The sequence below is a fragment of the Drosophila tropicalis genome, unplaced genomic scaffold (genome assembly GCF_018151085.1).
Source record: "Drosophila tropicalis isolate 14030-0801.00 unplaced genomic scaffold, ASM1815108v1 contig_593, whole genome shotgun sequence".
Lineage (NCBI taxonomy): Eukaryota > Metazoa > Arthropoda > Insecta > Diptera > Drosophilidae > Drosophila > Drosophila tropicalis.
Genome location: NW_027173070.1, coordinates 2,333,331 through 2,475,252, shown reverse-complemented (window position 1 = coordinate 2,475,252; position 141,922 = coordinate 2,333,331). Strand labels below are relative to the sequence as shown.

The 141,922-nt window shown below is 38.0% G+C and overlaps 17 protein-coding genes and 4 long non-coding RNA genes across 22 annotated transcripts; 10 read left to right on the top strand and 11 right to left on the bottom strand.

Moving 5' to 3' along the window:
* Window positions 1-6,745: 6,745 nt before the first annotated feature.
* On the bottom strand, window positions 6,746-10,666 carry LOC137576587 (uncharacterized). Its single transcript, XM_068289811.1, has 2 exons — window positions 10,336-10,666; window positions 6,746-10,008 (listed from the first exon to the last, which is right to left on the bottom strand). The coding sequence occupies exon 2, from the start codon at window positions 9,988-9,990 to the stop codon at window positions 7,213-7,215; it is 2,778 nt and encodes a 925-aa protein (XP_068145912.1). The 5' UTR covers window positions 9,991-10,008; window positions 10,336-10,666; the 3' UTR covers window positions 6,746-7,212.
* A 685-nt stretch (window positions 10,667-11,351) lies between these two features.
* LOC137576588 (enolase-binding protein) lies at window positions 11,352-13,288 on the bottom strand. Its single transcript, XM_068289812.1, has 3 exons — window positions 13,061-13,288; window positions 12,318-12,662; window positions 11,352-12,254 (listed from the first exon to the last, which is right to left on the bottom strand). Exons 1-3 carry the CDS (start codon window positions 13,250-13,252, stop codon window positions 11,439-11,441), a joined length of 1,353 nt encoding a protein of 450 aa, XP_068145913.1. The 5' UTR covers window positions 13,253-13,288; the 3' UTR covers window positions 11,352-11,438.
* Window positions 13,289-14,256: 968 nt separating this feature from the next.
* On the bottom strand, window positions 14,257-20,541 carry mahj (LisH and WD40 domain-containing protein mahjong). Of its 2 annotated transcripts, none has more exons than XM_068289187.1 (10): window positions 19,982-20,541; window positions 18,986-19,925; window positions 18,654-18,926; window positions 16,477-18,591; window positions 16,292-16,412; window positions 16,134-16,231; window positions 15,690-16,046; window positions 15,154-15,214; window positions 14,850-15,092; window positions 14,257-14,783 (listed from the first exon to the last, which is right to left on the bottom strand). In XM_068289187.1, exons 1-10 carry the CDS (start codon window positions 20,410-20,412, stop codon window positions 14,779-14,781), a joined length of 4,644 nt encoding a protein of 1,547 aa, XP_068145288.1. In that variant the 5' UTR covers window positions 20,413-20,541; the 3' UTR covers window positions 14,257-14,778. The 2 variants fall into 2 exon arrangements, with proteins under 2 accessions (XP_068145288.1, XP_068145289.1); XM_068289188.1 differs by having other exon boundaries at window positions 14,850-15,080.
* Window positions 20,542-20,837: 296 nt separating this feature from the next.
* LOC137577082 (protein TEX261) lies at window positions 20,838-21,797 on the top strand. Its single transcript, XM_068290462.1, has 3 exons — window positions 20,838-20,995; window positions 21,085-21,386; window positions 21,445-21,797. The coding sequence occupies exons 1-3, from the start codon at window positions 20,926-20,928 to the stop codon at window positions 21,667-21,669; spliced, it is 597 nt and encodes a 198-aa protein (XP_068146563.1). The 5' UTR covers window positions 20,838-20,925; the 3' UTR covers window positions 21,670-21,797.
* Window positions 21,784-22,826, bottom strand: Rpi (Ribose-5-phosphate isomerase). The gene has a single exon (XM_068290461.1). The coding sequence runs from the start codon at window positions 22,673-22,675 to the stop codon at window positions 21,860-21,862; it is 816 nt and encodes a 271-aa protein (XP_068146562.1). The 5' UTR covers window positions 22,676-22,826; the 3' UTR covers window positions 21,784-21,859.
* Window positions 22,827-22,860: 34 nt separating this feature from the next.
* On the bottom strand, window positions 22,861-25,101 carry LOC137577080 (uncharacterized). Its single transcript, XM_068290460.1, has one exon. It carries the CDS (start codon window positions 25,008-25,010, stop codon window positions 22,992-22,994), a length of 2,019 nt encoding a protein of 672 aa, XP_068146561.1. The 5' UTR covers window positions 25,011-25,101; the 3' UTR covers window positions 22,861-22,991.
* A 558-nt stretch (window positions 25,102-25,659) lies between these two features.
* LOC137577892 (uncharacterized) lies at window positions 25,660-27,678 on the bottom strand. The gene has a single exon (XM_068291457.1). It carries the CDS (start codon window positions 27,676-27,678, stop codon window positions 25,660-25,662), a length of 2,019 nt encoding a protein of 672 aa, XP_068147558.1.
* Window positions 27,679-28,202: 524 nt separating this feature from the next.
* On the bottom strand, window positions 28,203-30,439 carry LOC137577079 (uncharacterized). The gene has a single exon (XM_068290459.1). The coding sequence runs from the start codon at window positions 30,345-30,347 to the stop codon at window positions 28,329-28,331; it is 2,019 nt and encodes a 672-aa protein (XP_068146560.1). The 5' UTR covers window positions 30,348-30,439; the 3' UTR covers window positions 28,203-28,328.
* A 9,741-nt stretch (window positions 30,440-40,180) lies between these two features.
* LOC137577418 (uncharacterized) lies at window positions 40,181-41,188 on the bottom strand. The gene has a single exon (XM_068290883.1). It carries the CDS (start codon window positions 41,120-41,122, stop codon window positions 40,316-40,318), a length of 807 nt encoding a protein of 268 aa, XP_068146984.1. The 5' UTR covers window positions 41,123-41,188; the 3' UTR covers window positions 40,181-40,315.
* Window positions 41,189-42,019: 831 nt separating this feature from the next.
* On the top strand, window positions 42,020-44,981 carry LOC137577891 (aminopeptidase N). The gene is made up of 5 exons (XM_068291455.1): window positions 42,020-42,465; window positions 42,528-42,683; window positions 42,746-44,123; window positions 44,196-44,689; window positions 44,743-44,981. Exons 1-5 carry the CDS (start codon window positions 42,020-42,022, stop codon window positions 44,960-44,962), a joined length of 2,694 nt encoding a protein of 897 aa, XP_068147556.1. The 3' UTR covers window positions 44,963-44,981.
* A 19,503-nt stretch (window positions 44,982-64,484) lies between these two features.
* LOC137577969 (uncharacterized) lies at window positions 64,485-64,996 on the top strand. The gene is made up of 2 exons (XR_011032517.1): window positions 64,485-64,654; window positions 64,737-64,996. It is a non-coding gene; the product is annotated as an uncharacterized lncRNA (long non-coding RNA).
* Window positions 64,997-66,385: 1,389 nt separating this feature from the next.
* On the top strand, window positions 66,386-67,307 carry tbrd-3 (testis-specifically expressed bromodomain containing protein-3). Its single transcript, XM_068291451.1, has one exon. It carries the CDS (start codon window positions 66,386-66,388, stop codon window positions 67,274-67,276), a length of 891 nt encoding a protein of 296 aa, XP_068147552.1. The 3' UTR covers window positions 67,277-67,307.
* Window position 67,308: 1 nt separating this feature from the next.
* LOC137577496 (uncharacterized) lies at window positions 67,309-70,182 on the bottom strand. Its single transcript, XM_068290982.1, is given in 3 exon segments — window positions 67,309-67,604; window positions 67,693-69,527; window positions 69,529-70,182. Coding segments are annotated over 3 exon segments (2,595 nt in total). The 5' UTR covers window positions 70,052-70,182; the 3' UTR covers window positions 67,309-67,367.
* A 52-nt stretch (window positions 70,183-70,234) lies between these two features.
* Window positions 70,235-72,537, top strand: LOC137577495 (enolase-phosphatase E1-like). The gene is made up of 2 exons (XM_068290981.1): window positions 70,235-71,702; window positions 71,808-72,537. Exons 1-2 carry the CDS (start codon window positions 70,913-70,915, stop codon window positions 72,488-72,490), a joined length of 1,473 nt encoding a protein of 490 aa, XP_068147082.1. The 5' UTR covers window positions 70,235-70,912; the 3' UTR covers window positions 72,491-72,537.
* A 3,407-nt stretch (window positions 72,538-75,944) lies between these two features.
* LOC137577350 (uncharacterized) lies at window positions 75,945-77,014 on the top strand. The gene has a single exon (XM_068290791.1). The coding sequence runs from the start codon at window positions 76,047-76,049 to the stop codon at window positions 76,980-76,982; it is 936 nt and encodes a 311-aa protein (XP_068146892.1). The 5' UTR covers window positions 75,945-76,046; the 3' UTR covers window positions 76,983-77,014.
* A 12,616-nt stretch (window positions 77,015-89,630) lies between these two features.
* Window positions 89,631-90,887, bottom strand: Prosbeta5R1 (Proteasome beta5 subunit-related 1). The gene is made up of 2 exons (XM_068290023.1): window positions 90,639-90,887; window positions 89,631-90,581 (listed from the first exon to the last, which is right to left on the bottom strand). The coding sequence occupies exons 1-2, from the start codon at window positions 90,786-90,788 to the stop codon at window positions 89,763-89,765; spliced, it is 969 nt and encodes a 322-aa protein (XP_068146124.1). The 5' UTR covers window positions 90,789-90,887; the 3' UTR covers window positions 89,631-89,762.
* Window positions 90,888-108,093: 17,206 nt separating this feature from the next.
* On the top strand, window positions 108,094-108,813 carry LOC137577750 (uncharacterized). The gene is made up of 2 exons (XR_011032473.1): window positions 108,094-108,377; window positions 108,526-108,813. It is a non-coding gene; the product is annotated as an uncharacterized lncRNA (long non-coding RNA).
* A 328-nt stretch (window positions 108,814-109,141) lies between these two features.
* Window positions 109,142-110,217, top strand: LOC137578092 (uncharacterized). The gene is made up of 2 exons (XR_011032540.1): window positions 109,142-109,350; window positions 109,875-110,217. It is a non-coding gene; the product is annotated as an uncharacterized lncRNA (long non-coding RNA).
* A 5,141-nt stretch (window positions 110,218-115,358) lies between these two features.
* LOC137577031 (protein pygopus) lies at window positions 115,359-116,949 on the top strand. Its single transcript, XM_068290391.1, has 4 exons — window positions 115,359-115,547; window positions 115,620-116,272; window positions 116,661-116,719; window positions 116,783-116,949. Exons 1-4 carry the CDS (start codon window positions 115,491-115,493, stop codon window positions 116,815-116,817), a joined length of 804 nt encoding a protein of 267 aa, XP_068146492.1. The 5' UTR covers window positions 115,359-115,490; the 3' UTR covers window positions 116,818-116,949.
* Window positions 116,950-125,165: 8,216 nt separating this feature from the next.
* ord (orientation disruptor) lies at window positions 125,166-126,961 on the bottom strand. The gene is made up of 6 exons (XM_068291450.1): window positions 126,860-126,961; window positions 126,162-126,796; window positions 125,849-126,098; window positions 125,615-125,794; window positions 125,460-125,540; window positions 125,166-125,399 (listed from the first exon to the last, which is right to left on the bottom strand). The coding sequence occupies exons 1-6, from the start codon at window positions 126,905-126,907 to the stop codon at window positions 125,166-125,168; spliced, it is 1,428 nt and encodes a 475-aa protein (XP_068147551.1). The 5' UTR covers window positions 126,908-126,961.
* Window positions 126,962-128,885: 1,924 nt separating this feature from the next.
* LOC137575852 (uncharacterized) lies at window positions 128,886-129,198 on the top strand. The gene is made up of 3 exons (XR_011032250.1): window positions 128,886-128,945; window positions 129,009-129,091; window positions 129,151-129,198. It is a non-coding gene; the product is annotated as an uncharacterized lncRNA (long non-coding RNA).
* The last annotated feature ends 12,724 nt before the right edge of the window (window positions 129,199-141,922 follow it).

Here is a 141,922-nt window from a genome sequence, read left to right as displayed (position 1 = left end):
GCATCATTTCGCTTGACAGTGAAAAATTCATAAACATGTGAATGGTGGGAGTCCCTTGACGAATTGGTTGATACCCTGTTAAAGCTGAAACCCATAAATAATGAGCGTTAACAGATGAAATATATATCTATAGCGTTTAATGGATTTCATTTCCAGCAATTGGTTCAATTGATTTTGATTGCAAAGCTTAAATATAGATCTGTGACATTATATATATTTATTCCTGATCAGCACGAAGATCATTACTAATATACCCACCATCTATTAAAGGGTAAATGAAATATTTCGACCGAAAATAAGGCAGAATACAATAAGTAGGTTTTTGTTTTACTTTCAATTTCATGCCAAATGTAATGAAAAGTTAATTAAAATATCGTTGAATGGGGATTTTAAGTTGAGTAACAATTGACAAATAGATAAACCAACAGATAATCAGAAAATTAGTCATGTCCAAGAACAATAAAGTGGCTAAAATGATAGGAAATTCTCCGAATTGTATTACCATAAAAACGCAAGTCAAAATTCATGCTAAAAAGATTCTTGAAATATTCGAAATTTGTATTTCAAAGGGAGAACACTTGGAATACTTGAACCTAAAATAGATATCTCCCAACCTTGACATTGTATTCAACAGACAGACAAAAGCATTCTATACACTTTTGGGCCAGAATGTCAATCGGCATCTGTCTGTAGTCAATGCGTTTCTGTTTTGGCTTTTTTGAGGGCGGGTGTGAAACGTCATTGGTTGCCGGAACTACATAGAGCCAGAAGGGGGCCAACACGACCAAATATCGTGATCGAAAATCGAAAACGTATTCGTGTGGCGCTCTATATACGATAAATCGAATGCTGATGCTGCGGATGAGTCTCTGGTTAAAAGGCATTGCCCGTTCTTGTCCCCATGGCACGAGGCGAAACAACTCACCCAAAAGAATGTAGAAAAAAAGAAAAAGCAAAAACAGTTGGCACAACATTTTTCAGGGCTAATCAAACAAGTATATAGACGGACACGGACGGACCAACAAATTTCATATTCAATTCGTTGAAATCTTTTCTCTTTTCTCAAATAGAAAAAAAGGCAGCCCTGACCACCATCAAAATGTATTTTATTAGCAGCTGTTGCCACCTACGAAATGCGTTGGATTAGAGCCAAAATGTTTTTCTGCCTCCTTTCAAAAATGCCGGCTAAGATCATCCCGATATGATAAATGAGACAAAAGTTTGCCTAACCGCGAAAATGCGAATCGTTTCCTCTTCTCCACCCCGCCCCAAATAAGTATGCTATACAAATAGGACAATAGAATAATGAAATGAAAAATGAATTTATTCTAAACCAAAATGCAAATCCTAAACCCAGTTTCAGTTTCACATTCATGACCAAAATGAGTCAATGTCAAGAGTGTGCCCCAGAAAGAAAGAAACAACAAAAAACAAAGATCTGCTCGTGTGGACAGAAAATAAAATTTGCAAATCTCTTGTTAAAATAAAAAAAAATCGGAAATGAAATTGCGCCGCCAAAGAGAAGAAAATAAAGCAACGATAATGCTAAAAATATTGCCAAGATCTAATGGCTAGCCAGACGACAACAACAACAACAACGATTATCTATAATTGTACGAATTATATAAATATTTGAATAGTATTTGTACAAAATTTATGTGTATGTACATTGCACACAGACGGTTTACACTTACAGACAAATACAAGTGCATATATATAGATATATGTATATATAGCCATATGTAGATCAAGTTTAATTTAATGCCAACGATAAGGAAAATGAATTCAAAAGAGGGCAAGAAGAAAAGTTTTCCCCCATCATGGTAACTAAAGACGAATGTTTAATACTCTTTGCAATTCTAGCTGCCAAATATTTGGCTTAAAGTTCTCTTTAAACTTTCAGAAATATTCTATATTTCGAATATTTTCAAATAATTTTGTATATATTTTCCTAAAGAATTTGGCAAATATTTCGACAAAATACATGGAGAAACATTTTATTTATAATTTATTTGAGTTCTAAAACATTCTGTAAAATATTTGGACAACAGATAAATGGAAATTCAATTAGTCAAAATAGAAAATAGTATTTCATATTAGAATGGAACTCCGATCGAGTTAACAAAAGTTTTCTAAAATGTTCAAAGTATTTAGTTTTAGACTCTAAAGACTCTAAACTCTTTAATTACCAAAAAATTTGAAGAATAAATTGCGAAACTATTATTAGTTTAGACAAAGTCATGTGAATTCTTTCATGCAAATGAACAACATTTTGGTAAGCAATTAAATATTTTGTGCAAATCATTGGCACAATGTTGGTTCGATGAAATTCATATTATGAATGTATATAAATATTTATCAAAGAAAATGTGTATAGAGAGAAAAGAGATCTAAAACTGAAAAATGAAAACAAAATGCGATTTCAACGTGCGAATTGCAATTTCGTGACGCTATTAAAATTTGTGAGCCAAGCGGCAAGAGATGAAATATTCAGATGGAAGTGTTAGTTGCCAAAAAAAAACACCGAAAGACAAAACAAAATTTGCGTCAATGGAGGATCTCACGAATAATCCCCCAGAGATGGAGAATGGGTGGGACGATAAGTAACAACAAGTGTTTGTTCAACTTACTTAGTCGCTCTCTCTCTCTCTCTCTCTCTCTCTTAGTCTGCCCTCTGATTGTAAAGTGAATGTATGTAAATCATATGTTGCCAAGCAAACTGTGTGGGTGGCTGCATGGGAGGGAGGTAGGCGGAGGGATGGGAAAACCTTCACCTCGCCACCATAACAAAACGTAATCATTCATCAGATCTACACTTACCCCCCAAAAAACCCGCCAGTCCCCCATGGTCGCAACGCTTTCGGTTTCTTCCGCAAAAGCAAAATGTATTCTTTTCTTTTGTTTACTCTTTGTCGGTTTAATGACATAAACAAAAAGTTTAACAAAAAAGCACAAATTTTGCGTTTATTTTTGAATAACCAAAACAATCCCACGGACAGCTTGAGTTCTCATATTTTCAATATGCAGAAATGGAAACTCAAATGGAAATAAGCAAAAAAAAAGTAAATAGAAATCAAAGTTTGCAAGGGATTTTTAATTTCAAATGTAATTAGTTTAATGAGAGACTAAATGTTTAGAAATTCTACTTCTAAATCTTAGAAATTGTCAAGAAATTTGTTTACTTCAAGAAATAGACTCTAAAAATAATCAATTCGTTGAGTTAAAACTTTGAGAACCCAATTAACTGGATCATTGGAATCGACTATGAAAAGATAATCATTCAAAGACACAAAAACTAAACTAAACAAGGGAAAATTGAGCTAAAGGAAGTCCCGATTTTCATGAAATCTTTATAGATTGAGGATTTCCCTTCAATTTGAGACCAAGTGAAATATTTCAAAGTATTTCCCTCATAAATCTTTTATTATTAAGTTATATGAAAGTGGAGAAAACTAGAAAGTCTGAAAATCTTAAAATGTTTTATTTTTACATTTGTTGTTTTTGTTTATTCCCTTATGGGGCATTATGAGTATTTTACTTGTTGCGCACTTGAGAAATTATTATAAACAAATGTTGCAGAAAATATTTTGCTGCTCTTGATAAAAGAATTGAAACGAAAGGAGAACCATAATTAGATTCCATTTGTTTTCTAAATCAAATAATCCGTAAATATTTGCCATATTTTGCTTAGGCACACAAGCGATAAATTTCTCAATTGGGTCCAAAAACAAAAACAAAAACAAACAAAAATTGAGTAAAATGGGTTATTAAAAATTTTCAATACAACTACTGAATAGTTGGTGGAACAAAGCTATATATTCATACATATATATTCTATATACCTTGACGTGACTAATGTCATAAATTCCATACAATCGATACACTCTATGCCCATGTATGTGTGACGTGGCTGATGTGTGTGTGTGTGTGTGTGTGTATATTAGATATTGGCACGACAAGAAAGAAACCACAGAAAATATGTACATAATTAAAATTAATGTCTAATCGTTTGGCCACTTATTAAACAAATGCCATTTGGTTGAGGAAAATTCTATGAATCAAAATGAAAATTTATATTTTCTCAGTTTTTTCTTCTCGGCTACGTCAAATCAATTAAATTTGAAATAATTGGACATGTGTGTGCAGCAACTAAACGCATTAAATGTTTGTCATTTATTTCATTTTATACACATTTATTTAACCAAGTCTCTATACACACATATGTATGTGTGTATTAATGTATATTGAGAAATTTAATTCTCTTCAATTCATGCGTTCAATTTGGCTGACGGGCCAAGTTTGTGAGGTAAAAGTAGAAAATATATTTTAGAAAAATGCACGACAACAAACGGGCGATTCCAAAGGTCAAGGACGTTTCCAGTCAAGCATATTACTAGACTAGACAGAGAGCGTGAGGGTGGGTGGGGGAGTAAAATTAACAATTAAAATGCTAATTTATGCATTGTTCAACCGAAATGTTAAGCGAAACATTTCAATATAAAAACATCGTTTACTCTTTAGTTTAGAAATTTCAACCTAACATGTAAAAAATAATTGCCAATAAATTTATAAAATTTGTGGCTAGTTTAAGAAAACATAATGTTGAATATTCAGCTAACAAATTATATACCTAAATATCTATTTGAATTTCAAAATTGTTTAATTACACATAAAACTCAGTCAAAAGATCTTTTCATGTTCATTTTCATCAAATATTTTGCTTTTCGTTTTTCATTCAAAAAAAATTTAATGAAATCGCTTTGATGGAATAATAATTCAATAAATATTTAAAATCTTTCAATTTGTTGTGGGTTTTCCAGCAATTTATTGATTCCTTTTCTAATTTTGACCCCAAAAGTATGTGATCATCTTTGTGAACATCATCAAAAGCAATTTATAACTGAAAATTTTCAAATTTTTGGAATTCTATCAGCAATGAATCTGTAGTTATTGATTTTTTTTTAGTGGCACCAAGAGTAGCTAATAATTTTGGTGACTCTCATCAAATAAAATTAATATCTAAAATCTAGAAAATATTTTGTGATTTTTTTTTGCCCCCCCAATTCCAGCAAATTCCATCAAATAAAATAAATTTATAAAAACTTGCAATTTGTTGGATTCTCCCATGTAATTAGTCTCGTCTAGTTTTGCCCCCAAAAGTATGTGTAAATCTTCTGAATTTCATCAAATTTCAAGTGCTAGAAGTTTCATTTGAAATCAATGTTAATGTCAAAGCAATTTATATTGATTTTCTGCACCTTTTGTTTTTTTTTCGTTTTGTTTTTCTCGCTACTTAATATTTAATTCGAATGAATTTACATGAATTTTGTTGTGTGGTGGAGGCCACGCCCACAGACAGTGCCAAAGTCACGCACATCGAAAGGAAAACAAAGTGAAATCTTGGAATTCTGTTTACTAGAACTTAAGGTAGCTACCTGAGTTCTATCTTATCATTATTATCATCAGCAACAACAACAGACGCCGTCGTCAGCTTTGTTATCATAAATAATATCCATGAAAATGAATTGGCTATGAGGGATTTTGTCTTTTGTTTATGATACATGCCAACTTATTTGCTAATTAATTATCAAAATTGAACAATATTCTATATTGACGAGACACTTTAGATTAACCAAACATACAGCAGACAGACAGACAGACATGTGAAAAGTGAGGTCATCAAATGACTAATTTCTTTTGAAGAAAATAATTTTTCCAAGCCAAAATTAGCTGCGCATATAATATAGACAGAGTCCATTCCATTCCACACTCCCCACAGTCCCTGGAGTTTACTTCAATTTACGTCGCCATGAAATTCAAAACCAAAACCCAAACCCGAACCCAATTCCAACAAACAACTGCGTCTTTTGTCTCTGCGTTTCATATTACGTCTCATTTAAATTTACTCAACTGGGATGGATAATCATTCAAAATTTATTAATTGGAATCCACGTTGCCTCCTGTATTAGTTTTGTTTATTATTTCAATTGTTTACGAAAAGTATCAGTTTTGCTTTTCACTTGCAGCCCACGATGAGTAGTTTAGTTTCCTTATAATTACTTTTTTTGTGTATTGCAAAGGCACACAAATTCATCAGAATTAAATATATGTGAATTATCAAGTCTCGCTTACAAGTGTTATTCTAAAGCATATACTTATTCTTTAGTATATATACTTAATATGCACAGATAAGTCTCGAATTCTCTAACCTAAATCAAGATTTGCAAAATTTTTGGGAGTGAAATCCCGAAATTTGAAACTTTTTTAGTTTTTTAGAACTGTGACATACAAAAAATTTGATTGTTTTAGCTGAAAATGGTTATTTCTAATCTGATGAATATATATTGAGATCCGATATGCCATAAATCTGAATATAGACAAAAATAAAAGACTCCTTAATAAGGAAACGAATGCTTAGGATCAGAAGCTCTATCTTCTATCTTAATCTGAAATATTATTTACGTTTCCATATGTTCTTTGTTCTGGAAGTGGATATAGCTATACCTACTTTAGGATAATACAAATGACTCATAGAGACAGGTAGATTCCACGTGCCATATAAAAAGCTAATCAAACTTATCTGACTTTCTTTTAAAGTTTTTATGACAAGCAAAAGAAAAACTACTTTCCCTTAAGTATTCTACTTTTAAAAGTTATCTGATATGATTTTTTTTTTGTTCAGTTATATGTATATCCATTATTTGACTCTTCTGCAAACAGGAAACGCCGAATAAAATAGCAAAAGTTTAAGTTACAAAATACAAATAGCATTTAGTTTTTATTTTACAATTTGTTTTTAGTATTTTTCCTGTTTTTTTGTTTTGTTTGTTTTATTTTTTTAAAAATTATTTTACAATTCCCAACAATGTTAACCAAGCTGCAAATATTAATTAATGTATTTCTTAATTTTTTAGTCTAAATATTTCCCCGGGTGTATGTTAAAAAATTATAAACTAAATTCTCTTTGAAACTTATATTCTAGAAATATATATTAACTAAAATAATCCTCAAAAATGTTGGATAAAAATCTAGGATTGCAATATGTTTGTATGTGTATGTGTGTGTGTGTGTGTAGGTGTGTTTGGAGTAGTACAAAAATATATATATACATATATATATGTTTAATTTATATAGTTTTATTATATGTATTTATCATATGATCTAAAGGCCGAGCAGACATTCATTTGCGCCCGCCACGGCATACTCCGCTGGCTACGCCTGCGTCACAAAGTAAACCTCTCCGGATGAACCCACCACCACGGCATGGGTATCACCCGGAGCACCCCCAGTGGTTGCTGTGGCTAGAGCTCCAGTTGGAGCAGCTATTAAACTGGACATTTCATTGCCATTGCTAACAATGCTAACCGCTCCACTAAAGGCGGCATTTGCTCCCAACTGGGTGGCAGTAGCTGCGCCCTGCATATCGCCAGCATGTGCCACGGCATGTGTTTGATTGGAATCCGTGCTACTGCTGTTGCCGCCATTGCAATAATCCGTTGTCTCCACATGATGCTGCAAATCATCCACTACCTGAAACAAAGTTAGGCATTTGCCACACTTATAATAGGGATCCACAACATCCGGATGCTTGCGTTCCACATGCCAACGCAAATTTGCAGCGGATGAGAAATTCTTGCGACAATTGGAGACGCCACAGCAATAGGCACGCTGCTGATGCGTCTGACGGTGACGATAGAGTATCGCCTTCGATTTGAAGGTGCGATTGCAGATATTGCACACTGGAGTATTCGATTCAGCGTCGTGAGTCTTCATATGCATGCGCAGCATGCCAGGACCCTTGAAGCTCTTCAGGCAAATCTCACATTGCGGTTGCTTCTTGCAATTGGCGCGTATCCAGTTCGTGTGAGAGTGCATGTGATTCTGTAGGCCCTTGAATTGCCGGAACTCTGTGGTGCACAAGTGACAGATGTAGCGACCCGAACCCAAGGGAGATGTATGCTGTTGGATGAACTCGGTGACAAGATTCGCATCGATCTCATAGTTGTCATCGGCTCCGGCAGCGGCTATTACAGATGCCGTTTGCACCAATTGCCGGGAATTGGCAGCGGCCAGTTTACTACTAATGGGTGGAGGAGCTGGTGGAGGACTACTCTGATGATTGCACGGCTGGAGAGTGAGGGTGGTGGTCGTGGTGGTGTTGCTAGTGGTCGCAGGTGCTGAATGCGCATTATTGCCCCGCTTAGAGCGCTTGGCTTTGGGCGGATTAAGGCTTATTGTCTCGGCGGGTATTGTAGCCGCTCCTGCAGCAGTGACCAGGGCAGATTGATCTGCTTGGCTGAATTCAACCACAGCATTCTCGAGAGATATACTTGTCAGCTCGACTCCATCTTGTACAGTCAGCTGTTCTACCACACCACCGGCCTCCTGCTCCATAAATGCCTGCTCTAGATCGGCTTCGGTTTCACCATCCGGATGCTCCATAATGGCATACTGCATCTCATCATCGACATCGGCGCCAGCCAAATGATGATCCTGATCATCGGTTATGTATTCACAATCTGGAGTCATTGACTCCTCAGCCTCATCCATTATATCCTCATCTTCGAGTTGAATCTCTTCGATGATGAAATCATCTTCCTCGTGCTTAAGCACTTCACCCTCATCCAGTTCATGCTCCTGCTCCATATGTTGCTCCTGCTCCAGATCATCGAAATATTCATGCTCTTGTGTCTCACTTTGAGTCAAATCCTCATCGATTAGCACCTGATCCTTGAGGAAATCCTGCTGTTGATCATCATCGAGTACAATCGTTTCGAATGTATGACCCTTCGAGTCCAGCTGATCGTATACCTCATCCAAATCTTCATCCTCCACATCGCAGGCCTCGTTCAGCAACTGAACATCTGCTTCCGCCAACGAAGTCTCGGGCATTCCCGTGACATGCTGGGAGGGTTGCGCCAAACTTCTCTGTGGCACGAGCTGGACAAATTGCAGGGATTGTGTGCCATTCGGTTGTTGGACTATTTGTAATGTTTGACCATTTTGGGTCTGCAGGAGTTGTGGCAGGAATTGGGATTGCGCGGCTGTTGTGTGTCCCTGCTGTGCTTGGGGCGTTGTATTAATAATCTGCGCCAGTTGCGGGGCTACTAACTGAGCGGTCGTGATAAATTGACCATTGGGCAGAATTATTTGATGCGGTATCGCTCCAGTTGCCTGTGCGGATAGCAATTGAGTGGGTGCTGGTTGGAGTGTGGGTAGTTGTATCTGTTGGATTTGTTGTTGCTGGTGATGCTGCTGCTGCTGGTGCTGTAGAGGAGATGGCTGCAATGGTGGCGGGGGTGGTGCCGGTTCGGGCAGTATTTGCACTTGATTTGTTATGGAGGGTGATGAGTTCTTGCCCTGTTTTGAGCCCTTTTTCATTAAAGGTTTCCATTTGCTTTTGACCTGTGTTTGTTGTTGCTGTTGCTGTTGTTGCTGCTGCTGCTGTTGTTGTTGTATAATCATCTGCTGTTGCTGTTGTTGTTGCTGCTGCTGCTGCTGTTGCTGCTGTAGTAATTGTTCCTCCAAAAGCAACTGTTGCTGTTGCTGTTGTTGCTGCTGCTTGAGTTGCTTTTGTAGCAGTTTTTGTTGCTTGCGTTCTAATTGCAGTTGCTGTTTTGTTGGTGTTGTTGCTGTCGCTGGTGCTACTGCTGTTGTTGTGGTGGACGCCGCCGCATTGGCTGCCGCTGCTGCTGCCGCCATGGCTTGCTGCTCTTCCAGGACCATTTGAACCGTAATACCCTTAATATATTCCCTCAATTCCTTATCACTGCGCTCTACCAATGCTTTAAAGGCATGATTTCGGCTAACAGCATGAACACATTGTACACAAATCTTGTCCGGCCATCCCTCTGTAGGTTCCACTCGCACACTGGTGCAGTCCATCAGCATTTCTGGTACTTTTTCACTAAACAAAGGTCTCATCTCTTTTCGTTCTGATATGCAAACACGACAAATTTTATCCAATTCCAGTACCTTCTTGCGATCCATTTCAAGCAATCAAATACACTAAAGACAAAATATTAAATGTACTTTTAATGTACTTTGAAACAAACAATTTAACAAAATTCCAGCAAACATTCATTTTTCAAATTCGATAACTTTCTCGATAACCGTCCTAGTCAAAAATCAGCTGCAACTCTGTCTTGTTAGAAAGAGATATCCATACAGTGTTATACAGAGAAAAAAATCATATAATAAAAACGAAACAAATAATCTTTCCTTATTTTTTTAATTAATTAAATCCTTGGCTTTATTTACATTTTGAGATTTGGGCATCGACATTTGCTTGGAATTTTATTAAACCCCTTTACTGAAAAATTAGCTATGACTTACCTGCGTTGCGGTATTTATATAATTTTGTTGGGGCCAATGCCAATGTATTTTTGTTATAAAAATGTTGACTCGTCGCCGTCGATGTCGTTGCCGTTGCTTTGCGTTTTGCAATGGCCGCGTCACAATATTAAAAACGAGAGAAAATTTCACATTTTTTACACGATTTCGTTTGCTATTCGAGTTGGCGGCTCAAAAACATAAACAACACACAAATGCCAAAACACACCAGTTGGTTTATTCTAAAGGTGTTTAAATGAAATAACTAGATGTAGCACAAAATTAATAAAAACTCGATGAATGAATTTCTCTATTGCTCTGCTTCACTCCTCTGTGTGTGAGTGAGATGATAGGCGTGTACAGCACAATTTGGAGTGCTGCCAACTCGGGCGTTGCCTCGTGATACGATAGTTGCGATAGCAGTGTTGTGCAGAAGTTGTACCAAAAAAAAACTTATCAAAATAGTCAATTATAAACAATTTGTATGCAAACAATGTGTGGAGTGTCTGCTTCTTGGCTTATTTGTTGCATGTTTTAAATTGTTCCTAAAAAGATGTATCAGCAATTGTGGCAATCTGCATCTGAAATATTCTCGTTGTATTACTGTCATCTCTATTAGAATTTAATTTCAAAGTGTGTTGTGCGAAAATTACTCATTAAATATTTATAGTGTCTTAAATAATAAAACTAAATGGCAAATAATTAAAACATTTATGCATTTTATCAATGCAGTTTGTGTATTTTGGCGACTTACTCTTTCTTAATATGCAAATTCGCAGCAGTTCGTGGGTTTCCTTTCGTCTTCTGAATTGGAACAATTGTTTTCCTCTCAATTAATAAATAGATTTTCCACAAGAAAAAAAAACATCACACACAACAATAGCAACAACAGCAGCAGAAACACAACTAAACCAAAACGAAACAATTACTCTTGTTTGGAAATTAACTCATTTAAGCAAATAGTTTGTAATATTTAAATGACAGTTGTTTAATTAATGACATTTATAGAGTATTAACAATTCGGTTTAAAGAGTTTTCTGTTTTATTAACTGCAAATAAAGAGGATACATAAAAAAATATAAATTCAAGATTTGTTATTATTATTATTAAGGCTGTTGGGCATGTTGATTGGCTACTTCATATTTTTGTCTCTCCTGAAGTCGTTTGCTTTGTGAGCGGACGATGGCGAAAACACTTAGGATGATGGCCAGAGCGACCAATAGACAGATGACCACAAACCAGCCATAGAAACCAGACGATTCCTCTGCAGAATCATCATCCACGGCTTGCTCCCATTCTGTGAAATTCGAGTGGGAACCATTTACCATCAATTTGGAGTGACTAGAACCAATATGTTCACGGAAGAGGGACGCTTTGGCCAGGTTACTCGATTCGGGGGCCTCAAACACTGGCTCTGTATTATCCACGCGCACCAAGGTAAGTTTGGCTTGACTCAGTGCCTGTTTATAGCGTCTTAATCCATGCCCATAATATTCATAGATATCCCCGCTGAACTCACGATACTGATCCACCCATTGGCCGATGACCTGAACTCTGACCTCACTCAAGGGATCCATACTGCGTCCAAAATAGGCCTTTTCGTCCACCTGTAGGCCACCAATACCATTTGCATCCAGTTCCAGCACTGAACCGCGATGTTCTAGGAGCAATGGAAGCTTTGCCAGATTTTCATCCACCTGATAGATGCTGCTCACATTCAGGCGTAACTTCTCCACAAAGGAATAATTGATGCTGCCATAAATGGGTTTACGTTCATGACTGGGATTCTTCAGGACACTGCTGCCCAGATTCATTTTATAGCTATTGGTAGTATTACGCCAGGGCATATAGGTGATGTTCCTCAGTTGATACATCAGTGGCTCCAATTCCACTAGTACATTGATATTATCCTCCACGCCGTACTAAACAGAGGAGTCAAGAACTTGATTAGAAGGAATTCGAATGACTTTTTAATAATAACTTACAAAATTATCACCAAAAATCATGACCACACATGTAAATAGACCATCGACCACTTTATTGACCAAATCTGTATGCCTAAAATGACATAATTCCGTTTTTTCCCTCTCCACATTGGTGGCCTTGGCTATATAGGTAAGTCGTTCCTTGGGATTCAATTCGCGGGCATAGTGCTCCAAGACCATTTGATAAGGAACCCAGGCAAGAACGGATTTCGCTTCATTTTCGCAAATATCATCTTGACTGCCACGCCCACTGAGTTCGCCATTGTGAAGCTTTAAATAATGATGATGGTCCTGTTTCACCGTCAATGACCCATGATCCGCACACATGGTATCAATGAAACTCGCCTAAAGAAGGAAGTTACAGCATGGATTAATCAATTGATGGCTAATAAATAATAAAAGTATATAAATTAATATATATCTATATATGTATTGCTTATCTGCCATTCAATTGGCATTATCTATAAGACACTTTTCTTTCAGGCGCACACTAATTCAATTGCAAATATTAGAGACAACGTTCTCAAGAGGGGTGTGGAGTGGAGGGACTGGATTATTGATGAATTATTGATGAAATGAAAGGGTCAAGCATATGAATTTAGCGACCTCGCACAAAATAAAAGACCAAATGCATTTTGTTATATGTGACTTTGAAGTGTTCAATTAAGGATTTAGATGAATGAAAACCAGTTTTGATCCAACCATTTATGGTTGCTATATATCTATGTATATATTTCCTTCACCTTTTCATTTGATGTCAAAGTGGTGGCTATGATTTGACAGTTTAAAGACTTCTCACTGGGTATAACCACATGTTGCCCTATGTCGGCCAAGAGCAAAGGTTCCGTTTCAATGCAGAAATTCGGATGCTCCACATAGCCACCACAGGTGGATCCCAGCCAAAGGCAAATGATTAATAGTAGACGAAAAAGCATTGCAAACCGAAAAAACAAGCGAAACCGTTCACTATCGTCGACAAATCGAAACTGAGAATACTGAAAATTATATTTCGACCATCGACAAAACACATTCAACTTGACCGCAAAACACAAACGCACAGCGACACCGATAAAAGCTTCAAAAGCTGACTCAATATATCCATATTTATCTATTTGTTGAAGGATTTGCTTCAATTTTCGGCGTTTAATGTTAGCCAAAGTTAACTCGCCAAACTCACTCACTCCCAAACCGACCGACTGGCTGACTGACTAAGTGCGTTTCGGGCACTGACCAATGTGATTTCCTAACATAACTACTCAATTATGCGATTAGATAAGAACAGAGACTAGCGAGTGGAAAGCACTCAGTTCTAGTAGGGCTCTATAGAGAATGGAGGGAATCAGTCCTAACGAAGGCAAACATTTTTGATGCCCAATCTTCTTATATACTTCATATTCCAAATCGAATGTCGACTTTCGAAGGGAAGCCATTTAGCTAGCCTATGACTAAACTAATGTGCACTTACACTTAGTTTATGGCAAGACGAATCATTTATTTCACAACTAAATATGTTGATCATAACATCGACTGTTAATCTGATTCAACATTTGACATTTATCCATGAAATATAATTAAGTTAGGAATTGTCATTTTTCCTCTTAATTGAAATTAGTTTTCCAAATGTTTTAAAAGATTAAGACTAAAAATACACATTTTTAAGTTATTTCTTGGATTTCTGTCTCCTCAAATTTGCTTCCTGTGTTACCTGAAATCTTAAAACATTAGCAAATACGTATTAAGCAGTCCTCGGTAGATGAGTTGTCTAAGTCATTTGGGCAACTGAACAACGAGGACCCGGGTTCGAATCCCAGGCTATAGTGTATGGATGTAGTTTTCGTCTAAGCCAAAGGCCTTAGTTGCCAGTGCTTGTAAAATATAGTTAGGTTGATAGTTTACAACTATATCCTATACTTATAATAATAATAAAAACTTATTAAAATAGGTTTTTGTCTTTTTATTGAGAAAGAAGAGATTAAAAAATTTTTATTTTAGTTTTGTTTAATACCTACATAGGTAGACTTTAGTTTTTTTATTTTACAAAAATTGTGTACAAAGTAAATGTTTATAATATTTTGTTTTTTTCTTTTGTTGATAGAAAACTATTGAACTAATTTTCTCTTTGTACAAATAGAAATTGTTTAACAATTTCCTCAATAACATTTTACATATTTTTTCTCACAGTCGGTTTGGTTATTTTCTTTTTGTTGTTTGTCTAATCCATGCGCAAGTGAAATGCGCCTTCTTTCCTTTTCTTTGTATGAATTTGCAAACACAACATAGTTTAAAGTAATTTAAATGAAACAAAAAAAGATGCTTATGGACTATACGTATGTATATATGTAGATATTGAAGTTATCAGATTTTGCAGTCGCATAGCAAACGCAGAGACAACAAGGAAGCGAACAAAAGTGACGTTGGGTTGGTGGGAACGAAGTGGACACGTACTCGGAGCCAATAACAATCAATCTATAAAAGGTGAGAGAGGAGAGGTCAAAGTGAGGGGAGAAGCAAAATTTCAAAGAGGTGAATTACCAAAATCGCTAAATTCAAACTCCAAATCGACATCGGATGCATTGTCATCATCATCGTCGCCGCCGCCATCGTCGTCGTCATCATTATCATCCTCATCGTCGTCGTCGTCGTCGCCGTCATCCGTATCCTCAAGCAGATCGTTGAGTTCGTCATCCTCATCGTCACTTGAGGAGCCCATGTTGAAGTTTAGATTACGATGACTACGGAGCGGAAAACCCAAGAAATTGGGACCTAAAGCAAAGGCTAGAATAAAACCAAACATCACCAAAACCAGAAGACTGCTGTGGATTGGGGGATAACTTACCATTTTCGGAACCAGTATCGGAACCCTCCTCATCAGAATCGGGCACCTCTTCATCATCTTCCTGCAAGCATAGACATAATATTTAATTCAATATCATCCATACGCCGCATGAGAGATCTGACATCATTGATAGCAGATCCGAATCCACGGTTCTGGCCTTGGCCGTGCCCATGGCCATTGACACCGCCACTGTGTCCATTGCCACCACCCCTGCCTCTTAGTGTACGTGCTCGCCGTCGCACACCAACAATTGAACTATTGGCTGCATGTTGGCGAGAAAGATTTGGACTTGCATTCGAGGCTGAGGCTGCTGGCCGAGCAAGAGCAGCTGGAAGTGGTAACAAATCCATATGGTTATCATGTGGCGACGGCCTATCACCATCGATAATGCGTAAAATGGCTCTAGCCGTAGCAGAAGCAGCAGCAGCAGAAGCAGAATTGCCTCTGGCAGAGCCACTGCCGCCACCACCGCCACTGCCGACGACTTCCTCTCCGCCCCCTTCACTAGCAAGCTCCTTAACTGCTGCATCACGCACCTCTTCCGAACGTTCACTCTTCTTCACGCCCACTGCATAGATCTTCACGTAGGTCTCCTGCTTCGAGTCATAACTGGTATGATCCTCCACTACGGCAATCAGACTGCCATTGGCACTAACACTCAAATCATTGATATTCCTCTTTACATCGATTGTGGCTATGCTGGAATAGTCATAGGCATCCAATACATTGAAGCTAGTGTCATATGTCTCCATAACCTCATCCCTATCGGCACCCAATCTGGCACCATATATAACATGCATGGGCGAGAAGGTGCAATTACGCTGATCCAACACAGGAACTGTTTGGAGCAAATGAAATGTACGCAAATCCCAGACCTCCGTATTGGCAATGATCTACAAAAGACAAAGGGAGTAAGAGAGATAGTGGGATTATTTCCAAGCTTGAAGATCTGAGTTTGACTAAAATGAACTTTGACTAACCTCCAGACAATTTGGATGGAAGACTCCCGATATACATTGATTGAACTTATCAAATTTATGAATTTCCTTGCCAGAACGCACATCCCACAAAACGCCATCTGGAAGCGAATTTGATTTAATAGCAGTTTGATGCCTTCTCTCCCAAGCTTTTTACTTACCCGACAGCAAGAGCTCATCCGTGCGACAGAGTGTTGCTCGATTTTTGGTATATTGATTGGGTATGGTTGGTGTAAAAGTAGACACTTTGGTCCCCGTATTAATATCAAACAAAGAAGCACTCTGCAAATGGAAAATAAAAGATTAAGAGTTTGTCCCATCGAGCAGTATCTTCATTTTCACTCACCTCATTCTGTGTGCCCAGCAAACGATCCTGAGATGTGTGACTAAACTCACAGTAGGTGACTTCAGTTAGCCTCAATTTGGATTTAAATTCATTATCCGCAATATTCCACAATATGCTTGTGGGAGTACGCCAGAGACTTGTGGTTAGAACCAAATCTCCAGCACGATTTGCTTTAATGGCATCCACACTGAAATTGTGACAATTCATCGAGAACTGTTCAATGCCATCGTTCATATTAAAGACTCTGCCATGTCCCTGTTGGGTGCCTACAATAATGTATTTGCCCACCAGATCACAGCAATTGAATTCCAATTCCTCATAGTCGGCCGAACGAAGAGTGCGCCAGGGAGCGAAATGTGTGTGGACATGTCGTCGATCGTAGCGTCCTGTATCGAAACCAGCTTGAGTACGAAAATGTCTGCTGGTTAGATTGTAGTTCGAGCTGAGCAGGCGACTAGGGCGAGGATCAGGACATTTGTGGGGCTCAAAGAGATCGAACTGGGGGCAGGTGGTAACTGGATTGTTACACAACGAGTGCTGATTGGTTAGATATTCGGTTACAATGGTATTCAAAGTGATTCTCTTTGGGGTGATGAACTCCTCATCGGGCAGGGAAATGGCTCCAGGACCCACTCCCGATGGCTCTGTGAAATGTTTCTGCATCGAACGACCTATCGATGAACTGGACGATGAAGAATTCAAAGTCATACGTTCTGTTTTACGCAGCTTAATCGGTGTCTGGCTGCTCGTGGAAGAGGTGGGCAAGTAACTAAAATTGAGTATGCCACCCACACCAGCACTGGGAGAGGCTTCATCTGTATTGCCCATAATGGCGGCATTGACATCCTGCATGCGGGATCTCAACCGATGACGCGATATAGAGCCACTACTACTGGGCAAAGTCTTATAGTCGAATGGAGATTGATGGAAATTCCTTGGTGTTGGCGCTTGGAGAGGCAAACCGACTTCCTTTTGCAGCATTTGTGCTGTCTGCTGCAATCCCTTGGTTTCCAGATGCTCAAAAATCAATTGATAGAGCTGCTTATCATTGTACTGAATCCGCGTCTGAGCTATCACATTGGCCTTGTGCATATTGGTTAGAGAGGGATCCAATGGATTATTTAGCGGCTTGGTCTTGCCCGAAACTCTCTCCAGCAGCTCGAGGGCATATTTTTGGAATATAACATGCTCGGCTCGCTTCTCCTGAAGTATGGGATCCTTCATAAGGGTCTGCAATTGGCCACTGGCAAAGAGTGGAAGCTTACTAACAATTTGACGTACACGATCTGATCGGGCCAGTCCAGCTAGAGCACGACAGGCCATGCCTCGTATGCAATCGGCATCGGTAATGGGTGCTTTGGTCTGCATAAGGGAGAGTAGAACGACTATTCCATTGTTGGAACACACAGATTCCCATACTTTTTCAATCAATTCCTCGGCGTACTTTTGATTTGCTTTGATCTTTCGCGAGGAGTTGCCAAATTTAATCAGATGATGATTTCCACCATCTTTGCGTATAATGGGCGAGCACACGCAGTGACAGAGCACGGCCAGAGCGGATTTCAAGACTTCGGCATCGGTGGTTATCTCACCGGCTGCTGCTCCCAGCACCGAACAGAAACCAGAGGTTGTGGTATTATCTAGCATTTGCATCCGTTCGCACAGCAAAATATAGACGCGGGGTATGATACAGCAGACACTCAGCACATCCAGGGCAGAGCGCACTGTTTCTGCTCGGCCACTGTTGACCCAATCATAACTGAAAGCCATAATCCTCAGCAACATGGTTATCACACCCAATTTGATAAGCTGATCCACTGGCTCCCAATGGGCTCGCACAGAGGTATGTTCTTGCAGTGTCCTGATCTGCTCATGCAATTGATCAAATGTCAATTTGGCGGCCACTGTCGGATGGCGGCTGAAGAACGATGACGAGGCATATTGTTGGCACAGGAAGTTATTGTATTTGTAAAAGAAATGCGCTTCAATGTAACGCTTGAGGGCCACGCAAACATGACGCACCATTTGACGTGACGCACATTCCTCATCGTCATTAATGTCTAAATCATTGTTGCCCTCATTGTGTGTGGGATCGAGGATTTTAAGGACTGATATCTGCAAGGAAATTGGGAATTTTACGGAATTGAATGGAATGGATCGGTTGCTTGCAAACTCACCACATTGTAGAGTTTTCTAAGGCCATCCTGTGCATCGAATTCATCAAGAATGACTTTAAATTGAAAACTAAGGCTGAAGAACATGGTGGCATGACATTTGGATGACATATGACAACGTCCCAATATCCAGAGGGCATAGCGTACCAGTTCTGATATAATGGGACGTGGCATAGAGCAAATACGTTCCATGGCATCCTCGCAGTATGCTAAATAGTAAATGGCTATGGACACGCCAGTTGTAGCCAAACTAGGACGTGGGACTTTCATCAGAACCTGCCAAAAAAAAAAAGTTTATGAGAGATTTGGATGAGTTAGATGAAGTTTTGACTTACCTCCAGGCCACCATGAGCTATAAATTCCAAGGCAAACTTTTTGTGACACAGCAGAGAGGCCAAATACTTGAGGACCTCATAGGCCAGGCATGTGTCCCGACGATTAAGATTCTCCAGGTAACCGAAGATTAATTGCATTACATTATTCTCAAAGGCCATGGCCAGGAACTCTTGATATTCACCCAAGCTGGTTAGGTAGCGCATAATTAACTTCTGGCTGGTATCCGCTGTGGGTGGATGCAGTGGGATATACATGCGCCGATAATAACGCGATATGGCAAAGGCATCCCGGCTATTCTCAAAAAGTATAGACATATTGGAGGAATCGGCATGAAGGGAACTGGTTAATCCACTGCCATTATGTTGGGGTGATTGCGGAGCCGAGGCACCACATGCCACCCAACTTATGGAGGAAGCATTGGGATCCACTGACGTGGAAGCATCGTTGGCGGCACTTTTACTGATGGCCAACAGCATGTGTAGGCGTTTTATCATCTTTGGCACTAGACGCATATTCTGATCTCTGTAGTTTATTGCTATATCACTGACCTCCATGGCCATGGCCAGGAGACCAGTGGCATAGCTCTGTAGCGGCTCAATGCTGTCCTCGGCCCAAGTGTAAAGACGATTTATTGTTCCATCATCGTCGGCAGCCTGAAAGACCACAGTGGTCTCCAGGCCGGGCATTACCTCCAACACCAAGCGACAGGCTAGGATATTTAGCTCCAAGGCGCTGCGCGATACATTTTGACGTGTGAAGTAATTCTCACGCAAATAATCGTTGAGCAGCTTATTCATAAACAGATCCTTGCGGAAGAGCTGGCGGAGTAGCAAACCATACAGACAACTGGGATCAGCTCTGTAGGGATGTCTGGAGTCCAAGGGATCGGGATCTTTACGCATGTAAGCATCTTTTTCACGCTCAAAAATCTCGGCCAAACTAAAATTAAGTGAATGAATAAAATAAGCATTCACTTGCGCATAACTTGGACTTACCTTTTTAATGTAGGCAATGGGTCATAACCATTTGTGGTCTGCTCTTGCTCCCATTTCTCAATAATTTGTGTAAATTCCCTCTTTGTGGCAGAACGACGATCGCCAGCATTATCCTCATCATTTCCATTGGCATCTTCTTCACCTTCTCGAGCAGCAGCTGCACCATCAGCTGCTTGAGCATCAGCCTCAATCTCCTCATCACCATCAGCATTGGGCTCATCCGCACTGGGATTACTTTCGGCACTGTGACTCTCATCGGCTGGCTCATCTTCATCACTTTGGTAAGCCACAGCCATGGCGAAAGCGTTCATCATGTTTGCCTCCATATCAGCAGCTGCGGCGACGGCGGCGGCATCATCCTCATCCACAGCTCCAGCTGCTGGTGCCGCAGGCGATGAATTATCATTATTGGTTGCATTGCCCTCTGACATGATGTCAATGTGGCTTATATTAATCTCTAGACAACAATTTATTAGCTTAAATTGGCTTATTTAACTTGCTTTTGCTAATTGTAAAATGTTAGCGTGCCGCACCACGCGCTCCTTCGGTTTTTTGCAATAGTGTGACCAAATATGATTGGCCAAAAAAAGATGCGCCAAAATGCATCGATAGTTATCGCCGACGAAACTGTGACCGTGGTCGTGAAATGCTTAATGTCGACCATTTACATATGGCTAAATATCTATCTAGACAGGGGGGGTCTTAATAACTTAAGTAGAAAAGTTAAGATTAAGCTTCCAATCTTTTTATCTAACAATAAGACACTTTAGTTTGCCTATAGTATGTAAGTAATTAATTTACAGCCTTCGGTGATAAAAAGTATCGATGTTTTACTTTTTACAAAAATATCGATAACATCTATGTTCTCCAGCTCTATTTTGATTCGGTTTATTGCTTGATTTGTTTTTAACGTAAATATATGTACATTTAATATAATAGATAACATGGGTTTCCTGCTTATACTCAGTTGGATATCGTTAGGCATACAGATCACATTCATCACTCTGTCCATAGGTGAGGAATCAATTGGTAGTTAGTTATACTTATGCTCCTAATCTTTTCATTGTTGACGTCTGCACTTCTTGATTTACATATGTATCTAGTGGCTGGTCTTTATTATCTGGCCGAACTGGCGGAAGAGTACACAACACCAGCACGCAAAGTAATTCTATTCATGATCAGCTTCACCATATTTGTATACATCATGCTGATGGCCTTTGAGGATTTCCCTTGGACAATGCTGCTATGTGGCTTCATAGCCCAAGGTTTCCATTTAAGCATAATGGGTGGCTTTCCCTTTATCCGACTGATGTCGGTGCCTTTCATTGGCTCCCTAATCATGTTGGTGATCAATCATGCATTGGCATTTCAGTATTTCACCAGCGTCTATGTGCCTTTTACCCAGGTGAGCCGAGTCCAGGAGCATGGATTGAAGATTATTGATCAAGTCCCTTTCTTCTTAGGTTCTTGCCTATTTCACCATTTGTATGTGGATGGTGCCGTTTGGTCTCTTTGTGTCATTGAGCGCCAACGACAGTGTTTTGCCCACTGTCAATGAGCAGAGTCGTCTGGGCAGTCCAGATGTGGTTAGCAATTACTTTTCGAGAAATAAAAAGCAGGGATTACTATCGCTATTCAATTATATGAAGGAGACATTGCTGCCAGGACGCAGTAAGAAATCATTTTGATGTCCATGGATAGCTATTTCAAGTAGTTCCTTTATGTAAATTATTTATTTTTTAATACCAGCAAAAGACTAACGAATGACAAAACTATGAATTAATAACGATAAAATTGTAGAATTCTCTTAGTGCAATTGTTTAACATTTGTAGCTTTATTCAAAATGAACAAATTTAAAAACTAATAACAGTCAGTCATCATTTTGATTTGACCTGCACCTTGACATTGCCATCTGCCATACCGAAATAGCATTTGTGCGCCATGCCCACAAATAATCCCGTCTCCATGACACCTGGAATCATTTTGATGGCGCGATTAACTTCATCCCAGTCATATTCCCGTTTGGCCACAAATTTCCAGTCCAGCAGAAAATTGCCATTGTCGGTGACAATTGGTCCGGCCTTTGCCGTGGCCAAGCGGATTTGAGCTTCGCCTCCGAACATGGCCTCAATCTTCAGTTTGACGGGCACATGAGCGATTGGAGCCACCTCAATGGGAACACCTTTGCACCATTGCTCGCCAAGGCGTAAGGATTTCTTGGTATAATCAGCAACCACAACAAAACGTTTCGCACAAGAGGCAACGATTTTCTCCTGCATTAGACAACCGCCGCCACCTTTGATGCAAACCATGCGACTGTCCACCTCATCAGCTCCATCAATAGCCACATCCAATATGGGATTACGATCTAAATCTCCTAAATTCAGATTGTGATCGAGTATCAATGAACGTGCCTGAAAAGAAGTTGGCACACAAATCAAATCGGACAGTTCACCGTCCTTCCACACACGTTCCGCGATGCGTTCCACTGCATAGACTATAGTCGATCCACTGCCAATGCCCACAATCTTGGTTTCGCCTTCAATAATCCACTCTTCCACTGCGGCGCATGCTGCCCTCTTCTTGGCCTGATCCAGAGAAATAGTTTCGCTCATTTTAACTGTTGATGTAGTACTAAATATTCTACTTGATGAGATTAGACAGCGTGAACGACGCACCAATGACAATAGCATGTGGTTAAACTGGTAATGGTAGCTTCAATTTCAATGTCACAAAGTCAAAACTTTTGGGGGCCCGGCTTCGATATGCGATGTTGGGGACTATCTATCGATAGCAGCAGTTATCGATTAAATGGCGAGCGGTAACAATTAAGGTATTTTAAAAAACATATTACATGTGTTAAATAAAAACAAATGTATTAATATTTGAATTGCTATTTTTTTTTATTATAATTTTGACATATCAATATAAATAAGTAGAAAAATTTAAAGTCTATGGACCAAGTGAGTATTGTGATATAGTAAAGAGGAAACAAATTTCAGTCAAAAGTCAATAAAGTTGTTTCAAAAAGTTCTTGGATATATCATAGGTAATTACTTTGGGTGCAAAGAAGCCACCAAAACCTTCACGTCCCTTATGATATAGACCCAGGCCAGTTAGTGGAACCACTGGATTGGGTACCACATCCTGAGTATCAATAAATGGCACAGTACTTTGCGAAGCATCAGACTCGGGGCTGGAAGTGAAGAAATCCATAAATTGATTGGTTGATGAAAGAGGCAGTGATTTTAATTTGGAATTGATGGGTAAGTCGGGATTATTGAGCCACAACCGTTGACGTCTCTTTGTGCCAGATAAATCGGTGTTGTCGTTGCTTAACCAGAAGCTTTTGTTCTTAGCATCCAGCAGGCGACCCGTGGTAAAATTATATTCACTGAAACGTACTTCCAAATTGATATGTTTGCCAAGCATACGAAGACGCACACCGGTGACCACATGATCGCTTCTACTCGATTCCGAAACGACCTCATCCAGATCCAGAGTGCGACTATCAAAGGAGAGGATGTGATAGTCAACTCCACTACGAACATCCACATTGTCCGGGTCATACGACTTAATTGGCAGCCATTCAAGTGATGATCCATTGATGGCACCATTGGGTAAAAGCTGTCCCTGCTGTAATTGCAAATGAAAAACTCTTTGACTCTTTACAAAACGGATCCCAGTGGCCACGCGACCAATTTGATAATCGGTAATTGTGTCACGAAGATTAAAGAATCGATCCGATTGAGAACCTTGCTCATCGCACAAACAGAAGCAATACGAGCAGTGCCAGAATAGATAACGCCACCCAGACTCCACCTTTTCCATCTCCGTTTGACATTTTTCAGGATTTGGTGGAGCTTGTGGAAATATTTTACCCAATATTGTACCACTCTCAAATTCAATATGCTTGTAACGATGCGTAGAGTTCTCTGCACCGGGACATATCCACATATCCGAATCGATGTAACGACAATTGTAGAGCCTTCCATTGCATTTCTTTTGTTTGCCGCAATATTCCTCTTCCGGTTGATAGCATCCCAATTGTTGGGTATCATAGTAATCGTTGCAAGTGCTCCAGCATTGTTGATTCTCATTCAAATTGACCTCATTTTCCAAGTAGCCCTGAAGCAAGCGAGTAATCTCATCATAAGTTTTACCCAAAATATATCCTCCATCGGGATCGCAGCGCCAGTAGACACGTTGACTGTCGGACATGATCTGATTTAAGACCAATCGGGACAAATTGAGACGACTTTTACGATTCTGACGCATCAGGGATATTTCCTCTGAATAATTACCCAAGCCCTGACTACGTAGAGTAATCCAGGAGAACTCCACCACGGTATAGGCCTTAAGTTCCGTTAAAGATACCTTCACAAAGAGATCATATGCATATTGTTGAGCTGATTTTTTATGCAAACAAATTTGATCCGGTGATGATTCATATTTTTTCGTCATATGGCTTAACAGGGAATCCTCGATATCGTCCTTATTTGTATTTTTATTATCAATCCCAAAGAAATCATTATATAAAATTTGCAACATGGAATCCAAAGAGTCCGAGCCAGGATCTACATTCTTCTCGGCAAATCTGCGCAACGTGGTGGGCTCCAATTTGCTTTTGACATTTTGATAATCCTCGAATTGGTTGTAGCGATAATTGATGGCTCTGGTCGAGGTCTGGACATTCTGCAATCGAATGGAAAGCAACGATTGCTTCTCAAAGATCCGTGTCAAATTTTCAGTAATCATGATGTTTTGTTCGTTTTGCCATTTCTCCAAATTAGTTATATGTTGATTGACCAGATCGATGCGTTGCATTACTTTGCGTTGCTTATCCTGCAATATGGGCAACTCGATATCCGAATCATGGGGCACCTTCTCCACCACATCCCAGGTCTGTAGTATGGCCTCGGTTACTTCTTTTACTACACGTATTATGTCCAGTGCTTCTGAAATCACATGGCAGGATCTTGGTTTGGTTATTACCAAAAGATATAACCAAATTATTGCCCACTTCATTTTGTGTTCCTATTTTTTTTCTTTCCCGTTCAACCGACTGACTTCATGGACGAACTTGCAACGAATGATCACTCAGCTGAAGCGACTGAACATTCGTGACGTCATTGATATCACTGCTTGACTATCACGCAATAGTGTGACCATACAATATAATTACTGTCCTCTTTATTGAATAAATTATTTTTTAAACAATATTCATATTATTATGTTAAACAACCTCTTCTTGGCCTGATCCAGAGAAATAGTTTCGCTCATTTTAACTGTTGATGTAGTACTAAATATTCTACTTGATGAGATTAGACAGCGTGAACGACGCACCAATGACAATAGCATGTGGTTAAACTGGTAATGGTAGCTTCAATTTCAATGTCACAAAGTCAAAACTTTTGGGGGCCCGGCTTCGATATGCGATGTTGGGGACTATCTATCGATAGCAGCAGTTATCGATTAAATGGCGAGCGGTAACAATTAAGGTATTTTAAAAAACATATTACATGTGTTAAATAAAAACAAATGTATTAATATTTGAATTGCTATTTTTTTTTATTATAATTTTGACATATCAATATAAATAAGTAGAAAAATTTAAAGTCTATGGACCAAGTGAGTATTGTGATATAGTAAAGTGGAAACAAATTTCAGTCAAAAGTCAATAAAGTTGTTTCAAAAAGTTCTTGGATATATCATAGGTAATTACTTTGGGTGCAAAGAAGCCACCAAAACCTTCACGTCCCTTATGATATAGACCCAGGCCAGTTAGTGGAACCACTGGATTGGGTACCACATCCTGAGTATCAATAAATGGCACAGTACTTTGCGAAGCATCAGACTCGGGGCTGGAAGTGAAGAAATCCATAAATTGATTGGTTGATGAAAGAGGCAGTGATTTTAATTTGGAATTGATGGGTAAGTCGGGATTATTGAGCCACAACCGTTGACGTCTCTTTGTGCCAGATAAATCGGTGTTGTCGTTGCTTAACCAGAAGCTTTTGTTCTTAGCATCCAGCAGGCGACCCGTGGTAAAATTATATTCACTGAAACGTACTTCCAAATTGATATGTTTGCCAAGCATACGAAGACGCACACCGGTGACCACATGATCGCTTCTACTCGATTCCGAAACGACCTCATCCAGATCCAGAGTGCGACTATCAAAGGAGAGGATGTGATAGTCAACTCCACTACGAACATCCACATTGTCCGGGTCATACGACTTAATTGGCAGCCATTCAAGTGATGATCCATTGATGGCACCATTGGGTAAAAGCTGTCCCTGCTGTAATTGCAAATGAAAAACTCTTTGACTCTTTACAAAACGGATCCCAGTGGCCACGCGACCAATTTGATAATCGGTAATTGTGTCACGAAGATTAAAGAATCGATCCGATTGAGAACCTTGCTCATCGCACAAACAGAAGCAATACGAGCAGTGCCAGAATAGATAACGCCACCCAGACTCCACCTTTTCCATCTCCGTTTGACATTTTTCAGGATTTGGTGGAGCTTGTGGAAATATTTTACCCAATATTGTACCACTCTCAAATTCAATATGCTTGTAACGATGCGTAGAGTTCTCTGCACCGGGACATATCCACATATCCGAATCGATGTAACGACAATTGTAGAGCCTTCCATTGCATTTCTTTTGTTTGCCGCAATATTCCTCTTCCGGTTGATAGCATCCCAATTGTTGGGTATCATAGTAATCGTTGCAAGTGCTCCAGCATTGTTGATTCTCATTCAAATTGACCTCATTTTCCAAGTAGCCCTGAAGCAAGCGAGTAATCTCATCATAAGTTTTACCCAAAATATATCCTCCATCGGGATCGCAGCGCCAGTAGACACGTTGACTGTCGGACATGATCTGATTTAAGACCAATCGGGACAAATTGAGACGACTTTTACGATTCTGACGCATCAGGGATATTTCCTCTGAATAATTACCCAAGCCCTGACTACGTAGAGTAATCCAGGAGAACTCCACCACGGTATAGGCCTTAAGTTCCGTTAAAGATACCTTCACAAAGAGATCATATGCATATTGTTGAGCTGATTTTTTATGCAAACAAATTTGATCCGGTGATGATTCATATTTTTTCGTCATATGGCTTAACAGGGAATCCTCGATATCGTCCTTATTTGTATTTTTATTATCAATCCCAAAGAAATCATTATATAAAATTTGCAACATGGAATCCAAAGAGTCCGAGCCAGGATCTACATTCTTCTCGGCAAATCTGCGCAACGTGGTGGGCTCCAATTTGCTTTTGACATTTTGATAATCCTCGAATTGGTTGTAGCGATAATTGATGGCTCTGGTCGAGGTCTGGACATTCTGCAATCGAATGGAAAGCAACGATTGCTTCTCAAAGATCCGTGTCAAATTTTCAGTAATCATGATGTTTTGTTCGTTTTGCCATTTCTCCAAATTAGTTATATGTTGATTGACCAGATCGATGCGTTGCATTACTTTGCGTTGCTTATCCTGCAATATGGGCAACTCGATATCCGAATCATGGGGCACCTTCTCCACCACATCCCAGGTCTGTAGTATGGCCTCGGTTACTTCTTTTACTACACGTATTATGTCCAGTGCTTCTGAAATCACATGGCAGGATCTTGGTTTGGTTATTACCAAAAGATATAACCAAATTATTGCCCACTTCATTTTGTGTTCCTATTTTTTTTCTTTCCCGTTCAACCGACTGACTTCATGGACGAACTTGCAACGAATGATCACTCAGCTGAAGCGACTGAACATTCGTGACGTCATTGATATCACTGCTTGACTATCACGCAATAGTGTGACCATACAATATAATTACTGTCCTCTTTATTGAATAAATTATTTTTTAAACAATATTCATATTATTATGTTAAACAACCTCTTCTTGGCCTGATCCAGAGAAATAGTTTCGCTCATTTTAACTGTTGATGTAGTACTAAATATTCTACTTGATGAGATTAGACAGCGTGAACGACGCACCAATGACAATAGCATGTGGTTAAACTGGTAATGGTAGCTTCAATTTCAATGTCACAAAGTCAAAACTTTTGGGGGCCCGGCTTCGATATGCGATGTTGGGGACTATCTATCGATAGCAGCAGTTATCGATTAAATGGCGAGCGGTAACAATTAAGGTATTTTAAAAAACATATTACATGTGTTAAATAAAAACAAATGTATTAATATTTGAATTGCTATTTTTTTTTTATTATAATTTTGACATATCAATATAAATAAGTAGAAAAATTTAAAGTCTATGGACCAAGTGAGTATTGTGATATAGTAAAGAGGAAACAAATTTCAGTCAAAAGTCAATAAAGTTGTTTCAAAAAGTTCTTGGATATATCATAGGTAATTACTTTGGGTGCAAAGAAGCCACCAAAACCTTCACGTCCCTTATGATATAGACCCAGGCCAGTTAGTGGAACCACTGGATTGGGTACCACATCCTGAGTATCAATAAATGGCACAGTACTTTGCGAAGCATCAGACTCGGGGCTGGAAGTGAAGAAATCCATAAATTGATTGGTTGATGAAAGAGGCAGTGATTTTAATTTGGAATTGATGGGTAAGTCGGGATTATTGAGCCACAACCGTTGACGTCTCTTTGTGCCAGATAAATCGGTGTTGTCGTTGCTTAACCAGAAGCTTTTGTTCTTAGCATCCAGCAGGCGACCCGTGGTAAAATTATATTCACTGAAACGTACTTCCAAATTGATATGTTTGCCAAGCATACGAAGACGCACACCGGTGACCACATGATCGCTTCTACTCGATTCCGAAACGACCTCATCCAGATCCAGAGTGCGACTATCAAAGGAGAGGATGTGATAGTCAACTCCACTACGAACATCCACATTGTCCGGGTCATACGACTTAATTGGCAGCCATTCAAGTGATGATCCATTGATGGCACCATTGGGTAAAAGCTGTCCCTGCTGTAATTGCAAATGAAAAACTCTTTGACTCTTTACAAAACGGATCCCAGTGGCCACGCGACCAATTTGATAATCGGTAATTGTGTCACGAAGATTAAAGAATCGATCCGATTGAGAACCTTGCTCATCGCACAAACAGAAGCAATACGAGCAGTGCCAGAATAGATAACGCCACCCAGACTCCACCTTTTCCATCTCCGTTTGACATTTTTCAGGATTTGGTGGAGCTTGTGGAAATATTTTACCCAATATTGTACCACTCTCAAATTCAATATGCTTGTAACGATGCGTAGAGTTCTCTGCACCGGGACATATCCACATATCCGAATCGATGTAACGACAATTGTAGAGCCTTCCATTGCATTTCTTTTGTTTGCCGCAATATTCCTCTTCCGGTTGATAGCATCCCAATTGTTGGGTATCATAGTAATCGTTGCAAGTGCTCCAGCATTGTTGATTCTCATTCAAATTGACCTCATTTTCCAAGTAGCCCTGAAGCAAGCGAGTAATCTCATCATAAGTTTTACCCAAAATATATCCTCCATCGGGATCGCAGCGCCAGTAGACACGTTGACTGTCGGACATGATCTGATTTAAGACCAATCGGGACAAATTGAGACGACTTTTACGATTCTGACGCATCAGGGATATTTCCTCTGAATAATTACCCAAGCCCTGACTACGTAGAGTAATCCAGGAGAACTCCACCACGGTATAGGCCTTAAGTTCCGTTAAAGATACCTTCACAAAGAGATCATATGCATATTGTTGAGCTGATTTTTTATGCAAACAAATTTGATCCGGTGATGATTCATATTTTTTCGTCATATGGCTTAACAGGGAATCCTCGATATCGTCCTTATTTGTATTTTTATTATCAATCCCAAAGAAATCATTATATAAAATTTGCAACATGGAATCCAAAGAGTCCGAGCCAGGATCTACATTCTTCTCGGCAAATCTGCGCAACGTGGTGGGCTCCAATTTGCTTTTGACATTTTGATAATCCTCGAATTGGTTGTAGCGATAATTGATGGCTCTGGTCGAGGTCTGGACATTCTGCAATCGAATGGAAAGCAACGATTGCTTCTCAAAGATCCGTGTCAAATTTTCAGTAATCATGATGTTTTGTTCGTTTTGCCATTTCTCCAAATTAGTTATATGTTGATTGACCAGATCGATGCGTTGCATTACTTTGCGTTGCTTATCCTGCAATATGGGCAACTCGATATCCGAATCATGGGGCACCTTCTCCACCACATCCCAGGTCTGTAGTATGGCCTCGGTTACTTCTTTTACTACACGTATTATGTCCAGTGCTTCTGAAATCACATGGCAGGATCTTGGTTTGGTTATTACCAAAAGATATAACCAAATTATTGCCCACTTCATTTTGTGTTCCTATTTTTTTTCTTTCCCGTTCAACCGACTGACTTCATGGACGAACTTGCAACGAATGATCACTCAGCTGAAGCGACTGAACATTCGTGACGTCATTGATATCACTGCTTGACTATCACGCAATAGTGTGACCATACAATATAATTACTGTCCTCTTTATTGAATAAATTATTTTTTAAACAATATTCATATTATTATGTTAAACAACTTTAGTTTTAATTTTTAAATATTCGATTAATTTTTTATTTGTGACGTCAGTCTGCCCCAAGTAGTGCGCCAAGTTGTAAGTATTTTTGCCTAGCCTGCCAACTTATTTAAAAAGATAACAACTGAGGGAACCAACAACCGCCCACATGTAAATGTATTTGTAGTTAGTTCGTTACATTTCAGGGGAAGACCCTTTTTCTGCTGACAGTGAAAGAAAAACACATGTGAGTAATATGATAATCCTATCATTTTGTTTTTGTTATCGATAATGTCAATATGTATGTATATACAAATGTAGTATATGTGTGAATACCAATCTTTTCTCAATAACTTTGTTATTTTCTGAGCTATTTATATTGGTTAGTTTATAAGATCGGATGACTATATTATATAGCTCCCATAGGAACGATCGGTCGAAAACAGTGACTTTGATCAATAATTTCTTTATTTGCCATGCTTAGATTTTAGGCCGTCCATTTCACTTTTTAGATAAAACATTTTCCACTTTGCCGCCTATAGGTAAGGAAAGATTAACAAAATAAACTTGCAAGGGTATACAAACTTCGGCTCCGGGCCTTGATTAAAACTTTAAAGTATGGAATGTCAGTCCAGTAAGTTAGCTTCTTTTAGTATACAATATGAAATGTATAATTATAAGAACAAATGAAACATCAGCAATCATTTAAATGTCACTGATGGATGCTGTGCCCAATGCCTCTACAGCTTAAATATTAACTTTAAAGAGAATTAGAAGGTTGATTATGTAAAGACATTAAAGTAATAATTACTAAATTCTTGTAAGCTTTTAAGAGTGATATAAATGTTATTTTTACAATTAATTTTGTCAAACATCAACGACGTTGTATGCCCTATAAATACCATTTTAATATTAGAGACGTAAAATGATTAAAAAATCGTAAAAGGATGTATTGCTTCACATATACATAAGGACATTCCCATGCAAATTTTTCTCAATTAGATAAAATTCATCCTTAAAATCGGTTGAAATTAATGCATTAAAGTGAATATTATAGAATGAAACGGAAATGCAGCAAAACTATAAAAGTCTCATTGATGGAGCAAGCTTGGATGATGGGACACAGGCCGGAAGCGAATTCAACCCAATGCACGCCAGGAGGTGGCAGGACAATCAGCAATAGCATAGCATCAACTATGAATACAAAAAGGCGTTTACAGCTAAACGCTTGCCACAATAATGACGAGAAATGACTGCAAAAACCATTTATATTTTAGTTGCAGTGCTTGTTGTTGTTGTTGGGACTTAGAAACGAGTAGAGCGAAGTGGGAGTTGACCACAAAATGTTACTCTTCTCCCCCCACATGCAACCGACTCCTAATCCTTGCCACAGCAGCAACGACACCTGAAAGCCTGTGAATGCAAACGGAAGTGCTACGGATTATACCGAGAATATTTGAAGAAATTTAATACTTTTAGTGCACAAAGCAAAAAATTGTTGAATAGCATTTTGCGATAAAGCTGAAAAGCAAAGCACAATCACAAAGGTGATTGCAGTAGAAAGAGAAAGAAAGACTAAAAAAAAACCGTAGAAAACTTGCTAAGAACGGAATGTGTATGAATGACCAAAGCCAAAAAGGTAGAAAATACGAGTAGAAAATGAAGAAAATGATAGCCACAAAAAAAAAAAAAAAAAAATAAATAAAAAATAAACAAGATTTGTGTTAATGGATTTTTTCTTTGCTCTGTTTTCCTTCTTCAAATTTTTGTAGGAAATGAATTACAAGAACGTTTTTATTGCGATTTGAATTCGCTTAGATAAAGAGCGAGAATAAGCAAATAAAAAACGTAATTAACGTCTCTGGCAAATCAAAACTGAGTGTCAAGTAATTGAATCCCGAACATCTTTGAAAAAACAATTGGATTTCAAACACTTTTCGATATCCCTTAAACATCTGTTTGTTTCCACTCTGTGGAAAAGCACTTAAGATTATAACAACGGCGCAATATCCAGTCGCCAATGCTGTGCATGAAATATAAACATTAGAATAAGCATTTTTAAGAACAATTGTCGCCTCTTAGAGTCTAAGAATTCTTTTATATACACAAGACGTTTGTTAATAAAATCAGTTCATATTTTGAATTCAACAGATGAAGATGGTGTTTCAGTTTGCGGTGCTGAAATCCTCTTCAACTAATATAATAAACAACTGAGAAAGTGGGTACATTTTAAACAATGGTTAAACTAATATAAAAGTCTTATACTGGAAACCTTGGAAAATTCGATTATAGACACTTCGCTTTAATTTTTATGCCAAGCATAAAGAACCTTTCGAATTGTGGGCATTTTTGGTCATTTTATCCTTTGTCCAATTACATTGCCATGGTGGTGGCTCTTTGTTATTGCAAGTTAACGTTAACATAAAATAACAGTTACCCGAATGTAAACAGCAATTAAGTGTAACAAAAGCAGCCTGGGCCAACACACACAGCGAATGCCGAGAGAACAGAGAGGAGGCCGGCCATTCGTATGGCCATATGAGCGCAAAAAGCAGAGCGAAACCAAATGCAAATTGTTAATTAAAGAGAGCCGCCATTCATTTAATGCCCCCCCATGTGGAAAGGCTTTAACTGCAGGCAACAACACCTGAGCTTTCCACGGAGTCCTCCCCCATCCTTTACCTTCAAAAAAAATGGAGAAGAAATGAGGGCAAGCAATTCGTTTCATGTCCTATCCCCTTCCCCCACTTCATTTCCCATTGAATCAAAATTCAGTGCTGATGACAATGTCTAAATGCCTGAGCAGAAAATTCTGCATTGAATGACTTTCCAATGTGGCACAATTTATAATTTGATTAGCGCATCGCTGACTGCACACAAAAAAGAGGGGAAAAAAAACGAGAAACTAAAACAGGAAAGTTCAAAAGGGAAGTGCAACTGAGTGCATTGAAAGAAAACCAGAGAGGACCAGAGAGAGGGAGAGAGAGAGAGAGCGGGGTAATATCTAACATAATAGCTGGCCCATTCTCTAAGCCTTATCTGGTCCTACTTATTGGCCCAGAGAATGGTGAAATATTCACACTCCGTTTGCTGACAATGACAAATGATGATAGAGCCATAAAAATGCTAAGCAAAAAAAAAAACACAAGTCCTTTTTAGCTTTCAATTAATACTACAAGTGGCGCTTCCTCATGATAATCATGTCCTTTGTGTGTCGGCGTTGTGTGAGTGTGGCAAGCAAAACAAATTTTTGTGGCAGAATGAGAAAACAGAGATAAGCCAGAGACATGACTTGAGAAGGGAAATTTTATGTTGTTAATAAGACATACAAAATAAATTCGGTCACTTTGAAGGAGAAGTAATTCTTGTATATCGAAAATTGATCTCAGGGGGGTAAACATTTCTCTTATATTCTGTCTTGCGGATAGTTTCTTATAATAGTTTCCTTTAACTTGTGACTAACCCCTCTTTCTCTACGACTTATTTTTCTACTTCCTTGAGCTGGCATATATATGCAGAAAGGGTTTTGCTCCATGTGTCTCTCACACAAAACTGTTCAGCTTTCTGCTCTTCCATTCATTAAACATAAACAATAAACAACAAATACTAAAAGGGGCGTGCCTCAGCAGCCTCTTGGCACAAACATAGATTAATGGAACCCCCTAAAACAAAGCCCACGAAATCAATTTATTATCTTGGGCCCGAGACAAGTTGACCGCAAAAGAATAACCAAAAAACAAACCATAGAAAATAAAAATAAAGAAAATTATTAAAATGAGTCTAGATGCCGTTGTGTTACAACTTTTGGGGTCACAATTTCAGTTCGTCCCCTGCCAAAAGTTGCAGCACAAATCATCATTAGACATTACTATTTTTAAAGAACAAACAATTTAGTATTTCAGAGACAATTTTGCTATTGTCTAGCCAATTCTAGACCATCAGATCTACATGGATGGTGGCAATCCTTAATGCGGCTTCTCCTTAGATAGGACATCTGTCTCCCCTCTAGTTCATGCTCAGCGTCCAAGAGTTCTTGCATTCGTTGCCGTCGTACATTCAAAATGAAGGCTTGGGCTGCCTTTAATTCCCCATGCATAGGATTCACCATATATTAGGATTATGGAGCTGTTGCCAGTCGCCCGCAGGACCTCACAATTCTTTAGCAAAGAGAAACTTAAAGCAGACAAGAAATAGAAGGTAAAGAGGGGAATGGAATACTTTGCACTACTTACAAATTAGCCGCCATTTTTTATAAGAAATCAATTAATGGAAAACTATATTCATTAAAGAAACAATAAAACATAAAACAATGTAAGAGACAAATATACAAATTTTTTTATTAACAAGTTTATCAAAAACTGTTTGATAGAAACTGTCTTTAATCTGAATAAGGCGATCCAAGGAGCCAAAAAGTAGACTACGTTAACTATGATAGGATGAGTCTAAAGTTGAAAATACGAAAATGTTGTAAATTTAATTCGTATAATTAAATATTATCAAATGCCTATTTCATAAAATTTACTCACAATGAGTTGCATAAAGGGATACAAATCCATCAGAATTTACTTTGCGCAATTTGTGGATGGTATTGGGCCATAAAATTTAATTTATAACCAAGACCAAGAGTAGGACGAGGTCGATTTCATGGCCCAAGCGCCAGCTGCTAGCTGCTGTTGCCCTTGTTGTTGTAGTGGTTGTTGTTGTTGTTGTTGGGGAATGGGAAATGTTTGCAAAACATTTAATTCCATTTTCGATTAAAGAGAAATGGACACGCACAGGTAGAAGCCAGACACAAAAGTCCACATAGACAAGAAATTCGTAATTTTGAATTTGGCACAATTCTCGATCTGGCCTCGTCCTCCTCTTGTTGGCACACACACACACACACACACACACACACACACAGACAGTCACCTGCATCAGTTGCTCCTTCCTTTGCATTCCCCACTATGTGTTGCCTATTGTCATTTGTATCTATTCTCGTTCGTCTCGTCCATTGACCAAAATGTTCAGATCGGGGTAAATCGGAGCCGGGGCTGGGGATTTTGTTCTTCTGCAATCGAGGCAATTGAAGTGCTTTAAAAGTGCTCCATGGCAGCAGGCCACATAAATAAATGTTTGCACATTTACTTTGCTTCGTAGTACTACTAGTCTTTCGCCTGCATCTCCTTCTCTATGGCTTTATTGTGGGTGTTTCGTTTCCTTTTCCTGTTCCTGTTCCCAGCACGTTCATAACTCAACACAGGCGTTGGTTGAGCTGGTGCCTGGTGCTGGTTCTGGTGGGTTTATTTACTTGTAATTTGAAGCTGGCCTTCTATGGCAATCTTCAATACGAATCCTCCTGGCTCCTTCTGCTCCTACCAATGGCTGCAATGCAGTTAAGGGGCATTCTCTCTTTCCATCTCATTCGTCTCAAGAGGAGCATTTGCCATAACTTTGTATATATTGTAATGGCAATGCAATTGGCTAAATTTGGCCAATAGGATGAACTTCACATATCGCCCAGCATACGTACATCACATTCCCTTGGATGGCTGCTGATGATGTTGATGATGATAATGATGATGAGGATGATGAGCCCGCACATATTTGAGTGGTCCAAAGAAATCCGACAATAGCATCCGGAGATGCGGACAGAATAGACTGCGGCGAATGCAACTGTTCCTGTGATTAAGGTCCAGACAAAGCCAAAGCCAATTCGAGTGAATCTCACGTTCCCAAAGCTCACATTAGCAGCTCGACTTGTGGGTTAGCAAGTGTGCTGTATAGGTGGGTGGACAAAGGAGATGGCATGTTTTGTCTTTGATTATGGAAGGCTAGGGATGCGAGAAAATATCCTCAGTTCATGTCTATGTCTAATAAGATCGAATAACTGAACACAAGGACTGGAATTTAATCTTCAAACTAGATAAAATTGAAAAGAACACTATAGCATCTAATGCTTCCAAAGAACAAACCCAAACCCAGTGAGCGATTCGACTATGAAACCCTTTACTCCTGTTGACATTTTCCAAGGCCCTTTTATTTCGATATTTCTATTCTCCGCTCAATCCTTTAACATATATACATATTTTATCACCTGTAAATCATTATTACCAATATTTAGTGTCTTATTCCTCCGTTCCCCATGAAATATTAGATTGATTTCAATATGTAGATAACTATTTATACATAATTTGAAGTTGTCTCATCGCTGATACAACTTCCATCATCTATCGCGACAACTGGCTAGCCCATTCCCCAAGACAGCGTAGGTTCCCCCTTTGTTGCTTCAGCAATGATGTTCGACGCATTTGCAGTTGACAATGGCTCCAAAATCCTTCAGTTCTGTCTGTGTGTGTGGGTGTGTGTGTGGGTGTGTGTGTGCGTGCGTGTGTCTAGTTCTCTCTCTTTTTGGCCAGTTAGCAAAATGTCACGTAGCAAATGCGACAGCGTGGTCAACATAATGAATGGTTGCCAGATCTCCCGCTTGCATTTCCAACGCCTTCTTCAATGCGCTGATGCACCATGCGGCAAAGTGAGATGAAGATATTAGGGGGGGATAGCAGCAGGTGCATATTGGGTAGCTAAACGTATACGAATCTAACACATGCACTTTGGGAGTTCATGTCTAGTTCTGTTGGCCATTGATTGCTCTGACGTAGCAGAGTTTAGAGTGGGGAGGAGTGAAGATTGCAATAACCTTTCTTCATGTCAGGGCAAAAACCGGCGGCGCATGGTCCACGACAAGACCAAAAAAGAACTAAAGAAAAAAAAAACACGAGAAAAGAAGCGGGCAAAGGAGTGGAAGCAGGAGAGGAAGGGAGTGGCCGAAATGTGTCCATGCACGTGACATTTTCGGATGCAATTTGCAATTTGATTTTGTTTCTCAAGCGTCTACAAAGTTCACCGCCCTTCTCCAAACACCCAAGCCCACCACTCTTCTCTCCATTTTGCTGCAGTAGTTCAGGGATCAAATTGATTCTATCGGATGTTGGAGGAGGAGTCGAAGCAGGTGTAAACTACCTCGCCTCATCTCATCTCACTCTCTCTCTCATGCTCTGTTGTCCTGGCAAGTGTGTTGGCGTCTTTACATTGTTACACTTGACCAATTCGGATTGCAATTACACACCTGAGTGTTTCTCTTTTCGCACATGACTTTTTGGTTCTCTTGCGATGGCAAAAAGGGTGGCTTAGGGTGCCTCGAAATTGCCGAACAACGATTTGTGTTGGCTTTCTGTTGTTTGCCAATTTTTCCTTTCCTTTTCTGGGGAGACGGGTGTGGAAGGGGATTACCAACGACTACCACAACCTAGTAGGTACTTGTAGTGGATTGTGAAATGCACACAAAGTGAATGAAGTTGTTTGGCTTACAAACGCCCCCCCCCAAAAAAAAAAAAACGAATAAAAAACCCCAACCATAGTCTATTAGGGCAGCTACTGTTCAAAAGGGAAAAGCTTTAAGTATTAATTAATATGGCAACCGGGATTTCCACTTAAGTCTTCAATCAACCAACTTAACGGATATGGCCCCAACAAATTGAACCTTTTCACATTGTGTGAGTGGCAAATGCTGTTGAGTGCCAATTCGATTTTACATTCCTAGCTTTCCTTCCGATGTTATCCCAAAACGAACACACAGACACACACACCTACACATTCGCATGTGGGCATTATGGACAGAATGTTTTCCCATCAACACAATCAACTTGACAGCATTAGATAACTAACTGACAGAAAACAAGATTTGTATCGGTGAAACAAAGATGAAACTAGTTTGCGGCTTAACCCTTACTAATTGCAAGACTCATAGAGATCCTGGGGTGTAGTATAGTGACATTACTTGGCACTTCTTTCAACAGATCCCTTTTATGACATTTTGTTCTAAATAACAGCACATTTAGTTATTCTACTTTGTTTAGCTAACAAAAAAAGAACAATAAAAAAATGAAATGAGCCACGGAAATCGAATTCTTAAATGTATAGCTGAGGCTGTGTCCTGAACTCAGTTCCTCCAGTGTTAATTAGTCCTTTCCTGAGATGTAACTCACTTACCAACATTTTTTTGAATCTTTAGGGCGGACTTTTAAGGCTCTTCCTTTAAGAGAGGTCCTGGTTTATACGTGTTTTGCATACTCAAATGTCTATTTTTTTTTTAAATTCTCTTATGAAGATGTCTTGTAACTGGGAAAATCTTGAATTTGAATTGAATTTTCAACTGGAAGCCTAACAAAGAAATATGTTGAAGTGTTGTGTGACCTTTATTTTTGGATGCTTGCGTTCCACAGGACTTTTATACGTTTCACTCTCATAAACATCCTCACAAAAGTCATGCGTGTGTGTGTGTGTGTAAGGCAGTCACATTTCAATTTTAATGAGCACTTGAGTATTTCTGGGTTTTTTCTCCCATTTTTAGTCGTAACTTTAATTAACAACAAAAGTCGTCCTGCTGCCTGCCGCACACACGCTGACACATACAACAAAAAGAGGCACGTAATGAAAAACCTTAATTTGTACAGAGAGAGAGTGAACAGGAGGACAAAAAAAAAGAAATAAGAAGACACATGAGCTGAGCCCAGGCAACATTTCAAATGGCTCCTGCCAAGAAGAAACAGGAGCAAACAGAAAGTCGCCACTAAGTATGCTTCGGTTTTTTTTCAGTCGCTTTTTGTGCACTTGGCCCTGGCCCTGGTAATGTCAACAAGGGCTTTTTTTTGGGGGTGCCATGAAGTTGGTGCAGTTGGCGTTAAAAAAGCGGAAAATCGCAGCACATTTTCGCTTTTTAATTAAGTCCTACATTTTTTATGTGCCTGCCTCCTTTCGAAAGCGACATGGCGTGATTTCTCGTACGAGAAGTGTGAGAATAGTTTTTTTTACTCCTTTTCCAGCAGTGCGTTAAAAAGGACGAATGTATGGGTGGATATACATTTCTGTATGTGTGTGTGTGTGTGCAGCGGATTGAATTGCAGGTTCTTCTCACATTTGATAAATGGTTTTTTGGCTACTATTCTGCAAAATAAAGTAATTTGAACATCGTTAGTTAACAAGTTGCGTGAATGAATAACTATGTGAAATGGAAATTTCCTCAATTAATTTCCGAATGTGTACACTCACAACGAGAGTAAATTGATCAATTTATCCCAATCTGTCGTCTTAATCATCATTCTAAATGACACTACAAGTCTATAAGTTAATTTCTTCTAGTCTACTTACACCGGAGGTTACAAGGGAGTTAGTATTAAATAAGAAAAGTATCCAAGATGTTCAGATAGATATTATTTGACTTGGAATTAGCTTTTTTCAAACTCTGTGGTTTTATTAATGGATTTCACTTGAATGTAAGTAAAATTATGATTAATATTCATTTGCATTTTATCTTAACTAACCGATTTAACCCTTTAATGGTTGCTTTCGGCTTAAGGTAAAGAAGAGTTTAACTCAAATTCTGGCACATTGCTGTTCTGACTTCGATGATATTCTGATTCTAGTCATCTTAAACCATTAACTCGGTGACATTTAGCAAAAAGAAAGCATAAAAGCAGGCAAATACGTTCCAAAAACGACGTGCTTAATACAGGCAGGTGCGTTGGAACGTTTGGAACTCGAAGTTGAAATGGGCCCTCTTTACCTTTTATAATAATCAGTCAGAGCTAGCCTCAAGTGGAGAACAGACGTGTTTTGTTTTGTATTTAAAGAAATTCAATATATGGAGATTATTGAATTTGAATGCGAGTACATTGAACCGACGCTTTTGTTGAGGAACGTCAGACGTGATTGGACACAGGTGAGAGGGGGACTAAACTGGTTTCAAGAACTCAATTACACGACACTGCAATGTTACGGGACTATAGTTGACCAGCTTGAAACGAAACACCTTGTAGGAGTCCACAAGCCAACCCGCGCCTTCACCTTCACCTTCTTCCCCCGCATCGCTGATCAATTTACGACGAAATGTTATTAAAATTTCGGCTAAAATAATGCGGCTATGTGAGGGAATCAATTGTTCGGGCTTTTGCGATTCTCTTAATGCATACTGCATTAACTGCATCATCTCATCTTGTTCGGCAATGGTGGCAAAGTCCCGAATGTTCCTCATACCGATAAATAACATATCGACAAAGATATAACACTTGCCATCTATCCAATGTCTTTCCACATTGACGGGAACGGCCTCCGGCAGATGTTGTGACTGAAATCTGATTAAGTCCATTAGCGGCGTTTTGCCACTTTGAGCCAAACTATAGACATCCAACGATCCCTCAGTGGTGCAGCAATTGCGTATGCATGCCCAATCAGCCCGTCGAATGGCCTCGATCATAACGACAGCTGCCTCACGGGTGCCCCGCAGGAATTCAGATTCGCAAAACTCTTGATCCAACAAGCGATGCAATCTCCACATCCAATAGCGACTACGCAAACTGCAGAGCAGCTCAATGATGGTCCATTTCAGATTGGAATGTCGGGCACAAAAGTAACTCAACTCCCGACGATGTATGTAGCAGCCATTCGAAGAGGTTGGATTGATGTGCGGTCGTTTGGCTACACAAATTAATTTCGTGGGACAGGCCATGCAGCCTAGGCTTCGCAAGGATTTAATATACATTTTCTTTTCCAATAAAAGCAAAAAAAAAAAAAAAAAAAACTACAAAATTATTACAAGAACTGAAATGAAATCTAACCGCATCACAACTGATTGAAAAAGCTGAAACTAATCATTTCAAATAATATCGAAATTTGAATAAATTGTAGATTTAGTAGGAATCCCAGAAAAATGGAAGCAGCTAAAGTTTGGTTAAAAAAGTGGAACAGTAATGATGGATATGTGGATGGGAAATTTTATAAGAAGAGATCATATTTAAGAGAATTTCATACTGAAGCTCAAGATTTCAAAAAACCAACCGATTTTTCAAGGTATATACTTGAAATCTTGAGAATGAGTTATGCAAAGTTAAAGACCTTAGTCTAACAACCATTTGGAAGAAACTTGGTACTTGGAACATTTAATTTTTTAGTTTTAATTATTTTGCTCTACTTTGTTATCTATTTTCGTTTCCATTGTGATGAACCATTCTTTCTTCCCCTTGACTCTCAAGGTAACCAAAACAACTTAAGTATTTTTAATAAGTAGTCGCTCCGACTTTGGTATACCATGCAAAAAGTGAAACAAGAGATGCATAAATTAAAGTGGGAAATTAAAAACACAGATCTTATCTTCTGTGCTTATAGCAAGATCGACTCGACTCGAACACTTTAAATATACCACATCAAACCACTTTGAGCAAGGTATAAAAATGCCACGAATTTCTGTAAATATTCAGTTTTGCTCACTTCTCAGTGTTTCGTTCGAAATGCCGATAGATAATTGGGTTTGTCATAAATCAAAATCCAAAGTACAAAACAAAAGTAGAAAAGAAGAAACAATGCTTTCAATTTGCAATTTTTTAAAATTGTTGATAATTAAATGTAATTTATCTAATGACATTATCTATAACTAAACAGAATGTTTAGTTTTAGCATACAAATTTTATTTATAGTTCTTCCCGTGGTCTCGGGCCACTACGACCATCATCTTTTGCCGGAGACCCTCGAGCCACAACATTATGATCTACGTATTTTAACCCATTTAAATGACACGGCTCAGGATTTTGAGGGAGTGGTAAAAATTGATTTATTAGCACTTCAAACGACAAAGAATATAACCCTGCATGCCAAGAACTTGACCATAGATGAAACTGGAATCGGTGTCAAGTCGTCTAACGGAAGCAATTGCATTGAAAATGTAGAACTTTCTGAAAAGTTTGAATTCTATATAATGTATTTATGCAAAGAGCTAAATGTAGGTGAGAAGTACGGATTGGAAATTCCATTCAAAGGACAATTGAATGAAAGTCAAACGGGTTACTACAAAAGTTCCTACAATGATACAGAAAATAAGAATAAAACTCAGTAAGTAGAGACGGAAGTATGTAAGTAGCTTTTAGATTAAACGTTGATTACTTTTTCTCTAGTTACTTGGCAGTGACACAGTTTTCACCCACATTTGCTCGGCTGGCATTTCCCTGCTTCGATGAACCCAACTGGAAGGCAACGTTCAATGTGACCTTGGGCTATCACAAGGACTATAAGGGTTTAAGTAATACCCCAGTGAGAAAATGTGAAAAGCAGTAGGTCAGATCTAAATAAATACTATGTGATTTCTAGCTAATTTAATCCTTTGGCTTTTCAGCGAATTTCTGGAGGATTATATTTGGTGTTCCCATGAGCAGCTCCTACGCACTTCCACCTACCTGGTAGCCTATGCCATACACAATTTAACCAATGCGGGAACTGTGACAAGTCTAACTCATAATCAAGTAATCTTTCGCAATTGGCTGCAGCCAAAGATTGTTAATCAAAGTGATTTTTCTGTGGAAATGGCACCCAAAATTCTTAAATACCTGGAGGAATTATTCCAATTGAATTTTCCCCTAAGAAAAATTGATCAGCTTATCTCGCCAACTCACAAATTTAGAGCCATGGAGAATTGGGGTTTGGTAACATACCAAGAGAATGCATTCGTCTTCAATGAGGATTTCGATTTGCAGGAGAAAAGGGAAACCAATTGCAATACCATGGCCCATGAGTTCAGTCATCAATGGTTTGGTAATCTAGTGACTATGAAATGGTGGAAAGATCTCTGGCTAAAAGAAGGACCTTCTACTTATTTTGGCTACTTGGCTCTAGATGCTTTGCAGCCGCAATGGGAATGGAGTGAAGGTAAAATAACCAAGGATTTGGCATATTTCTTTCGTCACGATGCCACAAACATGACGCGACCCATATCACGTGATGTAAAGAACTCTACCGAAGTACTTGATCAATTTTCCAAATATGTCTATGAGAAGGGAGCCCTAACGATGCGAATGTTGCACAAAGTATTAGGCACTGAAACTTTCTTTGAGGGCATAAGGAATTATTTGCAAAAATATGCCTATCAAAATGTTGAGCAAAGCGATCTTTTTAATAGCCTTCAAGAGGTAGCCAATGAGAATATCAATTTGAATGTTGTTATGAACTCTTGGACTCTTCAGGAGGGTTATCCATTGATCTCGCTTAACCGGGACTACAAGAAGGGAGAAGTCAAAGTCAATCAAAAGAGATTCGTTCAACAAAATAATCTTTCATTGGAGAAAGAATGCTGGTGGGTACCCCTAAGTTTTGTTAGTCAAAGTGATCCAAATTTCGAAGATATTCAACCCAAACATTGGCTAGAGTGTCCTAGTAATGAGAGAACTTTGAAAGTAGGTACTTCCAAGGAATGGTTACTACTTAATCCCCAAGTCTATGCCATTTATCGCGTTAATTATGATGAACAAAATTGGAAACTGCTTATAAATACTCTACAAAATGAATTTGATTATGGCGGCATACCAAAATTAAACAGAGTTCAGTTAATGGATGATCTCTTAGCCTTAGCTGCTCTAGGTGAACAGAGTTATGATCTGGTATTCGAATTGCTTGAGTATTTGAAACTTGAAAGGGATTATTTACCCTGTGAGAGGGGTATTACCTTACTGCAACAATATGGTAGCTTGCTCAAGGATCAAGCGGCAGAGGACTTCAAGGTAAGTTTGCGTATATATGTAGTATATGAGAAAGTTTTAACTTCCGTAAATGTATCTTTGTTTTTGTTTTAGCTTTATATTAAACAACAATTGACACCACATTATAGACGTTTACCCAAACTGAAATTGATTGATAGCATCGAGATACCCGTCAGTGAAATCGCCTTTAGGCGTTTCATTTATACCCAGTCTTGTCTCTACAATGTCGATGATTGTGTCTCTCAGGCTTTGATGCTGAATACCAACGATTCAAGCATATCAGTGCCAGCAAACTTTCGTCAGTTGGTCTATTGTATATCCATAGAGAAAGGAACTTCGTGGGATTTTCAACAAATGATGAAACTTTTCAAAAATTCACCTACACCAGCACAACAAAGCGCCTTTGCTTCGGGCTTGGGTTGCTCAAGTAACTTTTCGCAACTGAAAGAGTTCTTAGACTATGCCATACATTCAGACACCAAGACTATAAGCGATTGTTATATTCAGGCAGTAACAGCGGCTTTGAAACGCGACAATGTGGCCAAGGAGTCTAGGCAACATATATTTGATCATGCTGAAATATTGAAGTAAGTTTCAAGGGAAATATTAAATAGTTTATCTAAATATATTTCTTTTGTAGTAAAAAATTCAAGAAAAAGGACTTGGAGCCCATTTTAATGCATATGGTGAAAAATCTACAAACTCCAGAGGAGCTAAGCCAACTGAAAGAACATTTAAAGGACTTGAGTCAATTTAAAGAGGCTGTAAAAAAAGTTTCAGAATTAGTTGAAACTAATTTACTATGGTTAAGTCAACATTCCGTACAATTTCATGCAGTTTTACTTAAAAGGATTTATTAATAAAGGTACGAATTTCTAACCTTATGTGGATTTTATGCTACTGGAAATTCTTGGAAGTAGTCAACTTGTCATGTTCAACATTCGTTTTCGTAATAATTAAGCCAATAGTGATGAAATCTTTTGCTATTTGTAAACCTCCTTTTCTTTGTCGTGCTGGTTTGGCTGTCAGAAACTTGTCCTGTCAGACCTTTGACTTGTAAATTGCTTGACACAGGACACAGAACACTGAACATCACACACACACTAGGGCTGGTCCTTTTCCACACTAGCAATTCAACTTCAGTTCAGCTTTGTTTCGCTGTCATCTTCTTCGTCATCTTCATCATCATCATCGCCATCTTCATCGTCGTCCTTTAGCTTCATCAGTTGTTTTGGCATTTGACGTTTACACGGCAACGTCAAAATATTTCGTCGCGCTGAGATGTGTCATGTGCATGCAATGAATTGAGCTAGAGGGGACTTTAGAGGACATGAAAATGGTGGCGCGGAAAATGGTTAGTTTGTTAGTTATCCCTTTAGTAGCCATTTTGGATTACAAATCATCTTTCACATAGTTAACTTTGGTGGTCAATTAGTCAAATTAATCGACTGGAATTGAAATGTTTAGCGGCAAAAACGAATGATGGATGGCTGGAAGGACAGAGCTGGCTGGAGAACTGAAATTGAAACTATTTTGGTATGCAAATTGATGAATTAGAAAGAGCAGAAAGTCTTCCAAGGGAAATTAAGAAAGTTTAGTTTTAACAATATTTAATCAATCAACTGTGAAATTTCCTCCACTGACAGCTGCTTGTGTTACCAACATTTCCATAAGTAAATGTTGACTGCAAATGAAATGAAATAACTTTGCATAGCTTTGAGTTGAAAGGTTTCCTTTGTAGTTACAAACTTGGCATGTTTTAAAAGGTCAACAATATTCAAACTTAATAAGGCTAAGGAAATTTTACAAAGTCATGAATCTTAGAGACAACCGAGCATCATGTGGGAGTTTATTTTATTGAGTAAGTGTAAGAATTTCCTTCAACAGATACCAATCTATGATCATCTTTTTGCGCCACAATTATCAGGATAAAGGATATATCATATAGGATAAATTATACAAATATAAATAATAAATGATAGGTAACATAAAGAACATAGAATTTTGTATTGATATTGAAACCCTTTCCCTAAGCCAATTGTGTTTGCAATTTGTTTGATGTATTTGGTCTAGTCAATTATTAATTAAGTTTACTTAGATATGCAATTTATGTTTTGTACAGGATATGGAAATAATTCATCATTCATCTGTAATTGAAACCGCAAATCCGTATCACATTTGCCCACTTGCCCCCCCCGCCACAACTTGCCAGCTGGCTTCATTTTTATGCAAATGAAAAGTGTTTTCAGTGAAGTAAATTAATTATATTAATATTTGTTAAAAATGCTTATTAAATTAATTAAAAGTGATGTCATTTTATGATGTCTCTGTACACACACACGAAAACACACAGAGAGAGAGGGGAAGAGGGAGGGTGAAAGAGATGAGTAAATGTTTTAAAAATATTTCCTCTCAGATTATTAATGCTTAATACATTTATGCAGAGAGTTGGCAATGTTTTAATTTATTTACTTTATTTATTATGAATTAATTGAATTGAACAGCAACACGTGAATCTGACACTTTTCATTTTACACATTTTCATCAATGTCAAATTAGGCGAATCCAGCAAAAAATGAGTAAAAGAAAAAGAAAAGGGGAAAACTAAAAGGAAAACTTTGGCCTTAAACTAAATTTAAGTGCGACATGTGGAATATTTGCAATTTAATTAAATGAAATTAAACAATCTTGCCAGCATTTTGGTACCCAAAAAACACATGTGTGTGTGTGTGTGGCAATTGTGCAGGTAATCTAAATTTGTAAGTTGCCATCTAGCCAGTCCTTTTCCATCTTTTTATTCCCTTTCTGTGTAACCACCACTCTATGGTCCATAGTTCTATGGACAATTGCAAGTTTTTAGTTTCTGTCAGACTGGCAAAGAGAGAGACAGAGAGAAAGAGAGAGGGACGGAGAAAGGGTAAAGAGACGGCGGGAAAACAGAAACAGAGACAGAGGGAAAAGTTTCTTGAAATGTCTCTGCCTGGCGGCACCAGCAGCAGAACAAACTAAGAAATAGTTTCACAAAATTTCCTACTTTACTTTGCACAATCTTATTATTTTTTGTATGCTCTTTACAAATGCATATTTTAGTTATGCTCAGGCTGCTCTTCCCTACAGAGGCTATATAAGTAATACAAAAAGTCATAAACAAGACATAAAATCCCTTTATATAAACATCTTAGGCATATAAACAGCTGATTTATGGTTTCAACTTACTTTTCTTGAATATAGAAATTGATGTATCTTTGAGATGTTTTTATTATGATAAACTAAATGAATAGCTAAATGTGCTTATATATTTTTGAAATCCTAGCATAAGATCTATAATATTTAAAGTTTTACTTAATTTATTTAACTGATCTTTTGAAATTTTTCGAATCAAAGATTCGATTTTGATTGATTGTTACCAACTCAACTGAACATAATTCAAAAGGTTTAAGTATTTTGAAACGATAATCTTTGACTTTATTGGTCTTAAGGGTTAAAAAAACTTTCTTAATAAAGATCTAGGAACTATATTATATTATCTCTTACTGTTTGTACTAGCAACTATAGATGGCTTGAATCCTTCAGAGTATTATGTTCTAAATACAATCATATTAAATGTATGATCATTTTACGCACCAAAACTTTAAGCTTTACTCTTCTCTGGAATTCTCACTCTAGACACAATGATCGATTTCAATCATATAACTCTCTTTCACTTGGAAAGAGTATTGAAATTTCTCTTTTAGACCAAGTTGTTTCTTATGAAATTTCAAACAAAGCGTTAAGGAAGCAATAAATGTAAATGTAAAGTTTTCCTTCGTTGGGTCAGCAAATACATGGAAAAATATGAATCGATTTAAATTTAACAAAAATATTTCTAAGAGAAAGTGAGAAAAGGAACGAGAGAGGGGAAATGCAATAATATTTGCTAAAAGTCAATAAAATGGGGTGAGGTTTGTGGTGGAGTGGAAGATGTGGCAAAAAGTTTTTAATGAATTTATTTTCTTACTTGCCATTAAAATACAAAAAGCATTTGCCTTGTTTAATTTACGACGTAAACAGAAATTGCTATATAGTGAAGACAACAACAGCAACAACAACTACCAACAAGAACATTAGCAACAAAACAGGTAAAAGACAATAAAAAGCATAGACATGCAATTGAATGTTAAATGTGAAAAGCAAACAAAGCTGCAAAAATTTACAACAAAAGTTGGTAGCAAACACACATCGAGGAAACGAAAGGCAGAGCAACCAAGTCATCCAAGGCATGGCAAGGGCATTGAAAAGAAAGTAAAATAAACCAAGACAAGTTAAGCTTTTGGCTGGTTTGAGGCTTGGCTCACTAATTGAAATATATTTCTAGACAAAGGAAAACAAAAGGTCAAAAGCAAACTGCTGCAAACTGATGATAAGAGAGAGAGACAGAGAGAGAGAGAGAGAAAGAAAACGAAAGGTGCAAAAAATGGATACATACATACATGTTAGTAACTTCATCTATTTATTATTTTTTTTAAGATTGGTTTTGTACTTTACTGTACTTGGTGAAATTGGTGATGTAACAATATACAAAGGTGATAATGCTCACAAATTTGTAGTGTAAAGTCAATGTATATAAACAAAGATACCTTAAGATAAAATCAATCATACGACACGTTGTCAACGTATCTTATTTAAAGTATTTTGGTCCTAATTACTTGAGAGTAAGTAGCAATAGTAGAAAAATATAATATTGAAAGTAAAATTTCACAATCTCGTAATTTAATTAACAAATTTTGATGCAGCTAAAAAATAATATCACTCATACGTCATGTTGTCGAAATATTTTATTTTCATTGTATTATTTGCCATTAAGGATAAAATTGCAGAGTAAAAAAAAAAAGGAATGTTCTATGTTAATATGTTTTTGACAGGATAAGAAAAGAGTTAAACTGTTTGGATCAGAAACATTTAGAGAATGGTCAGAAAGCATTTTTCTACTTCTTTTCTTTTCAGTTTAGGCTTAAGAACAAATTCTTTAGGCTGGCCTTTGTTTATTGTTACAAAGTTTTAAAACACTAACTACTTTTTAAAGAAAAATAGTTGAACAAAATACTATTTCAAATTTACACTTTCTGTTAATTAGGTTAGTAAAAACCAAAGCAAAGTTCTTTTTATTTTATTTATAAATATGCAGGAAATCTGTAGACATCAACAACTGGGTCAAAAATCAATGCACAAAATGTTATGAGGATACCATAGAAAATTTAGCATTTATTTACATGATTTTAGCCATTAATTTGGAATTAATTGGCATTCAAATTGTTTCAAGTGACACATTCATGGCCATAATTAGATAAGTGAAATGTGTGATTGATATTTGTAGCTATATCATATACATACATAACGGTGTGAAGCACTTTTATATTTTAATTACCGATTTCGTAGCTAATTGTGTTTGGTTTTAAAGTTTTGCAATTGAAAGAGAAAGGTTTATTAGAAATTATCTACTTGTTGGACATTTAATGATTTTGGATATTAAATTCACAAATTGTTAGCCAATATATAAGCATATTTGTTTATTCAAACAAGAGTGAAACCCATTGAAACTCTATCACATAATTTCTAAAATAAATTCATCTTTATTCATATTTCATTTTTAAGAGAAAGTTCACAAAACTTAAAATTAAATTTGCTTTTTAAAGAGAAAGCTTTAAAGTTTTATTCGTTTTTTTGTTTCTATGTATTTGTTTGTCGCAATTTCAATAGAGTTGACTCGAACAGTTGATTAAACTTAATCGATTACAACTGACAACTGACAACATAATCGACAATCATCATTTGCTTGAGTTGATAAACGAAAACCATCGATGTGCAATTGAATTACAATTGAACTATGGATAAAACATTATGAGACACACAGAAATGGACACACAAAATGGCAAACTAAGTATGTCATATTCAATTAGAGCTAATTAGACCATTTTCTAATGGACAGCTATACATATGTATGTGTGTAAGTATAACCATCCGAATAGTAGCAACTTCAAAATGATGGCGCCTGCATGTATGCAATGTAGAAATCCAAGAGCATGGCTGTGTGAGTGTGGCTGTGTGTGTGTGTGTAAGAGTCTACTCCGTTGAGGCACGCATGGAGAAATTCAATTTTAATGCGGCTATTACATAATTTGATCCTTGTCGTGCTAGACACTGAATGCATATTAATTAACGTTCAAAATTTTGATTGTGCGGCAAACTGACATAGAGCAGACAGAGTGAAAACCAAAGTAAAACCAAGCTAGCGTTAGCTCCTAAAGCTGCACCATGAAATTCCAGAAATCTCTCATTGCCAAAAGGAAAGTGTGTGAGTTGCGGCAAACAAATGTTTTCACATCCCAAAAGCAACAGACAACAGAAAATGAGCTAGCGATGCAGAAAACTTTTGATTAAAATAATTGAGGCGAGCCGAATAAAACGTTTCACTATGAAAAGTTCATCCAAGAATATCGAACACGTGATTTTCAAATTAAATGAAAAGTATTAATCTGACGAGAGTTGCAATGAATATACAAAAATATTAAGAGTAGAGCTAAGCTAGAATGAAAGTTTCGAAACGGTAATGTAAAACCACTTTCTTTTTATCCATTGATTAAGTATACTTATATGATACTTTACAGTGATAACCCTTCTTCTTTTGCAATGAACATTTTATGCCAATGAATCTTCAAAATCCCAAGTTACTTAAAACTTGGCTAAAACCCATTTGGAGGGTTGATAAATCCATAACCCTAGATTATTCTATTCACTATTTCAAGGTATAGTTCAGTTTGTACTCACTGCTAACAATTTGCTGATTGAAATAAACTTCCTCCATCCCTTTGCCATAGTTAAGTACCCATATTGACAATAGTTCTTTCATCCATTATGGACCATCACTTCAGCACGGTTTTTTGTTTGCCCCTCTGTATTGGTATTCAATGAAATGTAAATTCAATATTCCCATTGTCAAACTCATTTCAACCATAACTCAACAATTGACCACTTGAAACTCTGACCTTGAAACTAAACAAAATACTTACTCCCACAATCCATCATCTTCCCTCGCCATCACATAGCTAGTCGAAGCATTTGCCAGAACAATGTGGAGTGGAGAAAGAACAACATTAAGTGCCCCTCTAGCTTGGAGTACTTGATGTTCTTGTTGTTCGGTGTTGAGTTGCTGTTTACTCAGCTTTCTGCAGGTTTGTTGCGAAAGAAAAAAGAAGAAAATGGCGGGAAATCCCGAATGGGAAAGAGGAGAAAAAAAAAAAAAAAAAAAAAGAGCAGAAACAACACTTTTAACACGCATCGAAGGGGAAAACCAATAGAAGAAACGTCTTGACAGACTTTATCTCCCAAACTACCCCACTCTGGGTTTTAGGGGCAACAAGGTTACGTGTAGTCGCGTCAAGGCACTCTAAAAGATTTTTAGCTGAGAGCAAAGACATCTAAAGAGCCAAGAACCTTTAGCTTCCTCATTGTTTATTTACCAGAGCTTGGCCAAAAAGCAGACGTAAATAGCTAGATAAACACAAGGGTGAGGTAAATCGAATGGCCAGATGGATGGATTGGAGTCAACGGTTGGGCCTTGGTAATATCCACATAGTAGAAAAAACTAAAGTGCTACAAAAATTCCCGGGGGAATACTATGTTTGTTGGTTTTTCATTTTCCTTACATTTGCCCATGTTGATATCTAATTTGATAAACAAAAAAAAAAAAAAAAAAAGTATAGGACTTGAAGGGACTCCATTCTTTGTTGGACTTATAATATAATATCATGGCTGTGTTTGGAATTCTTTGAAGTAATCTAGAAATCAATTCAATATCCTTAACCAATATTAACCATGATGACTAAATTACAATTGGATTTACAGATAATATGTCTGAGTTAGAGGTCCTTCTAACAGTAACTTTTAAAAGCTTATATGTATTCAAGGAATTAGGAGTAAAAAATTGTTGTTCGTTTTATTAAAGTTATTAAAGTTACTAGTTTTCATCTTCCTCTGTATAGAATCCTCTTATACACAATCTCAGAAATGAAAAAGAAAATATTATATTAATGAAGAAAAAAGAGAAGAAGTAAACTTAAATGACTTCAAATATTTGTCTAATTTGCCTAATTATGAGAAAAATTTGAATCCTGTGTCCTTTTACTTGATAAGTTCAATATATACATATAATCATTTTGAACTAAAGCAACATGAATTAGCTTCTAGTTTGCCAATTGATTGGGCTTTATTTTTGCTAACTTATTTTTATAGAAACATCAATTTGCCTACTGAACTGAGAGTTAAGAGTTTTTAATTCAAATTTCCGGCAATTTGTGGAAACACTTGAGAGTGCAAAATGCTTGTGAATGCATTGTCAAGTGATGAACTTTTAAACAAAAGGCGAACCCTTTGCACTACTCACCCCTTTCGAGACATTCTCACACCCGATCTCACTCAATTGGCAGAGAGAACGTGCCTTTTGCACAGATTCTGGAAGCGAGAGGCTTTAGACAATGAATGGGATAGCCCAAACACCAGTTACTTTCATATTTCATGGACCCAAAAAAAAAAAAAACCTGAGACAAAAAAGAATTTGAAAAGGAAAATTTGCTGCTTGTTTGTTTTTTTTTTTTCGCTTGCTTTATTCACACTCCTAGCCAAGCGACACCCTTGATGGTGGGCAAAAAACAAAGGCCGAAAGTCGAACGATGGAGACAAGAAATGAGTCATTAGGCAATAAACAAAGCACTTGAAAAAACAAAACGGAAAAAAAAAACCAAAGGAAAAAGAAAGAAATTTTCGCCCACGCGCTCTATCAATTTGAGGCTTAACAATGCGGGAACATTCGTTCTTGGTCGCGTGCCGTCAATCAAAAATAATAAACACCCCTAATTTTTAAAGCACTGAATTTGTTGCTGCTGCGTGGTGGGGGCTGGGGTGAAGTAGAGTTGGGGGGGTTGCCAAGTCTCATTAAAAGATACCCAAACAGAGAATGATATGCCAGAAATGGAATTTGAATCCGAATTAGAATCGGAATCAGAGCAGAGTCAGAGGACTCGTCATCGTCGTCGTCGTCGTCGTGATCGTTGTCCTCGTCATTAATACACATATTTGATGCTTAGGCAAAGGCACATGCAACTGCATGATTTGTGGGTAATACCCACAGCTTTGCCATTCCCACATAGCCACCTTCTCCACTCATGGCCACCGCCAGCACCACCTTCGAATCTTCGTCCAGATTCCAGTTTGTGTTCTGAGGACCACCCGCTGTGCATAATGGCAGAATGACGCGTTGTTTTTGCTTCTGAGTGCAGATACAGACACAGACAGCTTGGTGAGAGGGAGGAACACAGAGAGATTTGGATCTTTAGTCTATTGTTTGGCAGCAGCGAAATAATGCCGTTTCATGCATATGCATTCACCAGGGACATGGTTATCGCTTTGGTTTGGGTTTGAGTTTGAGTTGTGCGTTCGGGTTTTTGGGTTCCTGCTCTGCAGACAATCAAATTTGATGTCACAAATATGGCCGTGCTGTATCGTGACGCCGAATAAAAGCGTTTTCGTTTTAATATATGCATATATATGCATCATATCAGTTTCACACCCAACATTCTCAACCCCCACCAACTCAAAGCCCATCCAATTTAGGTCTGGTATTTGCCAAAGCGCATTATATTAATGAGCAGCCACCCGCGAATATGCCTTATATCCTACTATATACATATATCCACGATATGTTTGTATGCATTTTTCTTTCAACTCATTCTGGCTTAATGAGCGGCACTCTCGTAAATTGGCTAAAAACGAGAATGAATGAGGTAGGCACTCTCTAAACCTTTGTGCGATTAAGTGGCATACGATTTTTAAATTATACTTTAGTGAAATGCTTAAAGTCAAATACATCTTCCTCTTTTAGTTATCCTAGTTAGAAATTAAGGTCCAAGGTCTTAAATTAGTGTAAAAGACAACACAAACTACAAACCAATCATGAAATGGGAGAAGTTTGCCCCTTCACGTATGCAATAGGCTTGGAAAGGAATTCACTGTTTTTCAACAAATTTATAACCTTTTGTGGCAAATTCTACAACTCACTGAAAAGTTCACTCAACTCACTCATTAGGTAGACAATTACCAAATTTCTTTATGAGATTAGAAAAATTAAACTTTTTTCCAACTGGGTTAACATTTTCGATAAATTATAGCTTACTATTTATCGTTAGACACAATATTTAAAGTTGGCAATTTGGAAAGCAAAAAATGGCGAGCGAAAATGTGCAGCCAGCTAAAAAGTATGCTACAGTTTTTAGGCTTGGTTTTCATTTCCCCAGTATTTGTACTTCCATTATTAAGTTAACATCTTTGCATTGTCCTTTTCATTAAAATGAAAAAATATAAGGCAAAAAGGATCTCTCATTAATGTAATATTTAACTTGACATGCCCACGTTTAAGCCCCACGCCCACATTTTCTTCGTACTCGTAGGCGGATGGGCGGTGGGTCCTTGCTCAGTCAGCCTCATCATACATAACTCAACAACTTGGCAATTCTTAATGCTTTTTTCCACTTTTTGAAGTATTACTCTTTCTTTCATTGTTTGTTTTGTTGTGCCTTGCCTTCTGCTTCATCTTTTGCTCTCTCTCTCTCGACGATTTTCTCTTGTTCTTATTCGTTGATGTTGTTGGTGTTGTTAAGCATTCTTATCGCTGTTGGTAGCATTTCCGTTTTTTCTTATTCGTGCATTTTTCATTTCCGCTTCAGCGTCGCGGCATTTCCTTTCATTTTTCACACGTTCACCCCCCGCGGCTGCTGTTGCTGCTGCTCCCCTTCCTTTTCCCAAACATTCCAACTGCTATATGTTTACCATTTATATTATTTTGTAATGTTTATTTCAGTTTGGCAACCCTTTTTTTCTTCTTTATTTTTTCTCGTTTCCTTCTTTAAACATCACATTCGGGGCCAAAAGCCTTTAAAGCATTGATTTTTTCTTTTTGACTTTAAGTTTTCTCACCCACACACACACACACACAAACACACAGGGGTCACCATTATGAATTTTTTTGTGTGGCAAATATTGTCTGGTCGACAATTTTCGTTTATTTTGGAGGAGGGGACACACACCACACCGACGTCGACATTGGGTCGGAATGGGAATGAAAATGATGCCATTGTCATTAGTCCGAGGCCTTCTCGTCCAGAAAATCTCTGGGTTCCATTGTCATTGGGGCTGACTGGGCTGTCTGGCAGTAAAAAAGATGGCAATTCCAGGCAATGGCAATTACTATTTGCATTATTTTCACGACAATGCGGCCAATTCATGGCAAATAGAACGGAATGTTCAGGATTGCGGAATGAGAGCGAAGAAAGTCAAGAACCTTAGTGAGTGGCGACCCCTCCAAAAAAATCGGTGTGTGTGGGTGTGCGTGTGTGCTTGTGAGGGGTGGAAAAACCAGCTGGCTACAATTGACAGAGTCTGGGGAAAGATGAAAATTGATTTTAATGCCAAAAATTATGTTATTTGCGCATGTTATGGACATACGGAGAATAAGGAAGTGCCAGAATACTTCAGTTTTGTCCTACACAAACTTTGAGGGGGACTATACACACACACACACACATGCTCACACACATTTCACATTCCACCATAATTATTATTATGATTATGAACTTGACTAAATTACAAACGACTTACGTGTGAATGTCCTGGAACTGAGGCAATCATACTCACACTGACAGCTCCCTCGTTGAAGACCTTACATTTTTGTTTGGGGGGAAGAACTTTCTTGCAAATTGGTGAGATTTTACAGCTGCAATTGTGCAAGAGATTATTGAATGTTAATGGAATATACTGGAATGCAAACTGCGTTTGTTTTTGTGAAAACTAAACAAGTGTGAGAAAGGGTAGATAACTATAAGATAATATTCTTAATACTGAATCGTCTCAAAATGGGACATCATACATACATACATACATATGGCTTAAGACGAAAACAATTTCGTAGTCAATCAAGTGACTACTAACGAACAGAAGTTGTGGTTATAGTAGGGTAGGCAAGGTCTATATTGTTCAGCCTGTTGTTATTTCCAAGTGAAAAGTTGTCCATGTATTTGGGTTCGTTTCACTTTTGTATGACATTTTTACCCCTTTTTAATCTTTGTAAGTGGTATTACTTAAAAACTGATGAATTATAGTAAAAAGGTCATGCTTTGTATTAGTATCCTATATAGTATTTCCAAGACTTAGCTACTTGGTGCCTTGCCACTTTTATCTGAGAAGACCCAAAAGAATCTTGACTTGATGCAATTAAGGCAAATGCATAAAAAGGCAAATAAAACAAACTTTTTGGACGCGTCATAAAACAGCCACGCAATCTGGTTTAACTTCGTTTCTGGCCAGGATTAGCATCAACCCACCTCAGACCCCTTTCGAGCCAACTTTACTGTGGACTTGTGCCGCAGAAAAGGAAGAGAGTGAGAGGCGGGAGATTTTTTTTCCAACTTTTGACGTCAAATTGCATTGAAGTCGACTCGGCGTTTAATTTGTGTGATTTATTTGTTCAGCCTGCTGCGCCCTTCCAGCCAAGTTTTCTCCTTCCCTCCCTACCCGCTTTTTGTTCTGCTTTTATCTTCCATCATAGAGAGCGGGACGACTCGGTCTCTTGATGATGATTTTTGATTTCTCGCGCATTTCCTATGCGTTTCCATGATTCCAAGTCATAAATCAAAATAAAACTTTGTCACTTGAGCTTTTGACTTTGGCTAAAAGTTGTGGCTTTGAATGCTACGACTATACGATGCGATACGATACGATATCGATACTATATAGCATTTCTATGCCATTGCCTAATCGATTTTCAAGTTTATGATGTTGCGCCTCTGCCACAGAAGAGGGGCGGGGCCGGGAAGGCGAACAACATCCTCGTGCCTCCAAGGAAAATGACAATAAAAATTGACAATGCCGAGGCGTTGGCAAATCATAAAATTTTATTACAGACTTTCCACAACCAAACAACAACAGACAAAATGAAATAAAATACAAAAGAAAAATAAAAGACAACAAAAACAAAAACAACGAACAGAAAAAAATAACATCAGTGACATACGTAAACTGATTCGCGCCTCTCTCTGGGGGAGCCCTACGACGGGGAGGGGAATCAAGGGGTTGGAGTTGGGTCTTGGGATTGGGCTACGCCAAATGCGAAATCAATGTCGTGGTTTCTTCATTTTGCTACAATATTTGCATGTTGCATTATAAATACACTGCAAATTGATTGCGGGTCGTTTGATTTTGACAAACTCAGAAACCGGATCATCAAGGACAACATAACACCTTTTTATGGGAGGTTTAACAGAGCTGGTAAGGTTTCTATAAAGGTTTTTGCAGTTCAGTTTTTAGTTTTTAGTTCACTTTAACTTAATATGGAAGAGAACAAGACGTAGCCAAGAGCTGAGCAAAAATTCTTTTGCTTAGAGTGTTTCTTCCACAAAATATATTCTATAGCCTCAAAGGACATATGAAACTATGTGTGTGACATTTTGATTGTGCGGCTTAGCCATTCGTATAAAAAGAAAATTGTTTTGGCCAACATGCGATCTGTTTGTGGGTGAAAGGATTGGCTAAACTAGAATCAGAAATTTCCATAAACGTTTCCAAAGAGTACAACGAATTTCGTATTTGAAAAGTTGACATTTCTTCTTGTTGATATTCCATTTGTGCTGTTGTTGTTGTTGGTGTTGTTTGCCTCCCTGCCGCGGGACACATTGCTCCAAAAATGTCAAAGTGCCGCCGCTGACACCGCTGGGCCTTTGTGGCCGGCTCACGAGTGGGAGGAGTGGAAGCAGGAAGTGAGAGTGAGTGAATGGTTGGGTGGAGAATGTGACAAGGGCGCGAGGATGTTAAACATGTGCCTGATGAGAGAAGGAGCCACAGGAGCAGGAGCCATAGGATCAGAATGAGCAGGAGCAGTGGCACATGCATGTCTCTATGAATGTGTGTGACACCCGCGAGAAATGCTTGGAATTTTTTCTCATTTTGACCCACTTTGCTTTGTTGTCAGTGGCTGCCACAGTGACTCCTACTACTCCCCCTTGGACCTCTCCTACGTTATGCCCTACGCGTGTGTGTGTGTGTGTGTGTGTGGCAAGCATTTAAATTGGGCTTTTCTCTTTCTCTCGCTTTCTGGTTGGCTTTGTGCAATATTTTCATAAATATGCTGCAACACAAATTGAATTGGCCATGCCAAAAAATGACAAAAATTTGTTGTCAAAAAATTATGCTGTTGAAAAGTTCCGTTCGTCTTTTTTGGTTGAGTCTGTGGATAAGTGGGTTGGATGGGGTTGGGTTAGGATGATGATGATGTTGTGGGACTGCAGGACAAAAAGCAGGTCAAAATCTAATTTTACATGAGGGAGTAAAGTGGATGGGGGTTGCAAGGGTTTTTTTGCTGCCGTTAAATGACATTATTATGCATTTGGAGCAAGGCAAAGAACCCTTTGCTGTGACTAGACTCCTTCAACCACTTGGCCGTCTGTGTTCTAACAGACCGACAACATCATCATCATCATCATCTACATGCACCCACCTTTGGCTGAGTGGGGCTCTTGCTTCAAAATTTGCATAATAGAAATTAAAAAGGATTTTCCCCAAAGATACATATAGAAAATTTCTGCAACATTTTCTTAATTTTTTGTCGTTAAGGAATTTTTCAAATATTTAAAGCTTACTAAAAGTTTTCATTTATTTTTCCACAAATTGAATTGAAAATATGTCAATTAACTTGAATTTCTTATACCTAAAAGACACATCTGCTTGAAATTACTTTTCATCTAAGAGGTTTTCTCCGCAACTTTAATAAAACTTAGAGAGAGAGAGAGAGAGTCCTAGAGTTTGTGTATTTGGCTTAGTTCTTTTGGGAAAAGTATTCAACTGCAGCTAAAAACCATGGCATGTGAAGCAATGTACTCATATAAATTTGTCATTCACCTGACTTAAAGTGAAGTTACTTACTTTGTTGCATTTATAGAGCCTTTAAAACTCTTCTTAAATCAATAATCTGTAATCGAACGATATATATTGACATATACCAAACTGTCTGTTTTGTTTAATTCTGGTTTTAAAATAATTTGAGGTCTTAAAAAGATATATATTTATTGACTTCAAACGAAATAATCAAAATATTCACTATACAGGCGCCCCTGGACTAAAGTGTTTACTATATAGGCTAATACTCTGAATCTAATAATTATTAGCAAAAAAACAAAAAATTGTATTAAATTTTTATCTCGACATTAACAAATAATCTTTCATTTAACCCATTAGGACCCCAAGCAATAGAATTTTTAGAGATTCAAGCATTTCCATTTAGAGAATTTTTGCACTAAGCTTAGTCTTTAAGCCTTAAAGTTGAGTCTTCTATAAAAAAATGCTCAAATGTTTTAGAGACAACAAAATAATACAACAAGGTTAAATAGAAAGGAAAATAATTTCATTGACTGTGCCTTAGGGCAAGACATGTCAAAGCATTCTGATTTTGCTAGTCCTTTTCGACTTAACAATGTAAGTCACTTTTAAAAAGCAAAGTTAAAGTTACGTTACTAATTAATAAAACATATTAAATCGTGGAATGCATAAACTTGCAGTAGATGGAAAAAATTGTAACTCATCAACCGATTTGTAAAGACTAAACGTAGTTTTTTTTAATACTTCTACAGATGTGAATTGTTTGCGCTTAAATTTATTGAACGTCTCTGGATCAAGTTGTATAGGATATAGTACACTATCAGGCAGGACGACTTAGGCAACTCAATCTATCCACAGCTGTCGAGTTATTTAATTCTTGCTCAAACTTAAAAAAAGTTTGAAGTTATTCTTCTACTTTTTTCTTATAGGGTGTCTTAATTCTCCATCAATTTTGTTGTTTTTATTTCATTGTTGTTGTTATCTTCATTTTGGTCTAACGAAATTAGCGACTGTGAACAGTTTGCCGTTTACTCGTAACTAGCGGCATTGCCGACGCTGACGACGGCCATTTATCAGGGCATCTAATCTAATCCTTTTAGTGGTCAAATAAATTAAAATGGAAAGCCTTTTTCGGCTGTGCAGCTACCGCGCAACTACTAAATTACGCCAAAGATAATTAACCTGTAGGGCCGAGAACGAGATAGAGGGACAGAGACAGAAAGTCTTAGATGGTTAGAGCGGGTCGAGCCTTTATTAGGTCTTCGACCCAAAACGGGAGTAAAAACGGAAGCAGTAGCTTCTCACCATTCTCTCTAAGGATTCAAGCAGAAATTACAAAATGGCGCAAATTATTGCAGGACTAAGAGAAGAAGGGAAAAGAGCTCGCCAAAAAAAGAAGGAAACGAAGTAACGAAAGAAGAAGATGGAGTCTGACAACGTTCTGGTTGTTGTTGTTGTTCTTGGCTATTTCCGTTGGCAGGCATTTTTCCAAATGAAGTTTGCAAGTAATCATGAAAAAGGTAATTTAATAAAAGCAAAAATCGAGAAACATAAAACTAATTTACGGCCTGAAATTGCTTGCGAAAAAAAGGAAAACAGAAGAGGGAAAACGAGAGGCAGATTGGTTTCCTCTGTACATTTTGGAAGAGTTCCTCAGGTTAGGTCAGGGCCTTTTGAAGTTCAAGGTTAAATAAAATTCCATCTATGTATCTCTCCTTTTGAAGATGGCTTGCAATGTTTTGCCAGCTGCCACAATGTTCAACCGGGCGCAATAATATACCTGAGACATGTTCACCGCAATCTCACATGGTGCTTGGCTCCCTCCTCCACTTTTCGTCTTCCTTTTCTTCTGCTGTTGTTGTTTGGCAATTTTACAGTAACTTACTGACCACATGCACACCCAAGAGGATCGACCCACCCACCCATTTACCCATATGACAAAACAATTTAAAAGCTTATTTATTCTACATATATTTTCCTCCTTTTTCTTCTTTTCACATTTCTTTGGCTTGTGGCCAATGGAGAAGAAAGAATTGTTACAAGGCCAAGAACTGCAGCAAATCCTTTTGCTAAAGGATGACAAAAACCTGTTAAAGCTTAAGCAAAAATATTACTTTTGTCCTAAGTGAAATTTTAAAGTAGCCCCTTGGAGGAAAAAAGACACCAATACACTTTAAATTGATTTCCATGGAAAAACGTGGTCAATTTTATTTACTTGCTAAAAAATCTCTGTTCTTTTTGCTCAATTTAGACAAAGAAAATCTTTAGGGGCAGGTGTTAAAAGGATCTTATGTCTCACTCACGAACTGGAACCCTCACGCTGGACAGAGAAAAAAACCTGTAAGCCTGTCAAAAGCAAGTACCTTTTCTACCTGCATGTAGGTATACATAAACCCAACCAATATACATATATCTGGGCAAAAACAAGCGGCAAATATGAAAGCCAAGCAAAAAAAAAAAAAGACATCCACCAGTTATGAGAAATGTTTGTACATAGAGCGAGACAAACAGAAAGACACGGAGTGGGACAGACAGTCACATGTCAAACATTCTTTTGACACTTTGTCATAGCATCTCCCAGTGACACTTGTCAGCAGTCGGATTTCGCATTCGAGTTGGGGCAGTTCTGGAGTTGAAATTGGAGTTCGAGTCGATTTATGTATGTATTTGTGTCTGTTTCCCCTTCTCTATGCCAACACATGGCATTTACTTATGAATCGTTTTCAATTCAATTTCGCTAATGTATGTGCATACACCTGGTTTTCTATCCTTAATAAACTAAATCTCTTGTAGGCTGAGCATAGAAAAAACATGTTTACATCAATGATATGTGTCTAAGCATTTCGAAAGCTACCACAATACAAACATAAATTAACTTTAATCTGGAGTTTTTTTTATATAAACTTAAGTAAGGCTTCGTATACTAATTAAAAACTGCTTCTTAATAGCTCTCTTTCTCGTTAAAAGACCACTAAGAGGTGGGCTTGAAGAGTAAGGTAATTATATATTGAGTATATGAACTATAACTGTTCCTTGTGGTGATAACTTGGCAAGCACATTCTTTTTTAACAGCCAATAAGAATGGAAATTTTACTTCTCACGGTTTAAGTTCTCATTTGAACTAATCATTCTAAAATTAAACATAAATGCACTTAAATTAAATTATAGATTATGTTTAAGTTTAACATATGGTTGATTTTTTTAAAGAGAAGTTTCAGATAGTTTAATTTTACCTGTAAAGCAAAGGTTCACGAAGGTCATTGGTTTACTAACCTCAAGCTTTACATGACCAATTAAGTTAATATCGACACCGAATAAACAGAAAAAGGCTCTTAAGAAAGGAATCAGGAAGGGTTTCGGATTCATAACCTACGAAGTCTTTTAACTGGCTGCCTTAATTGTGAGTTTAAGGTTGGTTCCAATTCCTATATAGAAATACGATATAAAACTACAATCTATCTGATAAAAGATAAACTAATAGTTGCCTCTAGGTGAGACTAAGCCTCTACTGCTGTTCATTCAATTTAAACTTCTCATCTAACTTACCACTCCTTATGATCTTGCCCACTTCTACCTGTTGCGTAACTCTAGAAGTCGTCGATATAAAACTAAATCAATCTTTATTATCATAATGTTGACTACATAAAATCATTTACTACATTTAAGCTTTAAAGTTAAAAATTCGATTCCAGCCCAAGGCAAGAGCAAAAGTCATCAAAAGTGAAACAAAAACCTCAATAAATGCAATATTTTTTATAGCCCAATTCGCAAGGCATAATCACCTGGAATCACCTGGCATCTTCTTCTAACATGAAGGAACTGGTTTCCGCCTCCCCCTGCGTGTCTCCCCACTGTCTCGGAGTCTGCTGTCTTTGCCATCGTTGTCATTTATTAAAAGGAAACTCATGTTTTGATGGGTGATGAAGCTTGAAAGATGCCCATGTATATACACATGTGTGTGAGTATAGGGGAGCAGATAAAAAATAAGATTTTTTTGAATCTCTCTCCTTTTTTTTTGGTTTGTTTTTTATTCTTCGATTTCTTTTGCACTTGGCTCCAGTTTCAGCTTCGGTTCCAGCTCTAATTGTCTGTTATGTTCTCAGTTGCCTTTGCATGCATAATTTGCAATTGGCAGATGGCAGAACTAAGGAGGAGATGGAGGAGATTGTCGGTTGTCGCTCCCATGTCTGATTGTGCGTCAAAGGCGACTGTAACTCGATTTTAATTGGAAACGAATGCTGAAGAAGGAGGAGTGGGCGGAGGAGCACTGCACGCGCTTTATCGCACATTGGCGGCACTTTAATTAACGTTGATGCAGATGCATTTAAATGCGTGTCAAAGGTCATGAGTAGGAAGTGGGTCAGTAAGCGCAAATTTGCCACACGATAAGTAAAGGCCACTACGACATGCCACTGCCTTCTGCTGGGTTGCTTGATAGCCATCTCTCCTTTAGCCTTTTTTGCTGTCCAACTTAAGCAAAAGCTAGCTCCCAACTGAAAGGTGTTCATAAGATGTGGCTTAATGGGTAAGCTCTCCTTGGCTGCCTTCGCCCCTCGCCCCCTTCTTTCAAACACACATACACACACCTGCTGCTGTGTTAACAGTTCTCCATTGTGGTAGGTAAGTTAACAGATATTGGCCTTAAGAGAAGAACCAGGCCAAAACTCACAAAGAGAGAGAGAGAGAGCGTGTGCGTGAAAGCAACACTCTCTCATTTGTGGACATTATGTTCTCAGTTACACTGTTAACTGTGGAACGGTATTTCTGTTAAGTATTGTACAAACTTGTTGACTATATTAACAGCATGCAATTATTTAGGTTCTACAATTGGTAAACTCTTTGATGTAAGCTAAAGCGGAATCAACTTCTACACTCAAACCACATTAGGCCAGGGGTTAGTTCAAGTATAGGAATTGGACAACATTTTACTACATGGCCTAAAGCGTTTGAGTGTGTAAAAGTGTCTCATTATTGACTTAGCATCACCTAATAACAGTATCAAATATTACCAAAACTGTAAAGAAATCTTGGGCGCCCGAGGCAATTGCTCCCTCCCGGCGCTGTAAGATCCGGCACTGATTAGGACATGTTTGCGCAGGAAGCCGGCCAAAAAAATACTATTATTCAATACAAATTCCATTTTAAAATAGCTATTTATATTGCTTCTATGAAGGAATGTTAGAAAAATATATAGAATGAATTTGCAAACTGCCTGGGCACTGAAACTGTAAACGTATAAAAAATACATCAACATTTGATGCCAACTATTACATCAAGGATATTTAAATTTCTAGCTTAACTTTCGTATCTTTGTATCTACATAGATTCGGTTCTACATACGTCATTTTTTTAACTACATTCAGTATTTTTGTAGGCTGTGTCAAAATAATAAAGTTTGACAGCTCCTCATATTCAGTAGGCCATTAGATAAAAAGTATCAGCTCTGAAAACACTTTTAGTTGATTTAATTTTGCTTTGGCTGTTCGAATTTTATTTCTGGTTGCTTTTTTATTTTGAACAAAAGATGAAAGCAAATAACAACTCGAAGGATAAGGGCGAATCTACTTCGCCGACTGCAATGTGCTCAAGCGCCAACAAGGGTAAGAATCCCCATGACATGGGATATCAATGCCGAGAACATGCAATAAAGGGTAGTAAAATCTTTTCTCCGCCTTTAAACAGTGCTCCCTGTGAAACGCATTCTGGGCCGTCGTCTTACCAAAAACACTTTTCGTGTGTTGGTCAAGTGGCAGACCTATCCAGTTCAGAAAAACACCTGGGAGAGCATTTTGGATATGGGCAACTGTCTCCACCTCGTGTACGATATGGAAGCCCGTCTATTTGCCAAACAACGATGCTTGGTTGACGCTGCATAGATTACCATAAAATGTAATTTTATCCCCCCTAACAAATACAAATAACAAATACTTTAATTCAATTAACTAATATCGATTGAAGCTTATCTAATCAATCAAACGTAATTAAAAATAATTATGCAAAAGCAAAAAATTATCATAATTAATAATGCGTAGTAGGATCGGGGGGTAAATTAATAGTGTGAATTTGTTTAGCCACAACCCGAGGGGCTAAATTGAATGGATATACACATACACATATGTTTGGACAGAGTGTTTTTGTAAACCAAAACTAAAGAGGGGAAAGGAACTAAAAACTTTCATCACAAAGATTGAATGAGATAATTTCAATTTGGTTCATAATGTAAACAGTCCTTTTTCTGTATACCCTGTAAGCCCCAAGGCGCAAAAGGGTATATTGGTTAACGAAAGACAATTGGTTAGACAATTTATTCGACGACATAATCTATTAGTAAAGCAATTTTAAACTGCTTTCTACATATTTCAACCTTTTAGAGAGTATTGAACTATTCGATGTCCTTGCCTAAAAAGCAAAAGATATTTTGCCTATACTATATATGAAATAAGACAACTCTGAAATGTCAAAATATTTAAACCTCGAAGCGTTTACCCAAAAATTTGTTGGTCAACCGCTGACGTCAGCTGGTGGGTTGGGACTCGAAGTGAAACAGAAGGAATAACTAAAGTCCTTTCAGTGCGCCTCGGCTGCTAACCCAACAACAAGTTATCCATCCTTGTGGTTTTGCATAAATATGTCTGTATATGTATATATATATTTTTTTTTATTTCCTTCTTTTTCGGTTACACAAATATTTCATTTGCATATTTTTGTTGCGTTACTTTTTCTTGAGCACCTCTCGAGGGGCTGTTGCTTTTTGTGCTCTGTTTTTCCCAATTTTTCTCCATTTTATTTTGGCTTTTTGGTTTTTTTTTTCTTTTTGTTTTTGGCCTGGTTCGAGTAAACTTAAAATTTCCCACATGTCAACAGAAAATCAAATGTTCTATGCAGAGAATATATTGTACATGAGTAAATGTTTTTATTTAATATAATATTCTTGTTGTTTTTGTTTTATGGTTTTTATGGTCAGTTTGTCTACAATCGATTTTGTACTCTTGTTCTATTGACTTAGTAGACTCGTCAATTGTTTTTCTTCCCTTGATTACCTTTATTTTGAAAATACAACATTTCTTATAAAAGAAAGTGTCACCAAAATGATTGCATGATCTACATAGGAAATAAGCAAACATGGGATCTAAAATCTTGCGAGAAAGAGTTTCCCGATGAAGCCTAAGAGAAGGTTGTGAAATTGACAATTCAAGACAATTTTCATCGGAATTTGTCAAGTCGAATGCCTATTAGCCAATTAGTAATTGGAAACTAATAATAGTAGGCTGGAAGTGAGAAATGGTTTTACATGTCAAGCATAATAAATTTTTGATTTAGTATTAAGTGTGATGTCAAAGGGATTGAAGGGTGAGGTATCAAAATCTGTGGCAGAATTAAATGCCTGCAAGGCCCTCTTGAAAAATCTCATGTCCCCAACGTACAAGAAGTTGGCTTGGATTTTCTATGAACCGGTTGATTCTGAGGCTTTGGGCTTAGATGACTATCATGAGATTGTAAAGGAACCCATGGACTTAGGCACTATAAAAGAACGTTTGGATGCGGATGATTATGAAGATGCCACGGAATTTGCTAAAGATGTGAGATTAATATTTTTTAATGCATATCTTTATACAAATTCAGGTCACGTGTGCTATCAAATGGCCAAAGAGTTGCAGTTAATTTTTGAGAAAATGTTTACCGAACTGTTGAACGATTCTACTCAACTTTTGGAAATTGCTGACAAGGAAGAGGAGAAGGTGGATTCAAATCCGGTCGACATCGAAGACGATGATGATGTCGACATCGAAGACGATGATGGTGATGTCGACGATGATGTTGATGATGATGAAGACCAGGACGACGACGCAGACGACAACGATAATGATGATGACGAAGATGACGATGATGAAGGCGACGACGTTTCGGATGTAAGTTCTCCAGTGGAATTGCCCGAAGATACAGAGGACAAAAAGCCAATTCACTCCTTTGATGGCGATGAAGTCCCTTTTACCCCTGAAGAGGACTTGGATTTGCATGCCAAGATTCAGCAATTGGATGGCGAGCACCTTCTAAAGATCATACATATAATCCGTCAAATGGAGGATACCAAATCCTCGAATAAGGAGATAGAAATTGATGTGCGTACTATGAAGACCCGCACGAAGCGTTCCATTGAGAGCTTTATGGCAAGCAGGAACATAACAGGCAGACGGCGAACTTGCATCAAATATCAGAATTGAAAAATAAACAACAAATAAAAAAAACCAATAAATTTACAAAGAGAAAAACGAGCAACAGATTTCTATATTTTTCATGGCATCTCGATGTGGATTAGGATTCAACATTTTTTGTTTGCATGTCACGCATTTGCTTATAGTTCCGGAATTCGCCGTTCCAGACATACTGGCGGATGATATCTCGGGGATTCGAGGACATGTAGGCGTAAAAGATTTTACGCGGCGGTCCACCAGTATTCCTGTAATTACCCATGGCATACCAACAGGCATTCATTTGCTCCATATAAATTTGGTTGAGTTTCTCGGAATATGCCTGCTTCACTTTCACACCCTGCAAGGAATTATCGCAAGGAGTTATCGCAATGATTATCGATAGAGATGTGCGTGAGTAAAGATTCCATCACAAGTTTTATACTTACCAGAGCCTGAATTTCTTTGAAATTGGCAAAAGTTGACTTTTTAGCGGATAGCTTGTCAAGACCCATTAAGTCCGGCTTAGGTGGACTACTTTGCATTGTTTGGACTACTTCAAACACACGCTGGGATTCTTCGAGCTGTTCAGTTAATTCTTTTTGAGTATACGATTTACCAAAACGTCGCTTGATCCACTCCCTTAAGGCTGGTAACTTGTGCGAGTCTGGCAAAGTGGCCAAGACATACCGTTGATCCTTTTGCAACTCTTTCATGCCATCGAATAGCAAACGATCCATTAGATTGTCATCATCCGGATCAAAGTGGGTAATGTCGTATTTGAGCAGAGATGGATCCGTGTTTCTTTTGGCTTTCTCCATTTCTAAGCGCTTAACGGCTTCCTGGTGCTGCCAAATTTGTTTCACACACTTGACAACGGCATCGACGACATTGGCCTTATAATCGATATGACTCTCTCCGCTGTGCTCGCTGGAGGCATTAGTTGTTACACTCGAATCACTTGGCGTATCCAAACAATCCGTATCTTCACTGGAAACCTCGGGTACTTTGAATCGAGTTGAACTCTGCTGCTGCAGCAAATAATTGCCCTTGTCTTTTAAGGGTGGTCGACCCAGAGCCTTGACAAATGTTTGGGCTATATGTTTTCTTAGATCGTAGGGTTTCGGAGCAGTTTGAAAAATGCGATGGTATTTAAATTTATACGGTCCCTGGCTACTGGCGGCGCGAAAGAAACTTTTCCTTGTTTGATTTTTCACAAGAATAACATTACAATTTGGTTTCGTGGCGGGATCATTGGGTTTTATTTTGCCGCCAGCTATGAGAATGGCACGACAATTCTGTCCTCCGCAGGGTTGATCTACTATGCTAACAGATTGCGGACAGAGACGTCTAGCTAGACTTGTGGTTTTATTATCACAAAGGTGATCACAATTTTCACCGCCCTTTTTTCTTTTGCTCTTGCCCTTGCTTTTGCCTTTACCTTTGCCTTTACCTTTACCTTTGCCTTTGCCTTTACCTTTGTCCTTCGCTGGTTTTTCGACGATAGTCTTACTCAATGGCGGCATTACGTGACATGATAATTCAGGATGCAGATCTTCGAAATCAATGTTATCGAAGAAGGTGTCAACAACTTGTCGGCCTTTTTCATTCTTTTGTGTTACCACTGTGTGGGCCAAGTTTGTGCACGAACCAACTAGAGCTCTACCTTCTCTCTGTTGGTTTATCGACGGTCGGGGTATGGGAACAAGTGTCGCTTTTATCACACAATCACGTTGGGAGAGAGTATGAACTTGTTGTAAATCCGTTTTTAAGCTAGCCGCGTTTCTTTCCATACATTCCTTGATATCGTGCTCAAGTTGCGCTATAATTCTTGCCTTACGTCTCTTTGCGTCGCGCTCTCGGGACATATTGATGTTATACATTTCCAAACAGCGATCTCGAGCCTTTACAGTGAGTTCATCCTTCAGAAGTTGTGTATTATCCTTAATGCTTTTATGATAGAGACATGAACTTGGAGCGCCATCGACGCTCTCCTTGAATTCAATCACGCCAGGACCCTCTTTGACTACTTTACCCATCAATTCGTCGACATCCATAAATTTATCGACCACCTCACTAACAAGGTTTTGAATCATACGACTTATGGGACTCAATTGGTATTGTGTAAACCATGGTGCTTCGGTTTGTCTACCATAATCTGGACGTTCCTTATGTTTCCAAAAGGGAAAAGCAACAACCAAATCCTGTGGACGACTTGTCAGCTTTGAAAAAATCCTTTTAGGACGCACTAGACGCTCAAAATATGGCAGAACGTCGGTCTTCTTTTTTTGTAAATTTTTTTTCCGCGATCGGTTGATAATTCTTCATATTCTTCAAACGCAACGAAAGCTCTTTCAGCTCAACTTCCGTTTGTCTTTCCTTATGCTGAACCTCAAACTTTCCATACTGTGGTGGTGGCAATATGCGATCCAATTCCCTCAAAGTGGGCAATAGATCCAACTTGGCTATGGCTATCATCAATAACATCTCATTGGTACTAAACTCACCATCTTTACGCGGAGTTTTGTACACGCCTTCGAGCAGGAAAAAGAGAAAGGCCAAATCATTGCCACGACTCATTTGGACCAATTTTAAAATTTTCTTATTGCTCAACAAAGGTGTAAGTCCAAATGCATGTAGGCACTTCAGTACACGGAAACTGCTACCCTGTTCGTAATCATCACGCAAGCTGCCAGATAACTCGAATATGTTTTTCTCCTGATATGCCGATATACCAATATACCAATTGGCCATATTTAGTTTACGTCCGAATTCATTTAATTTATTCTGCCGCTCATTATTTGTCATCTTCTTTTACCAAATACAACAAAAATTTAGAATAATATATACAACAAAACGAATAATTACAATTTTACAGAATTTACTTCTACCTACTATCTACAAATCTGAAATCTGAGTGACAAGAAATTAGAAAACATTTGATTTAGGGTCAACAAGTCAAAGATAATTTCATTTTATTTAAAATATTTGTTGGGTCGCTTTCCTGAAAAAACCGAAAAAAAAAAAAATTGTAATATGTTGGCTTGATTAACATCCTTTCTTAGTTTGTTTGTGGCGTTAAAATGGAGTACACGCGCGATCGAAAAAGTTCCCGTAAGAACAATGAGTGTAAACAAGCTCAACCACTAGTAAGTTGCGTAAATCATTGTCTACCTGGCCAAGGACAAGGTCAATGGCAGGCTGTTCCCATAGCAGAGCCATGTCCGGTCACAAATCAGGGACAGGCTATGGGTCAATGGAACGCAATCGCTGTGTCGGAGCCATGTTCCTGCATTCCTTTGCCGGCGACAGTGCAGCCATGTCATCCATGTGTCTACAATATTGGACCACCCACTTGCCCACAGCCAGATGTAAATAAGATGTATAGTTGCCGCAAGGTTTGCTGCGTGGTGGAAAATATTCCCTGCCCAACAACATCGACAGACGAAGAACCAAAGCCAGAAATGATAATGGAATTTGCTCAGACTGATATTTCTTTTGATCCGAATATGTCCATGAGTGATAAGTCTATGCAATGGCCTGAAGAACCTAAATTACGTGAAATAAATATCAAGGAGTTTGAGGTCGAGACCAGAGAGATAAGGCATCGAACGGGTAAAAGGGAATTCGAGGTGGTTCATCGGACAGCAAATACGAAAGTTCCCGAAGATGGTGGTGAACCCGTCACAGAGTATCAGAAAGTGGTTGAAAAAAAAATCACCTGAGGAAATGGAATTACTGAATGCTCAATTGCCAAGATCATCAAAAACCATACTGAAAAACGAATCACAGGTTAAATCTTTGTCTAAACTAGTATCCTTACATGAAGACATGCTGCAAGATAAATCGGAAACGTCTATTGAAGAAGAGGTTCTCTTGCCAACCAATTTGCATCCTGAAGAAAATGAACCTTTTGCGAAACGCAGGAAGTTTGGTAAACTTGAGAATGAAGATGATGAAAGTGTGCCCCCACAATTTAGAGCGGCATCCGTAAGGAAACATAGACATATTACTGAAACAGAAATGGAAATAGCAATGGAGGACGACGAGGAAGACCAGGAAAAAATACGTACATCAAATGAGGAACAAATGGAAAAAAGCCAGAAGCATAGACGAAGTGCATCTTTAACAGAAGATGGCCAAAAAAATTCAATGCCTCGCACATCATCGCTAGCAAGTCCAACAGAAACCGAGAAAACACGTCCCAGATCATCTCGTGCAAGTCACACAGAAGATGCCCGAAATTCTTCAACGCGACGTAAATCATCTTTGGCAAGTCCACGAAATACGACCGCTTCGGCAGTCACTATGAAACGGACTTCTGCACGTGATTCTTCCAGTAAAAACAAAAGAGATCCAGATGATGACGTTTTACAAAGCGAAGTCAATTTAAATGCTCTTCGCAACTATGAAATGGCCAGAGAAGTGCAAGACATTGAGATTTCCCGTGCAGGCAGTGGTAAGTAAGATTAATATGGAGAGAGTCCAGCCCCCAGCTACTGACCAAGGGCAAGGCCTCTCCAGAAACCAAAGATTTTCAAAAGAAGTGACGTTTCCTTTGCAGCTGTTTCATCTCAGGTCATACCCAAAGATGAACAATCAAAGGCTAACGAAAGTAGTCATAGGGTCTCCTTAAAAGAATATTCCGATGATAATGTGCCAACGGAAGATAATGAACAGCAGGAAACTAATAAAAATGACTATCGCAGTGCATCTCAGATAGTAAGCCATTATTCAGACAATGATAAAGATGATGATGAGAATGCAGTGCCCAATGATGAGGATGCAGAGGCTGCCTCAGCTTTATATATACGCAGGCATTATACCAAAGAAACTAAATCGAAACAACCAGGAGATTTGGTTACAAAAAAGAATATAATCTCTGAATCAACATCTGAGCATAGGGTGACAAGATATCCACCTGATAAACCCGAACCTGAGATTGAACCTGAACCAGAGCCCCAGCCTAGTCCAAAGCCTCGCAAGCGAAGAGTAGCGAAAAAGCCCGCCAAAAGTAAATATCCCTCAAAAGATATAGTGCCCAGATGTGTAAGGGAGCCTCGCTGCTGTTATGTGGGTACAGTTCGTGCGCATCCCTGTCGCAGCTGTCCTCACTGTACCTGTACCTATGCCACCACCCGCTGTCCAGCATATCCCTGCTATGAGATGCCCTGCTGTGAGATGCCCCGTTGTTCACGCTTTGGCTTTGGTGGTCAATATATTTATTCACCTTCACATCGTCAATAAACTTGCTAAACCCCCATTGATAAGGGGTGGAGGAGGGGACCCAACAATTAATTTTGTCTTCCTTCTATTTATTCCTTTACCAAATTGTAAAATAATTTGCGGTCAACCTTTGGGCATTAGGCATAACATTAATGTAGGCAAAGGACGATTCCAATGCAGGATTTAAATGCACTTTGCCAAATTAAATGTAAATGGGTTTCTTCAGGCTTCTTGACTGTATAACCATCATGATCATCATCATCATCGTTTGTGCCATCTTGGGCAATAAAGATTAGAGTAATATGCAGTTAGTTGGAGGAGAAATTCAATAATTAGAGAAGTTTTGGTAACATTTCTATCAAAGCAATTTAATTAAGATTTTGACCCAAATTGTTATTTCAGTCGTTAACTAAATGCAAAACCAAATCATTCAATCTAACTGCGAGTAGCTTGACTTGAAAAGGCAACCAAAGAGGGAGGAGGTAACAAATATAGAAATCGATATTGCCATTTTCTTCTACCATCAGGTGGTTAGATGATGGCATTTCTCTTGGATGGTTGGCCCATTTCCTAACATTGTCATGGCAGGGAAATTGAATATTTTATTTACGGATATTAAATGTCCTTTTTACATATTCGTAGAGTGAAATGCGGTTGCCCGAACTCAGGCCCAAGCAAAAAGACTTTCTTTTCCCAGCGACTTTTGCACATTTTTAGTTACATTTGCAATGGAATAATTTAGCCATTTACTTGAAAAACAAATAAAAACAAAAATTACTTGAGTATAGTATTGAGACAGGAAAGGAGATACAAAAAGAAGAATTCGTCCATAAAGTTGCTCAATTTTCGTCCACTAAAAGTTTTTGGCCATCTTCTACCTTGAGCCAGAATCCCGAAACAGCGCTTGAGCCTTGTCATTTTATTTCGTTTCATGTTTTATTCACCACTTCCGCCGGAAATAGACATACCAATATCTGAAAACACACACACACTCACATATGTATTTATGTGTAACTGCATGTGAGTGTGTGTGTTAAGTTGGAATATTTTGGAGGCCAGAGCTCTTTGCCAGCCTTCCCCTCCCGAAAAACAAATCCCACATAAATGCTTCAATTTATAACAAACCGGAAGTTAAACTTAATCAAGCGTGCTTTTTGGCTTATTGTTTAGTTTTACCTCCCTCCCTCCCTCCATCCCTTTACCATTCTCTTACATTCTCTGTGATTCTTCTTTCGTTGTCGTTTTCCGTATTTACTTAACATATTTTATTGCGATACTTTTGTTGCTCTATGATGGTGGCCCATTCTGGACCCCATTGCTCCCCATAGCTCCCGTCGCTCTGGCTGGGATTACATGAGGATTTGTGTGCCAAAGTGCTTTGGAATAAATATTTTCATTTTAGTAGCTACTCCTTCGCTCTCTCTCTGTTTAGTTTTCGGGATATATACTATATACATACATCCATTTTTGGTTTATGCGAATATTGTACATATTTTTATTGTTGTTGCCTTTTTGTACATTGATAAATTGTCAGTAAGCAACAGCAACAACAGCAACATTCAGTACATGATAGTAAACATTTATGGTCCAGTAAATAGTTAAAGAGTTTCTTGTTATTTTGTTTGTGTTTTCTTTTTTTTTAAAGGCATCTATCTAAAAAGGATTTAGACTAGCATTCAAAAATTCAACAAAATAAGACATGTCTATTTTTCTCACAATTTTATAGATTTTTGATGAGCATGAAAAGGTATATTAAGTCTTTATTACTGTGCTCTACAAGACTTAAGTTTATTTTAGTGTTGATTTGCTAAATTCTTAAACAGTGAGTGGTTTAATGGGCTATATTCCAATATTATCTTTTTCAATAAACTTCATAAAGACCAACAACCTAGAAATCGTAAAAGGTCGTCTACAACTACCTTCTTTCACTAAGGTTAACTTCAATTTTGGGTGGTGAAATCGCTGTCATGTAACTATATGGCCTAGACACCTTTTCATACCATCGATCTCTTAAATCGTTGCTGACTTTTTTTGAGTCCCTTTCTGTGTTTGTTAAGTCCTTAACCTATCCTTGATTCATTATTCCATACTTGTTCAGAAGCTTTTATGCAGAATCAATTTTTAGTATGTACTTTAGATAGATAGTCATATATTCCTGATTCCAGAAGTGTATTTAATTTCAATTAATTTCAATATATTAAAAATTTATAAACTTGTCCCTGAGCTAAAAATTAAATTTACTCGTCTTCAACATACTTGAGGAATAATTAAAATTGACAATTTGTAGTACAAGTGGACTTATCTTGAATGCAGCAACATTTAAGGTCACATTGTCAAACAATTAACCCAAATAAAATAAATTTTCGTACACAAGGCTAAGAGGAGGGCGTGTCTGCTTCTGCCTCCTATTTGACATCGTTTTGTTTGCGATAAGACACACACACACACACATCCGAACACACGCATCCTTAAGTAAATACAAGAAAATCAAGTGGGGGAAACGGATGTAGGTAAGTTGGATAACATGAACTTTGAATGCAGTTTGGGCAGAACTTACTTTTGCTGTTTAGACTTACAAAGGTTTTGCATTTGCTAATGCGTTGCCGATAATTGCGCACAAAACTCTCTTGAATTTGGATAGATGTTAAATCAAAGTCTACAATACTCCTGCGGGATTGTTCCGGCAACAAACAACTGTGCACAGACAAACACTCACTGACTGAGAGATGGAAGGCAGGTAAATCGATTTCCTTTATGTTTGCGCAATTAGAGCTCATTGTTGTAGTCAATATGTGAAATTAGATTTGACAAGTTTATGAAATGCAAACACACAAAACAACAATGGCCATAGTGGCAATAGGCCAATGGCAATAGTCTGGGCATAATTGCACTGACAAATTGCAAACACAATGCAAAAGACAATGCCATGGTACAGTGTGTGCTTAGTAAGTGAAACATTTATCAAGTGAAGGCAACTGAATGTTAACATTTGATGGTAATTAACAGAGAGGCAATATATTAAAGAGCGGTTAATATGTGCGCAAACGAAATTACAAAAAGAAGAATTGGAAAATTCGATCACAATGCGGATCCCAAAATGTCCTTAGTATGTTTTGTCAAATACAAGATAGTTCTTGACATGATTAATGATTGAAGGCATCCTTATCACTAGACTTGATTAAAATTATAAACGGGCAAACCTTTTCTTGCTTAAACCAGTTGGAAATTATAAACAAATCAAACTGAAAGCACAGTCATAGATATAGAAAAGTGAGTGAGTCGTATTTTTTAAGTAAGAGGCCATCGTCTTTGTATTATCTTCCTAAAGGTACTAATTGATAATATCTATCTACAGCAGACCACAAAAGTGCAAAGTCAATAACTCATATTCAACACTTGAACTAGTTGAGAATTACATTTAATTTGTATCTTAATATCATTGTATGTATATAGAAAGTTACCTTTGAGACTACATTTCTAAGTAAATTTGGAGTGTTTCTCATTTTTATCTTCAATATTTTTTTCTGCCTGGACTGGTTTAAATTATTTTCTAAACAAAATTCAAAATTATGGTAATATGCCGATAAAAGCGCAGCTGAGACTTGGCTGTAGCAAATTGGCACTTGGCCATAAATTTCTATTGCAGCGAGGATTGACCACTAGTCCAGGTGGTTCAGTCGAACTCTTACGCGTAGTTATTGGCTGCAAATATCGATCATGCCCTACGCTATCTACGTCTCTCATGTCCAGACGTTTCTATGGCGATCCTCCATCAGTACAGAAAGATAGCTTGGATGGCCCCAAATGGAGTACATTCGATATTAAATTGGATATACAACAATGTGAGGATAAGCCGGAGGAACTATCATTGCCAGCGCTCATATATCTATATGGACCATGGAAACTATTAAGTACCAAATGGAATTTCTGGAAGTTAAAGTTTCTTTGGGACTTGAGTTTCGTCGAGTCCAAGTTCATGGAGAACTCCAAGCAAGCTGCAGTGGTGCTTACCGATATGATACGTCATCATAGTAAAACTCGCATTGAACGTTGCACCACACCCATGGGTTTTAAGCAGATCAATCATGATATCTTCCACGATTGGCGTATCCAATTGATGCGTTTCGACCAATGTCACATTCGCCGTTGCATTCCATTGAAAGTGCAATTACTACGTCACTACGATCACAAATTCGCTTTCATTGACGTCATCTTTGTGGCTTTGCGTCGCACCGATGATTTTCGGTCCTCGCAACAGCAATGCGAAATCGAATCCTTAATCGACATCTATGCAAATCACATTAACTATAAAGAAGAAGCTCCTATGATATTTTCAGAGATCTTTGTTCGTTTTAGACGTGATTACTCGATGGATAAGAATCGCTCTGGTGGTCAATGGCTGGTGTCTTCTTATAAAGTTCTACAATTCGATATTGTTAAATGTCATCCGGAATATGAGATTCCAGCTAAGGTTCATTCTGAGCTAGCTACCAATGATAATAGTATACATTGAGAAATATACTTGTTCAAAATGTTGAAATTCTATTATGGGTCTCTTTTACTTTCCCCGTGAGCTTCAAATTGTATTTTTTTTTGTTTCTTATTTTTCTTTCTTTCCTCTTGACGCAATTCATGAATTTCTAATGCAGGAAATAAAGAAAGATGTACGTGCAATAATGATGGACGTACTGAGAAATGGTGAGATGGCAAAAATATATTTAAATAAACATAAGGCTTTGCTTTAATCACGTTTAATTAAATTCAAATGATTTAAAAGTGAGTTTAGTTTATTGGGCAAAAGTTAGTTGCCTGGCAGCTAATTAACATGACTAAGCTAGGAGTTGGGTCGAACGACTCATGTTTCAACTAATTTCAGCAATCGCCCATATCTCAGCTGGAACATATTTTCTCAAGTGCCGCAATGGGCCAGAACGAAACCAAGAAGGGAGGGAATAATGGGGAAAAATGGGGTTTGGGGTAGGACCCTTCAACGATTGCTCGACGCTTATCGGAACACGTTCCATTGCAGCCTGTCAATAAGTAGAATTTAGTATGCGCGTGAGTCCAGGGCAGAGATTGCAGAAGGAGAAAAGACGAAAGCACTTGTAAGTTTTGCAATTCGAGGGTGGAGCCCATACATCCATCTCAGCATTACGCCCCCCTCGCAACCCGCTTTTGTTGCCTTTCACTCCTGCTCGATTCTTGTAACAATCTTTTGGACTTTGTGCGATAGCACCGACACTTTGTGGCCATGCTGCTGCTGCATTTAAATTTAAAGCATGCAATTTTATGCTTTTAATTTTCCGCTCAATAAAATCCTGTGGCTTTATAGCCAGAAATTACCCAGCTGGGAATATAATCCCTCTTTGTCTCGCTATGCCTTTTACTCCTCCATTCCCTTTGTAAGAAGTCATAATGAATTTAAGTCACATTAACTTTGAGGGGTTGTTGTCCTTATAGCATTCTCCACATATTTTCAACAAATATTGCCAAAATGCAATTGATCCAACAATAAGTTTCTATAAAGTTAGTCGGTGAAGTACTTCTTGAGGCAAACGCAACTTGAAATTGTTTTTCAAATTGCAATGTCACGTTGACCCATCCAAAAAACGAAAACAAACGGCAAAGACTTGAACCGACACCAAGTGGAAACTTGCGAGTTGCAAAAAAGGGAAAACTTAAGTGCAAAATAATGTCTCCAAATGGTCGTAATGCTAATACGCTTACAGGACTTTAAAATGGTCAACACTAAATAAAGACAATCTGAACATAAAAATATTGCAAAGTTTCAGGAAGAAGGTCTCAATGCAAGAAAGTCAGTCAACGGAATATTCCAGGAAGTGACAAAAATACTTCAAATTGTAGCATAATTTTGGGAGCAACAAATCTTAAAACTTTCAAAGAAACTGATTTTTTGGTATCTCTCTGTAATGATAATGTATTCCAGATCATCCCATAAACTATTCCAAGTCCTTGATTTGCTTAATTAACTATCCAGCTATGTAAGCTTTTTGACAGTCTGCAGCATACTTTTGGGGGCAATAAAGTGAACTAAGTGAACTTACTAATGAATAAATTTCATCTAATTCAGTGGCTTAGTTATCTTGATACACGATGTGTGTGGACCCCAGAATGAAAAGTGTATGGGGAATTTTCTCAATTTGGTGTCGCTTTGCACATACTTCATTTTCGCCAGTTTGAGATTTTCGCCTGCTGTAAGTTTTCCTCAAAATAGGGACATTTGGTCATTTTCAGCAATGACAATTTTATTTTTTTCCACCACAGACTGACTGACCAATGCGAGAAAACCATCCAAACTCATTCCCACAAAATGGGCAACAAAACAAATGGCGCCATTGACAGGACCTTGCGAGGGTAAGTAAGGGATTCGCCTGCCAATGACAATGACTTTTTAAATTGTTTCATGAAAGTGTCAGTTTTGGTCGAGAAGAAAAAAAACAGTTTAGCAGCTATTGGAAAGATGGCAATTTCGAGGCCAGAGACGGAGCCAAAGTTTTGAGGCAAAAAAGAGGATGCAATTTCCACTTGGTTAACATCATCATTGTCATCAGTATCACGATTACATGACATCATGCTACGTGATAATGAGCATGAGCTGGCGAAATCAGACTTTATGACTTCATTTGGACCCACAATCAAGCGACCTCCCGCACTCCCCTTTTGGCCACAGTTCTGCTCTGTTCTGGTGTGCGCCTGCTGCGGTCGCGACTCAAATTGCAGGTGTGGTGGCCACACCGCAGACTCTTCCATACCGTGGCATTGCCAAGTTGTGACTGCGTCGTCCTCCCAGTCGTGTGTCGTGTCAGTTAACGTTTTGCCTTTGCCGTTGCCGATTCGGGCAAAGTGCATTTGATGCTCTGCATCTCTGTGGTAGTGTTGGGAGGAGGAGTTGGTGGTGGTGGTCCTTGTTCTTGTTGTCTCTGCACGCCTTTCTCTTTCTTCACATAGCCGACATCGTTGCCAGACACAATTAAATACACATTCGCTGGCTTTCATGGCGCCATTTGGACAGACAGACAGACTGACGGGAGGTGGATGTGAAAGCGGAGGAGGAGGAGGCAGAAATGCGTGGGTGACAGTCGCTTCAGCAGGCAAAACACTTTGCGTTGAAAGGTAACAAGCTTCATGACCTGCATAAGTCATACAATATGTCATCGGCTTCTAAAGTTCCCATGACTTAACATTAATCTGTATAAATTTTAATAGAATCGCTCGAAATAATGTATACTATAGAAACTCCATTTAGCTGTTCATTTAATATAAGTAGGTTAATTAAGTGCTTTTAGGTTAAGTAAACATTTGCTTCTCTATCTAATTAGTGACCCTAATGAATATCCATGCACATTTTAAGTAATACAAGGACAAGTCAACAAAGTTTTAGTAACTTAAATTCTTGAGGTTCTCTTTGAGGTTCTAATGTCTATGTCCAATTTTCCATATTTCTTTCCGCCATGAAAATTTCTTAGCCAATAGAAGCTACATTTGCCCTAAAGGAAGTCATCTAAAACTGATAGACATAACATTTCCCTAGATTTTGGGGGTGAAAATTGCCTCAAATGTGTCTGTCTTTCCTGCCGTGATTTAGTAAGCTAATTCTTTAAGTTTGTTTAACCATTTTGTCGAGGTTAATATACTAATTGGTAAAGTGAAATTGATAAAAGTAGCCCCTTAAAATATGCAAAACGTATATCCAGATTCTGTCAAGGATTCTATGCATACGAATTGTGATTAACAAGGGTAAAAATAATTGTGTGTTAACTCCAAATTCGTGTTTTATATACTCCCTAAGGATCAAAAGGCTCAATTAATATCTGAAAATTTCCAGAGTTCATACTCACAAAAGCAATTTTTCGCTTAAGTGCAATTCAGTTTATAATGTTAATCTTTCTGCCATTGTTCAATCTATGTAAATTTTGGCCTGACTTTTCCATTTGCCTTTCTTTCAAAAGAATTTTTCAAAAAATAATTTTCTTAAACAAACATGCAAATGCAATTTCCAATTGATAAAGTAATTTTTGAATGCGAGAAGTAAACAATTTGGCATGCAAATTTCCCTTAGCATGCAAGCGCCATTGCAGCGAGGGTGGCTCAAAAAGTTTGCGGCACAAACAAAAATACCATGAGATCGGTAAACTTTTCAAATAATCATGGTGACAGAAATATTCTAAACAAAAACAAAAAAACAAAAGGAAGAAAGTTTTACTCTAAAATAAAAAACAGAAACTTTTTAATTATACACCGCAAAAGAAAAGTAAGGGACTGGAAACTTCTCCAAATGCAATGAAGTAGGAATCATATGTATGTGTGTGTGTGTGTGTGTGTATGTGTGTGAACTCACATATGTGAAGGACCTTTCAAAATATGGAAAAATACTACCCAAAAACTCCTCCACCAACAATTCACACATCTTATTGCGTATGCATAAAACTTTTGGCTAAGTATGAAAAATATTTAAAAGAAAAGTTTCTTCTTGAATGGAAAGAATACCAAGACATACCAAGCTGAGTGGGTGACGAAGAAAGGGTGGGGGGTAAGGGAGTGGAAAGTCAGCTGGCAGCAGACGCAAATAATTTCAAATTTCCTTGGCAAACATTTCAATTCATTTGCCACACACACACACACACACAGGAAAAAAAAATGTATTTCAATTGTATAAATAAATTTTGTTTTCCTTTTTTTTAGTTTATTTAATGAACTCTCTTTCTCTCTCTCTTGGGATAAAAATTTACTACTGGCATTTTAATTAAGAAGAACTGCAGCGGTGGAGCCGACAAGTGCAAAATGATGAAAAATTAAATGAAAAACACTTTCCATGCATTTAAGCAAATAAAGAGCATTAAGTTTACCCCCTCCATCCGCCCACCATTGCTGCTGCAGGTGTTCCACCAGGTGAGTGCCACATGCGTGTGCCGTGCGGAGTTTTATATTTTAATTAAGCTGTTTACATTTAGTTTTGTAATGTCCTTGCATCTCTCGTCCTTAAACAGGGCAAACGCTCGAAAAGTAGACGCCACAGCGGTTTTTGCCGCCTTTGCCTCCGTCTCCGCCACGCCCATCTTGTGCTTTGTGGGTCAAGTGAGCAGCCAGCATCTCGCTCAAGGTAAAACAGCGAGCGCCCTCAGCGCGTTGTTCTTCCACCTGTCGACGAGCACAATTAAAAATGTGCAAACTTGCATTATTAAAAGGTATTCCATTTTGCAGGTTGACACTTTTTCTCTTAAGCGCTCGGACGCGACAAGGCAAAAACAAAAAGCTCCTCAAAATTATGCACCAGACGAATGGAATAAAATATATGCTGGAAAAATTGGCGGTTTGCTTTTAAATCACATTAAGTGGGTGGTTTCTTTACGGATTAGGCAATCAGCTCAAGACAGCCGAGCACGGGTTTCTTATTGATCAGAATAGACAGAGTTATTTGTTGATCTGCAATTCGGTCGAGATAGTCTAGATAGAAATATTCCTAAAGTTTGCTCAGTGATTTATAAAGTTTTGCATAAAGTTAAGTCACAGACCTTTTTACCAATATTTATGATGTTTATAAAAAACTTATACTAAACTGTCGGTCTTAATCCTGCTACAGCAAGACAAATAAATTGACATCAAAACAAAGAGATAAATTTTCTGAATCGATTTATCTAACTTTTTTAAAATGACATCACCTGGTCATTTTAGACACAGTTTTGAAATGCAATCTGTAATAACTACTTAAGGGACTTTGATAACTGCGATTCACTTGAAAATAGAATCAATTTTTAGAAAAGGTTTATATTTTTGGTAATTATTTTGGAAAGTCCACTACATGTGAGTATTACAAACAACTCCAGCCAACTACATACATACATACATATGTATCTGGGAAACAATTTTGGAGGGATCCAAATGCCAACCCGTTTCCTACAAGGACAGTTCAATGATAATACATGATCTATAATAAAGAAGAAAGTGTACAAATTCGCCTGGAATCTGATTCAGACAGTTTTCTGAAGAGTTTTTACCAAGTAAACCAAAATTTGTATCTGTAAAAGGATTTTGCAAGATACTTTTCAAAAAAATGTATATCTTTGGAGTTTTGACGTTTATCACCAATAATAATGCTGCCATACCTTTTGAAGGATGCGGGCTTTTCGAAGTGTGGCAACTTTGTCACAGACACAGCAAATAGAATTTGACACCGCCACCCGACATTTCAAGGGATGGACAAAAAACTTTCCTTCCCAATTGAAAACTGGTTCCCAACCATGTGATTTAGCAATCGGCGTGATTAAAGTGATTTAAATATTCTCATCACCTGCGTGAATAACCAAATTTAATATATATGTTCATTTTAATTAAGTTTTATTATTATTTTTAACATTTCTATTTGTTATGCATAAAGAAATCAAATAAAATTTGCATATATGCTAATTGGTCATGCAATATCTAAATCGCCCGAAGGGCAAATAAAACAATATAAATTACAGCAATTATTAACTCTTTTCCCGAAATAAATGGCCCTACGGTTATTTTTCGCACAATTTGATTAATACCCTCAAATGAAATGACCTAATTCAGCTCCTCGGGCAGTAAACAGGCTAAACGTTCAAAAAACAGAAAGAAAAAAAAACGAAAACCAAATAAAACGAGCCAACAAAAAAATTAATTAAATTGAGCAGGCAAAGTCAATTAATTGCAACATTTTTTGGTTAATTAAAGCTATTGAAATATTTACTAGGCCAGTTAACTACACACACAATGCAATTAATTAAAACGTTCTTTTTTCCTTGTCTGTGGTTCGACTGGGTCTCAGGTGGAACTTTGAAAAATGGATCACAATTAATTTGCAATTTATCGATAACAATTGATTTTCAAGTTAACCAACACTGACAGTCAGAGACAGAAAAAGAGAAAAAGGAAAAAAAGGGAGAAACTTTTATTGCCATAAATTGCATATATGTACATATCTACGTTTTATAAGTAAGGTAAGTACATTGCCACGCCCACTTAACTTTTGTAGAGCAGCGAGGGAGTGGATTGACAATGCTGGCAAGTCAAGTGCTCCATTTTTGCTTCCACCCGCCGCTTATTAGATTCGCTCTATTAGCTTTCATTTTCATCTCCTCTCTGGGACAGAGAGCAATTTTCTGCCAATTGATTTTTACATCCCGAGCAGAGCGAAGGCTAGCAAGGATTGGATAGAAAACTTTGATTAGTTCCACACACACACACACACACCCACACACACAGCATGGAATGGACAAAGGCTGACTGACTGATTGACCGAATGTCTCTTGCATGGCTGGAACAAATTCCGCGCTTTTGTGCCGCAAATTAGTCGACCAACACACAAAGCCCCCGCAACCCTGCTGGGCCGAGATCAGTTCAGATCCCAATTCCTTTGTCCATGCGGGTGTCCACATTAGCAGCTTTTGTGGTCATTAACTGGGTCTTGTTTTTTTGCTTTCCCCCTCGAGCATGCCTTTTGCCAAACGAAAGCTAATTTTCATTGTTTTGTTTGGGGTCTCCAATCTCTGCCCCGCTGCTCCTCATGCTGCAACACGTTTCCTGCCAATGACAACTATAATCTTTTACCAATTTCAGGATGACCAAAAAACCAAGCAAGACCAATATGCTAAACGGACGAGAGGTGGAGAAGATACTTACCGTGGCGGACGTGAATAACGATAGCAATTTGAAGGTGTTGGTCAAATTCAAGGATTCGGTCCATGCTGAGTTCGTTCCAACAAGTCTGGTTAATGTTCAGATACCACAGATGATTATTAAGTTCTATGAGGAACATGTTTCCTTTCTATCATCAGATGGCAGTGCTTAAATAAATTGATAGTTTCTTTTTCAAAAGCATTTTCCATCGTTTGAGTGGACGGAGGGAGGGAAGGGAGGAAAACTAATTAAGTACATAAAATGCGTATTAATGGCTTTCCAAGTACCATAAAAAATCTAAGGCGCAACAATTAGCAATCTCATGAAGAGGATGTGAAGTCATAAAAATTGAATCTATCCAATAATCTGAGGGCGTCCAAGTATGTGGGACACAAAAACACTGAGGCGTGGTCGTCGTCGTCTCAATGAAAACCAATGCAAAGTCGTTAAAAGCCAACAAAAAGTTGGCAATGAAAGTCATACGAAAATTGCTCAATTGTAGTAGACCTAGGTCATACCCTAAAGAGAAAGTATTGTTAGGATGGTCAGATAGTTTTATGTGGATTAATAAGACATTTTAATATTAATTCTATTTGGTGTAAGTAAAGAGATTTCATTCTGACTGTTCAAATTAATATAAAATTTAGTTCTAAATTTATTTGAAAATATGGCGAAAACCAGTTTCTAGATGAAATTTGGTTTAGCTTATGGCAATTATAATTTGCCAAACTGTTTCACGTAGCCCTAAACAACTTTTTCTGGCAACTTTTTGAAAAGGAGAACTTTTGGCAACTTTTTAATTTAATGCATCATCGTAAAAATTGAATACTTTGTTTGAAAGCAGCAGCATGAGAAGACCGTAAAAATAGTTTGGCATCTGTATACCCTTTTCCAAATATGGGGCATTTAGCTAATGACCAACAGTTGAGCAATTTCAAAGTAAATGTAAATGACCGAGTAAAGTGTGAAATAAATAAAAGATAAACGATTCTAGTGGAAGATCTTTTTCAGCAAGGAGGCTCAAAGCTAAGAGTATATGGAATTCGTTGCCTTTCAAGAACTCAAACAGGTTTTTCATATTTGATTTGACTTTGATTCCTGTGGATACAAAGCTGTCAGCCCAAGTTGACCTAATAAGCAACTTTTGATGCAAAAGTTTCACAGATTCCCTCAACTTTGAACTTTCCATCCAGCCAATCGTCCATTTATCCATCCAACCCAATGTCGACACTCCCGTCTCGACATCATCCTTAAGTCTGTCCAGCAAGCAGATTAGTTGAGCTAATCCGTTGCGAAGGGGCCTGTTTCAATTAAAATAAATTAAATGCGTTGCGTGGCCGCAAATGTCAAAACTGTTTTTCGGAAGCTCAATTAAGCGCACTGTCAAATCTGTGTAGAGTTTTGTCTCTCTGTATGACATGGCCCAAAGGAGAGATGATGAACTGCAAATTGGATACGCTGCCGTTTGATGATGGCTATGAAGATGTGGTTGATGTGGAAGGGGGAAGTGCCTCCTTCTTCCACACTTAAGTAACAAAGTTTTCTTTGGAGGCAGACAACTTTTCCGCCTTGGCTAGGGGAGCGGCTTAAAACTTGCCTCACCCCACCAAAGAAAAAACCGAAACGCAACGAAAGTTGAACTGACAATAAGCAGTAAAACAAAGGATTTCGAAGGATTTTAAAACAATAATGCTAAGCCGGCGAGTAAATAAAATCTAAGTGAAAATAAAAGTACAAATATTACTTTGTTTCGCATTATTTTTGTTGTTATTCGGGTCTTACAAAAACCAAAAATATTTCTTCTTTTTTTTTTTTGTTTTTGTGCAAAAGTTTGTGACAAAATCCGCAGGAATTACTTATGTATAATTTAGAAAAAAATAAGTTTGACAGAGAAATTTGTAAATACATTTGAAATATATTTACGCACTTAACTTTTAAGAAGTAATATAATTAGGTTTATTTTGCATATGTACTTATATTTAATAAGGTATAAGTAAAGAAGTTTCTTAATTAAAAAGTTTATTATAGTCAAATTAAACATTAACAATCTTTCGTTTATATTTTAACTTTTTTACTTAGATTGAGATTAATCAGTAAGTAGTTAGTAGTTAGTTATAAATTAGTATTTGACATGCCGATTAACGGTTTTAGTTATCATTCTAGTCTTAGCATTTGCATTTAATCTTTGTTAAGTAAGTGAGAGGTGATGAGATGATCTACTTATAAAGAATGAAGGCTGCAAATGGCAAGGGAACTTAATCTTAAGGAATTTGACGTCTTATGGGGTCCTCTTGGATAATGAATGTAATAATGTATGTATAGATCTGTTTTTTTCAAACCTTTAGTTCGTCTTTTTTATGGGATCATAACAAATTCACAGACTTAAACATTAAAATTATCATTTGAACTTGTGTAATTTATAAAAGAAAAACTTTTATTCATAGGATAAATTCCTTTCGTATATTGGCAGACTATAATTAACTCTATAATTGATAACTGATTTTCATAATGTCTTTTAGCATTTGCCGACTAGGCGAAACAACTGCAACAACAGGAGCAACATCAGCAACTTCAGCACCAACAACAACAACAGCAACACCAACAATATTGCATTGCCAACTAATTGCCGTGAATTTCAACAGATATGCAACTAATGTGCAGTTGCCGCCTTCTAAAGTGGCAATAAATGGAGAACATACAACAGCAACAACAACAACCATAATAATATCAGTAACAGCAACAAACATCTCTGCGCTTTGAAGTTGCCTCTTATGGCAGGCAAATGGGTCGAAAGGAGATCTGAGGAGGAGGAATGGAAGGAGGAACTGACTACAGACTAGAGCTGATAAATTGGAAGTGCATCTGACGCTGAACCTCAGCTTGTTGCAGTTGCTTTTGCTGCTGCAGTAGAAGATGTTGCTGATGTGGATATATGTAATGTTGCTGCTGCTGTTCCTAATATGGGTGTTCATTTTGTTGCTGTTGTTACTGACTGCAGCGCGTGTCTTTGCCAGGCCTGTGTGCATTTGCATTTTTGTTGCTGGTTGTCGCCGTCTTTCTTCTGCCACATTGCCGCGACTCTGTTAATGAAAATGCCAAACGAGGCATTGCATTCACAACGTCCACATCCGCTGTCTCATAACCATGTACCTGACTCCCCTCCATCCGCAGCGTTTGTTCTCTCTCTCTCTCTCTCTCTCTATCTGCTGGCTGTCGTCTAGAATTGCAGCTTTTGGCAAAGTGTTGCTGGCGTGTCTGTTGCCTTGTGTGACAGCAGCAACATCAACAACAACAACAGCAGCAGCGGCGGCAACAACATCATCGTCATCATCATCAGCGGGAGCAGCAGCGGCAGTTGCATCTTCAATGCTTAGTCTAAAATGAAGATGCTGCTGCCCATTCCTCACACCCTTCGGTCTCCCCTTCCCATAACCAACTTACTACTCCCATCCTCCTTCTCCTCCTTGGGGTTCTGTGCCCAGCAGAAACAGTCACGCTTGCCTGTCAAACATTCGTCTGTCGCCCCATCCCCTTCCCCCCGCCCATCTTTTAACCGCCCCAACACTATATACCCCTGTGTTCGCTTGGCAAAATCCATTTGCATATTTGCATCCTTATGCCTGCCAGTTAACGGCCTTACGTTCCATGTCCCACCCTTGCCCCTCTGCCCTACCACTACACCTATTCCACCTCCTACTCCCACTTCAACCTGCTCTCACTTTGGCAAGCGGCGCGCTTTTAACGACAAAGTGTGAAATTTCATTGAATTTGAGCTCGTTGACAAAAGTGGAATGACAACAACTGCAACAACTACAGCAACAACAACGGCAGAAGCAGCAGCATTGCAGGTGCTGCAAATTTGTTGCTGTTGCAATTGTTGTTGTTGTTGTTGTTGCTGTTGCTGTCCTTGTTGTTTTGCAAATTAATTTAAATTATAGTTTTTGTTGCCATTGCATGCCTTTTATGCATATTAGTTACGTGTGTGTGTGTGTGTGTGTGCGTGTCGAAGGATGAGGGGGAAACCAAGAGGTAATGGCGGAGAGGTAAAAATATCTTTTTCTGTTGAACCAGCTAATTTGGTGGAAAATGATAGCCCGCAATTAATATGACATTTGTTGTTGCTGTTGTTAATGTTGTTGTTGTTGTTGCTACATTTTGTATCATTTTATGCAAATTTCATTGCACAAAAAGGTAACACGAGTGAGTTGGAAGTAGTTAATGAATGAAATGGGAAATGGGGAAATTTGATAAAGCGAAGTGGAGTTGGAGTTGGTTAAAAAGTCTCAAATAGATGACAAAACAATTCTTTTATCAGGCCCACATTGAGGATCGTAAAATTACCTGTTACATATCAGTTATGCATAATCATGCTATCTATGTTATGTTACACGTTTTGGCTGCATAAAAAGTTTATGAAAATATGAGAGAATGATTTATTTACGACTTGGTGCTTTGAACTTTGTGTAATGCTTTGAGACTGAGATTGAACTAAGCTTCAAGTGTTATATCTGTGACCTATAAACTGCATAGGGGAAAAACATACCAAAATGAAATGCACTTAGCTGTGAGTATCCAACATCTACTTATCCGCTTTTGCGACCTCCCGCCGTGTCCCCCTTCGTTTTCCACACAATTATCTCCCACTTTCGCCACAATTCTCAGGCCATTCTCTCAATTATATGCAGTCCGCCTTTTGCTTAAGTAATTTTCTAATGACACCGCAGAGGAAAAATGACTTTGGCGTCGCTCTCGTCCACGTCGTCGTCGTCATCAGGGGGGTGGAGGATGAAAAAGAAGGAACGCCTTCCACCTTATGGCACTCCCTCATGGTGTTCCCTGCTGCTTTTTCTACTGTTGTTGGCGACGTTCATTAGATTAAAAGCAATTTACAGTAAAACTTTTTGCCCACAAAACGCAAACGCCTCCTGTTCCTTCTTCCCCTAGTCCTGTCTAAGGATATACACACGTGCTCTACACACACACACACACACATGTTGCCCAAACGCCGTGCAAATTCCTCCGACTTCTTCTTGTTCTACTCCTCCTCCTCCACCTTCATCTTGGTTCATTCTCATCTCTAGTCATTTGCCGCCTCTTGGCTTTTTATTTTTGGAATTCAACAAATTTGCGGATTTGGTTTGTAATTTATTAAATTTATCGCATGCCCTGGAACTGCTGCCTTAGCAGGGTCTACTCCCTAATGTCCCTCTTCTCCAAGTCCCTGTTACTCTGCTATTCCTATGCTTCCGCTCTTGTAAGGTCTGCGGTTGCGCCTTTCCGGCCAGGCTCTCCCTGGCTCCCAGCTTCACTTCCATCTGCCAGTCTGTAGCAGGCAGGCATCTGCAACATTTGTTGATGACAACCAAAAGACACAAAATGCAACATTTCATGGAGCACTGTGTGTGTTGGGGTGTGCGTGTGTGTGTGTGTGTGTGTGTTGGCACACCCATTTCGGGAAGTCGTTCGGGAGCTTAGAAGTTATTATTTTGATTTATAGAAAAAGTTCGTTAGCGAGCGAAAGTTGCTCATATATTTTGGTTTTAGATTCAGCTGTTTGTTTTCAAAATGGGAAATGGCTACAACACATACACATATGTATGTACATATGTATGTATGAAGAGAATGGAAGATTCATCTACCTATTCGCCTCGGCTTGTCTCTCAGTGGTAGCAGCAGCCATTTGAGCCTCCATTTGCGTCTCAATTAATTTTCTTTCGATCCACGGTTGCGTCTTACTCGTGCACGGTTGATCCTGATCGGGATCGCCACCCTCTCGCTTTTGCTCTTCTTTGGAATATTGCTCATACAATTCGCAACAATCCGTATTGCCTATATTCTTCCAACCCTTCTCCGTGATGTGATACAACCGTACAATGCCACCGGAATAGGCATCTTTACTGGTGGCATGATAAATGGCCCTTCTGGCCAAATCGTAGGCCTCTTGATCAGTTATATCCCATTTATAGCCAGTATCGAGTACGCCCAGGGCGTAGGGGGAGCCACTGCCCACCGAAAAGACATTGGCATGGGAACGCATGCCCTCGGAATCAACATAGATTAACTTGGGCCCATCGTTATCATATCCAGCCAACATCATGCCCATCACTAGACCCATTCCTTTGTATTCCGCTGAGATGTTGCACATCCTACGAGCCGCCGTGTCCACCGACATTCGCCGCTTAAAGCGCAACTCATGCAGCCGACACTCTCTGGCCAACACTCTGTCCCAATAGACACAATCTGCTGCGCCGCCAGCCAAAGTGCCCAGCATATAATCATTTAGTTCCACAATTTTCTTCATGGTCTGCGAACCAATATACTGTCCAGAGGTGGCTCTAGAATCTGCGCAAAGAATGACACCGTTTCTAAATATAAAACCCAAAGTGGTTGTGCCATGAGCAAAATCCATTTGAATATTACAATGCGCGAGGAGTTTAGGTAAGTTTTCAGCCGGCTAGTAAAGTATAAAAGCGAATGAAAATTTTGATAGGATTAAAGGCCTCCGACTAACCTTCTCAAAAGGAGGAGCACTTAGAGCATAGGGATTACTAAAATTACTGGTGGCCTGTTCAAGTTGTTCCATTTGCCATTCTAATTGATGTTCATGGAATCGTTTCATAAACGGCAATCGATTCACTCCACAAATCTGCTCGAGAGCCATTACAAGAATTTTGTTTTCAAATATTTTAGAATAAGTATTTTCAGAGTGATATTTCAGTGTGTGAAAGTGAGGAAAAAATTGAGAAAATATTTGAAGTTAACCAAATTTTGTAACCGTTTTAATAACTGAATAACATATTATAAATACAACTGACATTCAAATTAACTCAATTATACTCATACCCATAACTAAAATTGGTTGTCTGGCAACTGTGTTGATCCGGGAGGAATGAAGAAAAGAAAGTAAGGGACGGAATGGTTTGTGTTGTTGTTGTTTAGTAGCTTTGCACTCACTTGACTTTGGCGTCATCTTGGCCATTAAAACAGGTTGGTAACTAAGCTCCAATTAATTACGAAGCTACTCGCTTTGGTGCCTCTTAGCCTCACGGCCCCCAGTCCCTCTCTTACTCTCTCTCTAATAAACTGGCGAGAAAGCAAAGAAACGAAGAAATCTTTGGTTCATTTTTTATTTTTATTTTCTAGCCAGTGTGTTCTTGTGTTTGTAACAAGTTCCGAGAGAGAACAAACTGAAGCTGTAATTAACGCAGGATGGAAGAGCCAGTAGCTCGAGCACCCAGCTCCAACTGAAGCTGCATTTGGAGTGGAAGTGATGTAGTTTCTGCCGTCTGGCATCTCTCTCACACTTTCTCTGTCTGAGCTAGTCGAGATTTTGCATATCAGATTGCTAGTGCTCCTGGTGATTTAATAATCAGCGCGGATGCAACCCAAATGAATGGCCTCGACTCTTGTTCCAGCAGCCATTAAAAAGGGCACCAAGAGCTCCTGCTGCAACTGGAGGCGCGTGCAAAAATGAAATGTGTGGCAATGTGAGGATGGGGCTGAGAGGAGTCTGGGTGTTAGGTGGGTGGGTCTGTTGGTTTGGGTCTAGGTTCTAGGGTTCAAAACTCTTGCAGGCATTTGCAGCTGGCAATTTGCATAAATTTAGATCAGTGACACATGATGGTTGTGGTGGTCAAAGCGAACTCCCGCTCTATCTGTCTATGCATCTCTCTCTCTCTCTCTCTCTTCTCAGCTCTCTTTCTGTTGTGTTTTTGGCTTCCCTCAGGCATTTCCAATTGGCGTTTAATTAGCGGCTAATCCGTTTGTTCAGTTTGGGCGTGTCCATGTTTCTTCTTCTGTGTTTTTTTCCAGGTGCTGCTGATGATGATGATTGTGGTGGTGGAGTTGCTGCAGCTGGTGGGCAGTGGCAATTCCAATTAAAATGTCGTGTATCTTGTTGCGGCGCCAAAAACTAGCCAACGTTGCAACTGCTTCATATCGAGAGCCAGATATACATGTGTGTGTGTGTGTGTGTGTACGAGTGTGGGTGGCTCCATGTCTGATTTGTGTCAGTTGATTGGCCTTGTAATTCCCACAGGCCATGCTCATTAGAGCGTAACTTGATGTGGATTAATACAGAGACGGAATTCAAGTCCTCAAAAAATGTTTGCGAATTTTCCATTTAGAGGTTTAGCAGTGAAGTTTTCCGTGTGCCATCATCATCAATTTTCATAAATCTAAAATTCCAGCAACCCTTTCAATTCTCAAATTTCGTTTCTATTTTTTTGGGCAGGACAATGGGGCAACACAACTGTGTCACAGATATTTCATTATCCGCTTATTCCGCTCGAGACAAAAGCCTTTCCACATCCCCTCCCCACCGGCTCATGCTCTCCATGTTGTATTTGCGCTCCTCTTGGCCTTATGCTTCACAGCAATTGCATTTTCATGTAGCGACAACGGCTCATTGCAGAACAGAAATTTTCTCTTGGATTTTCCTTTTTATTTTTCTTTTCGCTTTTTGCAAATCCTTGTGATTGCAATGAATAATATTTTTAATGCAAATAACCAGAGGACAACCAGACTGGGAGAGTGAGAAGCGGTAGAGCGGGCGGAGGGGCGGGCGACAACAAAGACATGACAGTCGCACTGACAGCAAGCAGGACAACTGTTGGAACTACTATTATTTTTTTTTTTTTTGTGAGTGTGCCCAAGTAAGCAGGCACATTTTATTCATTTTCTTTTCAATTTCAATTCCCGTCAAGATGACAAGCACCCGGCTATAGTCGAAACCCATTCCATATCGCCCGTTCCACCCTCACCAGCAATTCCATCTACCCATCCATACAATTTCTGTCTTCATCTACTCCCCAGCCCAAGCCAGGGTCCGGTAATGAAATTTCTGTTCATTGTTTCAGTTTGGCGGACCTGCTTTTCTACTTATTGGCATTCTAATTTATATATTTCTCCAGAATTTCGACCATTTTTTCTGTAACATACTTTTTGACGCTCTCACTTAAATTTGTGACTTCTTCAAGATAGTTCTTTCTTAAAAAAACCCCCCAAATGATAAACAAAAAACTGACTTCTCTGATGCTCATATATATTCCAAGAAATATCTCAGTATTTAAACTAATTCGAAAGAAACTTATACTATAAGTTTTAATTCGAATAGTTAAGATTTCGTTGTTGGATACTTTTTAGTGTGTTCATAAAACATTGAGTTGTCAAATGTGGAATGGGTTCGAAGGAGAAAATTTTGTTCTATAGCATACTTTTCAAGTCGCATCTGTCCATAAGCGACATTGATGGTTAATATAAATTATTTGAAATTCCAAAAACGTTTCCCAGAACATCCGCTTTCAAATAATGAACGGGTGAAAATGCGACTTATACTTATGCATGTTTTCGTATTGTATGCGCACATCTTTTATGCTCATCGACTTGTCAACATTGTCATTGTCATTATTGTCATTGCATATTCTTTTGCCTTTTACTCCTTCGCAGTCATTACAGGGCATGGGGGGTGGACCAAGATGGGAGTGTAAAAGAGGCGTGACCACACTGCACTTTATTATTATTCATGACAAGTAATTTGTTATCTGTGGTCGTCCTTTTCTTTGCCATCATTATGGGTTTTATTTTTGTTTTTTGCCATTTTGGTCTATTAATGATATTGCAGAATTTCGAAAATTTAGGTCAGTTATGTATTACAACGACTTTAAAGGAAACATATGTATGTGCAAGAGGAAGGAGAAGAAGAGGGCAATGTAATTTGGTTTATTCATTTTATTTTAGTTTCCACAACATTGACGATGTAACCTAATTTATCCCTCTCTCCTTCGTATGGACCAACAGTTTTCCGTTGTACTATATACTAATATCTAATTTATGCAAAAATCGACCCTGACTAGGCAAATGTTCATATTTTAATAATACACCACACACATCCGCCCTCTCTCACAAACATCCGCACACATGTGCAAATAATGAATGAATTTAGCTAGGAGTTGGAGAACTTTTGACCATGTTCATTCAATTAGAAAGTACAAAAACAAAAAACTATAAATTATATGAAACATGAAATGCAAGATTACCATATGGTTAAAAGAACACGAGGAAGAGGGGAGTGTGAAGGAGAGGGATTGGGAGATAAACGATGTTTATAATTGTTTAACAATGTTTTGAAGATTTCATTTGTTTTTAGTTTTTTCTTTTTTCTATTTTTCCTATTCGAAGCAAATTGTAGGCGTGAATATTGTATATTCCATTTGATTTAAATAACTTTTATTCTGATTTATTGTGCACAAGAATATTAAATTTTGCATTGAAATTTTTCGATTGTTAAATTAAATTAGAAAACAAAAAGCAATTTGGGTCAAATATGTGCAGCATAAATATTTGCAATTGCAATTAATTCTGAGCAAACATGGAATAAACGATTAAGACACAGAGGGACAAGCAGGACACAAGGCAGAAGACTGATAATCAAAGAAGAACACGAGAGGTGTGCGGAAAATGCTTTGGGAAAAATGAAAATTGAGAAATTTGAAAATAATTAAAAACGAATAAATTTTTCTTAAGAGCTCTGCGAGCAAAGCCACAAGTCAAATTGGTTCAATAAGAGCATGTGATGTGTTTTCTCATAAGGATATTTCTCTCTATGTCGATACTCTATTTGTAAATTGAATCTATTTCATTATTACACCTTGTCAAGTTAGCTTTCAAAGGAAGTTTTATAACTAATTAAGTCTGTAAGACTTTCGAAAACCCACAATTTTCATGGGGTGCTAGATTGATTGTTAATAACTGTTCTAATCGATTGTTTTATCGACAAGTTACCATCACGAGAATTATAAAATCAGTTTTTCCAAACAAAACTGGTAGAATATATACCAACAAATCGACTGTGAGAGTCAGAAGGGTAACCAGTAATCCCCAAATCACTCAAATGCCAATTTAAAGCCTGGTTTCTTCAAAAAATGAATTCAACTAACATTAGATCTATGCAAAAATAATAATAATGGAATGAAGGGCTAAGGAATGCAGGCATTGGGAAATGGTTATGGCTCTATCTGCTAGCAGAAGCATCAGAACAGATTAGTATTACCTTTTGAACAATCAGAAACTTCCATCCCTAGGATAGTGAATAAGGCAACCAAGATTTTGGAATTAGTGAATCTCTACAAATATGTATAAAGCTCTCAGACAATCTATCGTGCTCAAGGTCGAATAGGAAAAGAGTTAGTCTTATCCCATTCTCTTTCCTTTCCTTCATACAATTCTATCTGCCGCATATCTTGGAACTTCTAACAATAGGATAATTGCCAAGGGTATCAAACTAGCCGCATATGCAAAAAGACTTAAAATTTGCACTAGACAAGACTAAAGTAAACTTTAAGTGGAATAGAAAAAACAAAAAAAAACAAGGTTAACTCCCACAGATGGCAAAAGTAAATTTGACTTTTGCTTCGATTGGATGTCACATGGAAAACAGTAAGTACATTGTTCTGGGATTCCATAGAGAGAGACAGAGAGAAAGAGAGAGAGAACGAATGAATGAATGATATTTATGTAATACAAAAAGCAGAATATATTGTTACAGACATGCAAAGCATGTGGGAAATATAATAAAGAATATTTTTATCCACATGCTACACACACACACACACTAATACACATACAGATGCTCATTTCAGGCGATATGAGCATGGCTGGCCCTAGGGGGCTTTATGGCTGTGTGTGGGTGTGAGTAAGTGGGCGTGTGTTTGTGTGTGTGTGTGTGTATGCCAGGTAAACTGCAACAAATTTCATACTATTGAGTGGTTTTTGAGTGCATTTGAAATAAATGTTATCAATGAAGTTGCATACTTTATGGCGCAAGCATCAAAACGCCGCAACCAAAGTCCCCCTGAGAGAATCTTCAAGAATGAGAAGAGGGTTAGGGGTGTAGAATGGACATGGTGGAGGCGGATGGTGGATGGTTGATGATGTTTTGGTGGTTGCTCAATGTGGTTATATAAAATTGAAACGTTTTTAACTTAAGTGCAGTCCAGTGAGAGAGTGAGCGAGCTGTGAGTATTTCAATTTGTTTGATGGAAATACCAATTGTGACCCATGCAAGATATTTGCTCGTTCAGTTTAAATGGTTTTACCAGCAGACATGCATTAAATTTGACCTCCCCTTCCCCCTCTGCCCATGCTTCCCTAGGCATTTTGTCAATTTCCGTTTCAACAATTTACATTTTTTGCCATTTGCCGTATAAATCAAACAAAAGGCCAAGTTTAAAACGTATCCTTGTAGGGAGAAAGAGAGAGACCCTAAATGGTGTGAAAATGCATTGGCATTGCCCCATTTCCATAGCATACTTTTGTGTGCTTGACGATTGAAATATCGTTTCATTTTTGATGATTTTGGTCTCTCTTTTTGTTGATTTATCGATTTTATTCCTCTCTCTATGTTGTTTCTCTGCTGTTTATAAATAAATATTTCAATTTATAAAAAAAACGAAGATGCAAATTGGAAATGCAACGAGAAATGCAAATTTCCAATTGAAAATGAAAGACAAAAGGCTCTTGGTGGGTGACGAAATGGGCGTTAGCAACTGTTCAGTGCATTTGTAAAATTTTCAATCAATGCCAGCAGAAAAGTTGACCTCGTCTTTTCATCACTGAGATTCAGGATAATTGATGGTCGGTGACTTCGTTGACGATTTCACTTGATTTTGATCTAAACTTTTTAAGTATAATCTATGATTTTTACAGGCAAAGAACTCGTTTAAGCTTTAATGGCTTAGTTGTTAAATTCTTGGCTTTTATTAAAACCATTTTCTCTGTTAGATAACTTTAAGTGAAGTCAATTAAGTTGACTTCAAGGTGTCCATGCATTATTTGCAGTCGTAGTCTCTTTTTTGTTTAATCTGCCAGGCAACTTAATTGAAGGCAATTATGCGCTTATCAATTTCGCTTTTTTCTTACCTTTTGCCCGATTCGATTGTTACTATCACTTGGCCATAATTAAAATGTTTACCGGGACAAGCGAAAAAAACGTCCCATACTAGCCACAAGCATGAACGCATGAATAAACACCGCCAAAGTGAGGCCAATTAAGACAACTGGAGCTGGAGCTGCGACTCCACCTGTATACAGACGTATGTATGTACATATATGAGGGGACACAGAGAGAAATAAATGTAGTAAAAAAAAAAAGAAGGCATTAAATCAATTCCGTTGTCAGTTCGCTGACAGTGGACCACGACGACGACGTCGACGACAGTGCAGAGACCAACTGGCCAACTAGCGAATGGAATGCTCAAAAGTCACCGCCAAACCATGGACATGCATAGCCTGACTGGCTGGCTGGAACCGCTTCGACATGGACCATAGGATGCAGACATCCCCCACAGCCTTCCCTTTACCTGTCTCTTCTCCCTTCTCTACTGCTGCTGCCGCTGAGCAATGCCAGTAATTTAACACACTGACGATGCCAAGAAATTTCAGCAATTCACTTGACAATGAGAAACGCGTCGAGGTTACGCTCAATCAATCTCCATGAGAGATCCTCCACTCTGCTGGTCAGTCTGCCACAAGGTGGCGTCTTCACCTGTGTGTGTGTCCAGGTCTGAGTGGAGAGTGTGGTGGGGTGTGGGTCTCTGTGTCACATCAGTTATGGCTTCATTCATTTCATTTACTTTTGCCTCTGATTAATGTTGCAAAATTACTTCATTTGCTGTAATTAAAGCTTTAGTCACAAGTAAGTCAAGGGTAAACATAAAAATATAAAATGTTTAAGAAATTTTTTGATTTGGCTAATTGTTTTCTAGTCTAAAGGTGTAAAACTTAAGCCAAGGAAAAAGAACGAATTAGATTCTTCAGTTGTGGCAAGTTAAAGTTACAAGTTTTGTTTAGTTTGAAGTTTTGGTTTTATGGTAAATTTTAGTAAACAAAAACCTTAAGATGCCAACTAATCCTCTCTTTGGTCAGTTTCTTTTCTTTTATAAACTGCTAACTAAGTAGTCAAACATTTAGCTCTCTACTACTTATTAGATCTCGTTTAGTTTTCATTCTTCTTTTTTTTTTTGTGTTTTCTACTTTCTTATGTCCCTCTTTGTTGGCTGTGCTTCATCTCCGCTTTTATTTCCGCCCTGTTAATTCGCATCAGAATGAAAAAAAGAAAACAAAGGAAAAGAGAGAAGGTAATTAAGCAAAGTTCTTTTTACTGCATTTCCGATTTGATTTAGATGCAGAGGACCTTCTCCTTTAGGGTAAGGGGCCCTCAACTAATACGTCATTCACATTTTTCGCACATCATTCGCCAATTTGAAGTGGAGAGAATGGGCACTAATTAGTATGCCATTTGTGCCATTTCTCGTTTCGATCTCTTTTATCCCCTCATGATTTGAAATTAGCTTCAATTCTTAGAGAGAGAGAGTGAGAGAGTGAAATGGCTAGCCCGCTAATCCCTAGTCAGTTTTAGAGAGGGGATTATGCTCCGTGGCCGCCACACTTCTCTGTCTAATTAAAACTCGTTTAACAACATTTTCAATTGAGAACCTGTTGCCTGAACAATTGCCCCCATCCAGTTCAAGGAGCCAATACCCTCTCCGCCTCGCCCAACTGCGTAATCATTTGGCTTTTTTTTGCTTCTCCTTAACGTCTGCCAACTCTCCTCCGCTATTTTTTTTTGTACCCCTCCGTTCATGCGGTATAACAAGGTTTCCATTTCTTCCTTTTCGACCGATGCTGCTGCTCTTCCTTCTGCTGGTTTTGCTGCTGCTGCTTTTTTGCTGATTGTGTAATTTTAATGTAATTCGCTTTTATTGTTTTTTATTCATCGTCCTTGTGTCTGACATTAATTGCAAGTGCAAAAACGGATAAAAAAAAAACGAGGAAAGGGGGTAAAGAACAATGCGGGCAGCAACATAAAAATAGCCATAATAAATTATATTTCCGAATGAAAGTTTTGCCTTTTTTCCCGCTCCCCTCTTCTTTTGACGTTATATTGATTCAGTTTGATTTTGGTAGCAAGAGGCTCCTACAAGTGGCGGACGATAAATCATAACGATTCGAGACAGAGGCAATTAAAGTACTGTCTTTTGATTCAAATCTGCAATCTCTCTCATTCTCACTCGCTGTCCCTTTGTCTTAGCCCTTTAACAACTTCATCCAATTGGCCAAGTGGAGTCCTTCACAATAAGCAACATTTTACTAACTTATTTTTATGGGCAGCAAAGCTGTCCAATGTCGCCCCCAAAGGAACTGGACCAATTTCATAGCCGAGACGCACAAATTGAAGACATGTGCTGAATTTTATGGCTTTTAAATAAGAAAAGCATAAAAACAAAACAAAACACCAACAGCAAGCGAGCGGAGGGCAGCAAAAAGGAGTCAACAAACCGGAAATTGTCAAAGGAATCAAACTAAAAACGGAAAGCGAAAGCGCAAACATTTCGTCTTGTGTATATATGTATATTTAAAAATAGAAGACAATTTTATGCGCATTTCTCGACGATTGGCCCGTATCGCAAAAAAAAGGAACCCAAAGAGGCAGGGAGGGCGAGAGAGGGTAAGAGGAAGCAGGACACGCAGCAGGATAATGAATGCCCAATGTACATGACTCGCCTTGTTGGTTAAAATTACAAGTCCAAGGGGAATTCATCCATCCTCCGTTCCTGCCGAAGCCCGCAAAAACCCAAAACCACTTTACCTCGACCATCTTCTTCGTTAACTTGGCCACAGGGTCAGCAGGCAAAGATGTAGTAGTCGAAGAAGAATGTAATGAAAACAAACGAAACGTAACGAAAACGAACGCAATGCAGGACAAGAACAGAACAAAAAGGAGCAGCCCAACCAGGACAAGAAAGAGTAGGACCCTTCTAGCTATACCCTGGCGAAGGGTGTTACAGAAAATGTTGCAGTTATTTGTAAGGTGAACAGCACGGATCTGAAACTCTAAATATCAACAGTTTATTCAAGTAAAAGGTGCATCTCATAAACATTGCGAGTAGTTAATTATTTAATCACAGTATTGAATAAAACGGGGTCGAGTTTATATATTGGTAACTAAAATGATATCTTAATGGCAGACTCTTATCAATTTCAATGCTTAAACCTGTTGGGAGTTATAAAAAGAGATCATTGATGTGTTCAATCCTGAAAGAGAAAACATAAATAGTCTACAAACTGAAATAGGGTACAACCAAATCGGTTTAATGACTTATTTCTCGTTCTGTTTTTTATCACTTTTGAGTTAAAGAGACGTCGACAAACGCAATGGACTTGGACACCGCCAGAGTAACCGACCAGCAAATGCTATTTACACTTTACAAAAAACGAAAGCAAAAGAGAAGTAAAAAATTGAAAACAGAAATAAAAGGGCGACAACGAAACGAAATTCTGAGTTAAATGCTTCCAGTGATAATGACACAGGAGGCAGCAACAACATCACAGAGTTCGAGGGCGAAACAGAGACAGAAGACACATAGAGATAGACGCAAAAAAAGGTGGCCAAATAGATGGATGGCTAAGGAAATGGCTGAAAAGCCAACAGTTGGTAGTGAAAACCATTTAGAATTTTCACTTAAAAGAAACTGCACAACGAACGACAAAAAACGGAAAAAAAAAACACAAAATGAAATGCTAGGAAAATATGCAAAACGATGTGAAAATGGAAAATAGAAAAATACTAAAGGTGCAAGAACAAATGTTCGGAGTCCCGTTGGGGAGTCTTCCCTTGGCAAGTGCTTGCGGTATAGAGCTAAGGTTTTGAGGTTGCTTTTACTTCTCCTTTTACCCTTTAATTTTTTCTTCCCAGTTTTTGCTGCAATTGCATGCGGTACAATTAGAGCCAAGTTACGGGGGAGAAATGAACTCAGCATTGAGAACTCTAAAAGCTTTAGTAATCTTTCTTTTTTTTATTCCGCACTGTTAGTTAATTGTTGATGGGCAGCAAATGGCGTGTGGCAGTCAGATGATGCTACCCCATCTGTAGTTGCTTGGGGTGGTGGTGGGAGGGGCTGCAACTGTTTTGTTGGTCAAAAAGTTGCACCTCAATTAAGCCAGTCAAATGCTTCCGGGTTTGACTTTAGAGAAAAAACATTTACAAAATAATTGAAATGCAAAGTGCTTAGCTCGTAGGCTTACTGGGCGTATGGGTAATGTTTAGATTGAAGTGCCATCAATTTATAACAAAAAGTCTTTAGAACTTGGAAATTTAACAAATTGAAATATTACAATTTTGCAATATATGTTTGAATATTATAGTTACGAAAAGGGGGCATGGTTTGGTCTTTAGTTTGCTACCGCTAAAGTCTACCAATCGTATTTAGTTTTTCTTCCTTTGAACTGCATTTAGTTTAACACATTTAAGAAATTCCTGTGTAGTGTTTGATCATCGGTATAACTAATAAATATTCTGCAGCTTATACTCCAAAGTTTAATGAAGTTTAACGAACAGAATGTAAATCAATGAGTCTAGAATTTGTTTACTTATTACAACAGTACAAGAAATGTCTTAAATCGCTTAGAAAAACTATGACAGACTATAATAAATAATAACCCAAATATCCTTTATAAGGCACAATACGCTTTTTGAGATGGATATACATTTTGAATTATTAGAAAAACTTAGATAATAATCTCAGAAATGTTTCTTGACAGTTGTAATAGTCTCTATGAATTCGTAAATATCAGTGTCAAAAGAACATCTAGAATCTAACCATATAATATATATACGATTTACGTTCTACAACTCATTAAATTATTGCCTGACTACTAAAACAAGTTGTTTCGGTGCTAATAAAAGTGCCAAGACAAGACTAAGCAGGATAATCCTTTTATATCGTTTGATTTTCAAGCGTCTCGGAACTGATCATCAAGCAATTTAAACTGCCAGAAATGTAGCCCGATCGTCCTTCAAATAGCCTTAATGATAACTAAAATGTAGAACATTTTGCTTCTGCCACTTGTTTTGTTTCAACAAAGTGTTTACAATTAAAGAGTTTAATTGAATAATTGGCCAACTGTCTGACATTCATTCATTCCATCTTAGAATTCGTTTCGGACAAATACAAGTTAGTTTTTTACTAATCAAAATCAACTGAAATTGCTTTTTGGTCTCAGACGCACAAAAACGTAATAGATGGTAAAATATTTTTGGTAGCAATCGCATTACAACAGACAAAAGCTGGTCGAAAAGGGGTTGTGTTGGAAAGGGGTGTAAAAGGGTGTGTTGGAAAAACTGCAGACAAACACGAAACGTTGAGTTCATCAAAAAGGGATTTTGAAATACAAATGAATTTTTGGGCCACAGCAGCAGCAGCAGCACAAGCAGGAGATGGGCTCTACTCAAATAAACACCCACAGTAAAGGAATGGAGGATGAACATGGCCGACACCGACTACCATCAGAGAGCCCTAGCAATCAAGCCAAAAAATGAAACACTTGCCTATATGTGTGTGTGGGAGTGAGTGAGAAAAAGGAAGAGGGGGCAAAACAAAAAAAAAAATACTTTTGCTTACTCGGCGAGAAATGCCAATCAACCCTTTCTTTGGCTTGGCATGTGGAATATGCACGAACAACGTCGTTCCTTACAGGAAAATGGAACGAAAAAAAGAAACACACACACAGAACCAACCAAGTGATGGTAACTGGTGGCTAGATGGAGGATTGGCTCTGTCTTTGTCAACAGCAACAGCAAACGGCAACGGCGTTGGCGGGGCCGTAAAACCGTCGACTCATTTGTATTTCCCCAGCATTCTTCCCCTTTCTGTCACTTGGTTGTTGTAATTTTCCAAATCATTTCAGCAATTCTGTTGGCAAACTTTTCAAACGTTTAACTAGCCCAAGAACCAAGAGCCAAATAAAAGGAAGAGGCCAAGGAGAAGTAGGTCGCTATGAAGAAGGGAAATGAAAATGAAAACGAAAGGCAAGTAAAAGGCAGCGACGCGGATTTAAAAGTTTTAAATAACTTTTATGTATCTCATTACTCAGAAGTGACAAGGCAAAGGAAACTGAAACTGGTAACTGATGCGACTAAAAAACCTTCAAGCCCAACACACACACACACACACACACACAAGTCGAGGCCAGACTGGAGCAGATCCAGCTGAGCTCTGAAAATAATCACAATAAAATCGCATAATTCAATTACAAGCCTCGTTAAGCCGGCTCAAGCGATTTTCTCGCACTATGCCTTGCACTTTTCCACCTCCAACCGCCTCCAAGTTCTGAACTATAGACAACAACAAGGCTCCAGGGAGGGAATAAGTGGTTTGTAGAGGTCCCAGGGATCAAAGACTGCATGGGCCTAATAAATGAAAGTTATCTCGTTGTTTGGTCCTTTACATTGGTAGAGAAAGAAAACTTCTTAACAATAATTTCACAAAGCGCATGGAAAGGTTGATAAAATGATAACTTTGAACATCAAGTTGATTATTGAAGAAGTGCGTCCACATTTGCATTTTACTTGTTTCCTTATCCATTCAAGTTCATCAAAAATATTCAAATAGCTAGAATACATTTATTTTTATTAAACTATCCAATTGAAGTAAGCATCATAAGTTGAAATGTCTAAAAATCTTATCTCTTGCGATTAACCCTGAAATAAATTGCTCTCGTGTTTAATACCCAATAGATTTAATGCCCCCACTGGGCCTATTATCGACTAAAACCTCGCCTGAGCAACAGCTGATAGAACTGATTGTGAGTAAATAGTATTGTATTTACAGCTTAACCAGTTGGCCAACAATACTTGGAGTCGCCGCTGTTGAAGTGATTTGATTTGTGTCAGGCTTAGGGCTAACGATTATCGGCAATATCGAAGAAGATAAACAAAAGGATGAAACAGAAACTGTAGCAGAAACAGCAAACGGAAGCAGGCAACAGGAAATCGATTCGACTGGACAGAAAAATCCGAGCGGGGATAAGCCTGTTTGATTAGGAAGCCAGAGCGAATTGATATCTTGTCAATCGAAGATGGCAGGATTGAGAATTTCGAATAGCAATTGGAAATACTTCAATGATTCCCTTTTTTTTGATGCACATCAATTAAATAGTTTTCCCTTGGTAAGCGAAATAAATGGCGATTAAATTTATCCTTCCAACTTTCACAAAACAACAAGCTCACAGTTGAATGCACTCTGCTACTCCATTTATCCCTTCCTCACCTATCCCGCCCTCCATTTACAGTTTCATTTTTAGCTCTGTCTCTCCTCTCCCCTCTGTTGAAAGGATATGCAAATTTTTCATTAGTTAAAGGAGTCGACGGAGCATGAGGTCCTTTGTGGCTGCTTGGGTTTCCCCCTTTGCGCGATGATTGTGCGATTTTTTAATCAAATCGGCGCCCGATTATAAAGCCGCAGTTGAGTTGCTGGAATGTTGAAACTATAATTCCAAAAAACGAGAAGGTTTGAGGAAACCTGTGGGCCACGAGTGGGGAAAGGGGGGTGGGAGAACAGCAACAGCAGCAGCACCAGCAATTTGTTCGCTAAAACAAACTTGTGCTAAAAAAGAGCTCAATTTAACACATTTCATATGTAAATACCACAGAGTACAACAACAACAACAACAACACGCATATGTGTGGAGGGGACAAAAAAAAAGGAAGGGGTAAGTATGATGGAAGGGAAGGGTGGCAGGGGCCAGAACTCCCATTGGTATTGGGTAAACTCTCCCTTTGGCAGTAAATAACCACAACACGCAAACCAGACGAGAAACTCGTTCGTTCGTTCGTTCATTCGTTCCTTGTGTTCCTTTCGAACCAGGCCATAATAATCGCCTTTAATAAATTATCGGCTTGCGCGGCGCGAAAAACGCGAAGCAAAGAGGTGGATGTGGGAAGGTGTGTATGTGGGGAGGAGGGCCAAAAAGAGGTGGTAACCTGCATCACTCAGCGGTCAACAATGTAAAAGAAGGGAAAAAAAAAAGAAATAAACGGGAGCAGCATGTCCGGTGCCCAGGCGCTGGTCGACATTTAAATTGCTCTTGCAGTTCCCAATACACCAACTGCCTCCCCTCCTAACCACCCCACCGAAAGTCCTCCCCCCTTGCATGGCTGTTGCAAGTGACTCCTTCGGTGCTTAACTTGCGTGAAATTTCAATTCGCGGCGCCCCAGACAGCAGTAAGAGCACACAAGGTTTGCCAGGAAGGGGCCCCCAATTGCTGTAATGAAGTGCTTGAATGCCAATCAACTTATGGTTAAGAGAAATATAAGGTTCCAGGTGGCAGAGGGAGGGGTGGTAGGGTTCGGGGGGCACTCTAACCTTAACCCATGCTATTGGGGACTCCTTTCACAGCAATTTTGTCATAATTTTGATAAGTTGTTAACAAAAAGGTTGCCAAATTGTTGAAAAACAAACTGCTGATGTTTACTCTTCGACCGGGTCACGTAACAACCACATACATAAAACCCCCTCCCCCGCCAATCTTGGCCACTTCACCTTCTCCTAGTAATTGTTGTGTATGTGTTCACGTTGTTGTAAATTTATGAGGTGATTTTTCATAATTCGTTCAACGAAATTTTTACTTGTTTACTTACTTGTATTTTATTTTTTTTGCGTTCCACTACTTAAATTAATTTATGAATTATTTTCTTTAAAATACCAAGAAGCCAGCAATTAATTTTTACTTGCTGACTTAATATTTCTTCTTTTTTTCGTAGCTGTTTTTATTTTTAGCTTCGGGGGGTCCAGCAACAGAAAATGTTCAAGTTTTTCTATATGAACTAAGTGTTGAAAATTGTGCGAACAAGTATTGACTGATTTATTTATAATCATCATTATCATATCAACAGCATGGGGTGAGGAAAGTTAATAGCCTTTGGCTATGTGAGTAGGCAATTAACTTGGCTTGTTGGTTTTTGCTATTCAACGATGGGCGGCAATGGGCGAGAGGTGAACAGCGAAAAGTTAAAGCATTTGTGTGGGGGAAAAATCAAGGAAGGAAAATCAATTTCTTTTAATAGAAAAGTAACCCTTTCTAAGGTGGGCCTATTGTGAATACTTTAGAACTTCAACTTCAACCTTTTAAAGCAACACACGATTTATTCAGTTCCTTTGCTTATACTCAAAAAGCTATATTCACTCCATCTCTAATCATTATTATGGCATATTATTTAACATATGCAATGCGATCCTTCGTAAAATGCTCAATCAAAGTGCCACATATAATCATTAATAGACTTGAAAGTTGAAACTATAAGAAAAACTTCTATAATGTCTAGATTTAATGCCCTTAGGTCTAATTTAAGCGAATTATTATTACTCCAATGCTATTAAATGCATCTTATTATTATAAACATCCTAAGCTTATATACATAATTATTGCTTTTAGTGCTTCGGCAATTGATTATTTTATGTCGTAAACAAATTGGTTACGTGATCAAGAACATATATAATGTTTAGTCTTCGTGGGCTATATTTAAAGTCTTCTCCTTTTTGCCTTTACTCATCGCTTCTCATCTACTTCCATGCGTTTACTGAAACCATTGTCTTGCATTCAGCTTTGGAATGGAGTTTGGGGGCAAGAAAACTATCAACAAATTGCCGATCGGTTTCACTTCATTTACGCAACAAATTGCAGCGAAGAGCTCATTTTCCCTTCAATGTAATCAATGTGCAAATTACATTTTGGCTAAAAGATTGACTGAAACATACTCCGCACAGCTGGGCTAAAAGGCAACTTTCATGTATAGTGTCAATCACCAGAGACAAACTGAATGAGGGGTAGAGTAGGGGAGGGAGATGGGGAGTACCACTTGACCTCCATTTAAATCATTGACGAAGCCGCCGATTGTCAGAGGAGGTTGGAGATGAGATGAAATGAGATGAGATGAGAATGGAAAACGGAGATAGAAGAGGAAACGCATTGCAAACGTAATCAAGTAATCAAAAGTCCAAATCACGGCTGTGACAGACCCAAATGATTTGCAGGAGGACATGAGATGAGGTGCTGTGTTGGAGGTAATGGAGGTGAGGGAGGTGGTATGCATTGCGTGTGCTCTTGCCAAGTGACAGACAGAATGAGGTGCAGGAGAAGCTGGCGGGAAACTCTCATGCAAAGATGGCACTTAACGAAAGCAGTCGACCGACAACTGATTGAAGTGAAACAAACCGATGAACCGACGAACCGGCGGCCCGTGAGGGTAGAAACTTGGAGACGTAATGCAACAAAATAGGTGAATGGGGTGTTCGAGTGATGGTTTTTGCGAAACAGGACACCATGACATAAACACACACACATATAGCGAGAGAGAAAGAGTCAGATGTATGTGGTGACTCTTGCAGGTGAAACCGACCCAGAGACATGACAAAATGCTGAACTTTGACTTATTGAATTTGTCCTCGAACGAGATAAAGAAAACGGAAAACCATTTGCACATCGATTGAAATTGTTTGAAAAGTTCACTACGTGTTGAAAGTGAGAAGGAAGACAACTGACATTTAAAACATACCTACTAAATAATTACCTATATTTAAAGATTTAATATTATATATCCAGATCCAGAGAAGGTGAGGAAAGAGAATAAACAAAATCTAGTAAATCGATTAGTGTCTGAGTTACTCATGGTTTTGCAAAGGTAAAAGCATTCATCCATTTCTTCACTTTTTAGAGTTGCCTTTTACATTTAAAATTACAGCAAGATAAGAAATCATATGTTTAGGAATAGCTGAAGAAATAGCCCTTCAAACCTAACTACTTTACTTGGGAAACTTGAAATTATACATTATTCTGCTTATGATAATCCTATTCTGTTCAAAAACCTTCTCACCTAAAAGACTAAGTTTGTTTAAAGCACAAGATTTGAGTATAAAATGGTCCATGATGACAAAAAACCCGACAGATCTATTGAAGCAAATTAAAAAGATATCGACATAATCTATCGATTTTATTGCGGTATATCAATTACAGATATGGGCAAAGTGTTACTTTTCGTTGGAAATTTGAAATCGAGTAGGCTATGAAAGTTTAGAAATCTAATCTAGTAGTCATCTATTGTACATGGTAGTACAACGTAGTCAAGAGCAAAAACATTCAGTCAGTTGACCATAACAAAGTCGGTTGTCTGTATCTAAAAAATATATTTTTATTTAAGAATTTCTAGAAGTAAAAAAAAGTACAAAAATGTTCGAGTATATTTTAAATTTTTTTAAACCTAACCAACCAAAAGTGGAAAAAAGTTACTTTGAGTTTCTTAATGATTTTTTGATTAGTCTCCTGGAGGACCCCAGAGTCGCAAGTGGATTTCTGTTCCTGTTCATTCTCGGTCTATTTCTGTATTTGTTTGCTGGAAGTCCTTTCGGGTGCAAATGCGTAAGTATTATTACACGGTGAACCCTCGGTTAACGAACGCCCAGGCGGTGGTGGATGCAAAATGCTGGAACCAGTTATGTTTGTTAACCGAGTGTCCACGGTATAATAAGGTAAGATAAAGAGTTGTTCACTATTTACAAATTCACAGGCACGACCAATAAAAATTGATGAAACTAACCTTTCTGGCGGTGGAAGCGATGAGGGAAACGATAACCAAGGCAATGCAACAGCTTAAACCCGAAGGATTAACATCATGGAGGAAGAGACAATCCAACACATACATGAACACACATTCACTGTTCTTTCGTTACTTTTTGAGCCTGGACGCATTCCTTACTGTTGTCTGTTGGAGTTGAACTTTTGTTGAAACATATTACGTTATGCTGTGATTATTCAATCTTCTATATTAAATTTGTTTTAGGCCCCCCATACTAAATTGGTTTTCGGAGCTTCTCTTCTTATCAGTGCAACAGTTCGCCATTGACTGCATGGAAAATTTGTCAATTGCCATCGTCAGGCACGCAGCTACAGATAGACAGACAGATAAACAAGCTGTAGCTGTCACATGGACCCAAAATCTGACCTCTCATGACCTTCCACGACGACAAAATGCTTTGAACTTGTAACCAGAGCTGAGGCACGTAGTCTGGACGAAACTGAACTGGACTGAAGAGACACACTCGTGCAGGAGGACGACTCCATGGTGTGTATGGTGGGGGGTGGTGGGGGACAAATAGGAGCTACTTACTGCAGCAGTCAGCAAAACTATTCGTCAAGTCGTGCGCAGCCTTTTTTTATGGTCTTTCGTATCGAAAGGCAAAGGCAAAAGGACGTGACGTTGATTTTGCTTAGCAGAACGCCTTAAAGGTGACATTGCCAAGGATAAGCAAACAAGTCGGGCTACACTCACACTTGGACATCATAAAATGTCTTGCTGCAGTGCCACGGTCATTTAGCGTCACACAAAATCACTGTAAGTTCTTGAGCAAAAAAAGTCTCGAGTCCCTAAACTAATTGCAAATGCAGCCAGTTGAGACTGCTGCTGGCAAAACGTGCATCGCATTTGGACATCGATTTGTGGCAAGGGACAGCAGGGGGCAACTAACAGTTGCACGTCTCCCGGATCTCGCATCATTTGTACCGTTTCCCAGGCATCCGCATCAATCGGTTCAGCTGTTAGTTTAAGATAAAAATGAACTAAAATCCAGCGAATGCAAATCTAAAAACCAAAAGCAAAGCAAAACAAATGTTAAATGGAAATGTGGGTTGGATTTGGCCATTAAGAAGTCGTCGTCCTGCCGACTAATTTAAATGCTAGCCAGGGGCGTTTCTCTGGTTCTCCGTGGGCGTGGTCGGTCGTTTTTTTTAAACTTTAATTTGAGACCTATTGACATTGGTGTCGGCGGCGGCACTTTTTTTTGGGCTCTTTTTCTTTCAGGTCCTTTTTGTTTTCACTTTTTTTTTTTTTTGGCTTTTACTCGCTCACCAGGTTTTCAGTTCTGTTTTTTACAGGTTTTTTATTCGGTTCAAGGCCTGAGGTGCTAATGAATTCATAATGACAGCAGCGCGTAACTCTCGAGAATTGGGACAGGTCATAAATTATGGAATAAGGGGGCAGCCAAAGCTGCTGCAGTTGTTGGCCCAAAATATATGTATACGTATGTACATTTAAAAGATGGAATAACAAACGGATATTTGGCTTAAGGGCAAGAATGAGAAAACAGTTGGAATACAAATTAAAGTTTGCCTCATGCAAAATAAAAAAAACAAGAAATTTTTGAATAAAATGCAATCTGTTAAAAATCTTGTAAAATAAATCTTTAAAAATCTACAAAACGAAGGAATTATGTATGTAAAAGTATTTTCAATGGATCTATGATTTCAAATACAGTTTATATAAATTTTAGTCAAGTATAAGGGTCAAGTTTTAAATGAAATGAAACCATTTAATCGTTTAAATTTGATAGAAACTCAAAGAGTGAACAAAGTATCTCTGGCTGCTAATAACTATTAATTACTTGCCATTAACTTTGAATTAATTATTGAATTAACACATGAGCAATTGATTCATTTGGCAGACCTTTGTGAATTCAGTACGATTGAATGAATTGAAATGCAATAAATATTCTGACTCTTCAAAGATTTATTGGTCCAACGTTCGCTCAACCGGTTAGTTTGGCTCACTTCTTCCCCCACTACGAGTTTTAATTAATTTTGATTGAAGATTTTCTATATTTTCTTTTCAATATTTGATTTATTTACAAAACTCGTACAGCACGACGAAGAATTGAAAGTTTTCTTGTTTTACTTATGCATGGCAAATCCCACAACTAATTGACATTTGATTATTAATTTTAATTCCAAGTGACCGAGGAAAATTCATTTGAAAATTTTGCAAAATGTCCTCTGCCTGCTTGCTGTTTGGTCTGTCCATTGGGCAGCAGAAGCTAATCAATAACGTTTAGTTTACTCGGAATGGTTGGATGGATGTGTAAATCTTTTATTAATTGATTTAGGAAAAATGCATTTACACTACAGATGCTGGCAGACAGACAGAGAGAAAATAGAATTTAGAAAATCAAATATGTGTCGAAGAGTCCGCGCACCGCAAAAACCAATTTGATACGAATTAAAATTGTAAATAAAATCAACAAAAATGGGCAAAGTAAAGGAAATGTATGGATAAATAGATTTCCGAGTTTGGAAACACACACTCACAGACAGACACACACTGAAATCCCCAAACCAGGCTGATCCTGAGATTCTGTTGTAACAAGTTAATTGAATTTGCACTCAGCCAAGCGTCATGCATCGAAGGACTTTGGCTTAAACTGGACTAGAAGTGGCCAAGGGGAGGCGGATGAGGGGTATGGGAATCGTTGCCTAGTTTATGCCCAACTTCTAATGGAGGGACACGATTTCGATTCGATATTGGTCTTGTTCTTTTACTTCTACTTCACTTGGCATTTAGCTGCCTCAACTTCGCCTTGCCAGCTCCGACTTTACTTCCTTTACCCCTTTTCAATTTTGTGATTTGCACAGATTTGCCATCCTTGGCAACAACAACAACAACAATTTGTCGAGAAGGTGAAGCCGTGCAGCAGCTTCTCCGAGTGCATTAAGCTTATGTGAATCTGTGCCAAAAAAAAAAAAAAAAAAGTCGGAAACAATGGCACGCCCTCTACCATCTTAACGCCTTTATTTTCGTTGATCCTTTGCAGACGAGAAAGAGGGAGAGAGCGAAGTAAACTCTGACTAAAATAGAGAAAAAAATTGTTAAGAAAAAGAAAAAGTGAGTCTTTGCTTTTAGCAGATTAGTTTTCATCATCTTAACATTCCTAATTAATGATGCCTTTTGTGTTGCAGCTTAGTTTTGAGGTGTTAAATCAAAAGACATTGTTTGCTTCCTCCTTATTATTTTCCTTTTTGTTCTGGCATGCATACGTAATGAGTAATCAGAGATTGAAATGCAAGTGCAGGTGTGAGTAAAGGGTGCAAAAGGTGAAATCTCTCTCTAGTGAAAGTTGTTGTGCAGGTTCTCATTCTACTTTTACTTTTCAATTCCCTAGCTGAGAGAAATTCCTTCACAATGTGGAATTTCTCATTTACGAATGACTTTGTCCTTCTAAGAGATTAACGGGAATTATGTGTGTGTTTTTTTTCGAACATTCTTTAAGGAAAACTTACATAAATCCTTACTTAATATAATGGTATCTATTGATTACTTGAAAAGCTTTCAAGTCTTGTGCCATTATTGCGAGCAGCTTAAAACTATGTCAATATATTTATATTTAAAATCAGTTTGGCATAAATCGCATTCTGAAAGTTGTTTGCGGTATATTTACTCCCAAAAGTATGCAATAAGCAGTCCAAGAATTCGTTTGAAAAAAGTTTTAGAATCGTCAATAGACAATTTTGGAAGTAATGAAATCTTTTCCAGCTTATTGCATACTTTAGGGAGCAAATTATTTCCATTCCCACAACTCCAGATACATTTATTACGATTTCCAGATTAAATGGCAAAATTTTAAGACATAATTATAATAGGGAATATTAAGTATGTCAACAAATACAATTAGAACCTCTTTAATTACCATTACCAAACATTATTATTTAATTCCAAGCTATTTTAGTAATATTTTATTTAATTTAAAATTTAATATTAATTTCACCCGCATAGGAATTCGAAAAAATGATTTTTACAAAAGCAATTTTCATTTAGATAACATCAATATGCAATTTAATTTTAACAAAAATGTTGCATTTAGAAATATATTTATTTCCCCAGTAAACAATGTGGAAAATGCATTGCATTGCCTCCCCCCTTAGGACACCTGTCGCCCTCTGTCACTCTCTGGCTGTGAGATGAAATTATCAAATATCCACTCGAGCCATTAGTTACACCATTTACATAATAACATTTTGCGAAATATACAATTTTAATGCAATTATTTAAACTTTACGCATTCATTAACATCAACATCCCTTTTAATTACGCGCACTTTTATGACCATTTCCACTTGCCACTTTTCCAGCAGCTCTTCAGGCATTAGTTTGAACCATATCATCAACAACTGCAAAAACTCATGGACATCATCGTCAACTACAGTATTTAGTTGCAAATGGACAATAATGTAATATAATTTCCTCATTCATGATTGATATTTGAGTGCTAATAACTATTTTGCAAAAATAATAATGAGTGCGAAAACCGAATCAAACTCACCAAATTCAACGAGAATAACAACAGCAACGACAAAAACAAATGCAAAAACGCAAAAGTTTGTAAAACTAATTTCCTCGACAAAAACACTGACACTGGAACACTGCCGCCCTGAAAGGGTTGCCTATTAATAAGTTAGGAGTGTAGAAGAAGCGAGGAGGAAACGGGAAGGACAACGGGAAATGTCAAAATGTTTTTGACAAGTCCAATTTTGAAAATATCAAATTTTTGCCATAATTAACTTTCTGGCTAAGGCAATTAGCGCCAGTTCAGACCAGAAACTAATTTATTTTATGTGCAAACATATAAACACATTCTATAATATTTGCGCTACCCACTCCTCCCCCCTCACCTAATCCAATTCTATACAAATACATATATATATGTATCTAGGTTCAGTTGTCCCTATGTATTTAAGTCCCCCACGTATTTAGCTAGACATTATTTGTTAAAAGAGTTTTACAATGAACGAAGCTACATGTTTAGGGCCAATGCATTTTTGCATAATAATTACATTGTAAATACTTTCAACAGGTGCGGACTCTCCTGCGAAAAGGGTTCAGTATGATGAGAGGCAAATCTATATAAGTATTGATTTCCAGGCCTAATGCTATTGAATGCTTTCGACAAATTTATAACTGATCTAAAATGTTTTAAAATACTTATCCTTGTTAATGTTGAAAAATGTTAATGATAAAAATCATCATTCCAATGTATTAATTAATGCATTAGCAATGAAAAGAAAGCGCAATGCAAGGCCGCCAGAAAGTAGGCAACATTTATTTTGCTTAGCTTTAACTACGGAAACTTATTAGAGTGAGTAGGGACTTGATCCGTCCCTGTTTCTGGTTAAAAATATATTACAACAAATACGAATTGAGCCAAGTGTCGTTTAGTTGCCAAGTGAATGAATGACTGAATGACTAAGTGAGTGAGTGAGCGAGTGGGTGAGCCTGTAAGTGAATGAGTGATGAAGCTCGTCACGTCGCCAACAACAGGATGAGAAGGTCTGGCGATGAGGAGCTGACTGACTGTGATGGTGGCCACAGTTGGCTGACATTACACTTGTCAACGGGTGTAATTGCGTTGACGATGAGAACGAGTGCTGCTCCTTTTAGCTGGTGCCAATGATGATGCCGACGACGATGATGATGATGATGAGTGCGATGATGAGAAGGAGGGCTCTAGCTTCTGGCTCAGGCTCTGGCAAATGCCATTGACTGGAAGCACAATATACACAATAATTGCCAAGTGACGGCGGCAACTTGCGATAGGATAGAGAAGCAAGCGTTCATGCCCCAGGCCGCGCATCAATAGCAACTTCTGCCAGAGCTGAGGCGCAAAATCACACCCATTTATCAGACGGCAACGGCAGAGGCGGAGGCAACGGCTATGGCTAATTGCAGTTCATGCGAAAAACATCGTTAATCAACTCATTGACAGTTTGTTATTTGTTAAACAAAGCTAATGACTTAATGGCATAAATGGTGTGGCAACTACACGGCCACGGCCAGGAAAGGCCATGCCAGGCAAAGTCAGAAGGATATCCGAAGTCAGGACGCTGAATAAATGGCATGCCAAGCTTATGCCAGAGAGACAGGTTAAGGTAGCGGGCACCAGCAATGTCCATGTATTTATGTAGATAAACAATAAAATGACAAGCGAAGGTAAAATTAATTGAACTGCCAGAGCATGAGGCACCTTGCCACCTACCCACCTATCTGCCCCATGAGGAAAGCATTGAGTATGGAAATGCAACCGAACTAGGGAAATGTACAACAAATTAACCTTAATTATGTACGTACACATACACGGAAAAAACAAATGTTCATGTTGTTTGTATTCGGTTTTATGGAAATTGGTAATCTTCGTTCTCATTCTCATTACTTTCCATTTCACTGTGCGCGGGGTAAATGGTGACTCGAAGTACAATGAAAATTTATGAACTTCCTTGAAGTGGGAGTAATGTAAGATACATATGTATGTACATATGTATGTATGTATATGCATGTATATGTACATATGTATATGTACATATGTTTATGTATCTAATCACACAGTGATGATTTTGAATGCGATATCGATTTATTACTTTAAACTCGATAAGTCTTTGATTATCGATTATAGAACTGTCAACAATTTGATATATGTATGTACATATGTACATAGAATCAGAAATGATTTTATTTTCCAAATCTAAGTGGGCCATGGATTGTAGAAAGTTCACCCAAGTGATTGACTTCGTGATTGTAGTCAGTTCTTAGTTAACGCTTGTAGCATTCAGATCTCTCTAGAAAAAAAAAAAACAAAAAATTCTAAAACAAAAAAATCAAAATTAAAGTTTTACTAAATTTTTAAGTTGAAAATTAAAACAAAACCTTTTGCTCAAAATGAATTTCTGTTCAGTGCCCTATGAAGCCGATTTTGGTGGCGTGGATGCCAATAAGGTATAGTTGGATGACTCCCTCCCAGCCTGGAACTAACCCCAATGTCTTATTCCTGTTTCGGTATGTATGTAGGGTATGATGCCCATGGGAATGCAGAATGGACCAATGGGTAATGCTGGTGGAATGGCCCCTATGCCAATGGGTCCCCAAATGAACCTCAATACTCAGATGCAGATGCCTCCAATGACCACCGCGGCTCCGATGTCCTTCCCCCTGCATCAAGGTATTAATGGTGGGGGCATGCCGATGCAATCTTTGCCAATGGGCATGATGCCACAGGGTGCCGCTTCGATGCCCATGTCCACACAGTTGCCATATGGATCGGTTACCCCATTGAGTAGCATGACCATGATGCCCATGGCCGGTGCTATTGATGCTCCTGGGATGAATGCTGTGATACCCGATCTCCAGAGCATGTCAGCTGGTGGCATGGCACCACAAATGGGACAAATGAATCAATATAATCAAATGCATCAGGGTCGTTTGATGGGTGGTTCTGTCGCCAACACTCCTGCAAGCTGGAACAGTTGCAATAACCAGCCATCTAACCAAATGTGGGGTAATTTTCCCCAAAGTGGAAACTTTGGCAATAATATGCATTATCAACACCAAATGCAGCAGCAACAATCCCAATCGCCGTCGCCTCAGCAAATGCAACAACATCAACGCATGAAAAACCAATATGATTCAATGAACTATAATAGAGATATGCGCAATGGTCTGAAGTAAGTATCTTTATGTGTGTTTAGAGCTGGGACAAAGAATGAAGTGTAAGTCATTTCGTACTTTCCTCTGCGGCTGTGTTCCAATCTGATAACTTTAACCCTAAAGATTAACCCCTTAGAAGTTAAAATAGGTAATAGTAACAGCATTCCCCTATAGATAAATCCACTAGAAAATAGAAAAAAAAACAAAATCCTACTTATTCGCTTTAAGGCTTTTGATCTTCACCCAGCAAACCTATCAACGTTTCTTGGCCCTGGTTTTCGAAGTTATCGATAACCTAGCTTTAGGATACCTTACATGCTTGCTAGAAACTTTTTTGAGTAGAACAATGTACAGGCACGGCTTCTAAATCTGCACCAAAATAACGCATTCTTTTTCCACATTTAGTTCGCCAATGCAGGATTCGATGAAGTTCTCAAAGGCCGCCGGCAACCAGTACAACTGCAGTAAGTAACTGTCTGGGAAGACACAAAAAAAAAACAAACTAATAGATGGAACTCTGTCTGCAGGCAAAAATGGCAAGATGGCGACCCATTGGCGTTAACTAACGTGAAATCCAACTATCATCCAATGAGTTGTCCAAAATAGTTCGTTGATCGTTTTGGGATTGTACAATTTATATAGTAGAAAATGCGTTTAGTGCAATAAATTGTTCTTGGCCTCAACAGAAAAGAAACTTTGAATTTGTCTTTAAATTTTCCCCTTGGTGTGTCGTGTTTGGTCGTTGATTTACGATGTTCAGACTTAAAAATTGGCAACATGTTGCTGGAGGGGTATGTATGTATGTATATCAAGACATTTGGTGAGTCTAACTTACGACTTTTATGCTGACCGCATGATGAACGCATAAAAAATGCTGCCAAAATGCAATCATCCAAGCAAAAGTCTGCAATTGCCAACCCAGGGAGGAGGTCGGCAGGCAGGCTGGCTGGCGGGAGGTGGTTATATAGTATAAACAACAATGGTTTTATCGACACTATGGCATCACATCACACACTACCCACCCACATGCACAACCCACACCCATCCAGAGACCCATTTCCATTCATCCTCCCGCGTTCTCTCTCTCTCTCTCTCTCTAGCTCCAAAAGGTGTGTGTGTATATTTTATGAGGCACCATTTTTGATATCATAAATCTTTTAGTAGTAGTTGATTCAGCACAAAAAGCAAAAAAAACAAAAAGAAAATGAAAAAGTTTTGTGCATTCTGCTACATTTCATTTGGAACTCGGCAACGAATCAACGAACCGATCATTTGGTGACTAGTTTTTTAGAGTAAAAGTTTCTTTCGGATCGAATTGAAATGTATATAAAATATATAATATTTGCATGAATCTCTTTGTCTCTCCCTCGCTCTCTCTCTCTCTCTCTCTCTCTCTTTGTCTAGTTGGGCCAATTTGTAAAAGTTGCAATTTTCCTATTTTTGATTGCTTTATTATTTGTATGTGTTTTTTGGGGGGATTTTTTGGGGGTGTTTCCACCTGATGTCGCCCATCTTCTCACCGAACTAACCGACCTTAGTTACCTTCTGCACTTGAATGAAAATATGACGTATGTATGCATGTTGATGCCAACATGAAGTTGCCCGCAAAATAATAAAATGATTCTAATAAATTTTCTCTCTACTCCTAAAAATATTCCAATGTCTAAAATCTAGAGAGAGAGAGGAGGGACACAGGAGAGGTGTGTAGGGTGGGTTGGATATGCCTGGTGTTCGCCTTCAAGCGGAAATTGCACATTTTGCAAAAAGTGGTTTGAGTGAACCTGAGGACCGAAAAACCAAGGACCAGTACCAGGACCAGCGCCAGGATGAGGAGCAGTAGAAAAGGAATTAGGAATGCAATTTGAGGTTATGTTGGCAATGTGCACTCAGGCTTGATGCAACCGCATCTGTATGCGTATTTGTTTATATGTATCTGAATGTGAGTGTGTGTGAGTGTGTGTGTTGGTCTGTCAGTTAGTCAAACAGACAGTTGGACTGACAGTTGGACAGATGCTATAGGGATACATATATAGCCTAGAATGAGCTGACATCTGGGAGTCCCTGCTTCCTGCTAGCTTCAGCTTCAGTTTTAGTTGACGCCGCCCCCCCGCCACCGACAAAGACCCATTTTGTGCCCAGATATTAATAGATGAAATTTGAGTATTGCTTCCGTCATGAATAAAATTTTTATGTTTGTGAACATTGCAAGGCTTCCAAACTTTTGACAATCGCCACCACCAGTGTTGAGTCCCCGCCCCTCCCACACGACCCCTTGCTAAAGGGCTGCGAATGAGGGCAGGAGCAGACTCATTGTCATGTGCTCTGTTGGCCCTTCAGTTTCTTACTCTTGCCAAAAACTTTCAGACAAAAATGTTCAGTCTGTCCACTCGTTTTATTGCGGGTTATCCTTTTCATTTTAAGCTTCACGTTACGTTAGTTTTTTCCTTATTTTTAATTTTAATGATGCCCATTTTTGGTTGAAATGCCAGAAAGCAAAAAACAATTTAAAATGCATAACTCAACTCTTTGGGGGAATTTCTTTCCAAAATAGTTCTCTCAGACGTTCTTAAATGAGATTTTAGTTACATATTCACCCACATAACATGTTAAGCAAAGAATTTAACTCGCAAATGTGCAAAACCATAGAGAATGAACAACAATTTCATAGAGACTGTTCAAAATTAAAGTTATCTTTAGTCGATGAGATTCCTAGTAACCTACAAAAGTTGTTGCAAACTGAAATAATTAGAAATGTAAAAAAAAGTATTATATTTTTAACATCCATAAGGTAAAACGATAGATAGTTCAATCGATAGTCAGTGGGTTGATACATAGATGGATGGATAGAAAGATGATTGAATGGGTAGATCGTTATATAAATGTTTTATTAGATATTTAGATAGATGGATAGATCAATGGACAGATATGTGGATGAGTAGATACATGATTAGTAGACCACATGCAGTCCAATTTCTAGAAAAAACTCCATAAAGAATGAACTGCAGCCTCTTATACTTAAAAAACTTGGAAATCTACGATTAATTTTAATTCAAAAACCTAAACCCAATAATTTTTTTTCTCTATTCTGCTCATAATCACTTCAATGTATTGCTGTGAGCTTTAATATAAGACTAAACCATTCAAAATTATGGCTAATAGATAAATAAACTTTGTGAAACAACTTTAAACACTGCGTTTAATTTATCGATGACGAGTAAATTAGTTGTCTAGGAGAGAGAAATGAACATTTTGCCAAAATACCAACTAAAACCAAATAGTTGATAGCTTTAGTTGCTTTATTATCTAAAATGGCGAGTCATTAGCAAATTTCAAGGGGGAGGAATTTACTCCCAGAGAAGTGCTCTACTTATGTATCTTCAATTGCCAACTGTTTATATTGCTTGCACCCAAAATGGTCATAAAAATAACCAAAAACGAAAAAAAAAAAGGAAAATATTTTTACTTGGACTTTGGGTTTCCCCCTTTCGAACCACCTTCACCCCTCCATTGGCATCAAGAGCATGCAATGAACATTGTAAATTGTTGTTTCGCAAAATTTATTGGCAGCACTTATCAGATTCACTCATAAATCTTTTAAGGATGGCGGACAGAGGGGTGGTGGCTATGGGGGGACCAGCCCGAAAAAGTTCATGCCGAGGCCAATTTTGGGATGCGTGCGTGGGTGGATGGGTCGGTGGAGACATTTATTTGCATGTTCCAGTTCTCTCTCTGTGTGTCCATGTCTCAGCTTCATGTCCATGCTCCATTTGGGGCGCACAATCCACAAATTAACATGACATTTTTACAAGACCAAACATGTGTACAGTTTTGTGAAGTAAGCAGGACGAGGTGGAGGAGGCCACAAGGAAACGACAAACTGAAATACACTCCAAATTAATAGGCAACCATGTAGTAGATATAGGCACGTGTGCATATTTCGAACAGGTTGTCCTGTATAAATTCATAAATTTAATTACTCAAATGCTGAAAAATTCAAAAGCATACCATTAGATCAAATGGTAAGTGGTCCATTTCCTATCCATCTATGTCATTCAGACTGTATTTTTCTCTCTCTCCTCCCTTCTTCTTGATTCTATGTTCAATAAAGTGGGCCAAGTTACTGGAAAGGATACTTCGACTTCATAAAAGAGAATCATGACAAAACATTTGGCCAACGACAGTTTTTCAACATGTTTTTTGTTCTTTTGCGAATGAGGCAAAAGAATGAACTTTGTTCTTATTGTTGTTGCTGTTGTTGTTGTTGTTGTTCATGATGAAGTTGTCAGGCCAACAAACAAAGAAAGAAAAAGAAAAAAAAAAAGTTGGCACAGTTTCAACAAGCAGGAAGACAGACTGCAAAATTTTCTAAAACAAGGCACAAACTTTACACTATGTGTGTGCTTCTCTATGTGTGTGGGTGTGTGTGTGTGTGTGGCTGTCAATAACCAACTAACATCAACAACAAATTTAGTCAAAGGTTTTGTTTTTGCCTGCATTTGACAAATGCAACAAACGACAAGTTTAAATTCATGTTGACTTTGATGTTTCTGGCCAACATTCCTAAGCACCGCCCTGCCTCCGCCTACTCCCTTCCATTCACTTGCATTGCCTCCTTTTGATTTCTTCTTGCTTAATCATTTTCATTTCAATGTAAGCAACACTCAGTTTAATTCAAATGAATTTTCATTTCAATTTCCAATTCTTTCAACGATTTCTTTAGTTAACTACATTTGCCTTAATACAGATTCGTCCAAATATTATAAAAATTACTTAGTCATAGAGATAAAGGCATTCAAAAGAATTTGTTTTGATCAATTACTGAACTTTTTACTTTTGTGACATTCATCAAAGTCGTCTCTGAATATATCTAAGTCCTCAACATTTAGTAAATTAATTCAAATAGGATAAATCAGGACTACATTTACCATTTCTCTTTCTGCTTTTCTGAAATGTATCTCTAATCAATAAATATTTGAATTATCATTCAACTACAACAATGGAGATTGAACGAGGACGAGATCTTCGAAAGTCTAGTTAAATGAAAGATTCCTTTCCTCATGTGCTGGTGGGTATATATACATATATATATCCTGTCGAGTCAAACAGATATTCAATTGAGAGTTATGATAAAACATGATAACGATTTATGATCATTTCTTTGATTGATTTTTCTTATTCCTCAAATTATTTGTGAGCTTTAGAATAAGTGCTGATCTAAGCTTCTCGAGCACTTAAATGACTTCTTTAAACTTAGACATTATGCAACACTCTGTGGAGAGGAAATCAAGGATTCTTTACAGTCTCTACATTTTAATTTGGTCCTGCCAGGGTTAAAAATTCACAAAGATAACCGTCTTACGATCTTTCAGAACCAGATAACATTTTCATGATGATGATTTATAAGTATAACATTGAAAAATATTTCAGTTTGATTTCATTTTAAATTATAAGTATAATTTAAAATGAAATCAAATATTTTTTTTTTGAAATATTTTTCAATGTTCATATGTAGTCAATCATTGTAAAAATTATTTATTAATCTACTTAAGTTTTTATAAATTTTAAATTAAATAAAAGAAAATTGTAGTACACAAGTAAAGTCTTTTGAAAATCTTTTTGCACATATGTACATATGTAAATGGAAAAAGGATTTTTATTTTCTTCATATATTTAACGAATTTTTGTTTAAAAACACCTTAATCCCTTTAATAATGGAAAACATAACGTAATTGAAAATATTTATATGTGTGTATAAAAAAAGCCAACAACAAATTTACTTAGCTTTTGAGAATTTATTTCCTTTCAATAAACTTATTTTTCTCTGCATTTTGCCTGTAAAGCTTAAATATTTCTTTATCCCAGATTTCGTATTGTTTTTAAGAAATAAGCCCTTTGAAATGCCTAAAAGTAATTCAAGTTTCCTGTTAAATTACCGAATCGTAATCTTACTAATTGAGGCATTTCCTTTTTTTTTTTTTTTTGTTTTGAGGATTTATACACTGAAAATATGGCCACAAATGAACAATTGCCAAGAACTGAATGCTGGTACAATCATAATGCTTACATTGCCAGTACATTGTATGTATTTTTGTACATACATATGTATGTAACTACGAATGTCTATAGTTATATGTACATACATATATACATACGTATGTATGATTCACTTAACCATCAACAAGAGGAGTAAAAATACAACAATGAAAGAGCAAACACAGAGGAGAAAATTTCATCTTAGTGAGATGTAGAGAGAGAGAGAGAGAGAGAAATGCATGGAAATCCACAAAATTAAGTTAAGTCGCTTCCTAAACACAATGACGATGAGTAAAACTTCGGGTAACAAAACTTTACAACCAGGAACGAGGTAGGACGAGGCCAGGACAATAGACTGTATGCTGGGTAAGAGAATGGAGGAGACGGAGGAGGAGGAGAAAGAAAACTATCGCAGCAGAAGTGAAGTAAGTTGAATGTAAGCAAACAAGTTGAACCAACAAACCAAGAGTCTAATTGTATTTGTGTGAGTGTGAGTGTGTGTGTATATGTCTATATCTATGTATGTGTGTGTGTCTTGGGAGGGAAGGAGGCGTGGCAATGTTTTATGCGGCAGACCGGAACACACCACTTTGGCTTTGGCTTTTTGGGTTGGTCTGAAGTATTACACAAAAACATTGAGAAAACACACACACACACTCACACACACACACACACCCACACACAGAAAAAAGAACGACGAACAAAATATGAAAGAAGCAAACCGAATTGAAGAGCTCCCAGAGTGAGTCTGGAAGCTAGAACTAAAGCCAGAGCTGGAGCCAGAATCCTAGTTTGGAGCTCTAGAATGGTATCCAACAAAACGTGAAATGCAACTTTTTCGGTATGACGCTCGAACACAAAAGCTCCCTACGGCGGCAGAGAGCTTACTAGCCAGGCCAAAAGAACAAACTGGCTAACAAAAAAAATATAGAAAGCAAAGAAAAAAACAAAACAAAGAAAATACAAAACAAATGGAAAAGCCAAACCAGAAACTATTGAATGTAGAGTAAAGAAGTAGCTAAACAAGCGAATACACTTTTTTTACGATCCGAACGATTGGAAAAGACCTTAAAGTTAAAACTGTGAGTAGAACTCCATTAGATAAACAACCCAGATTTGTAAATACATAATATTTAGCATAGATAATATTCGTTAGTAAACGCCAAAGTTGATATTGGAAAGACATATCTTTATAAGAAAGATCTCTCTTAGTATCCTTTTTTAAGAAAATCTTTATTGAAAACTAATACATACATATACATGGTTCTAGGATGGGATAGGTGATTCTTACCAAGATTTCATCTAAAACTATTCTTTGAACTACTAGTCTAGGATCTTTTGTTAAGAAAGCCAGTAATGGAATAGTTTTGAAATTATTAAAACTTCCAACTTATCAAAGTATCTAGTATATACCTTAACTAAGGTATCTATAATAACATGAGGTTCTATAGCAGCAACGTAACACATACAAAGACCAGGGAACAACAATAGACGAAGGAAAAAAAGCCGGAAATATGGCAACGGTTGCCATTGTGTGTGCGCCTCCTGACTACGACGACGTTGAGGACGAGGAGGACGACTGTTGAGATTGAAAGTGCTGGCACATGCTAGGCCAACTGAAAGGGCAGAGGAGTGGAGAAAGAGTGAGCAGGAGTAGGAAAAGGCAAGTACATTTGTTTATGCGGCCTGGGAAAAGATGTACGAGTCACCACATTTCTCCTACTTGGGGCCACCCAAAAAAAAAAAAAAAAAAAACTCCACCTCATTCTTGGTCTCTTCTCGCTTCCATCACAACGTAAGGCAAGCGTTGAAATGGAACAAATGAACTAAGTCGAGAATTGCACACTTGACTCAAACTCACACACAAAAGGAGCAGTCGCCGTTCGGTAGTTGAAGATGGAACTGGAACTGGAGCACACACATACACAGTAGTCGGGAGTCGTCCTTGTGAGCAAATGATTTCACAAGAAAAGTTAAACTTGTAAATTCAAATTTCACATTTGTCTGGAATTCGCAATTACACTTTGGCAACAACAATGAAATATGTCGCCTCCATGTTATACACCTGAAAGAAGGCGGCGAGGCAACGACCATGGGATTCATGGGTTCCATGGCTCATTGTTCGGCTTGCCAAATGGTGCATAGTGACACACAAATATACCCAGAGAGGGGGCGGGGCAGGGGAAGGCCTCCGGCAGGAGCAAACAACAGCCAAAAATTCTCAATTCCTACTCTCCACCTAAAGCATATTGTAATAATCCAAATGAAATTAAATGTACCGTAAACATTTCGAATTACGAGCGCTTCTGGGAGTGAAACGAAAACCAGACAGACCAGGACCACGACCACGACCAGGAAGCAGACACTAGGCATTAGGCACAGGTGTAAGCTTCATCCAACAACAAAAAACTGGAACGACAATAAAAACGTTCGTAATTGGAGATGCCAGCCAAGGCAGAGAATTTGGAAGAGGTTTAGCATTGGCCTAAGCAAATGTTGGAATATACAGACAAAAGTTTGATATAAGTTAAATATCTCCTAGTTTCAAGTTCACAAAAGTAACAGAATACGATAATGGAAGCCTAACTAAATTAAGTGTCGAATTAATTCGAGCTATTCGAATTCGTGCTTTTATTTGGGATACACAAAAAGAAAAATACTAATAATAATAATGGTTCATTCCATATTTTTCACTTATTGAATAAACAATATCAGATCTTAGACTTAAATGTTGTAGGAAGTTAAGAAAATTGTTATCTTATTATGAAAGTAGACGTTAAACGTAACTTAATAAGCCATCCATTTGGCTGTTATAATTTTTGACATTTTTTTTTTAATTGGAAGAGTCGTAAATTGAACAAATAAATCAAACTCCTTTCAGTTAAACATTTCCTGAAACTGTAATAGATATTGATTCTCATCCTTAACAACATCTTCGTATAGTTTCCAACACAATTGACCGCTTGTCTCCTTGCGATATTGTTTACATTTGATCACACTATGATTATCGGGTAGTAGAGTCAAGCCACTGGGGTATTCCACAAAGATAATAAGGCCCATGGAGTTGCCTAGTTCCATAATGCTTTGCAAATAACGTGTGCAAATCCATTTCTAAAATATAGTTATGATCAATCAAAAATACATATTTGGAGTGTGCTTTATAGATCGTACCGGACCATACGGATTTTCATTGCCAATAAGAGTGTTCATAAAGAATGCTGTGGCATATTGATGGCATACAAATTCATTCAACTGAAAGCCACAGAGAGATGGATTCGGATCAAAGATATTTGTAGTTGTTGTTGATTAAAGTTCAAAGTTTATACCTTATCTAATTGACCCAGAAACAATATAGGTTGATTGCCAATACTTGCCAAGGCCAATTGAAAAGAGATCAACAATATATCCATTATGTTATGATCAGCATGGCTCCACAAAATGACATCGTCCACATGGCACACTTTAATGTAGGTGCGTACGTTGGACAGATCAAAGTCCTCGACACTCTATTAAAGATTAGGTAGGGAATACCTTGAGAAAAACTATTCTATCCAACTCACCAATACACTAAGCGGTCGATAACCATCCAAGCGGGGCACATAGAACATAACCGTGTACTCATCCGCCGTGATGTACTCAAAAATGCGATGGACTTCTCTAAAAACCTTTAGAACGAAATGCCTCTCAACGAGACGGGCTGACTCTATGACAGAAAGACAATTTGTGGTCAGCTTATACAACAATTCGTTCTGTTGCTCCTGGCTACGTAAGAAGATGTCAATGAACTTATCAAAAGGATTCACATCGGTTCTAAGAAATGAAAGTTACTACTATAATTATGAAATTAGAATTTAGTGGGCCTTTTTCTCTCACTTGAATTCTCGATAAGCATCCATGTCGGCATTGATTAGTTTAAGGAAATTCCCAGCATATGTTCGCTGTAAATTGATCAGATGATCCATGGAATGTTGTTCGGGGACAAAGAATTTCTTGTGGAAATCTTGAATACTCATTTGCCGAAAACTTCCTCCGTTGACCTGGTAGGTCACCCATTCCAGATCAAATATCATTTCAAAGCGACGCACTACATAGATTTTCCGGGATGGTTTACTGCGGCGTTTAGCTCGCCGACCCTGACGATTCTGCTTACGCTTAAGTCGTTCCAACTCTTTAGCCATTGCCTGCTTGGAGGTGCTGGGCTCCATATCCAATTCCTCCTCGGAGGTAGACTCCTCAGTTTCTGGGGCAATTCTTTCTATTTCAAATGTCATCTCTACCCGACCCTGACCGATCTCTAATTGCGGAATAGTTGCCAAGCTCTCCGCTGTGGCATAATTTGAGGTGCACATCAGTTTCAAGGCGTACATTACTGGAGTCATGGCCATGGTGACATTTGATGCTTGAGTGTTGTGACTATTTTCAGCCAGCCTATAGAGAACAAACTGCACGTTCGATTCTGAGAATTTCAAATGCACCTCATCACAGCCCAGACAATTGAAAATACTCAGCTAAAGGGAAGATTTCGAATTGAGATACTCTCTACATTGCATAACTTTGAACTTGTGACTTACACTGGAAATGTGCATAAGGTATTTAGAATGCTGATCGGCAAAATCCATGATTTCACAATTTTAGAGAATTAATTTCTTGGAAAACGTGGCGATACATTCAATGCGAAAAAACGGTGTTGGAAATCACTTAAATCTTTGGCGTTGCAAGTTTAGGAAGTGTTGCGAAACGCCAAACCGAAACTTGAATAGTTATGGAAACGCGTCAAGTTCCGATAGGCATCGATAGATCGAAATCATCTATTGTAGCATGTTCAATTTACTGTCTGGCAACCTCAAAAACCAAAAAAATTCAAATTTATTCTAATAACAAAAGCTGGATTTTGGCCGGCTGATGTAAATCAGTTTATGGTATGAATTTATAACATTTTAAATCATCTCGAACTATGCGGTTGACAGTTACATTTTATTAGACCTCATTAAATGCTATGTACCTACATATATACATACTATGTATGTATGTATGTAAGTTAGCGCACGTGTCTCTCCGTTACACAATCCATTTCTCCCATTGTTGACTCCTATACCTTAAGGAATCAATCGATTTCTTAATGCTTGATCCAATACTAACTTCCTATCACATAGCATAAGCAAATTTCTATCAACCTGTTTCTGCTGACTTTACCGGAAGAGCGACCAACTCTCCAGATCGGCCACAGTACGAACAATAGACAATGATCAGCCCCCTTGGTATATTTAAAGCCCCGATCTCCACATGAAAGGCAGTCTTAGTCTGGCCTTGGAACTAGAAGTACAATCTAGTGATTAATAATCGAATAATAATCGAAAGTTTCATTTATAACTAGTGGTTAGAGAAAGATTCTTCATCTTCCATGTGTGTCTGAAGGATCATGGTAAGGCCACAGCCCGACACGGAGACTCGTAAATTAGGCTTATAACTGACGGCCGAGCAGGGACTAAGATTCGTAACTTATATAACCAATGGATAAACATTCCTGTTAATAATATATTTGTATTTCCTCTTTATAGAACCATAATGCCCCGGTTGATCTTCTCTGGATAAGAGTTATATTTATTTATTATCTTGATTTGAACTGTTGACGAGATCTGCTACATCCTGTGTGGTGTATACACACAAATTGGCCACTGTATCATTTCTCGGTAAGATATTTTTATTTTATTAGTGTTGCATTTTTTTATAAGATATAAGATAAGATAACAACATTTTATACTTAACTTTTCTTGGACTAATCAAGACAAATTGCATACCCTTTTGATATTCGCAACTAAAGCAAAGAAATATTTTCAGTTTTAAATTTTTTAATAATTAAGTTTGTATATCCTTTGATCCTAATGGTATCCTTTTTGGTGTAGTTTATCTAGTTGATATTACCTACGTTTTTAAAATGTTATGTTTGTATGTAAGATAAAAAGCAAATGTCAACTCAAAAGATTGTCCTTAAAATCTAAACATCGAGTCATCTGAAATGGCTTCACCAAATCAGATTGAACAGATAAATATACAAAACACTTATGATTGTATCAAGTAACCGACGCTGAGCATGGAATAGAAACAATTTTCAACCCACGAAAAACGTCTCCTAGATTCTAAGATTTCATTTATATACACAATCAGTTCATTTTTTCAATTCAAGTAATGAAGATCGTGTTTTAAATTCCCCACATTGAGAAAGCATTTCTAGAGTGTTATTCAGAGCCACAAGACTTTGCGTTGCTCTCCGTAAATATTGTAAACATTTTAAAATGTTAATAAACGATAAGCCTCAAGAGCCTCATACAGGTTGAATCCATGGTTTCTTCCCATAGGTTCTCATTCGTTTGAGTTCAATCAGCCAAGCTACATTATATTTCGAATCATTCTCTACATTGGGTTCAAGTTATACATACATACATATATCGAATCGGCGTGAAAACTAAATTTTTGTTGACTCAATCAAAATGTTGAGCGGACTGTGCTGCTTGCGTCTCCATACGGCGGGAAAAGTCATTGGCTGGTCGGGACTTATTCTTTCGCTCGTGCTATATATTTTCGTGTTTTGGCTTATGGGTGGAACCAAAATGGTGACATTTAAGGATGGCCATCCAACGGCGTGTAGTGTGCAGCTAGGTAAATTAAAGCATTAGCAATTCCAGTTCTGTGTGTGTGTGTTAAATGTGTGATTATTTTTAGATGCTTCGACTGGATGCATATACATGGCTATCATTTCTTTACATGTAATTACTTCGATTTTCCTTATAGTCGGTGTCAATAAGGTATGTATAGGGCTTATACATATAACATATTACTAATTGGCTGATAATTTCCTACACAGAACCGCCATGGATATTTATTGCCGTGGCTAATATTGCAAGCAGCTTCCTCAGTATTGGTCATAATTCTACTGTTTGATCAACTTAGTTCAGGACAAATTCAGCCCGCAGTCCGTTATATTCCTTCTTTTGCTCTCAATATTTACATTTTCTATGTAATACTGTCGCTCTACAAACACATTAAGGCTAACAAAAGACTAAGAGAAATTGACCAAGCATAAAGAAGCACAACGCTAAAAACTAGAACTAAGAAAAGTTTCAACATATTCTTAGTTTAGAAGAAGAAGTCCTTCAACAGGCTTTGCCAATCTTGTTGATTGTGTGTCGCAAATCCCTAAGACGCCCCCCTTTAAAGTTAGGGGCCACTTACATCATCCAATCAAAATGTGGACCATAAATGCTCTAGGCGCCGTTTAAATTTAACATTAATATAGTCTTAATTAAACTAACCAAGCTGTTTCAATGCTCCTCGAGTGGTCTCTCTCTTCCTCACTCTCTCACATCGGCTCTTTAACATTTTTTTTTGTCGAATGTAAAATTTATGTCTCAACATGGGACAAGGAAGTAATCATCAGGAGCCGGAACAGTATTATTATTATTATTATTACGAGCCAAAAAAGAACTGAGCCATTAAATTGCCCCGAAAGTCCAAAGCCAAAACGCAAAACATAAAATTAGGATTAACAGCTTTCTAAGTGCCATCAAATTTTGTGTCCATCTCCCATTACCTCCCACAATTCTCTGCCTAATCCCAAACCCCAATTGCACACACCAACAATTAGTGTAAATTCCCATAAAATGGCAAGAAGTTTTCCATATTTTCTTCTTTCTTGATAATTCATCGGATCGTAAAAGCTTCGTCAACAAAGTGTGTAATATTTATTTTAAACAAATAAGAAAGAGAGAAAGAAAAGGAAAAATAAAGCACAAAAAGGAACATAATTCTGATTTTCTTTTTAATTTTTATGACTTTGGTCCAAAAAGATTTTTTTTACGGTCGCTCACAATTCCATTGAAGAAAATCATTTATATATATGTATATGCATATTTGGTTTGTAGATTTTATGTGCACATTTTTTGTATATTTTTTTGAATTTTTAATGATGATTGCCAAGACGATTTATGAGCTCGCTCACTGGACCGAGAGCTGAAGGTTTCAAAGTGCTTTGGGTCTTCATTTTTCTCTCTTTATGTGCAATTTTGTTGATCTTTGAGGTAATTTTGTGTCATAAGGAATAACTGAAAATCAAGACCACACACACTTTGGCTAAAAACTTGATTTAATTGCAAAATCCATTTGGCTTTTAATATGAGCAATCCACTTTTGTGGTCTAATTGAATCAATGGGGCAAGTACAACTTTCTAATTGATAAGAAATTTTAATACCTACCAAGCTTCTCTTTTTTTTTACGAGTTGTGAAATATTTCAAAAAACTGTCTACACTTGGTTGGAGAGCTATGTGTGCGGCCAATTCTATCGATCGAGATTCTCTATGCCCGGGTCGTAAACCAAGTGGAAATTATAGCAATTTAACGGATGATTGTGATCCTTTCAGCCACTCAGTACTCAGTACCTCCTTCTTTGGCTGGGGGGCACAAAAAAAAAACCCCCAACTTACTCCATCCACAGCATCCACCACTCCAGTAGTCATTGAGATTTTATCGTTTACATAAATTTTACACAGATAAAAGCGCGAAAAAATTTTGCTCTCCCATCTGCTGATCCCACTCTTTGGGAGTCTTTGTGGAGATCTCCTTTTGCAAAGTTGAAGAAATTATAGCAATTTGCTTGTCAAATTGTTGCAGACTTGGACCATAAATCGTTGGTTTTATGGTGGAGACCAACCATCGGACCGACCGTTCCTCGTTCGTCGTCGCCAGGTGATCGCGATAGAGTTGTTTTAGAAATAAATTAAGCAAAAGCAACTTTTGACTCTACCAAAGAGCCATCGGCTCTCTGTGTGTAGAAGGAGGATCTCCTACGACCTGGCCTAGCTCTCTTTTTTACGAGTCTTTAAACTTGTAAAATGTGCAATTTCGTCGGCTGGCTTTTACTTAAAATTCGATCGTTTTCTCAACTAATTTAATGGTGCTTTGCCATAAAAAAAAAGAAACATGCGCTGAAATTGAATACTTGCGTGTTGTTGAGTCCCTCTTTTTCACTTGGGCGATCGTTGGCAATTGCCAATTGAGTGAAATATGTTCAATGTTGATTTATGGCTACACCAAAGAATTTAGGCAATTTGTATAAGGGTCGCAAGAAACGCCAAACTGAAAAGTGTGCCGAAACACTTTGATCTTTTGCACATTTGATCACTTTGCGTTATTTTGTTGTTAAATTCATTTAAGCGGTAATAAAATTGAATTTATTGTCTATTGGCGTGACTTCAATGGTTAATAATAATTAATAATAATCATTTGTTTTTTGACGAAGCTACTACAAAACATTATTAAGCAGTTCGAATAGAAGAGAAGAGGTAGAAAAATAGTAATTGTAAGGGAAGAAAGTTTCCTCTTTAAATTAAATGATCTTCGTTACATTATATTCTCTCTTAAGCTAGACAAATGTAGATCTCCAACATCTATATTTATAATATTATTGACACACGAGCCATAACATATATTGAACCCAAACTTAATCTTACCCTTTTGACTGATTCTTTTTCTATAAATGGAATTCTTTATTGGGTGAATTGATGTGGGGAGAAGTTAATGTAATGTTTTTGTCAATTAACTACAAAAAAAAAAGATTTCCAAATTCAAATTATGTTGACGTTCTTTCATATTTGGGGAAATTGAAATCGTTTATTACTACTCGTTTCGGTTTTTAGACTTTATTTTATTTCAATTCAAATACTAATGTAATTATTTCGTAAATGCCTGTTCTATCCTCTGGAAAAATTAATATCTGCCGGATACTTTTCTCATTTAAAACTCATTATATGCGCTCAGTTGCATTTATCAATCACTTAGCTCCAACCATTGCCATTCTTGCAAATGTATTGCAGTTCGTTTCTAATTATGCTATGGGAACCATTTCCCTTCCTTCAGCCACTCTTTGCCTGAACTTCAATTAGGTTTGGTTTCGGCCTGCCAGTTTCAATGCTGGAAAAGTGCAAAAAGACGCATCCGCCAACAACAACAAGGGCAACACCAACAATGTCTGTCAGTCAACATGGCATGGATCATTTGACGTTTGAAATGCCAAAACCCACTGACACAGTTTCAAAAATAAAAAAAAACAAGAGAGTTGCAATAAACGAAGAAGCCCATGGAATGAGTGATTTGTTTGTGTGTATTCGTTGAATGCATATGAAATTCTTTAATAAGTCACGCATTTACCATTAAAAATCTCAAAAAGTTTATTTGCTTCGTTTCCATGGATGTTAATGATATTGATGATGGCTTTGCTGTGTGCCGTTTACCCCGTTTTTGGAGCTGTTGGCCAAGCAATTAGCCAAAACAGCATACACATTCACAAATTTGGTGTAAAGGCAAATTAGCCGCTAAATAATAAATAAAAAAAAAACAAAATACAAAATAAAAGGCAATATCCAAACTCAGTTAATTGAGCGTAGCATCAGCAAAAAAAGAAAATTACCAAAAACTCCAGACCCAAGCCATATTAGTATGGCCGACCATCTGATGATGGCGGCAATTATAGGATACAAACTGAACTTGTCCTGCTAAGGGGAGGCGGAGCGGCTCTGGAGGGGGGCGTGTTCCTGCAATTGCACGTGCAACAGCAGCTGCAAAATTTAATTTGGCTATGCAACGCAAAAAATAAAAAAAAATTAGCCACAATTTTCTAAAAATATATGTGTATATAAGAAGAAACCCCAACCAGCGACAAAACAAAAGCGACACACACACGCACCAAATAATTGAGTGCTTGTGCGAGTGTGAGTGTCTGAGTGGGAGTAAGTGTGCATGCAAGTGAGTAGTAAGTGGATGCGAGTGGCACGCGTTTGTTCCCTCTGTTGCATATGCACTTCGATTTACAATGGGAAGTATTCACTTTGTTTTGCACTTTCTTTTGAATGAATCGTACAAATTATCGAATGAATAGGTTCATTAAGGGTCGATATTTGAAAAACCGAGTTAAACAACTTATTAGTTCTATCATTATTTGAGTTTCTTAGGCCTACTTGGTTAAATTACAGCTGAAAACTTAATTTACTTTGAGAAAGAATGAATAAAGCTGTTTAAAATATATTTTAACCTAGGTTCCTAGGCAAGGCTAGTCCAATGCCTTTCGAGTATCTATCTATATTCCGCTTGTGAATCCACTTACATAATTGAAAAGGTTACAAAGGCTTAAACAACCCAATTAAAGTCAATATTTTTACATAACTCTAAAATGAAATTAATAAATCCCCTAATTAGGGGGATTTTGGATACATTTTTTTTTATTTGTAGGGTATTCAACTGTCTTGATTCCTTTTCTAGTTGGACATTTAGATTCTCCTTTGTTCTTGTTGTAATTTTCAACATTTGTTTACGAATTTGTTTGCATGTTGGACATATTGGAGCGTTTTCGAGCTCTGTTCAACCATTGTTCATTGTTTGTTGTTGGCAATTGTTGCAAATGACGTGGCCGACCAGTGGCAGCAGTCTACGCCTACAAGCACCACTCCCTAACCCCTTCCCCCCTCCACCGACCAAACTACTCCTTCTTTTCCCTTCAAATGAACCCCTGCAACAGTCTGTGCCTTGCCTCGTTGTTGCGTTTAAAAAACAATCAATTTTAATTTCAATTTAAATTAGTTGTTGCTTCTGCTGCTGCCTGCCAGCCTGGCCAGAACCATGGCCAGGACCCAGCCAGCATCAGGCTACACTGGCAACCGCAGCCAACTTAACGCCATTGCATTTTGCCATAAAATTATTTTCGCTCATTTATGTGGCACAGGACCTTTTTGTTGTTCCTTTTTTTTTTGTTTTTGTTGCAACTGACTCTAAATGTAATTTTGCCATGGGTTTTTGTATTTAATTTCATTTAATGCTTAACTCTCACACTCTCCCTCCTTCGCTGCCCCCAGTCTCTCTCTTGGCAATTGTTATTTCAAAAAATTTGCAATAAATTTTACTTATCAAAAAAAACAAGCGAAACAAGAACAAAAAACAAGCAACTATTGTATGCATTCTGCAAATGCATTTCATTTCTAACATTTGGCTCACCTTTCGTAACCTTTTTCGCACTTTGTATTATTTGTGTTTAACACATTATAAACGAATTAAAATTGCAGAGTTAAGGTTTTTGGTTTTGTTTTTTTGATATTTGCATTTTTCTGTTGATTTTTGTGTATTTGTACATTAAGCCATTCTAAATTTTATATAGAATTGCCTAATGAAATTGTGTGTTTTTGTGTTCGTTTCTTTTTTGTGTGTGTTTGTGGCTGGAAATTTAATTTCGGATTGCAAGGTTAAAATTGTTTGCAAATGGAAATGCAATTTATGTTAAATTTTTGTGAGATGAAGAGAGAGAAGGAGGCTGGAATCCATTTTGTTGTTGCCATTTTCAGCCATTTTGTTGAATGAGAATGGAATAATTAATTGAGGTATTCCGAAATGAGTTTTAATATCTAAATAAAATTTGATAGTTATTTACATAGAAACAAAATGGGTAGTATAAAAGAGAGTTGCTGAATAAGGAGCTGGGATCAAACAGTTGAATGGCTTGTAACAATAGCATTGAGAAGATAGATGGGGCTAGAGGAGAGTTTTGGCTACATACGAACAGGATGTTCGTGCTACTATTTCAAGAACCTCTAAGTTTACTTAAGATTTTCAATATTGTGCAAAAGAATCTGAGATCACAAAGGTAACAGAAGGCTTAAACTAGTAGGGAATTATATGAAATCTGTGATTGCAATAGTTATTAGGGTAAAGCACAACTAGTTGCGAATCATAACTTAAAAAAGCGACCAAGAAAGGCACAGCGAATGGCACCTGGGTACCCTCGTACCTTTATGTTTTAAAAACTATTCTATGATTCTATGATTAAAGACCGCTTAGCGATACTTTCAGAAAGTATTCATCCTTATTATAAAGTTAATAGTTCATATTCATTTTGAAAGGTTTTCTGCCCCATACCACCCATTGTAAACATTCATGTCGCAAAATGATCAAAGTTAACTTATTCCCAAGTAAAAGCGATTTGTCAATTTACTTTTCAAATAACCCTCGTACGTTTCATCATTCATCAACCAAATTGAAGTATATAACATGTATGTATACCAAATGCATTTCCATTTGAAGGTCTTGGTTGATTTTTTACTCATATAAACAATTTCCCAAGTGGATCAATCAATTGACATTGGCAATCGAGCAAACGGTTAGTCAGCCTGGTTTTAGTTTAGTTTTGCCCTCAGATTTCCGTTCCATCTATTCATCTCCCTCTCAAACTCTTCCACTTTGTGACTTTGTCGGCCACGTGTAGAGTAGGAATGAATATGTAATTTAGTTTTCACAGGCAAATAAGAAATACAAGCAACTAAAACTGATTTGTACGTTTGCAAATTGGGATTAAGTGTGTCATGGTAAGGGTTAAGCCCCTCGAGGCAAACTCGAACCAACTGGAAACCAATCCGGCCAAAACAGGAGGGAATCAAACACGCATGCAAGAATGAAGCTTAAGGATAGATTCACCCAGGCCACCGCGCCAGTCGCCGGCCCCCGCATAGATACATTTGTATCTGAATAATTTTGGTTTTCTACTTAACAGCAATTTAATGTAATTTACGTCTGCCAGGCAAAAGGAATTCAACATATGCCAACTACAGAAGCAGATACAGATACAGATACATGCATGTACATATGTATGTATGGATGTAGTGAAACGGAGATACAAACGCATTGAGAATTCCTTCCGTGGGCCACAAACATGTGTTCCTTTAACAACTTTCGGCCCCCGAAGGCGAAGGCAAACTGAGGGTATAAATTATTGGGCGCGTCCCCGTCGAGGACCAAAAGTATCTTCGCATCTTGTAGATACATTTGCGTATCTGCTGCGGTCGCTTGCGGTCTTAACTTGAAGCCCCCGGAATCAAAGCATTTAATGGTGCTTTTAATCTTGTTAATCGTCTCCCTTCACCCACATTCCCTCGCCCCGTTAGCTGAGATTTTCTGAGATCCCAAAAACTACTTCGCTTTTCGGTGGGTATGGCTCGGCTTGTTTTTGGGGGCCTGTCCATGAAAATTGGCCTGACTGGACAAAGTCTGCTATTTGCTAAAGTTAAGTTGTGTGATAAGCCTTAAAGGCGCTTTAGTTTCTGGTTGCCAAACGAAAAAGAGAAGTGAACTAAAAACTAAAGCCCTAACTTTGCTGCATACTTTACGGTGTCTTTAAGAAACACAAAAGAAACTTTAAAATTCAAAAAGACGTTAAACTAATCTGTTACTCAAACGTTTTAGCCCACCAAAAATAAAAGGAAGAAAATAAAAAACCATCAAGGACAATTTTGACATGTTCAAATCCTTTCTCATTTCTCTCCGTTTTTGCAAAATGAATATTATTTCTTTATGCAAATTTCCCCTGTATAGAGCTGACACTTGTTGTTGCCCATTTTGCTTGATATTTTGTTGAGCAAGACAAATGATTTCCATTTAATTTATTTTCGCTACTCCCACTCTCGGTTCAATCTTTTAGTACTTCAAGCTTTTGTCTTCTTCTGGTTACATTTTCTTACATTGGGCGTCGACGTCGACGGCGGCGGCATCGGCGGCGAAAGGATTTAGTTGGAATAAATTATAGGTTGAAATTGTTATATCTTTCTCTCGTGCAAATAAAATACGAACAGGGCGCAGACCACTGACAAATGTTGCTAGTGCTGCTGCTACGAAAAAGGGAGCGATAGCAAAACTAAAGAAACAGTCCAAGAAGAAAAGGAAAATTTATAGTTAAAAACGAAATGAAGATGTTGCTTGAATTATTGTAAAATTTCCTTTTCTTTCTACTTGTGAGAGAGATATACAGATATTTGCATATTTTCCAACTCTTCACACTCTTCCTTCTCTTGGACACTTTGCTGTGTCCATCAATTAGCTGGAGTTCCATTTTGGCGCACATTTTGCACTTACATATTGAAGCAGAGCAAACACGACCCAAACTGGTCAGCTATAATCTCTTTTTCTCTCTCTCTCTCGTTCCATGGATGTTGGGTGAAATCCCAATCCCTCAAGGCACACACAATGCGTGGAGCAGACTGAAATTTCACACTTTGTCGCTTTGCAAATGGGCATGTGAGTGGTGCAGCGATTACAAACGCGCCGACTTGTAAATGGCGGCCAACGTGGGGGCATCGCGTGCCGTGTTTTTGCGATAATGAAACTGAAAGGCATGCAAAGCTCAGCTACACAAGCTGTAGAGCTCCGTTGAGCTTACAGCTTACAATTCCCAAAATCTGCAATGTCTAACAAAAGTTTTTTTTTTCACTTATTTTGTGCAATGTTGAGGAAGGAAAAGAAGATTCATTCTGGAATCTGGTCCTGGTGTCTGGGTCTTGGTCTGGGTCTGGGTCTGAGTCTAGGTCTCGGTCTCGGTCGGGTTGTGGGTCTCAGTCTAATCAACTGCGAATCCTTTAGTAGTCAACTTACCGAAGCGTGTAACTTTTTCAATTAATTTGGTTCTTGGAGTTTTGCTTACGCTTGAGTTATTTCAAAAATGTATGCGAGTTGTGAGTTTTTTTTTGCCTTTTGCATATCAGAGATTTGTGAGACGACGGCACTTAAACGCCTTCGTTTTTAATTTAATAAGAGCTTGTGCGCCAGGCAACCGGCAACTGGCAACTTGTAACTGCAGCACGAGAACTGCATCCTATGTAGATATTCGCCTATCTACCCCCAACTCACAGTCTTTCTGTAGCTGTCTTTGACTTCTCCTCCGCCTCTGTCATGTCAAATTTGAATTTAGCTGCATTTTTTCTCGATTTTTCTGCCTTTTTTTTTACAACTGTTGCAGAAAGAGAAGTAGTCAGGCCGTAGCATTTGGAATCGGAATCTGCCGTTGGCGGGTGCCGGAGCTAAAACTGAAACGCGTATGTGAGCCAAACTCAGACAGTTGGCAATTTGCATAAATTTAGATTAGTGACATCTGACGTGAGTCTCTCTCTCGCTCTCTCTCTCTACGTCTCTGCCTCTGCCTCTTAGAGAGATATGAAGATATGGAGTTGCAGTTTCTGCCATAGAGCGGAAGCATAGCATGTTGGAAATATTAAGTAGAAGCAACTGTGTTAGTGCTTCTTCAGTATCATGTCTCAGGATCAGCTTATAGCCTCGACTCACTCTCTCACTCTGTCCCTCAATGACAATGGAATATGATTTATGATGGAAGCATCTGCAAGACATTTTCATTCAGTGGCTCCGTGAAAATCAACAGCTCAAGTGGAAAATTAATCGCATGCAAGCTCATTAGGTGCATTAAATCGAGTGTCTGTTAATTGCAACGATATCAGGACAAAATGAAGCCAAATGCATTGCTACTTGTGTGGCTAGTGAACTTGGCCACATAATGGAATCACAATTCAGTCTATTGAGCCCATCAAATTGTAGTCCAATCATAGCTAAAGTATCTTAACCGTGACCCATTGAAAGCAAACATTTCGTCACCACCAAGCACCAAGATGGTTGCAATTGCTCGCTAATGACATTGTAACGATGACATCTTGGTGACTTTATCTAAATGTTTATCCAACCAAAACATAATGAACGTTAGCTGGCATTCGAAGTTGAATAAATTGGGCTATAATGATCTAAAGAGGCTTTGAATTAATCTAGGCTAAAACTCGTAGGTCTGGTTTATTACGACACTGTGCAGTAGAAAGAAACTTTACAAAGGAAAAGTATGTTTTCTGTTCTTAAGCCTTGATCAATTCGCGTAAAATGTTCTTGACAAAACCATAGATGAACATCCAAAAAACAAGTCACATACTAAGAAGAGCAGAGATCTTAATAATCGCCATAAATTTTAAAAGGAACCTCCGCTAAAATGTCACAAAAAGAAAAAAGGAGTTTAATATCCTTTAAAACGCTAAATTAAAATCGGAATTACTACTGATTTAAGAGAAATTCTGATACATTCTTGAAAAGAGTCGAGACCAGAGGTTCTTAAAGTGATCAAGGTGACCCTCAAAGGGCCTAAGGGAGACATGAGAGGAGTAGCAAAAAGTCGACTAGAGCCAAGAGTCAAATTATGTTGATTTCCATCTTTAAGCAAATTGAGTGTCTCGAAATAAACATAAGACCACAATTGTAGACCAAAAATTAAAACCTCATTCCAGTATTTGAAAAATAATTTTCTTTTTCAGTATTGGACTTCAGTTTTTAAGCTTTTTTGAGCTGTCAATTACAAAAATTTGCCTTAAGTGCATTGCCAAAATTGCAAAATTTGGCATTTAATTTTCTTTCTCCGAAAATTTCGACCACGTTTTGTTTCCCATGTAAAAACAAAGATTCTTTTCGTAAAATACTTTATTTCTAGCAAAGTTTTTACTTACAGATTTCTGTTTATTTTTCAAAAGGAGGTTTTATTTTCTTGTATTCTTTTTGTTGAATTTTTAGGGGGTTTTCTTTTGGTGAAAAATGAAAATTATGCCATGGCTACGTCGATTTTCCTTTTGTATTTTCTCATTTCGACTGCTCTTGCTCTGGCAATTCCCCAGTCAATAAGCGAAGGAAAATGAACAGCGAAACCAAATAGCGAAATGTATCTGCAAAATACTCACACACACACACACACACGAAAGTATCTCAAATGTGCAAATATTTTAACTAAAACGCCAAGGCAAGTTACTTTTATCTGCTTTTATGCGAGTTGTGTGTGTGTGTATGTATGTGTTGGGATGGGGCCACGCCTTCTCCACTGCTGTTTTTCAGTCAACATAATTTTACTACTTTTATGGCTCAAAGTAATACCCGGGCAGAGACGATCCCCCCCACCCCGAGACCCAAAAGAAGCAGACAACATACTTTGGCCTGCTTTCCACGTGTTCCAAGTTTAAATTTTAGCATTTCCTTTCATCTCACGCGTCTCGCGTGTGCAATATACCAGAAATGTGTTCTGTTCCATTGCCCCCCTTATTTTCCACTCGCTTTCTCTCTCTCTCTTTTTCTTGTCTCTAGGAAAACCCATCACATTCCCGTCTGAGTTTATTGGCTTCGCAGCATCTTTGAAATTTACTGAGCTTCACTTGTAATGCTTCGCTATATTGAAATTAATTACAAACAAAGGATGCTTGCCTTGGGGATAGAGAAACCATGCTATCTTCCACAAAATCTCTCTCTCTCTCTCTCCTTCTCACATTACTCTCCTATTCCTTCGCTTTCATAGGAGCTGTGTGTGTGTTCAAATAAATGTTCCGCCTTGGGCCATATTTCGTTTCTAATTTCTAGCAAAAATGAAATACAACTAAATTATATCCTTACAAAAACAAAAGTTTACTTTAAAGGAATTTTAATAATTTTACGTTAAACTAATTTAAGTCATTTTCAATTAATTGATTATTGTTGATTATGTCATTTGAGTTTATTTGTTATATAAGAAGAAGGCAAACAATTGCCATAATAATTGCAAAAAAGGCAAATATTTATAAATTAAATACAATTGATTATGATTTTGAGGGGCATTAATAATGTTTAAAACATTAATTCATTTCTGGTTTTTATGTTTTATATGTTTACAATAAAAAATGTTACCAACTTTCAATAATAAATAAATTCACTGACCCAACAAATAATGAAATCAAAATATTTATAGAACTTTTTCCTCGGTTTTTTTTCTGCTTTTGCATCGATTGGCAACTAAAAACAAAAAAAAGGAAGAAAGACAAACAACTCTATAGGAAAAAAGGCAACAAATGTAAAGCAACCTAATTAAAAATGTTTTGCAAACAAGCAAAAAGCAAAAAAAAAGTGAAAACAAAAATATTAAAAAATATCATAATAATAATATATAGAAATTTATACACATATAATTGCACAGGCTCAAAGGAAATGCATTGCAAGGATATAACTTTGAACAAGTTAAACAATGATAAGAACGAAGGCCAAGGGAGCAAAAGTCAACACGTTGAAAGAAAAAGTAAATAAAATGAAAGAAAAATTTTTGCATGAATTTTCACATGTTTGCAGAACTCAAATATACGAGGAGAGTTGGATCCATATTTCTGAGCAAAGCCCAAGTAGACGTTGACAGTTCACAAAAGTGGGAGCAAGGAGCAGAAGAATGTTAAAATGAAAAGTTCTTTCTCTCACACTTCCGTTTCCGTTGGCAAAACAATTAACAACAGCAAAAAAGGAAAAATGAGCAAGAAATTTTGTTCTTCCTATTCCCTAGATACAAACTCGACGGCTTTCTTAGCTTTTCTTAGCCAGACACACGACTCCAGTAGGCTTTCAGAGACCCCCCTCCCACAGACTGCTTCATTATTAGCGCGAAATTTACGCAAATCTGATTTTTGGCCCCAGACAGCCAAAAGTCGCACAGGCATCCACACAAAATATAAATGCGAGACATGACAACAACAAGAAAATATTTCAAAAAAGAATTGCCATGTACTTACTCTCGGATGCTATGATTATGTCTGGCCTGGTGTCTGGGTGTTAATGAAATTTTCATTTTGCCATTGAAAAATTTGTATTGTTTTGCCTCGAAAATACACACAGAAGGCAGAAGCTAGAAGGCAGAATATGCAATATGTCGATGAGACAGCTAAAACTAAACATCATTCAATTCAATTTGTTGACAACCAAATGATTTGACTCTTGAGATGATTGCGT

Bases quoted from the DNA above. Each gene is read 5' to 3' on its own strand.
- ord (XM_068291450.1), bottom strand. From the start codon at position 126,907: ATGGATTTTGCCGATCAGCATTCTAAATACCTTATGCACATTTCCAGT. The intron at 126,099-126,161 runs GTGAGAGAAAAA...TTCATTTCTTAG, and splicing joins GATGCTTATCGAGAATTCAA to AACCGATGTGAATCCTTTTG. The intron at 125,541-125,614 runs GTATAAACTTTG...TGTGGCTTTCAG, and splicing joins TTCTGGGTCAATTAGATAAG to TTGAATGAATTTGTATGCCA.
- LOC137577082 (XM_068290462.1), top strand. From the start codon at position 20,926: ATGGGTTTCCTGCTTATACTCAGTTGGATATCGTTAGGCATACAGATC. The intron at 20,996-21,084 runs GTGAGGAATCAA...ATATGTATCTAG, and splicing joins ATTCATCACTCTGTCCATAG to TGGCTGGTCTTTATTATCTG. The intron at 21,387-21,444 runs GTGAGCCGAGTC...CTTTCTTCTTAG, and splicing joins TCTATGTGCCTTTTACCCAG to GTTCTTGCCTATTTCACCAT.
- LOC137577418 (XM_068290883.1), bottom strand. From the start codon at position 41,122: ATGTATATTAAATCCTTGCGAAGCCTAGGCTGCATGGCCTGTCCCACG.
- LOC137577080 (XM_068290460.1), bottom strand. From the start codon at position 25,010: ATGAAGTGGGCAATAATTTGGTTATATCTTTTGGTAATAACCAAACCA.
- LOC137576588 (XM_068289812.1), bottom strand. From the start codon at position 13,252: ATGCTTTTTCGTCTACTATTAATCATTTGCCTTTGGCTGGGATCCACC. The intron at 12,663-13,060 runs GTGAAGGAAATA...TTCCTTCTTTAG, and splicing joins CTTTGACATCAAATGAAAAG to GCGAGTTTCATTGATACCAT. The intron at 12,255-12,317 runs GTAAGTTATTAT...TCCTCTGTTTAG, and splicing joins TGATTTTTGGTGATAATTTT to TACGGCGTGGAGGATAATAT.
- LOC137577495 (XM_068290981.1), top strand. From the start codon at position 70,913: ATGGTGGTGAACCCGTCACAGAGTATCAGAAAGTGGTTGAAAAAAAAA. The intron at 71,703-71,807 runs GTAAGTAAGATT...TTTCCTTTGCAG, and splicing joins GATTTCCCGTGCAGGCAGTG to CTGTTTCATCTCAGGTCATA.
- Prosbeta5R1 (XM_068290023.1), bottom strand. From the start codon at position 90,788: ATGGCTCTCGAGCAGATTTGTGGAGTGAATCGATTGCCGTTTATGAAA. The intron at 90,582-90,638 runs GTTAGTCGGAGG...ATACTTTACTAG, and splicing joins GTGCTCCTCCTTTTGAGAAG to CCGGCTGAAAACTTACCTAA.
- LOC137577350 (XM_068290791.1), top strand. From the start codon at position 76,047: ATGCCGATAAAAGCGCAGCTGAGACTTGGCTGTAGCAAATTGGCACTT.
- Rpi (XM_068290461.1), bottom strand. From the start codon at position 22,675: ATGCTATTGTCATTGGTGCGTCGTTCACGCTGTCTAATCTCATCAAGT.
- LOC137576587 (XM_068289811.1), bottom strand. From the start codon at position 9,990: ATGGATCGCAAGAAGGTACTGGAATTGGATAAAATTTGTCGTGTTTGC.
- LOC137577892 (XM_068291457.1), bottom strand. From the start codon at position 27,678: ATGAAGTGGGCAATAATTTGGTTATATCTTTTGGTAATAACCAAACCA.
- mahj (XM_068289187.1), bottom strand. From the start codon at position 20,412: ATGTCAGAGGGCAATGCAACCAATAATGATAATTCATCGCCTGCGGCA. The intron at 18,927-18,985 runs GTAAGTCAAAAC...TTTTTTTGGCAG, and splicing joins TAGCTCATGGTGGCCTGGAG to GTTCTGATGAAAGTCCCACG. The intron at 16,232-16,291 runs GTAAGTAAAAAG...ATTCGCTTCCAG, and splicing joins GGATGAGCTCTTGCTGTCGG to ATGGCGTTTTGTGGGATGTG.
- LOC137577031 (XM_068290391.1), top strand. From the start codon at position 115,491: ATGAATTTCTGTTCAGTGCCCTATGAAGCCGATTTTGGTGGCGTGGAT. The intron at 116,273-116,660 runs GTAAGTATCTTT...TTCCACATTTAG, and splicing joins GATATGCGCAATGGTCTGAA to TTCGCCAATGCAGGATTCGA. The intron at 116,720-116,782 runs GTAAGTAACTGT...CTCTGTCTGCAG, and splicing joins CGGCAACCAGTACAACTGCA to GCAAAAATGGCAAGATGGCG.
- LOC137577891 (XM_068291455.1), top strand. From the start codon at position 42,020: ATGTTTAGTTTTAGCATACAAATTTTATTTATAGTTCTTCCCGTGGTC. The intron at 42,466-42,527 runs GTAAGTAGAGAC...CTTTTTCTCTAG, and splicing joins GAAAATAAGAATAAAACTCA to TTACTTGGCAGTGACACAGT. The intron at 44,124-44,195 runs GTAAGTTTGCGT...TTTTTGTTTTAG, and splicing joins AAGCGGCAGAGGACTTCAAG to CTTTATATTAAACAACAATT.
- tbrd-3 (XM_068291451.1), top strand. From the start codon at position 66,386: ATGTCAAAGGGATTGAAGGGTGAGGTATCAAAATCTGTGGCAGAATTA.
- LOC137577079 (XM_068290459.1), bottom strand. From the start codon at position 30,347: ATGAAGTGGGCAATAATTTGGTTATATCTTTTGGTAATAACCAAACCA.